General features: G+C 40.9%; 3 protein-coding genes across 7 annotated transcripts; all 3 read left to right on the top strand.

Annotated features, from left to right (window-relative positions):
• The first annotated feature begins 10264 nt into the window (after positions 1–10264).
• LOC138212780 (xenotropic and polytropic retrovirus receptor 1 homolog) lies at positions 10265–56074 on the top strand. Its single transcript, XM_069173342.1, has 16 exons — positions 10265–10737; positions 31230–31281; positions 38550–38651; positions 38816–39039; positions 40385–40534; positions 41063–41146; positions 44442–44523; positions 46790–46879; positions 47116–47213; positions 47463–47642; positions 47762–47924; positions 48030–48224; positions 50746–50912; positions 51017–51156; positions 51451–51672; positions 52821–56074. Exons 1-16 carry the CDS (start codon positions 10669–10671, stop codon positions 52873–52875), a joined length of 2073 nt encoding a protein of 690 aa, XP_069029443.1. The 5' UTR covers positions 10265–10668; the 3' UTR covers positions 52876–56074.
• A 4971-nt stretch (positions 56075–61045) lies between these two features.
• On the top strand, positions 61046–69105 carry ttpa (tocopherol (alpha) transfer protein). Of its 2 annotated transcripts, none has more exons than XM_069173294.1 (5): positions 61046–61530; positions 62990–63143; positions 64909–65102; positions 65566–65676; positions 66052–69105. In XM_069173294.1, the coding sequence occupies exons 1-5, from the start codon at positions 61351–61353 to the stop codon at positions 66292–66294; spliced, it is 882 nt and encodes a 293-aa protein (XP_069029395.1). In that variant the 5' UTR covers positions 61046–61350; the 3' UTR covers positions 66295–69105. The 2 variants fall into 2 exon arrangements, with proteins under 2 accessions (XP_069029395.1, XP_069029396.1); XM_069173295.1 differs by having other exon boundaries at positions 66089–66232.
• An 11148-nt stretch (positions 69106–80253) lies between these two features.
• Positions 80254–115995, top strand: asph (aspartate beta-hydroxylase). 4 transcript variants are annotated; one of them, XM_069173333.1, is made up of 12 exons: positions 80254–80439; positions 88957–89142; positions 90545–90589; positions 94165–94233; positions 105203–105292; positions 106889–106969; positions 107161–107228; positions 107470–107556; positions 108845–109532; positions 111719–111772; positions 111906–111953; positions 113109–115995. In XM_069173333.1, exons 1-12 carry the CDS (start codon positions 80397–80399, stop codon positions 113114–113116), a joined length of 1467 nt encoding a protein of 488 aa, XP_069029434.1. In that variant the 5' UTR covers positions 80254–80396; the 3' UTR covers positions 113117–115995. The 4 variants fall into 4 exon arrangements, with proteins under 4 accessions (XP_069029434.1, XP_069029436.1, XP_069029433.1 ...); XM_069173335.1 differs by lacking the exon at positions 80254–80439 and adding an exon at positions 85155–85289; XM_069173332.1 differs by lacking the exon at positions 80254–80439 and adding an exon at positions 87509–87761.
• The last annotated feature ends 9790 nt before the right edge of the window (positions 115996–125785 follow it).

Raw genomic sequence — 125785 nt, forward strand, 5'->3', positions numbered from 1 at the left:
GGTAAGGAGGGAATATGCAACCTGGTATCACAACAAAACGTGAAATAGACACGCCCTGGTCTGTCTCAGCGTGACAGTTACACGTTTTCCTGTAGTGGACGAAAATGAAACCTACTGGATGTGTACAGCCATGTGACTTACAGGAAAATGACACGGATAGCAAAAACACAGCTGGGGAAACTAAATAAGCACATGGTTTGGGTTAGGTAACAAAACATCGTTGAGGTTAGGAAACAAATCAAGCAGTCTGTGACTAATGCCACCAAGCTGCCCCTCCTACCTCGTAATACTGCCAAAAAATGTACTTTGTTGCCTCTGTTGCCGACATGGGTCACATGATCCCGCGTCACATGATATTTACATGCATGTAAGTTTCACGCTTTCAAAACGTGTAACTGTCACGCCTACACTGGCCATAGCATGTCTAATTCAGGTTTTGCCGTGAGATCTGGGATATATTGTGCGATGAAACAGTCAGTTCTTGTGGTAAACATATATGGATGCAAAAGAAAGGAAGAGGTATGAAGACCTGAGGGACTTTGACAAGGTCCAAACATTTATGGTCAGGTGATTTGGCCAATGCATCTCAGGGATGGACAGGTTTGATACTGACAGTGGCCCAAGGAGGGACGAACCATAAACGAGCAAACAGAGTGTCGGGGATCTGCTGGAGCAAGTCTGATCCACAACAACTCTACAACCCAGTTCACAGGAAGTAAAGGATCTTTGTCTAACATCTTGGTGATAGAAACCTCAGGTCATTTCCAGAGGTCTTGTAGAGTCCATGCCTTGGTGGCACATGCAGGAGCAGCAGCATATTAGGCAGCGAATTATATTTCTATCATGTAAAGCATCCCAATCTCACAGGAAGGATGGTGGCATCAGTAAACCCGTAGTTTTGGTTTTATTTATCCAGGTTTTTAGATTTCTGACACCACTTCAGTGCACTAGATGAGTAGGTGACATGACAACGGTCTCATTTCAGAGCAAAGAGTAAAAGTGCCAGGCTGCTATTTCTGTACCAAAAGGATTCATGATTTTTGTCAAATTCATATCCAACTCACATCAAGTCCAGGTCTTAAATCAGATCATATTGGGATAAAGTCCAAGTACAGGAGTTAAGAGAATGGTCAAAATCAGTGCAGTACCGGCCATCGGTACGGGTCAAACTCTAAAAGCATTGGCTCCTTTAGGCATCACAGTGCATGTCAGTGTTGTACCACGCCCGCCTCTTTCAACCTTTTACAAAAGCTACAATCTCAAGCCAGAATAATCCAGATCACATCATCAGGTTTGTTTTGTCAGATTTGCAAAATCTCCTTTAGAGATACAGGAGACATTATACAGCTGCAGGCAGAGCTGCACAAATAAATGCAGGTGTTGATGAAACCTTTGACTTAAACCTTTAATCAAAATCAAGCGATTTTTTTTTTTTCCTTTTTTTTTTTTTTTTTCTCTTCATTTTAGTGAATTTGTCCAAAAGAAAAGCAAGTTAGTCAAAGTCCGAGTCAAAGCTCAAACAACTTTTCTCCAGGCAGAGTCCTGGTGACCTCCCTGGAATATGTTGCTGCTCAGGTAATGTGATGTTGCCGTTAGTAATATTGATCATTAATCATTACAAGAACAAATAGATTACCACAGTTTAAAAATTAATTGTCAATAACAAACAGAACTACAAAAATAATGAATGAAATTGTGTACAGACGTTCATGATCTCCACAGCACAATCTTTTTAAATTTAGTGATATTCTGACTTCTTTGACTTTTGCAAATATCAGCAAAAAATAATGACGTTCCATCAAACCTAAAGCGCTTTGTATTTGACACTAGTTGTGCCAATTGCAGCATTTAGCTCAAAGAGTCCCAGAGATGTTTGCATGTCTTTCTAAAAAAAAAAAAAAACTCTAAGCAAGTATAATGGTCTTTACATGAAATCAAACAAAAGGGGACTCATTGGGTGGCTGCACAATCATTTTTTATTTGGGACACATTATTTTATCATGCAGCCACATTGATGCAAACATATTAAGTTCAAGTGCATTGTGTATTTTTTGTATTTAATGTATTATGGGTATGTTGCGCTTTGCAAATATTTGAAATGGCTCATCAAAATTGTGTCATTTTGTGTCACTGTTGTTCTCATTGTAAAGCCATTATCACACAAACAACCTTTAACTTTCATCTTATTTTATGATATTTTGTCATTTTCCAACGGATGCCTTAAGTTTGAATATGATTTTTGAATAGCATGATATTACTGTGTTTTCTTCCTTACGCTCCCTGCGCTGTTAAAGCCGCTGTAAGATGGGAAATCGGGCAAAGTGACAGACCCAAATGGCAGCATCAGCTGTACATGAGCCCCGGTCTCAAGGGCAAAGGAGGGGGAGGGATGGTGGTGGGGGATGAGAGGAGAGCATCTGTCTGAATGGTGACGTCACCCCGCCCCAGCCGGTGGAAGCCTTCTGCTGCGCGTAAGCCATCGCCCGCCCGTCCGTACCGTCCGGGAGGATGAATCCAAACACTTTGTTTTCATTTAACAAATCCGTCTTGAATATTAAAACCAATTATTATCCAAGATAATTTTTTTTTGCTAACCAGGGAGTGAGAAGAGGAGACTGGAAAGAGACTGTGCGCCTCATCGACATGGACTCCGATTTCTTTTGATGTAATTTTCTTCCTCTGATTTATTTTTTGTCCTGCATGAAAGGATGTGGAATAGAGAGGAGAGGAGGAGAGGGAGGATGTGAGGGCTTCGGGATGGATCCTGGAGGAGATAATGCGACAAGGAGGCGAGCAAGATATCGACGCATATTTAGGAAATTCATTCTAAAATTTTCAGCGCTAGCTCTTGATACGAGGCTGCCTTTGTGTTGAAAATGTCTTATTCCTATTGAAAAGGCACATGTTTATATTTCATTACTCCGTTTTCTCATAGTTCATATTTTGTATTATTGTGTGGCAGAATGCGGTGGTTCAGGCCTTGGTGGAGTATATAGGCTAATGTTGCATGGTCCGGCCTACATACTTAATAATCTGCTCCATTTAATGTCGGAGGGGGGTGTAAAGCCTGATGAAAAATCACTCTTATATAACACTCCAAGAGGGACATTTTGTGTGTGTATGTGCATGTCACGTTATTGCGCCTTCAATATGATGAGGTTTTTATGTTCCCTTCTATCTGCGGTCTGTTGTAGTGCTCGTGTTATTTCATGTTTTAATATCATAATTTTTCATCAGGAGAATGACAATGTCACTCTTTGGCACGCGGGATTCCTACACAGAAAAAACAACAACACCCTTTTACCACAGTCTGCACAAAAGTCTCGTCATCATCATCAGAAAGTGATTCCGATGGTCCCGGTTCCACCGAACCTGGTCCCAGCCCCTCTCACAGCCCCGCATCCCGGGCTGCACTCTTTAATGGCTGCCTGCTTGATGTGCCCTTGACATGTCATGAAAAGGAAAAGATGGAATATAATGCGTGCTCTGTTGAAGGCTGTGTGTTGGGGCGGCCAGGTGTCAACAGCGGGTATGCCTGAAATAATGGAGTAAAAGGAAAATGAGCAGTAGGCAACCTAAATGTGTGACCTTTATAATGTCGTCAGCATAGCAGTGAGTTTTCGAATCGTCCATACAAAAAGTGTTTTTGATGTTATTCATATTTGAGGATTTCTTTTAGACCCTGCTGAGGCAGCTGTAACAGGTTTAACACAATTACAGAGACACACTGCTGCTTTAAAATTGAAAGAAAAATGGATGCTCTGCACTTTCATTTTAATCCACAAATGACAGTTATGTTAGGAAGAAGAAAATGTCTCTCTGTGAGTCTTGGCTTGCTCTTTCAGTGTTCACAGTGGACCTTGATTTAAAATCAGTCAATTAAGGCACGCGGTGAATGCCAAGAGAGGAGTCTCACTGCTCCACAGCTGCTGCAATCTGCTGACTATATATAAAGCTGCTATACAGTACAGAGTAAAGTACATTCTCGGTTTGTGATTTCCTTAGCTGAGGTGAACGTCATCAGCAGGAAGTTGGCATTCATTGTTTTTGGTTTTGCAAGATGTATATAACAATAATTGTACTTTTTTGTTATTTTTTTTCTTTAAATTATTCAAACTGAATTTGTAATTCTGAAGTGAAAATTCTTTGCTTTCCCTCAAAAGACACATTTGAGGACAAAATGAAAAAAAGGGCTACAAAGAAATATTTCTTTTTTAAGATGTAGCCTATTTCTTTTCTTTGCAAAAATGTCATTCACAGACAACACAACTCCACAGTAATGATCCTACAGAGTGATTTATGTCTGCTGTTTGTTGGATAAATAGATACAAACTAAATATGAATCCCTTAAACATCTGGCTTTATGAAATTTCACCTTGAAAAAATATCCCTAAATCCAGTTCAGTTCAATAACTGTAACACCAAAATTACCAACTTTGGGGTTCATGGAAAAGACCCTTGGGAGAATTTTGAAATGCTATTTATTTGTTATCACCAAGCCACAATGAGATTTGACAGCTCCAATTCTTATTTACTCCTAATCTAAACTGTAAATTAAAGAGTAAATAAAAGCCTTATAACAATGATTCAGTGGCACTGATGTTATTCAACTCGTAATACAATTTCTCAGCTGCAACTCAAAATTGATGCAACATAAATTAAGCACAACAAATGCTTCATGCCTTTTAGCTGTACATTATCAGGCAGCCTCTTCACTGAAAGTGCCAACCGTTCAAACATGGTGGAAGGTTGTGTTATAATAACAACCTGATCCCAGTACAGGGACCTCCAGCGTGGAAAGGGTTAATGTGTCAATAATTATAATCCAATAATCCACATTATTCTGAACTGTTTTATTTTCCCTATTTCTACTGTAGTATGTGCTTTTGGTAAGTGTGGTTTGTTTCTAATACTTCTTTACTTAAGTACAATGCAAACACTTGAATTCTATTTGTTCAGCATCACTGCTTTGTCCCCTCTGCCATATTTGAGAATCTTCTTTAAATTAATAAAAAAATAAAAAAATAAATCCCTTTCAGTTCTTTCTTGACATGTTATCATCACCATTTCTCTTGTGTTCATCAAAGGCCGCTTAAATCACGTAAAAAACTCAAATATGAAATCCTTACAGACCAACAGGAGATTTAGGACCAACACAGGTATAGAGCATTATAATCCATTATATCTAAACCATGTTTTACAACTGGGGTCTTTGACTACATCCAGGTCTTATTATGTAATATATAATGTTCCCAGACCTAAATTTCCTGCGTGGATATGTGGTTCTGGTCATGCTCCTTTGAGGATTATTTGTAGTCGTTGCATCCTAAAATGGCACTAGACTTTGGTTTTAATTTGAAAATGATTGGAGCAGCCTTTAACCAATCAGCTTTGACCATCATATACCATCATACCTATGTTGTGCAACAAAACTGTTGGAATTATTTCAAGTTAGTGCAACATATGGGCTGAACAGTTCAGCATCAATTGACCTAGAATTTGGATTCCAGTTGGCTGTTTTAAATAGGTGGGAAACAGATTTGTGCAACATGGATGAGTATTGGAAACACTAATGAAGCAGGCTTTTGGCTCTAACAGGACTGCCTCTGACAACAGTCTGAAAATATTTCTGGGATTGCCGGAAATAACTCTAAAACAGTATTAACTGCTTCTTTTAAACTGCAGGCACAAGCTTGTTTACATCTAAACAACCTCGTTATAAAAGAGGAGCCAGTTTAATCTGACTCTGGCTGCCTGTTAATCCCCAGTAATGCAGTAACGATCGCTCTACATTTAGTCCTGCTGCTTCTCTGAATGTTTCCACAGGCGGTCACAGAGTCAGCCGCTCTTTGTACTTCATAAAGGTTTGGGCTCCATTCCAAAATAATCTTGTTTGGAGTTGTGTTTCATGCACACATCCATGTACACACACACCTACTCAGCTCCAACCAAGCACACACATTTACAAACACACACACAAACGCACACAGATTATGTAATCTCACATTGTTTTCATCCCATTGATCCAATGACATGCTCAGATGTATTTTTAAAATCAAGGCGTGTCATTTTAATCCCTCAGAGTCAACCAGAAAACATTTTGAATTATATATTGTGTAACAAAATGATGAAGCAACTGCAGCACACTGTGTCTTAATGTGTGAGATATGATTCTCTTTTACAAAAACTAAGTCTCTAAGATCTACAATCTAAATCTCAATCCCGATAAAGTAACAAAAAACACATATTGACATTTACTTTTGCCTAATAATCCAAACTGTAAATTAAAAGGTAACTAACAGCCTTATAACAATGAATCAGTGACACCAAATCCATAATCATAGTAGTAGCAGGCAGCCTCTCCATTACAGCGAGTTGCTTCATCATACAGTATAATCTGTAGAGCTGAGTGTGCCACAAATGACCCTGTTTAGAGGCAAGTCACATTTATTTACATGTGATTAATAATGTGATACTCAAATATAACAATTAAATATAGATGTTGTTGTTTCATCTCTTGAGCCCTGATTTTATTTTGAGAGTTCAGTGGCTTTGCTTTCAGATGATTTAGACTGGGAACTAAAGGATCTTAATACGTTAAATAGTAGTCACCCAAAAATGGTCAGAAAGTGTGTGGAATTGTTGCAGTGTAGTTTAGTCAGTCTACAAAAACATGTTTAAAATGATAAATCCTCTGTTCAGTCCATACAGCTGGTACAACAGATTTGTAACATCGATTGCACACAGGTCAGAGTCTGTACAAAGACAAGTGGTAAACTTAAACGCGGTGCCACGTAAATATAAATGATATGTGGATGGTGGTTGACCTGCAGGTGGCACAACAGGCTCACAGAGATTCACAAAGGCTTTTTTAAAATGGATCAACACATGAAACACAGCAGTTTGTCTGCAGATCTGCACGCTTAAACAATATGTAAGAAATACATGACACATGGTCAAACTTCAAATGTGGTTTGTGTTTAAAAGATTTGGGATGAAAATGGGAAGTTGCATGACTACTCGCACAATCACTGGGCACAACGCACACTGACACATACTGTACCTGTTACTGCTACAGTAATTATACTACAATCAACAGAAAAAACTATATTTTCCTTAGATATATTTAATATCACTGGAACAACATACATTAAAAGAAAGGATTAACAGAAAAATTCAGGAAAACAAAAAGTATTGAGACAGCAATCTGCCATTCATGAGAAATAGGATAGTTAACCATTAAAGGCCCTGCACACCCACACCAGGTGTTTTCACTCACTGTAGATGACCTTGGAATACACTGAACATAAGTGTATCTATGATGTAATAAGAATGATAAAGGTGTCCTTCGTCCTGTCTTAACAGGTGCAGCAAAGCTAACCGGAGCGTCTGGGAGAAGTCAGTGTGCACAGCAAATGCCACGTAGCCCTGACAACATATTAGGTCAAAACTGAGCGAAGATTCAAATCTGACTTTGGTATTTTAACTTCCTATTTAAACAAAATGATGCCAAAAATGTGTTGTTTCTTAATGGCATGTGAAAGTTGGTTAAAAAAAAAGCAGTTTGATGCTCCAACATCTGGGTAATTGACTTTGGTGAATCACAAACAAAAGCAGTGGCTGAATTTAATCTTACAGAAAAAAAAAAAGATCAAATAAAAACTAGAAATGCAAGTGATTTTATTGTTTTATTATTATTTTAAGCATATATTTACATGTATTAGGTAACAACAAAGATGATCAAGAAAAAATCAACAGGAGTTTTTTTTTTGTTTGTATGTGTTTTCTTTGCATCTCTTATGTAGAAACAGTGGATTAAATGATTTCTGATGCTTTGGACAGTGTCAATGACAACGATTAAAAATTTGCCTCACGTAGCAAAAATTAAGGTTATATAACTTAAATTTTTGGTACACAGTTTGGGGTAAAGAGCCTTTAAGCCTGTTAGGATGCAATGCCTTTTTCAAACACCCGAGGGCACTATTAGTCTTTAACAACAAAAAACTCACGTTATATTGACTTGCATGTCAAAACAGACAATGTAAACAACATCAGTATTATCAGTTTAAGTAAAACTAAAGGATGACATGTCTGCGTGGGACCATGTTATGTCATAATGTTGGTTGCATTGTTCTATATAGCTATTTAAAGAAAACTAATCAAAATTATTATTATGACAGTTTGGTACTCCTTGTTTACAGCAATAAATATTTATTTATTTTTCGCTAATTATCATTTTCTGGACCCAAAATTGTTTGCTGGTGTAACAGACTGAGACTGATTCAAATTGTGATAAAGACAGAAAGATGTGGTTACCAACATTGTCCCACAATTTATTTCAAACTCAACCTGACTATTAGAAGCAATACAAAAATGACATATAGTGCATTTATTTATAGTGGCTTGTTGAAGACAGGTCTTCACTGGAATAGTAATATGATAGGAGTGTGGGAGTTTCACATGTAAATCTTACTGCAGTTTTGTTAATATGCCTGTTATATCTGGAACAAGCAGTATTAGAGTTTTGTATAGTCAGAGACTTTAAATCTTTAAAAAGAGAGCAACCAACAGCGTTAAACCTCAGGAAGGCTATAAAACTAGCTGATTGGTAGTATTTTCCCCCCTTGTGGTTCAGTTTTAATTTTTCATAATTCCCTTTACAGTGGGCTTTTTTTTTTTTAGACGGTTTTAATGTATGCAACTGATAGTATCCCAGACATTTCCTTTCAGATGTTAATTGTTTCTTGCTGTTATATTTCCAAACGTTGCACAAGAAGTACAGCCTTGATCATAGAAGCATATTGAGATTACTGTAATTATAGGTTTACATTATTATTACATTATTTCCATATGTTTATTTTTGGATCTTAGCTGCACCCGTGAAGTCAGGCAGAAACACACTGAGCATAGGTGATGGAAACTTTCCACCTGATTTTTCTCCTTCGCTAAAATGACAATCTACATCTACGTCACCCTTCCCCCATAAGTGTCTGCTGACGTCACACGTGTGGCATTCAGGTGTCATCGGAACCCATTTTGGAAGACAACTTGTCTTTTTTTTTTTTTTTACCGAAATGCAAAGTCAAAACACAGTTGAGAGGAAAACAGCATTGAAGAGATAAAAGTAAAAGGAATCTTGGAGACACAGGATCGAGCAGTATGATATAAAGGTCTGTTTCAATAATCAGTTAATGTGATCATCAAATACCATCAAGGTATTTGTAAATGACTAAAATATCCAAGGTAGACTAAGACTATAGATGCTAGCATAAGTTTTTTTATTTTATTGATTTTTTTATTTATTGATTTTTTTTACTGTGAATGAGCTGCAGAGGATGTTTTAAAAACTAAACAAAAACAGGATACATTCAACATTGTCGCCTCACAGCAAAAAGGTTGCTGGTTCGAATCCGATCCTGGGCCTTTCTGTGCGGAGTTTGCATGTTCTCCCTGTGCTTGCGTGGGTTCTCTCCAGGTTCTCCGGCTTCCTCCCATCATCCAAAAACATGCACCCCAGGTCAGGTTACCTGGCGCCGCGCTAGTGGCAGCCTGCTGCAGCAGCTCCCCCCTGAGAGCCCCCCCTGCTGTAGCGAAGAAATTTCCCCTCGGGGATTAATAAAGTGTATAAAATCAACACAAAAAAAAATCAAATCAAAAAGGAAAAAACTAAATCAAATTTGTGTCCAAACATTCAACGAAAGTCAACAAAGTCGACCGATAACAGAAAGACAGAAAGCCGCGGGTTGATCAATAACAAGAACAGTTATGTTTAAGTAGAGCAAGACTTTCAATGACAGCATCTCCCGTGGTTGAATGTCATAGACATAAATATATGTCTGTGTTGAGTATAAGCTGTGACTGCTTATTCCTCTCCTTTGTCTTACAGCCTCACCGTTAAGTCTAAACACAACCAGTAAATTGTCCGGGTGAGATGATGTCTCATGAATAATAAAAATATATTAAAATCAATTATATATAGATAAATAAATATATACATTTTGCAATCAGACTGTACAATAACTCACCTCTGGCCAAATCCACCCTACATCATCATTAACACCGTTGCACTGTTAATTAAATTGTATTTTATTTGTACATACTGTGCATTTAAATATATATATATATTTATACCTTTTCTACCTGTATTTTTATTCTGTCATTTTTATTGCTTTTGCCGTACCTTCGGCCATCACACTCGGTTACCATATTTCCTAGTGCACCTGAAGGCAGCGGGAGGCGGGCGGTGGGGAGAGGTAGAGGAGGAGCGGCAGAGAGAGAGGAGGGGGGACGATAGCAAGACCCAGCTAATGCCTCCACAGCAAGCCTGTTTACCACAAACCTCACGCTATTTCTGCGACATTGGCGCTAAAGATTAAAAAAAAATAATAAAAAAAAAAAAATTCAAGCATTATTCTTTTTAGCTTAAGATGTAAACTCGATGGGCCCTTTGGTCGAGGACAGAAATGTGCGCCGGTCGGTAGCTCGGTGAACGTGGAGACATAAAGGGCATCTGTCTCCGTCTGTGACCGAGCACCAACATCTAATCTTCGGATGAGAGGCGCCTTGTGAACGTTTGTGAAACCGGAGCAGCGGGGAACCTCAGCTGGACCGACTCCGGTCCCGGTGACAGCAGAAGCTGGTGGAGGGAAAAAGCACCGAGCTGTCAACATGAAATTCACGGAGCATCTCTCGGCTCACATCACCCCGGAGTGGAGGAAGCAGTACATCCAGTATGAGGTGAGGTAGAGCCAGATAAACCTGCAGCCCTGCTAGCCAGCAGCTAGCGGACAGGCTAACTACACGGATGTCTGTCCGGTTTCATACCAGTTAATTCATTTTGAGAACAAATGTAAGAGATGGCCTTCCTCCTCTGCCGCTCTCCCCGTCGTTATTTAACAGGAAGAGAGGAACTGCTTGCCCCGCAAATCAAGCAACAACAGCCCCCCCAGTGTTAGCGAGCAAACTAGACGAGCTAGGTTTGTTTTGTTGCTCTGCAGGTTCCAGCTCCGTCACATCAGGCGGCATCATGCTGGTATGAACACCGGCAGAGCAGACAAACCGGGAGTCGGCCGGTCTCTGGAGCTGCTGGGAGACAAGACATTTGACTGAGCGATCATTTATTGAGCTGGTTAATCTTTGTGCTCGTTAACTCCTCGTCTGTCCTCATAAAGAGCTGACCGAGCTGCCGGTCCTGCTGCTGGCGGACAGAGAGGTGCTGATAGCTCAATCTGCAATCTTTGATCCTTAAATGCTCATAACACAATACAACTTGTATCTAAATTTGTGCACAGGCCTGACAATGCAAACAAATGATATGAAAAATGTGCAAATTCTAGTAAAATGGTGCATTGTGTGCCACAGTATTTTCCACCGGTCCCGAGAGCTCAATGTGCTTGTCAAGGTTGTGTTAGGACTGCGGTGCGGTGTATTTTTACACAACAGAAACCTGGTGCTGATCCGGAGAGAATGGCACTTCTTATGTAAGTCCTACAAAATCTATATCCACACAGTAAGAGCCATTTACAGCTGCAACGCGGCTGTTCTGTGTGCTCGACTCGTTTCAATACAATCAATCAACATGTAATCAGTGTACAGTAATGTGGGGGATGTGAAAGGTTCACCTTGTTACGGTCATCAGGTTGAACTGTGGTAACAACAAGTTCTGCAGGACGTGTGTTCACTGTGTGGTTGAATTCTGCCGTCGGTGTTCGTTGCTTCGGTTTAAACGAGCTGCACTAAAACTAGTGTTGACTGAGAAGGCTGAAGGAGCTTTGAGAGGCTGTCTGCAATCTGCAGCTACACCATGAAAATGAATGATATGCATCCGACACACTGGAAGAACAAGGACAGCCTTTTAAACTCTGCAAGTCTAATTTTTCACAAGTCAAATACTGGAAGTCACTTTTCAGAACAATCAGGTCTTAAAAGTTTAAAATCCTCCTCCCCTCTTAAAACTTGTTTAGATGTATTTGACCTGACTTTCTTGTTCTCTGTCTTCTGGTCAGAACAATCGCTGAGCTGAGTTTGAAATTGTAGGGTTGAGGTTTTCTCAAAAGTAGTGTTGGGATTGAAAAGTGGCTGATGGTGTGCCACCGGTGGTGCGGTGGCATATGCCCATCCCTTCAGTGGCCGATTACTTACCTGTCCCTCGTGGTCTGCCGTTTCTCTTCCACCAGTACATACAGTTTTCCTGAAAGTGGTTGCCACACGTCAGACTGTCACACGTCCCCTGACAACAGGGAAGTCATTTCATATTCTCACTCTTGATATCCTTGCTCATAGCAAATATAAGAGCTAACATAGATTCATGTCATCCAGTCTTATAAACCATTTTCTACTGATGTCAATCCAGCGACAGACCACTTCGGAGCGGTATGTCACTCATGCCACTGGAATAGAAGTGGTATGAAATTATAATGCTGCTGGATCAATTATAGTATAATCGTGGGCACTTGATGAAACACAATGTGTGAGATTGAAATGGAGAAGCAAATTTTCCAACAGTGTCTTAATAAAATATGACGGTTGGTTCCCGGTTTAGTGGCTGCTGAATGCTGGGAAAATGACCAAATGTGTGTATAGCGCCTCCTCCTGGTAGGAATATACCATAAATACATACATCTCATTTCAGACAATAAGGTCATTGAAAATATCCCAACACCAATCATATCTGTGGTATAAGAGCTACTTATGCCACAATGATAGCAAGCAGTCACTTATTCAATGTGTTTATGGTGAATAATAAATTCAATTCAATTTTATTCATACAGCGCCAAATCACAACAAAGGTTATTTCATGGCACTTAACACATTAAAGTCCTCACAGCAAGACTTTACAATATTATACAGAGAAACCCAACAATTCAACAATTCCCACATAAGCTAGGAGGGAAAAACTCCTCTTTAAGGGAGAAAAACCTCCAACAGAGGGAAGAAAAACTCCCTCTTAACAGGAAGAAACCTCTGACAGAACCAGGATCAGAGGTGGGCGGCCATCTGCCTCGACCGGTTGGGGTGAGAGGAGAGCAGAGAGAGAAAAGGACAGCATAGAGATAGAAGAGAAGAACTGTTGGTGGAGACGACAAGCGCAGAGCAGAGACATGCCGCTCCATGACGGGACATCTGGAAAAGAAAGAACAGAAACTACGCGAGCGAAGGAACTGAATGGAGACAACAGATAATAAGAAAAAGCTATGAGAGAGAAAAGGATGGTGAGGTATGAGTCAGTTAAAGAGTAGGAGGAAAGAAAAGAAGCTCAGCATGTAACGAGGTCCCCCAGCAGCCTCGGCCTATAACAGCATAACTAAGGGTTGGTTCAGGTCTACCCGAGCCAGCCTTAACTATAAGCTTTATCAAAAAGGAACGTTTTGAGTCTAATCTTAAAGCTAGAGAGGGTTTCTGCCTCTCGAACACAAACTGGGAGCTGGTTCCACAGGGGAGGAGCCTGAAAACTGAAGCTCCGCCTCCCATTCTACTTCTGTAAACTCTAGGAACCACAAGTAGACCACCAGCGTACTGAGAGAGAAGTGCTCTGCTAGGATTATATGGTTCTATAAGATCTCTACGATATGATGGAGCCTGGTCATGAAGAACTTTGTAAGTCATCAAGAGAATTTTAAATTCTAGTCTTGATTTAACAGGAAGCCAGTGAAGAGAAGCTAAAACTGGAGAAATATGATCTCTCTTGCTAAATCCCATCAGTACTCTTGCTGCAGCATTTTGGATCAACTGCAGGTTTTTAATGAGTAATTTGGACATCCTAACAGCAAGGAATTACAATAATCTAGCCTAGAAGTAACAAACGCATGAATGAGTTTTTCTGCATTACGCTGAGGAAGGATTTTCCTGATTTTATTAATATTACATAGATGAAAGAAGGCAGTTCTGGAGATTTGCTTAATATGGTGGCTAAAGGACAAGTCCTCATCAAATATGACTCCAAGGTTCCTCACAGTTTTGCTGGAGGCCAAGACAACGTCATCTAGAGTAACTAAGTGATTACAGAAAGAGTTTCTGAGGTGTTTAGGACCAAGTACAATAACTTTTGTTTTGTCTGAATTTAGAAGCAGGAAGTTTTTGGTCATCCAGGCCTTTATGTCTTTTAGACAGGCTTCAAGTTTTACTAACTGATTAGTTTCATCTGGTTTTATAGAAAGAATTAGCTGAGTGTCATCTGCATAACAATGGAAGTTGATGCAGTGCTTCCTGATGACATCTCCTAATGGAAGCATGTACAAAGTAAAAAGTATTGGGCCTAACACTGAGCCTTGTGGAACTCCATAACTAACTCTTGTTTGTCTGGAAGACTCATTGTTGACATGGACAAACTGGAATCTATCTGATAAGTAGGATTTGAACCAGTCTGATGCAGTTCCTTTAATCCTCGTAACGTCTTCTAATCTCTGTAATAAGATCGTATGATCAATCGTATCAAAAGCAGCACTGAGGTCCAGAAGAACAAGTACAGAGACGAGTCCATTATCTGAGGCTAACAAAAGGTCGTTAGTAACTTTCACCAGAGCTGTTTCTGTGCTATGATGAACTCTAAAGCCTGACTGAAAATCTTCAAACAGATCATTCCTTTGTAAATGATTAAAAAGTTGATTTGCAACAACTTTTTCAGGGATTTTAGAAATAAACGTCAGGTTGGAAATTGGTCTGCAGTTTCCTAAAACAGCTGATCAAGAGTCGGCTTTTTAAGTAAAGGTTTAATAAGATGCCATATGTCTGGTTGGTTAATGTTCCACAACATGGAGCTTTATGTCATGTAATGTATGTTAAATTCAGTATGCCAAACAAATACACAAATGATTTGACATGTTAACTTCACCTTTCTGTTATCGATTGAGCAGACTGGCTGCGGTGGGTCGGCTAACATTAATATTAAAGCTATGTTAGCTTTAATAGTAGCTTCGGGGACATCAGCAAGGATGTTAGAGTCAAAATCAAAATCTGAATATTAAATGACTTTAGGGGACAGTGACAGTGTGACCGTGGCCTCCCAGGTGGTGTTAGGATCCAGTATATCTGCCGGTGCAACAGGAGATGGTCATACGTCGCTGACGGGATCGTCAGATGCCGCTGCACCGCCAGTCTCACGCCATCGGACGCTTTTTATTATCGGCGTCTCTCAGTTTCTCTGAATTCAACAAAATGTGCACATACAAGCACGATTTGAAGTGTCGTGAATATTTTGGACTCTAATCCCAGACCAATGAGCAACATGATGAAGTGTGACACGCACTGGTATTTTTGCAGTGACAATATTGAAAAATACTACTACTATTGAACAATATAATTTTGTCCACAGGTCGCATTTGCATCGTCTGGAGAGCCGTGCGAACACAAACAGCGATCAGATGATTAACGTGAACTACTAAACTACAACAGTTAAAGAACCAAAAAACAATGAATTAAAATCAAATTAATTCAAACTTCAATCACACTTCACTGTATTGCTGGTTGTGTGCAGCACGTAGGGTCTTGTGGCTTTGAGCAAAGATAACGTTGCACATACTAGGTTAGATGTTAAACAGGTGGAGCAGGGTGGTGGGTGGTGGTGGTGGTAGTGGATGTAGTGGTGGTGGTGGTTGATGTAGTAGTGGTGGGTGGGTTGTGGTGGAGGGTGGGAGTATGGAGGGGAGTAGACCTGGGCCACCAGGACGGCTGTTGAACCTTCCCGAGGTGTTGTGGGCTGAACTGGATGAAAGGCGGTGAAGGGAGGATCCACCTGACAACCTCAGTGACTTCCTGTTCATCTCACCGTGCTGTCGAGGCTTCGTACTCGCTGGTTCCTGCTTCCATCTGAACAAAGCCTGCACGGCGTTAGTTAGTGAGACGTTTGGCAGATGCTGAGTCACTTGACCTTTGCGGTGTTATTCCGCATTAATTTGGCACTTTGTGTGAACTGTAAAACTAAAACTCGACACAAACAGTGTGTGATGCAGCACAGGACATCTTAAACTGTTATTCGTGGAAGAAGATAAAGTCAAAACAGAAAGGAATTTTTCAACATTTTATCTTTTTTTTTTTTCACAAGTTTGTGCAAATGATTACCATCATCATATTTTTTGGCCACAGCCTCGAGTGAGCTGAGCTGCAGCAGATTTCTAAATGTTTAGGACACCGCAACGATTTCTCATTCGGCTCGTTGTGCATCGGCCCAAAAACAAAGCTTTTAATAGGACAACAAAGACTTAACATGGCTTTCAGGGAGTAAACAATCAATATTAGTTAAAGTCTTCAAAATGAATACAGTGGTTTATTAATGTTTCTCATTATGCCTGATTTGTTCTAATCCGTCTGTAAGCACACAGTGTTTCCCCTCACCGAGGGAGGTGGGGCTGTGGCCAACAAATTCAGGCCTTATATGACCCTTATATTACCATAAATGATCATTTAAATAAGATAAAGTATTTTGTTTTCACACTGGCTGACGGGCTGTTCTGTGATCTTTAGACGACATATGTTTGGCTCTTCTGTTGGACTGACAGGATGACTATAAAGGCCCGAGTCTGGCTTCCTCATGATCCCGTCTGTGTTGCCCAAATATCTGGCAAAACATTCCTAAAACCAAAATCAAATATTCCCTACTGGTTCTCTGATTACGCCAAATTGCTACTAAACATACGTTGGCTTTATTATATTTGATCAGATCTTTGTTTATAGTCCATAATAAGATTTTTATTTCCATTTCCACCTATCCTAACTGGTCGAGGCCTGTCTCCCTGTGTTTGTCTGGTGTTGCAGTTGTATCTGCTGGAGAGCTGATAATGCTATCATCCTTGTCTCAACATAACACAACATTTCATTTCTTTTAGGGTGGGCGGAGTTTCCAGGTGGTAATTATAGGGGACACGCTGATATGTTAGATGTCTATGTTGCAGGTGCAATCGTGTCCTCACACACCGATATCGTCCATACTGTGGGATGAGAAATTCTCAGCATGGGGAGAAATGATATAGTTGACAATACAACAGCCCTACAAAACAATGCAGTTCCCCTGCAGCCGTAGAGTGATGTTACTACTCTTCAGTCTTACTATTTGCAAGGATGTCATGTAAATTCTGTCAAATTGGTCACCGTCAGATCAGACCATCAGAAGTTGACTGCACACTCACACGATGCGTCAACACATCTGTGCATCCAGACAGCTGCTGTACTGTGAACAGAACCAAAAATGCTTCTGCATTCACTTTTCATTGCAATTAATTTTAATTTACAAATGATCTTTGGCCACGAACACACGCTGGCCTGCAGAAAGCACATCAACCAAACAACATCTTAAAGTTCTCATTTCTGTCTTTGTGCAACTTACTTTGAAAGAATGAACTTTAATTAGCTGGAGCGGCTATAATCTGCTGCCGGGGAGGTTTGCCAACAGTCCAAAATACAGACATATCCAATTCACATCAGACAAAGGAAGTCTTCACAAACGAGGCCTAGTTGCTGATTAATTTCCTGAAGATCTACTGTATGAATTTTTTTTTTTGGAGCGAATGCCTCAAGCAAGAAAGAAAAGTCTTCAGATTTGTTAGCTTGTGGCTGTCAGCACATCTGGGCATTTTATCGATGAGCACGGCATCATATAGGAGTATAGCATCCGTTGTTGTTACAGCCTGTTAATATGTATGTGTATAAATAGGCTATAAAGTTACATGTAGTTTGGTTCTATACTACACTACTGTGGCTGGACTGCAGCTATCACATTCCCCCCTCGCTGCACCTGTAAAGCGCTGCTGTTAGTTTCTCAAAAGTCATTGATTTTTAGACTCCCCGTTGTTGCTCTCACTCATTTTGGTTATTTATGCCCTGGTTCATCTACGCATTCGTCTGCTTTTCAGGTCTGCTTTAGCCACAGCCAAGTTTTTTGCTGGAAGTCAGTCGCTATCAGTGATCTCCCAACACATTGTTTTAATACTTTGTCTCTTTTGCAGCGCGGTCGGTCACATTAAGTTTAGCCAAAGGTCTTTTCCTGTAGTTGCAGTCTGTGTATGAGACGCCTCAGCAGCCCTGTTCAGTGTTACTCTGGCCTGCCGCCCCCACTCCGGCTAAGCTTGGCTCCAGAGATCCAAACAGCAACAAACAGCTGTAATCACTGGGGCTGGGATAAGATGCTTTTTTTCCTGATTCGATAGCAGGGTTTCTCCGACCATCACAACACTTAAGTACAATGTCTAAGTGTTTTTTCACGGCACCTAATCCAAATGATCAGAAAAGAACAGTGTTAAGTGTGTCGGTGTATGTAGCGAGTGTGTAGTTGAGAGAGACAGACGGTGAGAGTGTGTGTGTAGCGGCGAGGCTGTTGACCGGACAGCCCTGTTGAGCGGAGTATGACGTTAACAGTAGAGCTGCAGTATGTGTACAGTTTCAGCTATCTGTCAGTAAATACATGCTAAAAGACCTAAAGACCCAGACATGCTCCAGTGGTCAGCCTACTACCTGCCAGTCAAAGTGAAGGGAGGTAAAATCTCAAAGTCAGCGCCTCCTATGTGAACCTGTCCAGGCTCACTGAAGGGGAACGTCTGGGGCTCAGTTTGGCTTATTTACAACGTACATTAATACGAGTCAAGTTCTTGTTAAGTTGATCTGTTGGCTGAGGCAGATTCGGATAAAGAGCTAGACTAATAAGAGTATGGTTTGAGATAGAAATACAATTTTAACCATTTCCAAAAACAATGCACTTCACTTGTCAAGTTAGTTTTTCTGAGGCATATTTCAGCAGCATCTTTGCTATATATATTTTGACTCTTTCTTGAAGCTTTGTTAATTATTAGTAAACACCCTTTAAGATGTCAGTAGGTCATAGGCTAATATAGAAGTCGTCATCCTGTTCGTTAAATAAAGTACTTATAACAAAATAAGATAACAAAAAAAAGCACTGTTATAATAAAGTTAAATAAATTAATGTTACCCATATATCCAATGTCTACCTATCTTAAATAGAATCATGGAGAACCTATCCCAGCTGACATTTGGCGAAGGCAGGATTACATTCTGGCCAGGTCGCCGATTCAATTCAATTTTATGAAAACACCGCTACATCAGTGGTTATCTCAAAGCACTTAACATAGTAACGTCCTTACAGGAGAACCCTGAAAGATTATAGAGGAACCCAACAGTATAACAACTCAACCTTGAGTGATAGCTGGTAGGAAAAGAAACAACAGCTCTTTTAACTGTGAAAAAAACCAACTAAAAAGTAGGAAGAAAACACTCCTCTTTAATAAAAAGAAACCTCCAACAAAGCCGGGCTCACAGGTGAGCTGCCGTCGGCCGCGACTGGTCGGGGGGAGCTTAGAGACAAAAGAACAGCACAGAGGTACCAGAGACAACTAACAGGAAAGTAGTGGTAACACAGTGTTATATGTAGAAGGTGGTGGTAATGCACCTAAAAGCTGCTTGCGTACCATTGAGTGACAAAAGGAGAAGAGAAGGACGTTCCAAACAGGCGCCAGTTAAACCAGATTAGATGCTGCTGTACAAACAGGAGAAACACGCAAACCTCCACAGCCATCGGACGTTTCTGTGTGGAACTCAATAAAGCTAACCTATGATGTCTACCAACACTATGCAGTCATTTGAGGGCGAAGCATCGAGCATCGACTGATTAACATTCAATGGCTAGCTTTGTCACCAGACAAAGGATGTTTTATATCAGGCGAGCAGCGCAAACAACGGCCCTCCTCTCAAAGACGATAGCTAACGACATGCTTCCCATCAGCTTTGTCCGATGTGAGGGGTTCTTGAAGTTTGATGGCATTTGTTGCGCCCAAATTGATGGCACAAGTGAGCCTTTTTTTTTTCTCTGCTCTTTTTGTGTGTAGCTGTGTCCTCAGTCACATAGTTCCCAGTAAATATTGGACCGTGTTTTTGCTTAAAATCCCTAGTTGGTCCTTACAGGCTAATCAGACACCAAAACACTTCCAGCAGTTTGCTACACTCGCACAAAGGACTTTACACCTTTGGAAAGGTATCACGGAGGCAACTATTTTATCTTTCATTGAGACAATTGATATGTAAACAGCAGAAGTGCAGTGGTCATGTTACAAAGCAGTCTACAGAAGCATGTATTTGATTGGCTGATGCTGTGCAATGTGTTACAGCAAAAAAAATGAGCTTGGCTTTTTTTTCAGTCAGCACACAGTGTTTCAGGAAGTAACTGATTGTAAATGTTTACAAAAACTGAGAATGATCATTAGTCGCAGTCCAAAAATATAATTACAATGATAGCAGATGGATAGATTACGTGACTGTTTAACTTTGTAACCAGAGCATGTAGTTCTGGCCTGGACAGTCCTGATAAAGCAGTGCTATGAAGGTGATACCCCCTCTAAATTATCTTTGTATCAGTTCAAATGATAAGCATTGATGCTCAGGTGCACTTACAGACATTGACAAATGGGTTTTCATCTTTACAGCTCATTGAAAAAATGCTTAATTCCTCCTAAAAAGAAATGAAAAGCAATTTTCTTCATGTCTACCTGCAGACCTTTGGTATGTCCTGGAGTACAGAAAAGTGTACAAAGAGATCAATTATTGTTTCCTTTACAAAGACACTCTGTACCTCTAGAAAAGATTATAAATAATTGGATTATTTGGATTATATATTTCAAACTAACTGCTTTCTTTGATAAGTATCACACATGTTTTCAAACTTGTAGTCGGCGATTCAGCCTATTTAAGTGGATTAAAATAGTCCCTCTGCTATTTTGTATCATTCTATGCACCACACTGAACAGAGAAGAGATCAGAAAAAAAACCTTATCAAGCATGTTAAAAGTAAAGGATATGAGATCATATCCAAGCAACTTGATACTCCCAGGACTAATGTTGCAGATATTAAGAAGTTTAAGGTCAGTTGGATTGTAGCCAACATCCCTGGACGCAGCTGCAGGAGGAAAACTTGACCCCAGGTTGAACAGAAAGATGGTGGACAAGAACCACAGAAACGTTCCAAAGTGATACGAGCTTCAAGGTCAAGGTGAATCAGTGTGAGAGTGGCCTTATGAAAGAACACACACGCTGTTGGAAAAACAAACAAAAACACATGAACAAGCCGGACTTGATTTTGCTGAAATGTTTATTTACAAGTCACGATGCCTCTGGATGAATGTCCTTCAGACAAACCAGCTTTTTGGCAAGTCACATCAGTTCTATGTACATGGATGAAAGAAATAAAGTTTTTCAAGAAATGAAAACCGTACTAACTATAAAACATGGAGGAGGCTGAATTCTGTTTTCAGGCCGTCATGCTGCGCCCGGCCCCAGGGTGCCTTAAATCTGTGCAGGACACAATGAAATCTCTAGACTATCACGGCATTCTGCAGCAAAACGTACTGCCCAGTGTTAAAAAGCTCTCTATGTCACAACATATGGATCCTCCATGACCCCAAACAGAATAGCTCAGAACAAAAAAAATTAACTGTTCTGAAGTGGCCTATAAGTCCTGATCTGAATCCTATTGAAGACAGAGAAAGAGCTGAAACGTGTAGTCTGGCGTTGGCAAGCTTTAAACCTGAGAAGGCTCGAGCAGTTTGCTCAGTAAGAGTGGACTGGACGACCTGCAGACAGCTTTCATTGAGTAATCAGCTGTTTGCAGTGATCGCCTCTGAGGTTGTGCAACAAAATATTAGGTCTCATTTTAGTCCATGCAGTTTTCTTTTTTTTTTTGTATTTAGAATACTTTGTTGAATGTAAAAACAAAAGTAAACTTTGGATGCTGATTATTTTGGTACATTTTAAGGTATTTCAGAAAAAATAATGGGTTTTTCTTTTTCCAATTGTTTTTTGGAAATGCTCATTTCCACCCAAGTTTCGCATGGAGTCTGTTTCTTCCTGCTCCCGTGGCGTTCGGACTCAGACCAGATGTAGCTTGTTGTTGTTATTGTTTCTGGCCTCGGGCCCAGTTGGTTTTAGTCCTGTGAAGATGTGGGACCCCGGGCCTCTGACGTTTGCAGAGCTGTGTCGACCAGCGCTGTTCGATGGGCGTCGTGCTTTCTTGTGTTGGCTGTGTTCGGGTCAGACGCCTAGAGGGGCAGATCAATACACAGAGCCGTGGCGATGTGTGCTGGAACAAAGACGGCGTCTCTGTTTTCATGCTGGCTTGTGCTGTTTCAACCATGCTATGATTTGTTATAGTTGGCCTATAGACATTCCAACAGCGCACCAGCTAATTTTTTCCTGCAGGGTTATCTGCAGAAATGTGTGAGACTCAGACTCTGTTGACACACTTGCTGCATTTAAACCTGAGATGGATGCAGCTTTATTTAACCTGGCAGATTCCTAGCGTGACTAGCAGACAGGAGCTCTAAGAATATAAATGCCTGATGGTCATCTGTATGACTCAATAGACTCATTGACTGGCTGAAAACCCTGCCGGATGACTACATGACGGCAGCACTCACTCAGAGTCTTAGATATTTTTTCTCAAGAATATTAGGTGTTTTTTTGTATTGGGTGACTTTTAGCAGGGGGACAAATGATGAACCAGATAAAAAAAAAAGGAAACGCTAGGTCAATAAAAGAGGAAGGGGCCGAGAAATGTTGTGCTCCTTTTATCAGTGCTAAAACTTCAGATCGTTTTCTTAATCAACCGATTTAATTAATTAAAAAGAAGTTCATTAGAAGTTCCAAGAAGCTGTGACATCTTCTCGTTGCTCACATTTGAGAAGTTGGAAAAAACAAACGTTTGACATTTTTGCTCGATTAGACCAATTAATTGAAAATCAAAATAGTTACGATTGAATTTTCAATCAACGAATTGATTAGTTGAACCTCGAGAGAAGAGGAATGAAAGCTCTTCGCCGCCAGCGTCAAACAGCAGATACGTACGTTTCCATCCGTTTCCATCCAAATAACATTTTTAAACTAAAAAATGAAATGCTAAATAATGCTCATTTTCAGACTCCAATATTATGTGATTAGGACTTGGTTTGTCAAGAAACAGGCTTTTCCTGACCATTATAACACTGGTTTTGTAAACTGATATGCTTTAAGTCAGGAGTGCCCAATGGGTTGATCACGACCGACCAGTCGATCACGACGTCTATGCAGGTAGATAGCGCTCCATTCAAAAAGACAAAGCCACTCCATTTATTTTCAAATTTTCATCCCGCCTCAATATGCCAGTTGATTGATATAAATAGCAGCCACTCTGTGGCCAGCGGCTTCTGTAGCTTTCAAGCTTTCAAGACTTTGCTTTACTCGGTTTAATCGCTTCATTCATGTGTTTTCCATTCGGAGAAGACATCAAACGCTGCAACGTTTCATCATCCACATTCCGTTGACTCGATTGTTCATCACAGAGATGCAACATATATCGCATGAAACTGCACAACATGAGCCTTCCAACAATGTCAGTGCCTCGTCTGTGTGACAAAGCGCTGCATCAAATGTAATCATCGATATACTCTGCAATTAGCTCCGCGTCCATCTTCACACCCGCTACTCTTGAATTGAGGCCGAAGTCCCGATCACGTCACAACGTGCCGCATATAACAAAACAACAAACAGCAGAACTCACCCTGTCTGATGATACTTGTTGTTCCACGAAACGTTCTCAACTAAGCCGGTTTTGAAATCGCAGCTGACTTCTGCATAGTCTCCAACATAGGGTTGACATAACATTTGTATTAAAAATTTCAAAAATAGCAGCGAACCACCAGCCAGGTTTCACACAAATCACAGGGGCTGAGTGTGAGTCCCTGGTTTGGGCCCCATGGCCTCCCGCAGGCATCAAAATAAGGTAAATATTATAATGCCAGGTACATTTTATTTATGTATTTTCAGCAGTGGAATTTTTTATTTTTTTTGGTAGATCACATTGCGTTTATGAGGCATTGCTCATAAACGCAGCCATGCTTTCAGTCAAGTACAGAAATCCCAATTCAAAGTGGCCTCACAGTTTAAACGAAACATGAAAAATAAAGAACACAATCCGAGCGGCAGCATTCACTCCAGATGTTAAAAATCTTCACTCTACTACAGCGACGGGCCGGTTATCCAAAGTTACCTTCGCTGTCATGGTTTTGTCTCTGTTGCTGTTCCCTCACCTTTTAAAAGGATTGTCCAGCACGGTGCAGCATTTGCTTGAATTACCTGATTCAACTCATTGTATTCTGTTGTGTGTTTATTCATTAGGTGCCGAATCAAATTATTAGTATGAAACGCAGCTCTGTTAGTTCAGCCTTGCAAAACTCTCTATTCTTTCTCAAAGTTAATTCTCAATTTGGAATATTTTCACACTGCAGACATTTTATCTTCAGCTTCTGCATCCTGCCACCAATCCTCCTCTGTTTACAACGCCTGCGTGACAGCTGACGTAAAACAAAGGATCAGTGAAGCTCAATTTAAAACATACCTCGATTGGCTCTGGTACATTAGATTTAGCAGCAGAAGGATAATTACTAATTTATAAACGCCATTGGCCTGAGTTACTTTTCTCCTAATATGTATTTTTCTTAGTCAACACAACACTGCAGCCGAGGTCTGTGCACAGCAGTAGGAGTGGAAACTCCGAGCCACAGCCGCCGGAGTTCATGGGAAGTTAGCTTGCTGAGCGTAGCTGGTTTCTGGTGGAGTGAGAAATAGAGAAGCTGACAGCAAAATAAGGGTGAATCAACAATCCTTTTAATTTTTTTTACTTGCAGTCCCAGCCCTGGTCAGCAGACATTTAGAGAGCGACCTCTGAAACACTGACAGACAACATTGAACATTTCATTATTTAGTCATTTGTTTCTATTAAGTTTAGTGAACATTGTTTATTTCTCCTGAGGGATTAATATCTTAATCTATATTAAGATTTGTCCTTTTTTGTCCACTGTGTATTTTACCACCATTTTATGCTTTTAAGATTTAAGTGAGTAGTAAACAAAGGTCTGCATATTTACAATGTAGATTTGGTTTTCTTTCCTGTTCTGGGGTCAGTGGTGAGACGGCAGATTATCTGTGAATTCTTGTGTTTTATTAGCAGCTACATAACCTGACACAGGGTGGATGTGTTCTCTCTCACAGCGTCTCTGTACAAAATCTGGCAGTCTGTATATTCTCATTTTCACTGGACCTGTCTTTGAGGGAGGGTGAAGTCATCTCCAGAATATGACAACTTGAAGTACTATTGAAGTAACAGTCAATACAAGCGGCATACCAAGACGGAGCTATCAGGAAGGGCGGTGGTAGATAACTGGAAGTAACATGCTTTGCTGCTTTGATTAGTATTTGTTTTTTTAGTAGATTCTCTTGCAGATCAACATCTTTTACCAGGAAATGTACGTCTTTTAGTGGAACCAGTGGTAGGCTGGGTCTCATTTCAGAAACAAATTAACTTGATGTTGTGTTCAGGCACCCCTCTCAAGTTTGTAAAGTCAGTACTTCCACATTTACCACTTACCGGCAGTCTCCGCTGCTGCAGCTGCCAGATGCCGTCCGCTGAGAGTCTCACACTTTTTTCCTGCTTTCCGTGTCTACATGCTACGTCTATTTTTGCCAGACTTATCTGCATCTCAAGTGGCAATGCCACTTGTGATAAATAGGTCTGTGACTTTTGTCTGAAAAATGCAAGAAAAAGATTAAAAAAAATATATCGTATTAGTGTTAGTAATAAAACGATTTAAATGTTGTGCTTCCCTGGTAATGAACTGCAGTCAGTGGCTTGAACTCCGGGATTAGAGTATTAAAAAATGACACCGTAAACTAGGGTCGTGGAAAGGTAAACATACAAAGAACAAACAGGGAAGATCTTGGTTGGCTTCGACAATTCACACCTGGCAGTGGCATTTTGTTTTTCCCAGTTACCAGTATGTTCATGAGTGATTGATGAGTAAATATGATGTTGTCATGTGATATTTGCTAACTTTAAAGACAATTGAGGAGCATATGGTGCGTTCTTGGACAGTCGGTGCCCCAAAGCACATCTTTGGGAAAGAGACGGTCTCCGTTCTCTGTTGTGTTTGGAGGTCTCTCTCAGGCCTATCAACCTGTTGGGACATATTTGATCTTTAATTGACTTCAAATGAGGCGGCCCGGTCTTTATCTCTGTGTTTTAGACCACTCGGCCCTTTGATAATGTTCCTTTTAGCAGAATATAGTTCTCCTGGTCTCTCGATCTGATCTGGACGGGAAGGAGACGATGACGGGTAGCAGAGGACTGATGGTTGCAGAGAAAGAGAGAAGGAGCAAGAGGGACAAAAACGGGGGAATATTGTGTGGAGATGGAGAGATATGAACAGAAACACGGAGGTCAGCGTAGACGGAGTGAAGTGACTCGCACTGTATAATTAGATTCAAGAAACTGTCCATAGAAGGAAGTTGAGAATAACAGTGGAGACGGAAGAGAAAGATTAAAGGAGAGATGAGCAGAGGATCTCACATTTCCACAGGCTTTATTGTCATAATCCCAATACAAACTGTAATTAAAGCTCTTTCTAGGACCGAAGACAAACCTGTGGGGAACAAGAAAAAGCTTAATATATAAAGGCTGAGAAAGCTAACCGGTATAAAGGACAAAGACCAGAACTACAGCTCATGGACCCGACTGTTATTAGAGGATAACACACCGACACATATTCATTTCTTATGCGAGCTGACACACACATTCGTAGGTTGCATTTAGAGATAGATTCATTTGACAAAATTTAAAACATACTCGACAGGCTGATCACAAATGACAGACTTCATATACAATTATTTTTAAATTATCAATAAAAGATACACAATAAGGTCTTATGGCTTATTTCCATCATGGTCCTCAATTCCAGTACAAGATGGCAGATAGTATAAGATAGTGCAAGCAAGAGTGACAAAACCAAACAGACATACGATCTATGTACAACTGCAAATTATTAACAGCCATTTCTTTAGATCTGATTAAAAAACTCCTCTCAACTTGGTTTAGTTTAAGCGAGATAGGCAGCTGACATGCAACTGGATATAAAAAAGTATTTTTCCCAAAACATGATTTAAATGTCATAGGAATAATATTAGTTCAATTTCCCTTTTTCACTAAGTTGAAATAATTAGATAAATAGGGAGGTGCAGATTCATTCACAATCTTAATTTGCACCACCCTTTTATTTACAGGGAGAAGGTTTGATTTATTCAAATGAACTGCATCCAGTTGGGTTAATAAGATCTCCAAATACAATTTCCTTGCTATCACTTTGTCTTTGTCTGCTGCAGTTAGTTTCCTTCATCACCCAGAATCTCTCCATGGAGGTCCCAACATATATTCGAGTTACACTGTCCTAGAGTTCCATCAATTAAATGAAAAGTAATCAGGATCATGTTAAGTTCCTTCGGTGTTTAGCAGTCTCACCGTGATGGTGTCATCGGCAAACACTCATGACTGCTGCAGCATGTATGAACATCACATCTTTGAGTGTGTTATATATACAGAGGAGGAGAGAGGACACGTCCCATCCAGAGAGCCGGTGGATGTCACGGACAGCTCGGGAAATCGACCGTTTACTTTCACTCTTTGTTTCCTGCACTGGAGGAAGTCCAGAATACATCCAACAGTACCATGAGCTAAGCCAAACCTTCCTGTGAGTTGTAAATTATAGCTGAACAGTTTTGAAGGCTTCAGTCTGATTATAAGTCTGGAAACCCAATCTGCATGAAGGTTCGTTCAGCCACTATGAAGGGCGGACCAATCAGTGACCATTAACGGGTGGCTAACTACGAATGTGGCCAAACCCAAATATTGAATTTTTCATGATTGTTGGAGCGCTCGATGTGCTTGTATATGTAATTGAGTTTGTGTGGCATCCTAAAACCTTCTTCTGGAGCTTTATGCCAGTTGTAGTTGTCAAGATGTTCGGTCCCCTTTATTTGTCCTTTTTCAAATGACTTTACTACTATAATTAGTAATCGGGTCTGAGGCAAATGGCAACCCACAGTGACATCACCCATTGGTGTGTGACCTGCCGTTATGAAGCCTTGCTAGTTTGGAGTGGAGGGAGTGAAGTGACCATATTTGGGTGAACTGGGAGGAGCAAGCGGTGGCTCTAACTCGATCTGATTGGAAACCGGAGGACATTACGCCCCGCCTACCTACAGTGGCAACCCAACTGCACCACAGGCCTGTCAATCAAACAGACACACTCCCAAACATACCCCTTTTTTACCCTAGGGTAGTTGAAATCTTAAATTTAAATCTTAAAAGTATTTTCAAATTCATTTTTTTTCACCACCTATCTGAATATGCTGCAGTGCACAGCCACCTTAAATGTTAATGATGCAGCTTCTTTTTGTTGTTGTTGTTGTTGTATTCCTTCCACCAAATAGCTGTTACTCCACTTGACTGCACTGCATCTAATGTGTGTGTAGCTGTTGAGAAAGAATAATTTGAATTTTTATCCAAACATTCTCAACATAACAACATAAAAAGCTGCCCACAAATGAATCAGCAACTGGTCTGATAGTTTATCAATCCCTCTTTTCTCAAGTCAAAATGTTCCATTTATCTCGTTTCAACTTTTAAATGTCGGGCTTTTCTTTGTCTTACTGTCTTAGTGTGGAAGTACATTTAGTATCTTTGACTGTTGTTCTGACAAAACAAGCAAACCTGAATTGATATTGAAAATAATTATTAGTTCCAGACCTAAACACATAACTCAAGTGTGTTTGATGATGTTACAGTAGATTCCTCTGTAGATAAAATATCTACAACATGTGGAGAAAATCCAAACCGATATCTTCCTGCATTCTTTAGTGTATTCTGATTTTTAGTTCTTTAAATGACATAAAACAACTACAAAAATAGTCCTGATGTGAAGGTTACAGCGATTCAAACCATTTGACAAATAATTGACAAGCTGATAATGACACAAATAAAAAAAGTAAAACAACTTTAGACTGAGGTAAAAAAAGAATGGTTGAAAATTCACAAGGAAACGCATCCGATTAATTCAATTACAAATCATTTCATTTAAAATATGTAATTTAATACATGAATACAATAAAATAAATTCGTAAATAGAATAAAAAAGTGACCGTTCTACTTTTATTTCAAAAGTCAGGTTAAGAAGGCTGAATTAAAAATAAATTTGAGATGATTTTAGCTGGTTAACACACAAACAGTCAATCATTTAGCTATTCATCTTTTCCGACAGGTGAATAATCTTTGTAAAGATATCAAGATTAAAACCCGTCACTAATTTTAGTCATATTTTTCATATGAAAACAGTCATATGTTAATGCTAAAGTTTAGATTTAGCTTTTGATTTGCGTCATTTGAGCCTCATCGGTGACTTCACTGCCCCCCAACAAACCCCTCACCCCAGCCCTTGCTTCCTTTTGGGGCTATTCTCTTTTCTTTCTGCCAAAATGCCTTCGTGGTCTTGACATTTAAAGAACGCTGCTTCCTTCATATCGCCTTTGTAACACCTTCACTTTGCATCTCGGTGTCTGCACCAGGTTAACAGAAAAATGAGCAACAAGCAGGAGATCTTAGGTTTCCACAGGACACAAATGCAAGTTTAATCCAGTTATGACTCGTATAATCCTTCTGACAGTTTGGTGTCAAGCAACGAAGTGTTTGTCTCCTTGTGGGTGCGGGTTTTGGGAAAAGAGAGAGAGGGCCTGGGAATGTATGAGATTAGGCAGAAGGAGACAGAGCAAGAGGGTCGGCAGAGAAAGAAATTAATTGTAAGTAGATGGACGAAGGCGGAGGTGAAATCCAAAAGGTTGTAGGTGCTGAGGGATTGAAGGAAACACTGGAGAGATTAAATAAAGAAAGAAGAGCTCTCGCACATGCAGATTCGTGGTGCGACGGTCTGCCTGCGGCGATAACCACAAACCGGGTCGTCTGCATGAAGGTGGAGGTGTGAGAGCAGAGAGAGGAGATGCCCTCGACTGACCAGCAGGAGGCCGAGAGCAGGAGGAAGGAGAGAAGGAGAGAAGGAGAGAGTGACGGGGAAAGGGCAGAAGTAGGGTAATCTGGGAGGATAAGTGGAGCTGCCCTCCTTCTCGTTGAGCTGTTGGTGTTTTGTTTTGGAAACCTTACGCCTTAGCACATGCTGAGCCAGCCTGCTGACCACACACACACACACACACACACACACACACACACACACACACATAGGGGCCTCGGGAGGAGTGTGGGAAAGCACGTCGTTTTTCTGTGATCATCTAAATGTGCGCCTGCTGATGATAGCATGACATGAAATTGGCGAACAAAGCGCTTTGTCACCGCAGGTTACTGTCAAAATACAAAGCTGTGTGCTGTTTAGACGTTAGGACCAATATAACATGTTGCCGAGTACAGACGGTCACTTTTCATTACTTGTACTTGTAGAGCAACGAAACAAGCTTTGAGGTTTAGAGGTCATCGAGGCTCACTTTGCTGGTAAATCCAAAAATGGATCTCCATAAAAGATGTCGTGCTGTCACACACTCACGGAGCACTTCATTAGGAACACCTAACAAGGGATGGGCACTTCATGGGCAACAATACTATTCAATAATCACTGGGAACTATTCAACTTGTTGTTCTTGCCGTAGCATCAAAGCGCCACGCAAGTTCTACCGGTGCCTCGTCCCGTGTTTCTCTTTATTGGTGTATTACCAATACACCTTTACTGTCTGCCGGTAAAACAAGGGAAAATATATTTCTTAAGACAAAACAATAGTCGCATAAATGCTTGGATTTTTTTTTTTTTGTGATTTAATGCCTATTCAAACATTTTAAGATCATGGCCCATCCCTCTACCACTCTGATCCTGGATAGGGCTGTCCAGTGTCTTACATTTTTCAATATTATTAAGTATTATTCTTTTTCAACTTTATCAATAATATCATCACTATCATCTCCACCCATATCAAATGCCTGTAAGAGCAGCCATTGGTTGGTTGGTGACAGTTCTTGCAGCCCCAATGTGTCGCCACCTTTTTGTCCAATTGCACCTTCCTGTCAGTGGTAGTCCTGGTTGTCTATTGGACAGCGTGATGTCATAGCTGACCTTGATGATGTATTGATGATGTGCCACGCTCAGATGCACCTCGTTGTCTGGTCACTTTTCTTGTGATTGCATTCTTTATAATCTAGCTTTTAAAAGAAACGTGGTAAAAATGTGATAAATGAACCAGCTGTCCACTAACCCTGAGGCTTTGAGAATCGCCCAGGAGTTATTTAAACCAGCACTTTTTAACTGTCCGAATGTCCTTTCAGAAGATTCATTATGTAGTGCAACTGCCTAATATTTATTATTTTTGTTTGGTTCTGTCTGCAGGCTTTCAAAGAGATGCTGTATGCTGCTCAGGACCAGGCCCCATCTATTGAAGGTATGACGGATACACACACACACACACACACACACACACACACACACACACACACACACACACACACACACACACACACACACACATTAGAGTTGGATCCAATTTTACACCATGAGTTCCAATGAATAATCAAATTAGCAGAGATCTGATTCATGTCCACCAAATTTAGATATTCTCTCGTTTAGTTCGCAACCACATACAGGAGGTGTGATGTACACCGCTCGCCTCAGACTATATTAAATGCAGCATTTATAAAATGTAGTTTTTGCTTGGAATATTTGTATTAAAGTAGCAGGGCAGTTGCTGAACAATATTATTATTGCATATTATAATATCTTCCAGTTTGGTTAATGATTGTTATGCAAAGTGTGCATCCAATATACAGTATATTAAACCAACAGGATTCCATAGCAACAGTACTCATGCTGCATGGTGGAAGCGTGATAATACACAACACCACACAAAACAAAATCACTGGCAGAGAAAATGAAACTCCTCTTTGCCATCAAGATTGGCATGTGATGTTCTTTACCTCCAATTACTTGTATATGGGCTTACCTCATCCTGCATTATTGTTTAATTATGTGTCTTTGCAAAAATACACGGACAAGAGCCACAAAATGACCAAAATTTAAGGCCTCCAAGAGTCTCCGAGGTCTTTTTTCATCGTGTAATTAAAGGTCTCTTTGTGTCACTGCCCTGCACACGCTTTAAGTAATACTAAACAGCCTGACCAGCATCAAATGACTTTTCCTGGTATCTTTTCTTTCATGATATTTTGACAGAATTGATTATGACCATTTTGCACGGCCTATTCTCGGTCTGAATTATGACGTCACACAACACTTAGATCGAACCGCACCGACCAAACATACAAAAATACAGATGGCTCACACTGCGTTTGGCTCCATGAACACGTCTATTGCTTATCTAACCTGTTTGATGCAACCGCTGCTCCTCAAACACTTTAAATTCCACTTTGTAGCTACATTCAGATGTATCCGTGAGTCACTATAGCGTCCCGGCAGTCTGCAGCTGTCTGTTCATTTTATGCCACTATTACGGTATATACCTAATCATAGTTTAAAAATACACTTTATGAAGAAGAGGAACATAAATGAAACGAACGAGGACGAAGAGTCGCATGTTTCTACTGACCGTAGTGTGATTCACAGGATGTTCCCTTCTCATCTCCTGACTGATGAACACATCTTCCCAACTGTTCGTGCTCACACTGACATTTGGTTTCATTTTATGCTCTATTTCAGTTCACTTTAAGCATTTTTCTGTGACTTTTTTTCCCCAACTCAGAGCTACAGCCAACAACAGTAATGTCTGGAAGATGATTCATTGTACAGTGGGTACGGAAAGTATTCAGACCCCTTTAAATTTTTCACTCTTTGTTTCATTGCAGCCATTTGCTAAAATCAAAAAAAGTTCATTTTATTTCTCATTAATGTACACTCAGCACCCCATCTTGACAGAAAAAAACAGAAATGTAGAAATTTGTGCAAATTTATTAAAAAAGAAAAACTGAAATATCACATGGTCATAAGTATTCAGACCCTTTGCTCAGTATTGAGTAGAAGCACCCTTTTGAGCTAGTACAGCCATGAGTCTTCTTGGGAATGATGCAACAAGCTTTTCACACCTGGATTTGGGGATCCTCTGCCATTCTTCCTTGCAGATCCTCTCCAGTTCCGTCAGGTTGGATGGTGAACGTTGGTGGACAGCCATTTTCAGGTCTCTCCAGAGATGCTCAATTGGGTTTAGGTCAGAGCTCTGGCTGGGCCAGTCAAGAATGGTCACAGAGTTGTTCCGAAGCCACTCCTTTGTTATTTTAGCTGTGTGCTTAGGGTCATTGTTTTGTTGGAAGGTGAACCTTCGGCCCAGTCTGAGGTCCAGAGCACTCTGGAAGAGGTTTTCTTCCAGGATATCTCTGTACTCGACCGCATTCATCTTTCCTTCAATTGCAACCGGTCGTCCTGTCCCTGCAGCTGAAAAACACCCCCATAGCATGATGCTGCCACCACCATGTTTCACTGTTGGGATTGTATTGGGCAGGTGATGAGCAGTGCCGCTTAGAATTAATGCCAAAAAGTTCAATCTTGGTCTCATCAGACCAGAGAATCTTATTTCTCATAGTCTGGGAGTCCTTCATGTGTTTTTTGGCAAACTCTATGCGGGCTTTCATATGTCTTGCACTGAGGAGAGGCTTCCATCGGGCCACTCTGCCATAAAGCCCCGACTGGTGGAGGGCTGCAGTGATAGTTGACTTTGTGGAACTTTCTCCCATCTCCCTACTGCATCTCTGGAGCTCAGCCACAGTGATCTTTGGGTTCTTCTTTACCTCTCTCACCAAGGCTCTTCTCCCACGATTGCTCAGTTTGGCTGGATGGCCAGGTCGAGGAAGAGTTCTGGTCGTCCCAAACTTCTTCCATTTAAGGATTATGGAGGCCACTGTGCTCTTAGGAACCTTGAGTGCTGCAGAAATTATTTTGTAACCTTGGCCAGATCTGTGCCTTGCCACAATTCTGTCTCTGAGCTCCTTGGACAGTTCCTTCGACCTCATGATTCTCATTTGCTCTGACATGCACTGTGAGCTGTAAGGTCTTATATAGACAGGTGTGTGCCTTTCCTAATCAAGTCCAATCAGTTTAATTAAACACAGCTGGACTCCAATGAAGGAGTAGAACCATCTCAAGGAGGATCAGAAGAAATGGACAGCATGTGAGTTAAATATGAGTGTCACAGCAAAGGGTCTGAATACTTATGACCATGTGATATTTCAGTTTTTCTTTTTTAATAAATTTGCACAAATTTCTACATTTCAGTTTTTTTCTGTCAAGATGGGGTGCTGAGTGTACATTAATGAGAAATAAAATGAACTTTTTTGATTTTAGCAAATGACTGCAATGAAACAAAGAGTGAAAAATTTAAAGGGGTCTGAATACTTTCCGTACCCACTGTATATACGGCAGTCTGTGATTGTCCCGCAGACACCTGCTCGCTCTAGGAAATTACTTTATTTTGAAACATATTAACTTTCTCTTTGACTTGATCATATAATTATGAAAGTTAATTAGCACCAGTTTTCATCAACCCAAATTACTGGCAAACAATCGGCAAAATCCCAATTTTCAATTCTAATACTAAATACTAAATATTACCAACAAGTACTAAATTCTTTAAATAATATAGCTAAAGATTTAGGACACTCAGAACGACTTTAGAGATATTATTAAAGCTTCACATGGAAGCAGGCTAATTTGATCAATCTCACGAACCATCTATCACTCCCCTTATCCCTCCACCTTGTACCCAGACCTCCCTAAAGATCTGTCTGTTCTCATTTCACTCATCCTCTCGCTCTTTGTCTCTCTCACTCTTCATCTCTCCTCAATACGACTATCAGCCGCTGAGTTTGAAAGAATTGTTCTAACTAGCTTTGGGAAGTCTTAAGTCTGCAAAGATCTGCACAATGAGTAGCTGTGGGGGAGTGGGAGGGGGCACTGACCCCCCCTAATCTGACTTTGGAAAGGTGTGTGTGTGTGTGTGTGTGTGTGTGTGTGTGTGTGTGTGTGTGTGTGTGTGTGTGTGTGTGTGTGTGTGTGTGTGTGTGTTGGTGATTGTTGTGATCAAAAATGTTTGATTTTTGTGGCGGATTTTCTCCAAAATTGCGACGTAAAATGAGTTTTAAGTAAGTTTTTTGCATCAAATTGTTTATATGTTGTACTAACATGGTAGGAATATAGATTAAAGAAGCCTGCCTGTGATGGCAAAGTTTGAATCCACAGGCTTAAAAAAAAAATGTCCCCTCGGGGATTAATAAAGTAACTACCTAACCTAACCTAACCTTACTGACTGGCCTGGATACGATGTCATGATTAAAATGTTTCACCCAAATTACAATTTTAAAAACCACAGAAAAAACTAAACTTTAACTTTGTCTCACTTTACATGTAGATATTTGTAGTTTTATGTGACCAAGTGGAATTTTCATCTTCGAAAGTTGTCTTTACTCCAATTAAATCGAGGCAAATGCTAATTTGTTTGCGGCATTCAGATCAGATACTGTTTACAGAGATCGATGTGGCCACATCTGGTGGTTTATCGTCAGTGAGGAAACACCAATCTGTCCAAAAGGGCTTATGTTAGCTACTTTAGCTACATCAGAGCAGGTGTCATAATCAATTACATTAAACTTGATAAAATACTCTGTGACAGCATCCTGTAATGGTTTTATAACTTCAGAAGTGTGTGTAGAGTTTCTTCTCCAACACTTGGACACTGGGCCGGTTCAGGAGCCTCATCCTGTTCCTCACTTCTCATTCTTACCTACTTAAACCTGCTAATTTGAGTGCATCGCTGCATCAACACTGACAACACTGTCCTGTTCACTAACTCATGTCTACCTGGGTCATCTGTTTGTCAATGTCATCATTCCTACAAAGTGCCACAGCCAACTAGGAGCATTAAATATTATGCTCTCCATGTATTTGTGTTAAATATAGGACAGTTTGTTGTGAATAAGTCGCTTGTTTTGACAAGGTAAAATGAAGTTCAACGTAACCTGCAAGTGTCAAAGTTCAGGTGACTGAACATGAAAAACCTTTTTGATTTGGTCTGGGTTTCACGAATATGAACATTGTTTTCATAATCTGTGTCTCTATACCTTAAATTCAGTGTTTATTGATTTATGTATAGTTTGCTCTCAGCTCGTCGGTGCAGATCATCTGGGCAGAATCAGGAGTGAAGTTCTCGTAGATCTCTTGGTACTTTGAGGACAGACGGATCCAGCCACTCCACTGATGCCTTTATTTTAAGTGAATTCATAAATGGCACAGAAGTTATTCTCTGTACATCACTGACTTTCACATAATTACTAAGATCGCAGATTATTCTGTCATTTTTGCAACCGGATTTCCCCTCAGAAACCGATGAAGCGGTTGCACCCATTTTTTTTAAAAGATGAACAAAATTGACATTTTAATGCGGACACCAAACCTGATGTTATGGTCTAATCCACGTTCTCTGTCCTCAGTCCTGGGGGGTTGAGAGAGGTTTTACTTAACTTCCTTTTTAATGCTGTGAGCAACACGATCATAGGTTCTGTACTTGTAGAAGTAAGAGAGCAAAAACACCTGTCAGCCACGACATCAACACCGCAGACACAAAGAGAATAACACGGATAATCATGGTATCACATTATCACATCAACAGTCAGCGTGAGGACATGGACGACTTTGACAAAGGCCAAATTGTCCCGGTTCGATGACTGGGTCAGAGCATCTGCGAGGCAGCAGGTCCTGTGCGTGGTGAGTACCTGAGTGATCCCAAGTTGGACCACCAGTGAAACTGAATGGGTCCTGAGCACCCACCGCCCATTGATGCGCGTAAGGAAGCAGAGACTGGCCTCTTGAGGTCCGATCCCACGAAAGAGCTACTGTAGGACAAATTACTGTGTACTGTAATGCTGTGCTTTGGTGGAACGGTATCAGAACACAGAGCGCATCACAGTTCATGTGGCTGCGTAGCCGTAGGGATCATGCCGACCTCTGTGCGCTGGCGAAAGCGCATACAAATGAGCCCATGAGCGTCAGAACCAGACCAACAGTTTTATTCGTATCGGGTGGACGGCCAGGTGCGCATGGCCAAGACACGCTATTGGAAGACGCGGTGTGGTGCTCTGGGTAACGTTTGATCCACGGTGGACCCATCATGCAACTTTAAGTACTTCCAGGTTCTGCTCCTAACGTGCTGCCGTCTGATACCACAGAACCCCTTCAGAGGAAGCTCACACCTCAGGAGGACGGAGCTGTCGCTGCAACACAAAGGGGACCGACGCAAATATCAGACGGGTGGTTTGATGTTGTGGCTGATCGCTGTATAATGCAAACTGACCTTTGAATAACATGTGACACCTACCCTTCCTCTAACTCCCAGTTAAGTGCCTTTGAGCAATTCTCAGAGGCCAGACTGCTGCATTGGAGGGTTTCCAAACATGAACGTGTGCACCGCTAAGCAAAGCAGGGTGTTGCAGAAAAATACAACTAAAAAACATCAATTGTCCAATGGAAAGTATAGCTTATTACTGAGAGACAGACATGTTGTCATGATAATAATCACGATGACATGAGCTGAGACACGGAGAGAAAGGAGCAGAATAAGGCCAAAAAGGGATTAGAAGATTACAGTAGTCTGACTGTGGTGGACCTTTGTGTGTTTTAGTCCTGGTGAGAGAGGGAGGGAGAGAAATAGAGACAGAGAGGGAGGGAGGGAGAGAAAGAGAGACAGAGAGGGGGAGAGACAGAGAAGGAGGGAGGGAGGGAGAGAAAGAGAGACAGAGAGGGGGGGAGGGAGAGAAATGGAGACAAAGAGGGAGGGAGAGAGAGAAAGAGACAGAGAGGGGGAAGAGACAGAGAGAGAGGGAGAGAAATGGAGACAGAGAAGGAGGGAGGGAGAGAAAGAGAGACAGAGAGGGAGGGAGAGAAAGAGAGACAGGGAGGGAGAGACAGAGAGACAGGGAGGGAGAGACAGAGAGACAGGGAGGGAGAGACAGAGAGACAGAGAGGGAGAGGTTGGGACACTCCAATTAAGTTAATTTGGCGTCTTGTCTAAAAGCAGCAGGTCTGAAACACCGTGAATCACAGTGTTCACAGTCTGACTCAAAACCACCTGGCCGGACTCTTGTTATGTTGTTGTTGCCGTGACGGCAGGAACATGTTAGTAGTTGGACACGCAGGTTGTCCGTTGGCTCCGGCGTGACATCTGAAATAGTCGAGACAAAAAAAAAATTATGGAAATTACAGGACTGTGTTTGTTATGGTGAAAGTAAGAAACAGCACTTGACTCAATGGGAGGAACAGAATACATAACAAATACAGAAAGACACACACACACACACACACACACACACACACACACACACACACACACACACACACACACACAGACAGACAGACAGACAGACAGACAGACATACACACACAAACACATACACACACACATCATCTGGTGCTGTCTCACTGCTCCCGCTGCTGTCTCACTGCTCCCTCTGCTGGTCAGAGTAGGACTGGACGGTGCTTTGAGTCAGCCCTCTACCTACTTGCCCTCTACCTCCTTTTTTCTGCCTTTGGTGTCCCCTCTGCTTCTACTTCCTGCCCTCTGATTCATCTTCAATCTCCGCTGAGAATCGTTAAGGTGATTAAATCAGTGCTGTGAGACAAATAAACTTCATTCTTCTAATAACTTGTCTCTTGTTGCAGTCACAGATGAGGATACAGTCAAGAGGTACTATGCCAAGTTTGAGGAGAAGTTCTTCCAGGCATGTGAAAAAGAGTTGGCCAAAATCAACACCTTCTACTCTGGTAATGACTCCACCTGACACCACTGATCCACACACACACACACACACACACACACACACACACACACACACACACACACACACACACACACACACAGAGTCACTGTCTAGCTCTTCGTCAATTTTTTTTCTGTCCTTCACATCTCTCACCTGCTCTCCTTCCAGAGAAGCTGGCTGAGGCTCAGCGGCGATTTGCCACGCTGCAGAATGAGCTGCAGTCGTCATTGGACGCCCAGAGGGAGAGTTCAGCCAATGGGCGGGGCCTGAGGAGGAGGAAGACTGTGTTCGCCCTGTCGCAGCAGGAGAGATGCAAACACAGAAACATAAAGGACCTGCAGCTGGCCTTCTCCGAGTTCTACCTCAGCCTTATACTGCTGCAGAACTATCAGGTGCACACACACACACACACACACACACACACACACACACACACACACACGCGTGCACATACACATAAGCACACACATATGCACACACACATGCACACTCACGCACACACACGCATACGCACACACACACACGCACACACACGCACACACACACACACACACGCACACACACGCATATGCACACACACGCACACACACGCGCACACACACACACACACACACACACACACACACACACACACACACACACACACACATTTCTGCATCTGTGAGTATTTGACAGGGACATTTCTATTGATCAGTGGGAATAAATAATAAAAGAAATATGCTGGAGTTACAATATAAACATGATATAATATTTGTATGCAGGCAGTGGATAAACAGACAACATGTAATGTGAGAGGCGTCACTCATATGGAGTTGCAACGTTTATTTCAATTTCCACATTATTGTTCAAATATTTGAGATAAAATGAGACTATATTAATCCCGCAGTGGGGAAATTTAGTCGTCACAGTAGTTTAGAATACAGGTAGGAGCAGATAAGTATGCATGAAGAAAAAAATTATAAATACACACAAAAAAATCTTTTAGAAAAAGTATAAAAACAAACTAAAGACCAATGTATAAATACACACAAGCGATATACACAAAAGTAAATATATATTTGTAGTGTCGGATGAATGAAACAAGCTACTGAATTTCTCTCCTTCAGCTGTCGGAGATTTGCATTGGCAATTTCCACTGTTATGTGACATGTTATTGATGAAACTGAGGGTTGAATCAATCAAGAAATTGATTTGCAAATGAACTGCCAATGAAGATAATCATTACTTCCAGTTCCACACTCACAGTAACAAAACCTAATCTTCAAACTCTGTGGTCCCTCTCACCTCTGAGCTTTTTAGCCTTGTTTAGCTCATTATTTGTGGCTGTCCATCCTGCAGCTCGACTGTTTTCGTTTACACTTCCTGCTCTGCTCACAGTCCTGTCGGCTCCAGAAGGCAAAGTTAGACAACAACTTAGGGACATTGTGGAGCAGCTAGAGGCAGAAATCTTCAGGAACTAAATGTGGAGATGGAGATGATTCACATGAGTGTTGTTGTTTCACATCTTTCATCACGTGTTTAATCAGTTGCTGTTGACAGGTTTTACTGACCGCCCATCTCCCTCTGTGTCCCCCTCTGTCTCCCCCCTCGGTCTCCCCCTGCATCTTCACCTCTGTCTCCCCCCTCTGTCTCCCCCTGCGTCTCCACTTCTGTCTCCCCCTGCGTCTCCACCTATGTCTCCTCGCTCCATCTCCCCGCTCCATCTCCCGCTCTGTCTCCCCCTCCGTCTCTCCACAGAACCTGAACTTCACAGGTTTCAGGAAGATCCTGAAGAAGCATGATAAGATTTTGGAGACGTCGAGGGGGGCTGACTGGAGGGTGGCACATGTTGAAGTGGCTCCATTTTACACATGCAAGAAGATCACACAACTCATCTCTGAGACCGAGGTACACACACACACACACACACACACTGTATATGCACAGTAGGGTTGAAAATAACTGACTAATATCACAATATTTTGTTTAGTGACACTGTATTGATTCTCAAAAGCACTATTGATTTGTAATTAATAGTTTACATGCAAACATTTGTGTTGTGATTTTACCTCCAACCAAGAGAGAGCCGTATCATGATCTATGTTTAGCCTTTTGACTATTCCAATCTACTTCCTGTAAACTAAGACAAGAATTAGGGTGTACGATGACAGTTTTCTCAAAATTACATTTAGAAAATTGCAATCTATCTTCCTTACAGTATGCCAATACATCGCATGATTTTGAGGAATAGCATCTATATTATGTTACATATTACCAGATTCTTACCAGATATTCCCGTCAACACACTCAAATTCAAATATACTTCCTACGCATGGCTGCACAGTATTGCCAAAACAAGGTCATCAGTGTCAGCAATGGAATTTAAAATGAACTGTAGGATTCAGAGACCCTCAGTAGTCTCCATGTGTCTTCCAGGCGTTGGTCACAACAGAGTTGGAAGGCGGGGACCGACAGAGGGCCATGAAGAGGTTGAGGGTTCCTCCGCTGGGAGCTGCACAGGTAGGACACACATATACTGCCTCCTGCTCAAAGTGTTTATGTAAGTGAAGGAACCAAAACACTCCCGCTGTCCTCTTCCTGCTCACAATCAGACTTCTACTTGTTCATGTTGTTGGTTAATAATGTTCAGTTCTGACTGCAACAGAGTCAGTGAGATTATGAAAATATATTACAACAGTGTACAAAATATCGTGGCAAACAATATCTTAATACAGAGTATTCAGCTAATAAAGTGTGTTGTCTAATTTGTAGGAAAAAATGAAATTTAAAATAAATGTTGGGTTTGTTCCATATTGTATCTTAAATATAATGAAAACAATCCAGGATAAGACATAACGGTGACTAGTGTTTAAGTAAAGACAGGCTACTGAATCAGTTTAATTACATTTTATTATACAGCACCAAATCACAACATTAATGATCTTATGGGAACTTGAAAATAGATGGTTGAGACCGTATATACCGTTATACAGACAAACCCAACAATTCCCACATGAGCAAAATGGAGAGGAAAAACCTTTAACAGGGAAAAACCTCTGACGGGACCGGAATCAGAGGTGGGCGGATATCTACCTCAACTTGTTAGGGTGAAAGAAGAGTAGAGAGGAAGAAGAAAAGCACAGAGACAGAGCAAACAATAACGCACACAAAGCTAATGACATGCAATAATTCATGGAAGGTGAACGAGAGAGAAGAGAGAGGTGCTCGTTGCATCATGGGAGGTCCTCCAGAAGCTCAGGCAGTATCTGAGGGTGGATCAATAAGTTCTCAGACCACTGGTCGTACAGGTGCACGCAGCAGGAGAAAGATATAACGCTGATGAGTGACTGGTACAAATTTCATCACTTGATCATCATCCTGAGCTCCATTTCGGAGTTACATCCGTTTTTGTGAGCAGCGGTCCGGGTGCATCAGCGATTTCTCCATGGATGTGACAAACTCTGGAAACCGGACTTACAATGCTTCAGGAGGGCTGCGCAAAAGAAGCAATAAGTCAGGTGAGGTGCTTTGAGTGACATTCGCATTACCGAGGGGCAGAAGGCGCCTCAGGTCAGGCACTGTGCACCGTGAATTCACCCCCAGCAAGGTCAGACTGTCAACACCAAGTTCTACTGTGACCTTCTGAGGAAAAAACGTTGGGTGCAAAATGATCCAAACTGTGGCGCAATGGCACTTAGGTTCTCCAACACCCGCTCACAGCGCAATGAAAACGCTCAAGAGTCTCCCCCACAACAACACGATCGTCCTTCCCCACCACTCCTACTCACCGACTGCCTTCGTTTCCCCCCAAAAATTGTTGCAAACTGTGATGTGTGCTCTCTGCAACTTTCAGGAAAACGCAGCCGGACCACCGCTCACGAAAACGAGTGTAATTCAGGAACTGATGACGATCAAGTGATGAAACTTGTACTCTTTGTAAGCCTGTAATTTGAGAGCAAAGTGTTCTGATGGGATGAGAGGCTACTGTGAGGTATTTAAGATACGATGGAGGTTGGTTACTCTGGACTTTGTCTGTAAGCAGAAGGATTTTTAATTTCAGTCTTGATTTTTACACAGAACCAAAGAAGAGAAGCTTATATGGGTAGAAATATGATCTCGGTACCTTCAATGCTGTATTTTGGATCAACTGAAAGCTTTTCAGAGAGTCACTGAGAGATCCTGATGATAAGCAATTACAATAGTCCAGCCTAGAAATAAATGCATGGACTTGTTTTTTTAGCATCAATTTCGATTTCAGTGTAGTTTTAGACAAGATGCTTATAATATGGACAATATTGCTGTAAGGAGTTTTTTTCTGAATTTAGAAATAGAAGTAGAAAAATTATCAGTCGTCCAGGTCTTTATGTTTTCAAGACATGCTTTAAGTTTAACTAATGATTTGTTTCATCTGGCTTCATAAATAAATATAGCTGAGTCTCTGGCTTAGCAATGGAAATGTGCTGTGTTTCCTAATAATACTGCCTCACAGAAGCATGTATAACTCAAAATGTACTGGTCCTTGCACAAAACCCTGTGGAGCTCCAGAATTAACTTTTGTGTGGTTGATATAAACAAATTGCAATTGAAATATGATTCAAACCCGCCTATCGCAGTTCTTTCAATCCAAATGACATGCCGTCTCTGTAATGTAATGTCGTGATCATTGTGTCACTCTAACCCTTGAAGTATAGAGACGAGTCCACTGTGCCAGGCAATGAGAAGATAACTTTCACCACAGCTGATTCTCTAAATCCTGAATGAAAATCTTTGAAACTATTCCTGTGCAGATGGTCACGCAATTGACTGACAGCAGCTTTTTCAATGATTGTGGAAATAAAGGGAATGTTGGATACAAGTAGAGTAGGCAGGTGATGTTGATCACATGACAGACCAGAAGGAGGTGAGTGACGCAGAATAAAGTTAAATTTATAATAATAATAATAACGTATTGAAACATTATTATAACTCATATAAGATATACTGGAGAATATATGTATATGTATATAAGTTAATAAATATAACCTTCCCAGCATTCAATTAAAAACTATTGAAATTTTGCAATCAAGTAATACTAACCGACATAATCAATATACTTTTCATGTGACAATGTGGAGCACAATACAGCAATTAGAAAAACTAGACACATCAAGAGGAAAATACAAATCATAAGAATCCCTGTGAAAAATAATGTGCAGAAATCTCTTATCTCCGTCATGTTGTCTGGCACTGTCTACACTGATTTAAGCGCTAAAAGCTAAAAATATAAACACACGAGGATCGAAGGAAACATCTGTAAATGTGAAAGCTCCAGTTCTTAAGGCTGATTCACTGACCTTTAAACATCAACGCTTTGTTTTTTTTGCCTCTTGGTTGACTATATATATATATATATATCAAGCAATAAAACGAACCACAATCTCTTAACTTCCCATCTTTCTTCTATGACACCCCTTTCCCCACCTCTGTCTGCCTCTGTCTCACATCACATCTACTGAGATTAACTGGAATAGATGTTAAATTTACATTATTGCCAAAGCAAAGTGCTCATTATTAAATCACATTATATAACAATATCCGTTATGATAATTTAATGTAATCAGAAAGAAAAGCTGCACAGTGGCTTTAAGAATGCAAGTGAATCATTACTTTGATGGTTATCTGTTGGTGTACTGAACAAAAAGGTTGGACAACCATCTGAATGTTAAAATATGGCCCAGTGGTATATCAAAACATTATTACGGTTATCATTTTGATTAAATGACCACTTTAAAATGATGTAAATATGTAGGTCTGAGGTGTTTCTGTCTCTCCACAGCCCGCTCCTGCTTGGACCACGTTCAGAGTCGGCCTTTACTGCGGAGTATTCCTCGTCTTATTGGTCACTGTGGTCATCACAGGTAACACACGCACGCACACGCGCGCGTACGTTTGTGAGCGTCTGCTGCACTACTTGTGATGATGACTCCGTTTTTACTTCCCTGGAATCTGACAGTCAGCTGTCAGTGTGCACAGGCCAGAAATATACACTGCTCAAAAAACACTTAAACAACACAATGTAACTCCAAGTCAATCCCACTTCTGGGAAATCAACCTGTCCAGTTAGGATCAACACTGATTGTGAATCAGTTTCACCTGCTGTTGTACAAATGGAACAGACAACAGGTGGAAATGAGACAATTATCAAGACAACCCTATAAAGGAACGGTTCTGCAGGTGGTGACCACAGACCATTTCTCTGTCCTCATCCTTTCTGGATGATTGTTGGTCCCTTTTGCATTTTGCCAGTGCCCTCACCACTAGAGGTAGCATGAGGCGGTGTCTCCAACCCACAGAAGTTGCTCAGGTAGTGCAGCTCATCCAGGATGGCACATCAATGCACACTGTGGCAAGAAGGTTTGCTGTGTCTGTCAGCACAGTGTCAAGAGCACGGAGGAGATACCGGGAGACAGGCCAGTACACCAGGAGACGTGGAGGGAGCCGTAGGAGGACAACAACCCAGCAGCGGGACCGCTATCTGCTCCTTTGTGCAAGGAGGAACAGGAGGAGCGCTGCCAGAGCCCTACAAAATGACCTCCAGCAGGCCACTAATGTGCATGTTTCTGCTCAAACTGTCAGAAACAGACTCCATGAGGGTGATACGAGGGCCCGACGTCCACAAGTGGGGCCTGTGCTTACAGCCCGACACCGTGTGGGGCAATTGGCATTTGCTGGAGAACACCAAGATTGGCAGCTTCTCCGTCGGCGCCCTGTGCTCTTCACGGATGAGAGCAGGTTCACACTGAGCACATGTGACAGACGTGACAGAGTCTGGAGATGCCGTGGAGAACGTTCTGCTGCCTGCAACATCCTCCAGCGGGACCGGTTTGGCGGTGGGTCAGCGACGGTCTGGGGTGGCATTTCTTTGGAGGGCCGCACAGCCCTCCATGTGCTAGCCAGAGGTACCCTGACTGCCATTAGGTCCCAGGATGAGATCCTCAGACCCAATGAAGACCATATGCTGGTGCAGTGGGCCCTGGGTTCTTCTGATGTATGACAATGCTAGGCCTCATGTGGCTGGAGTGTGTCAGCAGTTCCTGCATGATGAAGGCATCGATGCTACGGACCGGCCTGCCCGTCCCCCAGACCTGAATCCAATCCAGCACATCTGGGACATCGTGTCTCGTTCCATCGCACCACAGACTGTCCAGGAGTGGACTGATACTTTGATCCAGGTCTGGGAGGAGATCCCTCAGGAGAACATCCGTGGTCTCATCAGGAGCATGCCCAGGTGTTGTAGGGAGTGATACAGGCACGTGGAGGACACACACACTACTGAGACTCATTTGGACTTGTCTTCAGGAATTTCCACAGAAGTTGGATCAGCCTGTGATCTGATTTGTCCACTTTTATTTTGAGTATGATTCTGAATCCAGACCTCCATGGATAATGATTTTGATTTCCATTGATCATTCTTCTGTTATTTTGTTCTCAACATATTCCACTATGTAATGAATAAAGGTTTTCAACTGGAATATTTCATTCATTGAGATCTAGGATGTGTTGTTTAAGTGTTCCCTTTATTTTTTTGAGCAGTGTATTTGCAATATTTTGGGTATTTGGTCACAGAAGGAAGCAGAAAATCAATCACTGCATCAAAGTTCAGAATGAATGCGTTTTTCTTTTAACAGAGAGTTGACATGTTTACAAACTATTTTAATCTTTTTTTTATAGTTTAGTTTTTTTCCTTGTCATAACCTATATATGATAGTGTGTCTACTTGTCTTTAAAATCATTGAACTCAAAGTATTTTAAAGGAGTAAATGTCATTTCCATAGTTGTTGATTTTTTTTTCTTCTTCATGGCAGCCTACCCAGTAACATGAGTTACAACTCTCGACTGTCAAACACGCAGAAACTCTTTGACTCATAATGGACAAATTCAATTCAGTTTAACTTATACTGCACCAAATCACAACACAAGTCATCTCAAGGCCCTCAACACAGTCAGGTCTTTTTAATAGGACCAAACAACGTCATAGAGAGAAAGCCAACATGTCAATTCCCACCTGAGCGACAGCTGGAAGGAAAAACTCGTTTTTAACAAGAAGGAACCTCCGACAGAACCGGACTATCTGTCTCGCTGTGTCACCTATCACACTGTTTTCCCATCTGTCCCCGTCATCAGGAGCCGTGGTGATCCGGAGCTCTGATGTTTGGCCCATGGTCAGGATCTACAGAGGGGGCTTCCTGTTAATAGAATTCCTCTTCCTGTTAGGTATGCGCTCATAAACACACACATACTGCACACACTTGGATGCTAAGTTGGGAGTCAAGTTTCCGTTCATTCAAGGCAAGAACATTTTTCAGCACTGGAAAAACGTTCTGGTCATGTCCTAATAATAGTTCAAAACTGCAATGTTAACATTATAAAAATCACAGTTTAAGGTTCAGTGTTTGCAACATGCTGAAAAAGTTTCCTGTTCTTACCTCCATGTTTTTTTTGTCTTCCAGGCATCAACACCTACGGCTGGAGGCAGGCAGGCGTTAATCATGTCCTCATATTTGAACTCAACCCCAGAAACAACCTGTCCCACCAACATCTGTTTGAGGTCAGAGACCACACGCATCGACACGTGTCCTGAACACACTCGGGTCACATTAGAAAGTGAAAAAAAAAAAAAAAAATTCAAAGAAGTTAATATCCATTTGCCCTCCTGGGTTTCAGGCCATGTTCCCCTCAGCCTCGCCGTGAAGGGATGTCATGCTAACGAACACTGACTCAACCCTTCTGTGTGTGTGTGTGGGTGTGTGTGCGTGGGTGGGTGTGTGTGCGCGCGTGCGTGTGTGCGTGCGTGCAGATTGCAGGTCTGTTGGGGGTGCTGTGGTGCGTCAGCCTGCTGTCCTGCCTCTTCAGCGACAGCATCTTGGTACCGATGCAGGCCAACCCTCTGGCTCTCTACGGCTTCTTCCTCCTCTTCCTCATCAACCCTTTCAAGACCTGCTACTACAAGTCACGGTTCTGGTTGCTCAAACTCCTGGTAAATTCCACAGTCTCTGTTGTTTATGTGTAAAGGTTGTGTCACCGCTGTTCAGCTTCTGTGGAATTCCTCTCTTTTATTCTGAAAATAAACTCCTCTTCCTCCTGTTTTCTCCGCAGTTTCGAGTTGTGACGGCGCCATTTCATCGCGTTGGATTTGCAGACTTTTGGCTGGCCGACCAGCTGAACTCTCTGGTGGTGGTTCTGATGGATCTGGAGTACATGATCTGTTTCTACAGCTTTGAACTGGACTGGAAAAAACACGACGGACTCATCAGCAAAGGTGGCGTAGGATGAACATCCAGCCGTGGCCGCTGCTGTGCGAACAGGTGATGTGATCCAGACGCGCCATGATATGACTGACGTTGTTGAATGTCGTCCTCTGTAGGTAAAGAAATGTGTAACTCCTACTCCTACGGCGTTCGTGCGGTGATCAAGTGTCTTCCTGCTTGGTTCCGATTCGTCCAGTGTCTGCGGCGTTACCGTGACACCAAGAGGGCCTTCCCTCACCTGGTCAACGCAGGGAAATACTCCACCTCCTTCTTTGTCGTCACCTTCTCCGCCCTGTACAGCACACATAAAGGTAAAGTTTGAATGTGACAACCTCATTAGACCAACAATTGATTAAGCATTGGCCTTGAAACAAGCCTTTAAGTATCTTTAAATATATTGTTTTAAGACACTTTGCCTTTTAATAAAATGCTCCTTCTGGTAGGATTTAAATGAGTCCATCGAAATTGTACGTTGCCCATAGTTCAGTTCTTTTTCCTAAGATATGATCTGTCAACTGGTGAAGGCCATAAGAACAGAATATACAACAAAGTTCAAAATGTTTTAAACAAAATACAAAATTTCATCTTAAACCAGTAAAACAAGCTAAAAGCTTCAATTGTTTTTAATACAAAATATAACTTTTTGTTCTTCTTATTGCTTTTAGGGATTTTACCGTTTTTTATCCAGCAATAGACACATTTTTGAGTGATAACAGTATTCTTGTAAAAGGTAAAAGTAAAAGGGAGTGAGTAGGATGTGACTGTTGTGTTGAAGAAACACATTATGCTGAGTTTCCAATGTGAGCTGTTATGCATGGTTATGGTATAACATAACATAGTTAACATGAAATTTTATTGAAATCTGAGGTTCTTAAAGAATCCTTTTTGTGTAGAGGTTAAATATTTCAGAAATGGTTTAATAATAATGTTCTGAGTTTTCTTATCAACACAGAAGGGCAGCTACAGTCACTCAGTACTCAGACCAGGACTCCACTCTTTGCATACTTTATTGTGTTTTAGATTTGATTTAAATTGATAAAATTGTCACTTTATACATCAATGTACCCCCAATAATGATGAAGTGAAAACACGTTTTTAAAATGTGAATCTGCAATCTCTCATAGACGAAGTATTCAAGACGTTTGCTGTGGCTCCAACGTGTGGTCAGATGTGTCCTAGTGTTGATGCTTGTTATTAGCTGCCATCAATGTACGAGTTTAGTATTGAAAATTATAAGAGCGGCGGTTTTGACGCGTGGCATTCGGTGCTGGTGTGTTTTCACCTCAACCAAGCAGGGAGGTGTTTGATCAGTGATGTGACCAAAAATATAAAATTACTGGAACAGAGCTGCAGAAGTCCTCTGCAGAGGACAGAAAACCTGATGGAGGGGTCGCTGGTGGAAAAACACTCTCAGTGAGTTCGGTTCACTCGACCTGAGCAAACTGCTCCACTGGTCTCAGGTTTGAAGGGCGTCTGCATGTTTCAGCTGTTTTTAGAGATTCAGGTCAGGACTCATGAAGCCACTTCAGGATCGTTCAATGTTTTGCTCCCAGTTGCTCTCGGGTAGTTTTAGTTTTGTTTAGTTTTCAGGTTCCAGGTAACCTGAGACTGAGACAGAGTTTCTAACACTGGGCAGCACGTTTTGTTCCCAAATGCCTTGATAGTCTTGAGATTTCACCTTTGACCTTTGGAGTGCAGCTTGAATCTCTTTGAAAAGCTTTCTTGGTTCTTTGTTTACTATAATCACCGTCCTTCTGTTCAGTCTGGGGTTGATCTTTATCTGTTGCGACTCCGTCCAGGGAGGATGGCTCCAGGCCTGTGGACCTTCAACTTATCAGTAATAATTACTGCTGGAGGAACATCAAGATGTTCTAATAGCCTTAACATGTCTCATGCTTACCTATTTTCTTCTCTCTGATCTCCCCAGACAGTTCTCTCCTTTGCCTTCTTTGGTCCATGTTCAGTGTGGTGCATAAGATGATATGAGTTCATTTTAAATATCTTTGTAGACAAAGCCGTAATTTATGAATATTTGGTTTCTTTACTCCATAAAGCAGGTTAGTGCTGCAGATACCAACAATTTCTGAATGAGCAGTGGGCAGTGTGTGGAAACATCTTTTCACTGAACCGCAGACTCAGACTCCTTTTTGGTGTGGAGAACTTCTTCTGACCTGGTTCATTGTTGCTTCTCGACAGTGTTTTGTACCTCGTCCACTCATTGCAATCAACCGCTGAGCTGTCAGAATCCAACTGTTGTTTGTAATAACATGAAATTAAATCCTAAGTGTTTTGATCTTGGGTCAGTTGGAGAGCAGTTGTTAGGTCTTTCAGGAAGGCTCTTGTGGCCCACCAGGAGGAGCCGTGTGAACTACCAGGGGAACACGAGCCACACTTTGTTGATCACTGCTCTATTAAATACCAAACACATGCGAGTATACAGAAGATAGTTGGTTTTATTGTCATTATTTTCCTGTCGAGGTGAAGCGTTGTTTGGTTAGAACTGATGAGGGAGGAATGATTGCAGTCAAACACAAGGTGGTCCTTCTTGACTGGACACAGTTCACCTTTTAGCACAACGACGACCTGAAGCAGACAGCCAAGACAACACTGGGTGGGAAATGGGATTGGACCAAAGTGTCTGAATACTTTCAGAATTTTAGCAATAAATTTGCAAACATTTCTAAAACTAGGTTTTCACGTTCACCGTCACGGTGTTCAGATTGATGGAAATTAAATTAAAACTGAAACTTTGACTGTATGTGACGTTTCCATTTGTATCGTACGGTCTCCTGTTTGTCATCTCACTTACCTCTCCACCGCTCTCCTCCTCAGATAAAGCCCCGGCCGAAGCCCAGATCTTCTTGTATTTGTACATCGGCTGTTTGGTGATCAGCTCATGTTACACGCTGGTCTGGGATCTGAAGATGGACTGGGGCCTTTTTGACCGCAACGCTGGGGAGAACACCTTTCTGAGAGAGGAGATAGTTTACCCACAGAAGGTATTTCTCCTCGCAGTCCGGCCTGATTCTTTCTGTACCTTTTATCAGAAATCAGAAATGTGTTGATGCGTGTCTTCTTCCTGTTCTTTGTGCTCTCCTTCCAGGCCTATTACTACAGTGCCATAGTGGAGGATGTGCTCTTGCGTTTTTCATGGATTTTAACTGTCTCCCTCACCACACTCACTGATTTTCACGGCATCTCTGACATACTGGCCACGGTACTGGCTCCGCTGGAGGTCTTTAGGTACATAAAATATCTCTATTTTCTACCCTTTTCTCTGTTAAATCCATCCTTTCTTTTCATGCTCCATTTATTTTTCCTCCTATTATTCATCTTTAGCCTTTCTGCTCTCCTCTTCCAGATTTAGCACCATATGAATAGTCAGATACAAATGTTGCTATCTCCTTTCATATAACTGTAGGCGTGGATCTGGTAGGACTTACGTTTGTATATTATAGAGATGGTGCCGGAGAAAACTGTAAATTTGGAGCATGTAAGTAAAACTGGGCGGTAATTGTCAGAGTTTCTCCTTCGCAGGCGTTTCGTGTGGAACTTCTTCCGACTGGAAAATGAACATCTGAATAACTGTGGTGAGTTCAGGGCCGTCCGAGACATCAGCGTGGCTCCGCTCAACGCTGACGACCAGACCCTGCTGGAGCAGATGATGGACCAGGAGGACGGAGTCCGGAACCGGCAGGGCAAGAAGAGCTGGAAGAGGAGCTACAGCATGAGTCTACGCAGGCCAAGACTCGCCTCACAGTGAGTGTTCATCATCGGATCCTTCCCGGACCGCCCCGACTAGAACTGATCAGAATCAGTGTGCTAAAGCCGGACCAATTTTATCTGATAACTCAGACTGGCAACAAACAGGGCCACGCACCTACTGTTGACACGCCGACTATTTAAATTAACAGCTTTCTGAGTCACACAAAATAAATCAATATCATCAAATGATACAGAACACTGAAGAATAAATCACAGATGTAACAAATTTAGCTTTCAATGAAAAAAAAATTAAGCAGTGACGTCTTTCATTCATTCGTCTTTCTGAAAAATGGATTCCACAAATCTCTCAACAAGGAATAATATTCCAAAAATAGGCAGGAAGTAATACTCCTTCGGGCACAGTCAGAGTAAATAATCATCTGTTGGATTTACAAAACAAGAAGTTTGTGTGTTTGTGAGATTAGCTGGTTTTGGTAAAGGCTAGTTTCAGTGATTTTGTTGTTACTGACATCATCACACAGGACTGTAGTTCTTTATAGTTGGTGGTTGACCTGCCAGATGGAAATACCTCCTCTCATATAAATAGTTGTTCTCTTTGTGTAACAGTAGCAGGATCAGAACTAAATGGATAGTTTTGATTGTTGATATTACTGTGAATAAGGAATTCTTTCCATTTCTACTACGGGTTGGTAGTTTTGAGTTCGTTCTAAATTAGGGCTGAAAATAACAATTATTTTTATTATCGAATAATCTGTTAATCACTTTCTCAATGAATTGATTAGTTGTTTGATCTTTGAAATGTCTGAAAATGGAAAATAATTTCAACCAGTGTTTCCCAAAGTGTTGCTTCAAATACTTAGTTTTGTCCCAACCAAAAGTCCACAAGTGAAGTTTATCATCACGGAAGACTAAAGGAACCACGTTTCACATTTAAGACGCTGGAGGCTGAGAATTTTAGCTTTTTTTTTTCTTTTTTTTTTTAAATTAGAAAATGACACAAAATGATTAATCAATTATCAAAATAGTTTGCATTTGGAAAAGGTTTTTGTCGGCGTTTACTTTTGTAGCGCTCGTACAGAGATGACTGCACACAAGTGTGGAAAAGTAAAAGAGCGAACACACTAACTGATGATGCAGATATTTCACACTTTAACCTCTTTCTCTTTTTTCCTCCCCTTCAGGTCTAAGACCCGTGACACCAAAGTGTTGATAGATGACACTGACGATGACTCCTGACATCAGGCCACGCCCCTCGCCTGGGTCCAGAATTTATTCAAGGGAGGAAACTCCGCCTCCTAAATGAGGATTTACCCAGCGAGCGGGCGTTGAACTCTCAACCGAGGACGAGTTTTCAACTCTCATGCCTGTTTAACCTTTTTCCTCCAACGCATGAGCCTCTGATTGGGTTCCAAACTATTTCAAGGGAAGAACTTTCACCTCTTGAACAACCAACCCAAGTACAGGGTCATTCAGTAATAACCAATGGTGGGCTTATCACTTAAACTCTACCTTACCCGAGCAGTGGGTGAAAAACCTCTCTCCTTGACATCGACTGCCACCCAGAAGTGGACTCTTTAAGCACCATTGCTTGGCTCTCCTTAGAGCCTCAACCTAGCATGAACAATGCAGCTAAATGGAAACACAAGGCGATCACCCTGACGTGAAGTGTCCCTGCACCCTCTCGGTGCGTCCCAGATCCCACACAGGGAGAGTCTCCCCACTTCAAGCCTCCTGCTGTCCTTTAACTATTTGCGTGCTACACTCCCAGCATCCAGGTAATGCTTAGATAGAGGCCTTCAATAAATGATGTACTATTGGCACCTCCAGAGATTTGAGGTCACCCTGTAATTCGGACCATGGAATGAACTAGAAGCTCTTTTTTCTGCAATAAGACAATTAAAAGAGTTGAAAAGTGTCCTCCTGCTCCTGCTCCTCCTCCTCCTCCTCTTCCCTCCTCCTCCTCCTCCTCTTCCCCATCCTCCATTACGGCGCCAACAGACAATGCTGATGAACTATTGGTGATGCCAACAGTCACTTGCTTGACTCTCCTTCGCTCTTCAGCTTCGCCCCTTGAATCATCACAGAGCTGCCTACCTGCACCTTTACACGCTTTGGAAACCAACAATACAGAAAGACACACTTTTTTCAGAGAAGTGAATTGGAACGGGACGCCTACCATGTGTTCCCACACACAAAAAGTGATTTCAGTACGTTGTATTGTTCACGGACGTGTAACACTCAACCGTTATTCATTTTGAGACCCTGGAAAGAAGAGACACACACACACACACACACACACACACACACACACACACACACACACACACACACACACACACATAGACTTGCAATTATTTGTAACCGTAGTTGTAAATATATGAGACGGACCAAAGTAGAAGGTGGTGTAAAAATATTCTGAAAATATCTAATAGAAAAAAATACGAAGTGAAGTGCTAAGTTCAGGCTGTTTGGAAAAGCAGCTGGAAAGACTGTTCAGCGTGAGAAGGAATTTGTATTTTGCTTTTGGGAAAAAAGATGAAGATCTTAATCGCTCCGTAGTAACTCCCCTCGCTCTGTGTAAAAAAACAAACAAAAGAAACTCTCCACTGGGAAATGGTAATGATGAATGTATGTCAACTTATTTGTGTATGTTTGAGTGTGAGAGATGGTGAAATACTTCCTGTCAAATGATTTAAGATGAATTCCAAGGGATTTTTTTTTTTTATTTCGTCCCCTGAAGTCTTGATTGAGAAACTGAAGAATGTTGGAAACCTCGTCTGTGAAACTGGTTCATTGAAATGTGACGATAACAGAAAAAGGAGAGGTCATCTGTCTGTCACCTACTGGTTCAAACTTTCCCAATCAAAGGAGGGTGTGGATCTGACAGGGTACATATGTTCTGGTGTCACTCAGGATTAATGGGTGGTTGAAAGAAAAAAACATGTTTGTCTTGAGAAAAAGTCATTTTAATATATCTGTATGTCCTAATTTCACTTTCTGCTTTCCAGTTAATGCAAACTTAAAGCTCCCTCCATGTTTTACTTGGTGCCTTGATAAATTCAGCAATTTGTAGATTTCGGCAGCCTTTTCTGTGATAAACTCAGCTGTTTTTACTTTCATTTCTTCTACAGGTTGCCCAGTTGATTTCAGTGCTTTTATTTTTTCAGATTTTCTGGCAGCTGCTTACTGTCGGAGGAAAATGCGGAAAACCTGGAATTGATATTTAAATTGATAAAGATTTGAATTCAGAGCAGCAGAGGGATGTTTATGACATTGCTGTGCTGTGGAAATGTACATTCTGCTGAATGGACCATGTCATAGCCATTGTCGTTGGCATCAGGTACTTTTAACCCGGTCAGTGTTTTTTGTTTTTTTAACCCAGTCTTTACTTGTTTATTGGTCCTGCAATTCATCTGATTATTTGAAAGCCTGCTTGTAAATGAGATGTGATGGTCATTTTCCTCAGTGGCTGGTAGTTCAGTCTGTTTGTTTGATCTGGCTCTTCCGTCACACCACCACGTCGTCTGCATACAGGCAAACTCGGTTTAGCAACTCTTTGTCATTGTGTGGACATGGCAGGATTTAATGTCAAGTCTGTGCTGCCATGATATCAGCCACAAAATGAAACCTTCCTCTGCTGTCAGTAGCTGTGGTTCCATTGGAGAGGAAGGTTTTTCTAAATGTCTCTCAAACAGTGAAGATGTTGTTGTTTTCTGCTTTCTTGTCACATTCCAAAAAGTGGTTGACACGCTGTGTGTTGCCAGCGGGTCCAACACCCGCTCATGTTGTGGTCTTAAAGTAACTGCTAGAATGGGTTTAGATTTTTTTTTTTTTCTTTTTTTTCTTTCAGTACTCTTATCAATCAACTGTTTATTTCAAGCCATTCTGCATTCATGAATTTGTTAATAGCTTGTGGATGCACATTGTAGTGATCAACATGTGATCCACTTCAGAAAGCTTTGAAGTCAGTCAACGGTGAGCAATAGGGGTCTCTCAAGGATTGTGTGCACTTTAATGCCAAACTTTTGTTGTCCTGTTTCTCCCTTCGTCATTGTGAACGCAGTTTCCGTGGATCAGACTTGTGGAAACTGCATTTACGTTCCAGTAGAGTTTTAGATTTCATGACCTTGTTTTACGTTTTCTAAATACACAGTAAAAGAACCACCTGAGGTCTCTAGTGTGTACTGCATCAGAACAAATACTTTGTTGGAAGATACTTCTGTGTCTTAATGTTTTGACTTTGGTAAGTTTTGATTTGGGTCCTCTTGACTCTGTGAAATGAGAGAAGTCTTATTATTGTCAAGGTCTTTCATTCTCAGTTTAAATCAATTAGAGAAATAAACCTACATTTCTTACTCATGTGAAATCAAAAACTGATGATATTGTTTTTCTCACATGTAATGAATGCTCTCAATACATGCTAACATTCCCATAGCGTCTGTTTTATTTGTCCTCATTGATATTTCAGGTGCTTTGGCTCAAGTAAGAGCATAGACGTACATTCATGTTACACTCAACAGGATATAAAAGCCTGTCAGCGACTACGATGCCACCGTGTAGCGTGATGATGGTGTAGGACAATCAGTGTTTTGGCAGTGCAGAAAGTAGCTCAAAGTTGTTAATAATTTCTGTATCCATTAATGATGAAGCTATAAACTGAAATAAACTTGAGTTAGAAGGTGTTGCAGTTCAAATCACATTCAAATGAAATCAATTTTATTAAGATCTAGTGTCTTACTTTAATACTAGGTCTTGCAAAGTAAAAATCATCTGAGGGTGCATTATTTTCCTACATCATGCTTCCTTTCTTAAGGTGACTTTTCTTAGCACTTTTGAGAGCTGGAGTTAGTTTTGGTTCAGAATGAATAACTTGTCAAAAATGAGTTAAATAAAAAGTCATGTCAGAAGTATTTTCAGCTCGTCGGCTCTCTCGACCTTTGTTGGTTTGTTGGTGTCACTTTGGACAGTAAATGTAGCGCTGCTGCCTTTTGTTAACCACCAGAGCTCAGGGTTTGTCTCCCTAACACACACACACACACACACACACACACACACAAACATGGATGACAAGAGAAATCAGGGCAGTTGGATTGTCCTCATTTAATTATCTTTTAATCAGAATATTTCTCCTGCGTATTTCCATGCAACAGACATAATACAACCATTCAGACAGAACAGTGTCCCTTTTTAGGACTTTTATTTTGTCATTCCTCAGGTTTTTAAGTTGACTCAAATGAGATCTTTGTTAAGCCACTGTTGTATTATAAACAGCAGCGACACAGAGAGTGGGAGATGAAATGGGATGAAGATTTGTTCTCAGGATATTGCCGGCACATTTGCACCTTAAACCTGCTGATTGCCGAGCAGAACGGAAGTTTCCTGACAGTCAGCCGGCCTTCACTTTATGAATGTATCCTTTGAATCCTGACTCCACTAATGTGTTTGTTCGTTATAAGTATCCAAATCTAGGAAATGGACCAAATCATTTCTAGTTTATGCAATTTATATTTTGCTTCAGGAATTCATCATGTCAGCTGCAGGCGGGCCGACTCGGTTCTTTCTTTCTACAGATGATGACAGGCATTTCTTTTAAACATGAAAAACACTTATTTTTTTTAGTAGCAGTATTATTATTATTTAGTAGCTGTTTGAGATGGTGACAGACAGGTGATCTCCTCCTTTCTTTTTCCAACTGTCAATCAAATGAGATCCACCTGTTGATGGTCGGCCTGGGTATCAAATCTCAGTATTATTTTTGATACTTTCAGAAGTGTGTTGATATGATATGAGAGTTCCACAAGCCACCGTTTAATGTCTGATTTGATTTGGGATTTTCATTAGTTGTTCTTTATTCAAATCATTCTAGACCTTCTCCAAATTTAGCTATTTCTCGGGAAAATCTTTGTTTTTAGAACAAATATTTGTCAAATGAAAAAAAAGAAAAGTTGTGTATGAAACTTTGTTTATATTTCACCAATTGAGCCAGTGGAACTTTGGTATTATATCACCACTGAAATAAAATAACATGTATAGAAAATGATATATAAATAATATAAATGTTAAGTGATACCCAGCCCTTCTGTTGGACCAAGAACAAGTTCTTTCAAAATGTTTTAGGAATGTTTAAATATAACAGTGTCGTTCAACAGTGTACCAAACAAGTTTGACCAAGAGCCCACGAACTGTTGAGAACAATGTAGTTGGATAGACAGAGATCATCCTCTTGATGCTGTGCAGATGTTCACTTTATCAAATAGACATTCATAAATTCTTGAAGTGAATCGGCAGAGACATGACAGACTGTGATTCTCGACCAATCATATGTCTTTCACGAGCCGCGTGATGTCATCAGGAAGGAAGTGCCAGGGGCCGACTTCAGGAAACAAAAATGACAAGTGTCTGTGATGCTGATTTCTGTTTGTAAAAGCCTGAGATGACTGTGGATCCAGAGGGTCTCTATTGGTTAATGACGTGGAACATATTGTGTTAGTTGTCTTATGAGGTTAAAAGCTATTCTGGACATCTTGTCTTTTTGTCTGGACATCATCTCAGATACAGCTACAGTCACATACGATATCTGATTTTTGCTCCGAACACCAAGTGAATCCAGCATTAGACCCACATGAGGAATAGCTTTAGTAATCAAGTGGTATGATTGAACACAAAGGTTCTAATGTTGAAATCCATTTTCATGCTCTGAAGAATCTGAAGGTCTCTGCGGAGGAAGCAATAACAGCTGTCTGCACATCTGTAATCACCAGTAGGAAAACAGGGTTGTTGTTGTTGTTGTTGCCGTCCACTCTTTGAGCATGTTTCTAAAGTCTGACCTCTAAAATCATCTGTTGTTTGTTGATCCCTGCCCGTGGTGTTAGTTGGTCTGTCAAACACACTTGTTGGCCACTTCTGTTGGATACACATCCATCCTCCTCCTCTTGGACTCACCGGACCTCCTCACTTGCAGCATGGAGCCTCTCGGAAGACGACAACCCGGGGATATGATTTATTTTACAAATATTTCACCATTTTTTTATTTTTTTTACATGAGTATTTTTGGGGAGTTTCAGACACTTTACGATGTGAGACACTTGATGCTCAGTCACAAAGCTTTCTCCGTGTGGAACTTAAAGCAAGTTGTGAACTCAACCTTGACATGAATGACAGCCATTTAGTGGAAGCAAAATTTTATCTGATGAAAAAATTAATGCATGTTTGTCTCCATCTAGTAGCGTTTTTACTATTGAAAACACAGAGGACATTTTAAATCCACATTCTGACCTAACTGTGGTCTGACCCGGAGCTCTTAAAATACATTATACAGTATATTGGTGAACATATTGATTAGAAGCATTGTAGAATCAGTGGCTGTGCTGTTGGTGTTGTCTTGTAAGGCTCCTGTAGCAGTGTGATGCTACAGAGGCGCCCGGTTCACCAACCCGTTACAGGTTTTCAGTAAAAACAGCTAAAGCTCCAACATGACTCAGTCTTCCTTTATTACATATTATTATAATCAAAATCAATATAACAATAATAAACTTTATTGGTATAGCACCTTTCATACTATGAACACAGCTCAAAGTTTTACAGCAGGAAAATTCTATGCAGTTCTTCACATGAAAACGGATATAAAGGAGCATAAAAACGTTCAAATGTAATTCAAAAGTCAGAAAAAAAATTAAATGGATAAGGATAAAACTGAACGTAAGACAACACATAATAAAATGGAGTTTAACCAGTGTTTTTGGCTAATGAACACAAATGTCATGTCTATAGGTAAAGCAATCCATATTTTACAAAAAAAAGGCAATTATTCGGTCAAAACTATAAATATGAATAAATAAAACTCCAATAATCGTCTCACAAAGCCCCAGATTTATTTGACCTTTAGGACTCAGCCCCTGAACTGTAATAAACTGAATAAATAGAAAAACTAGCTCCACCTTCACCAGCTATAAAATACAGCACTAACAATCGAATAATGTGATTTACAGTATACCCACAGGGAGCATTGGTCAGCATATACTTTACTTTATTACGTGGGATTTTGAATGCGCGATTTTTACTTGACAGCTGATTTCACATAACACCTGTGTTTTCTGGTGGTAACGCTAACATTGTTTTTATAAAACCAGTTTATGAGTTTATTGATCCTGTTTCTTGATTGGTTGGGGCAGGAAACTGCAACCCTGCTTCCAAAAAAGGTGGGACGCTGTAAAACAAATGTAAATAAAAACAGAGTGCGATGATTTGCAAATCAACCAATATTTAATTAATTAAATTTATTTGAACTGTGCGTGGATAACAAGCTGGATAGTCCCTCTCCTCTTTAGCTTGGAGAATGAGGCGTCCATGATTTCTAAAAAGAATTACGAATTTTGATTTGTTACACCACAGGACGGTTTTCTACTTTCCACTTTAACTGTGTTCACGTTGGTTGACAATGACAACAGTTGTCAGAAATGAAATTTCAGTGGTGAACCTCTCCTCATCTTCAGTGCTGAGAGACTCTGCCTCTCTAAAATGCTCCTTTTATACCCAGTCGTGTTACTGATCTGTTGCCAGGTAACCTAATTAGTTGTGAGATATTCGACCAGATGTTTTTTTTTTTCATTTAACAACTTTTCCCGTCTTTTGTTGGCCCCATCCCAACTTTTTTTTAAAAGTCTCGCTGGCATCAAATTCAAAATGAGCATATATGTTTCATAAAGCAATACAATTTCTCCATTTCAACATTTGACATGTTGTCTTTGGTCTATTTTCAATTAAATATGGGTCATGTGATTTGCAAATTATGGCATATTTTTTTTAGATTTCCATTTTACACAATGTCCCAATTTTTTTGGGAAACATGGTTGTACAATCTCTAGAAAAAAAGAGAAACAAAAGGCTGTGTGAAAACCTGAGCAGTCCCAGTGTGTATTCATTAGTTGTATACAAGCCTTCGCAATCCTGCAGGAGTATTTTTAGATTTCAGTAAAGCCTCAGTTTCCCACTGCAGTTACTTGACACTTGAAAGAAAGCGTTACATTTAATAATAATAACAATAAACTTTATTTGTATAGCACCTTTCATACAAGAAATGCAGCTCAAAGTGCTTCACAGCAAGAGAATTACAGGCAGTGTTTCACATAAAAACAGATATAAAGGAACATTTAAAAATATGGAAAATAAATGAGATGCATAAGAACAGATAAAATGCATAAGAACAAATAAAATGCATAAAATTAAACAAATAGAGTTAAACATTTACAGTTTAGGCCCAAAAAAAGGCTAAAAGCACGAAAGCAAAGCGGCATGTAATGACTCCAAACACAAAATAACTTCAGAGACACAAACTGCTCCATTTGGTTCATCCTGTTCTTCTTCTTCGTCCTCTCTCTCTCTCTCTCTCTCTCTCTCTCTCTCTCTCTCTTTCTCTTTCTCTTTCTCACACACACACACACACACACACGTACGTTTTTGTTATTGATTGGCACTATGCTTCTCAAACACCAAACCTAGGTTGGACTCCTTAAACGGACCTTTGAAGGTGGGACCGACCGAACCGGCCTCCGATGGTCTAAAACTCCAACACACTCTGACAAAGAGCGGCAGTGAAGTAAACACCGACCTACCGGTTCCCTCCCTCCCTTCCTCCATGTGCAGCCCGTCTCTTCGCCCTCTCCTGCCGCGTCCCTCCGGCGGCGCTGACATGTAACTGGACCGGAGTGCGACATGAACGGTCCTCAGCTCAGCGAACTCCCCGATGACTCGGAGCAGCTCGCGCCGTCTGTGAGCGGCCTGCGGCGGGGAGCCCTGCAGGCCAGTGAGCTGTCCGCGGTCACGACCTTCTCCGACGGCTTTCTGCTCAAGTTTCTGCGGGCCAGAGACTTCGACGCGGAGCTCTCCCTGAAGGTACAGCACCGATACCGCACTCACACCCGGCACCGAAAAAACAGTGCAGCATACTGAAAGTCCGGGAGCACTTGTTCTCTACAGAAACTAAACCGTAATATCAAAGTTTGGAGGTTTTTATTTTTTATTTTTGCCTCCCTCTACATGGAGGGTTGCTGCAGTCGAACCTACATTATTTTTCGCCCGTTTTAAAGGGATATTTCACAGGAGGCTTGTCTGAGTCGTTTCCCACTTGAGCGAAAGTTAGTAAAGCCAAGTTAGATTTACTGTCTTTCAAATATTCATTTAAGTAGTGTTAAGTGTCATTATTCACTCAAATATCCAGAAACTCTAAAGCTCAAAAATTATTTGGCAGAAAATCAATTTCAACAATTTTGATGTCTGATTAATCTTTAAAAAAAAAATTTGTGTCAAAATTAAAAATAAAGGTGTGGTCTGGAGCCCAAATCAGTTGACTTTGAGCAAAAGTGCATATTAATGTGAACATTATGAATGTACAATAGAAAAGTCTCAAAATAAGGACTTTTTTAAGATATAGTTTTGAATCACCTCAGAAAAATTCCATGTTTAGGTTGTTTCAGGTGAACTGAAGTAATTTGTTAATGCAACAAAAACTTCCTGGTTCCTGATGGTTACAGCCCGTACTCGCCCAAAAGGAATGAGGACACAACGGGTTTTGAACTCTTGCATTCAGCTTCATTTGATCATCGGGTGCAAAGGCCAAATAAAAAGAGTCTGGAACTACACTTAAAAACACACTTTCACTTTATTTTGGGCCTCACATAACGTGTAATTCGAACTGTCTCCAGCCCACAGCTGTTCATGTGGTCCATCTATGTGGGAGTACGACTCTGTAAGACATAAGGTCAGAAAGATAGAAGGGTATGGAAGATCTAATGAAAGATGATACACAACAGGACAATATAAATATACAGTGTTGCTTTTTTCTGTTTGTTTGCTTTCTGATACAGAAAAATGAATCCGATCCCACTTGAAGCTTTAAACAGTTTTCAACCCAGTGATCTTGTCGGCAGCACAGTAATTAATTGAGTTTCATTTAGAAATCAAAGATGTACTCTACACTCGGTGGTGTTTTATTGCTACAGCATCTCTAAAGACAGACTGTAGAACCACTGCAGGTCTTCTTGTTACACTCATGGTGCTCCAAAGCACGGCTGAGTTGTTTATCGTAGTTCAGCCAAGCGGGTCAAAGCTCTGTTGTTCTGATTCACACACACACAAACGGACTCTGACATTTGCCACATAACTAGTTCTCTGAATTTGCTTTTGTTACAGACAAACAGCCTCAGAATGTTTGATTTATTTCCTGTTTGATCTCCAGCTCATTTACTCTGAGGGTTGTGCTCAGATAACAAAGTAGGTTAAAGATTACAAAACTTCACAGGTGATGATAGATTCCACATCCATTCCCTGATGTCCCTGAATGTATCCCGTGCAGCTCCTGCTGAACTACCAGCGGTGGCGGAGGGAGAGTCCTGAGATCAGCAGCTGTCTGTCTCCCTCCTCTGTGCTGGGCCTCCTCAACACACCGTACCACACCGTCCTCCCACAGCGGGACCACACTGGCAGCAGGGTGCTCCTCTATAGGATTGGTAAGTATAAGTGTGTTTGTGTGTCATGGGCCAACTGGGCACCGGCCCAGGGGCCAAAAGTTATGAAGTGATGCAAAATGACTTGAAAACAACAGCAGCCAAATGACCCAAGAGAAGTTCAAAAGAACCACGAAGAGACTTAAAGTGAATGCCAGTACAGATGCTGTCTGATACCGGCTGCAGATCTCGCAAAGCCTTCGGACGGCAGCTGAAGATATGCTCCTTTGTTCTGGCAGAATTAGCATGCAGATGAGTCTGCCAGGCCCCAGCTTAAACAGTTGGAAGGGCTCGGGAGGACATCATACACAGATTGGACCAAGTACTTGAATCGCTGTGGTTCTGCCCTCCACTGTTCTGCCTATAGGTCATATTTGGATCAGTTTTATGTTCCTCCTTAGCCCCGCCCCCTGCTAGCACACACTCACCTTTCTGTACCTCTCAGGGCTCCAAAAACATGTCTACTGTGTTTAAATGTTTTTATCGGTTCCGCCGGTGCATCTGAAATTTAGCGGATCTGGGTTTGCTGACATTTGCCTTTGAACAACTACAGTATTATAGACATATTTTCTAACCAACCTTGAATGCAGCACTATTTGACTGAAGTGAAACACCATGCAGCTCTGAGCATTTTAGTGTAATGACTCTGTCTGACATCCTTCCTGGGGAGTCGGGATGGCTGATCTTCCTTTTTGAGGCCCTCTACAATGTTGATTGAGATTTGAGAAATAGCGTTGGCCAGAGGAGTCAAGGCAGGAAAACATGTTGTTACACGAGGTCTTGAATTTCTAGGAACTCTAACTGTCGATAGCCAAATGATAATGTCATCACTGGTCCAGTGTCAGTGTTTAGAAATAAACGGTTAACGGCAGACAGGTTGATTTATAGTTCAATCTGCTGAAGAGATGTGATGTTGTTGAGCAGATGAGCGCTTTCACATATTCATTCATTTGACTTTAAAACAACGCTGAAGTTGTCGGTTTTTTTTCATAGCAACTAGAATGTTTTGACCACTTTCTCAAAATGGACCTCCAGCCATAAATTTGACACCCAGGAAGAGAATTCAACATAACCTGACAAACTTAACACGTACCATGGAAAATGGTGCAAATTGATCAGAACCAGAGATCTCCTCTGCTATGCTAACTGTACTCCTTATTTAGATTTAGAGATTTAAGAAGACCAAAAAACCCAATTAGAAAAGATCCACTGCACATAAATACTTGAGATAAATAATGCAGCAGCCAGCAGTGACGTCACACGTTGGTTTGTTATGAAGCCTCGAGCATCTTGCTAGTCCCGAGCGGTTTGGAGCAGGAAGTGAACATATGGATGAGCTGGGGGAGGAGCCAGCGGTGGATCTGACTGATCTGATTGGAAACCTGACGATACTACGTCCCGCCCACCGATAGCTGTAACCTGACTGCACCACAGGCCTGTCAACCAAACAGACCCCCACCCCTCCCCCAAGAAAAAAAAAAAACACGTCCTTTTGAAGCTTATTTTCTAATGAATGAGGGATTATTTTCAGAAAACTATTCTGGAAGAGTGAATTTAGGGAATGATATACAGAAAACTTGTGGAAAAGGTAAATGGGGGTCGATGGAAACCGGCCAACCTCGAGTGGCACTCTGTGGTATTGCAGTTTAAGGCACTTCTGCATTGGCCTAATTTTTTTAAGAGAATTATTGACTGTATTATTATTGACAGTCAATAATTCTCTCCTGAATGTATTCAGTGAGGTGCAGTAACATCTGTCTGTCTGCAGGGCAGTGGAACCCAAAAGACTGGTCGGCCTTCCAGGTGTTCAGGGTCAGCCTGATGACATCAGAGATCCTCTGCACGGAGACACAAACGCAAAGGCGGGGTGTGAAGGCCATATTTGACCTGCAGGGGTGGAGTTTAGGCCACGCCCTACAGATTAACCCCTCCCTCGCCAGGAAGATATCCTCTGTACTATCGGTAGGCCTAAAATCACGCTATGCAGATAACACTTTGCGACCTTTGGGAGGGTTTATTATTATTGTTATTAATCCTACGACTTTATAGGCTTTATCTCTTGACTTTCTATACCCAGAATCAACTCTGCTTGTTTCAACAGGATGGTGTTTTACTGTAAACTACAATGATCAGCTGCTTCTTGCGGCTAGAAATATAACTTTTGATTGTTTAGAGATTGCAGTATTAAAATATACACACTGGTGGCAATTTAAAGGAAAAGTCCCTATAAATTAATAGGTTGTAGTTCCACTATGAGCCTCTGAAACATGTATTGCTTAATTCTTCTCACACTCTTTTTTTGTAATTTATAATGTGCCAGATTTTATCGGCTGTTCTGGATCATTTTTATAGACCTCCTTGGTTCAATCAGCTCGCTTAATCTGTTTTTACACTTGTGTGTCTGTGTGTGTGTTTGTGTGCTCAGGACTCTTTCCCGCTGAAGGTTCGAGGAATTCATCTGGTCAATGAGCCGATGTTCTTCCGTCCAGTCTTCGCTATGATTCGTCCCTTTCTGCCAGATAAGATCAAACAGAGGGTAAGCTCCCTCTTTATCTCACACACTGATTTCACTGTACTGCGGATATGGCTGTTTGGTGATTGGTTGTTTGTTAACAGGGGGGATAGCCCAGCGTAAGACAATGAAATTAATAAATGCACAACACAAATAGGCTACTGATGCTCTGGAGCCGCGATCAGGGCCGTAAGATGTTAACGTCAATGAGTCTGACGGACTTGGCTAACATAATCCACCCAACAACCTCTGTTCTTGCCTCTGTCTATGATACCAGGGGATGGGGGGAGAGGGAGAGGGGAATGGCAGTTTAACAAGTCTTTTGTCTTCTACACATAATTAAAGAGCGTGAATGTCATTAAACATACATTTAAACCCTAAAATCGCTCGTTGTTGCAGATCCACATGCACGGGGCTGATTTTCATGATACTTTAGGTGACTTCTTCTCGCCACATGTCCTGCCTCCCGAATACGGAGGGGAGGGGCCAGGAATAAAAAAGGCGTGTCAGGACTGGACCAATCACCTGCTTCAATCCGAGAGGCTCCTGCAGCAGATTGCTGCTCATCCTACGGGTGACATCGCCCTGACTCCTGATGAATCCTTGATCTCAGTGGACACTGAACAACTCTCTGAGGGATGACGTTTGGATCCAACATACAGGTGGCTGTTTTTTTTTACTGTGACATTGTTTCTTGCAGCCTTTTATAAAGTCCTTAACTCTTGAATACTGACTGTGAAAATCGTTGGCTGTGTCAGGAGATCTGCAACTGAGTGGTCAATTTCTATGGTGGTTTGCGCCTTTAGGACAAATCCATCTGATAGGCTTTGTGTTTACGTGATGTATGAGTTTAAACTAACTTCTCCGGGTCATATTGCTCATTACATATCGAACCAAAGTTGTATCTTTTAATTGAAATACACGGGTTTACTTTCTTTCCAAGGGTGAGATGAAATGGTTCATGTAAATCTCATGTCTTAGTGCCAATCTGGAGTCTGAACGTAGTTAGCTGAGCTGAGAATAAAGACTGGAAATAGTGGCAAAAAAAAACAAAAACAACTATCAACACCTTCAAAGATTGTTAATTAACATATTATAAGTCATGGTATTATGTCTGGGCTACCATCTTTTTTTCCACTATCTCCTGTAACCCATTGCAATCTTCTGCTGAACACTGATCACTCTGTGACGTTATTAGAAGTATTGCACCATGGCTATTTACATCGTTAGAATTTGAGTTGGTCTAAATCCCTAAAACTCTCCAACAGTCGGTTCTAGTGTGTTTTTATTTAACTTCAGAGAACCTGGTGTCATTAACACCCAAAATAATCACACCTGCAGGTGCGACATCACCTGCTGGACACTATATTTATGACCTAGACCCACAAACTCACCCTCTTTTTATCCCCCAAGTCGGTAAAGTCTTATACAAGTTTGTTCCCTGATTTGCTGACCGATTGCTCACAGTTCACAGCCTATTGAAGAGCTTCCTGCCACCTGTTGGCATGCCATGAGGTTGTTTATTTTGTTTACAGATGATGACTGGGGTTGTTTCATGCAGGATGAATGATAATTTAATTCTGACTCACTATTGTCTCCAGTTATTAGAGCCACAGTTCTTGAGTGTGCTGGCGTTCGCTCTGCTTTACTTTTGCTGTTGCTGAATACTGGTTTCCTGTTGCGGTAGATGTTTGGTAGTCTGCATTTTGGCGCCTCTGCCTCTCGATGGTATTAAATTCAGGTTGAGGTTCATTCTGAGGTTTGTCTTTGTCTTCATTGTTCTTAATGCAGTGAATCTGGGCTGAGCTGTTAATTTAAATATATAAATGTTGTTTTATTAACTGTTACATTGCTACCTGTGATTTTATTTTATTTAACCCTCCACATTATTTGATAAGAGATGCGTTACGGCAGGTCTTCCGGTCCAGTATTAGATGCAGGGCAGGAAATGGGAACCAAAGTGACTGACCCTGAAGTCATGTGTGGGGTTACATTAACACATGTATCGGAAAGTATTTCTTTAGTGAACATTTAGAGGGAGTCATTAATCCTGTAACTTACTCATTCCTTTCTACAGCAACATGAAACATATCTGTTCCATCCACATCTCCTGTGTCAGATTCATATTAGTTTACCCTCTTATCTCTGTCACTTGCTGTCTGCGTGTTGGGTTTTGTTGCTGCTTGTCCTCATTTTCATGAGTTTGGTTCATGAACCTGTTTTAACCCAAACCAGTTACTTCTGATAACTAACTTGCAGACAACAACATCACTGAAAAGGAAGAAGCTTCTCATCAACAGTGATGGTGAATGCCAGAATTGACATCATGCTGACTCTTGGAATGTGGAGAGGAAACTGTGAGAGTTTGATGCAGTGAGAGTATGACAGTCTCCGAAACCCAGATTCAGAGCGCTGGGTGTTTCATATGTCACATACCCCGGGAACCAATCCGGTCCAACTTGCAGGGTTAGAGGTTTTTCATATCCTCGAGCTGCAGGTGAGCTGCGGATGGCTCGGTGGTCAATAAAGTTGTATTTTTTATCATGCCAAATCCCAACACAATTCATCTCTGGGTCCTTTACATCGTGAGGACGAGACTTTCCAGTATTGCAGAGAGAATCCTGGCAATTCCCTCTTGAGCAGCACTTTGAAACAGTGGAAAGGAAAAAGCCTTTTAACAAGAACAGACCTTTATCAGAACCAACATTATTTAATAATGTAAATGTGCTTCACAGACCAAGTTTATAATTTTTTTTTAATTGCTGCAAAACCTAACGTGTTCGACAAAATGTCTAATTTACAAATGTAATGCTTTGCCCTTTTTAAAAATGATGAATGTACAGTATTTCTCGGGTCATACTGAGCCCATTAAAATGATTGAAAAGTTATTATGTTCACATGTAGTACGTTTTTATACTAATTTGATTAATGTTATATGGCTAAGATGATTTTTTTTTTTTTAAGCTATTTTTTTGTATTATTTTATCTGCGCCGTTAGTATTGTATGTCTTCTAACGATTAAACAGGCATGAGTTGTGCACAATAGTAGGTCATTGACATAAAGGGCTCAATATGTTATTAATAAAGTGTGTATTGAAACATGTCAAGCTCTATTTTTTTTATTTGTGTTTATTTTTTGCTGACAGTTATCGGTTACACTTTTATTTACAAGTTCCTTGTTTTCAACCATCACGTTCTACTCATACTTCCAATGGTTTTGGTATTTTTCAGTCCAATACGGACTTATAGTTAGAATACTCATTAACACCAACAACTTAATGTTGTAACGCACATAAAGCAGAGTAACACATATCATACATAGCAATGAATACACGTAACAAACATGTCCCGGTCACAACTGTTTTGAAAGGTGTTTCTGGCATCAAATAAAAAATACAGTAAGCCTATATTTTTTATGATACAACAATAAAATCTTGTATTTTCAACATTTGATATGTTGTCTTTGGTCTATTTTGAATTAAATATGCGCTTACATGATTTGCAAATCATTGCATTCTGCTTTTATTTACATTTTACACAACAGCCGAACTTTTTTAGAAAAGTGGTTGTATTAAAGTAAAAAATTATCACTGGTAGATACACTTATACAGATAATGTATATTGCCATTACAGATAGTGGTCAAACTTCTACAGAGTGACTGTTTTCCTGTTTTAACCGGGACCTGTGTAACTGAGTGACATGTTTACAGCTGCTCTGTATAGCTTCTGTTTAGTTTTTCCTTTTTTCACTGTATTCAGGATTTTTTTTTTAAAAGGACCGTCACTACAAGCAAAGGTCACATCAGGAGACTATTTGATTGGATACTAATATGAAAATAATGATTTATTAACACGATGTTGACATTGTTTTCTGTCAGTTTCCCTCTCGGTTTCCCTCCTCGTGCAGCGTCATTGCTCGGACCTTTGATCAGAGTCAGCAGATCAGTCAACACGTCTATCAGCCGTGCTCACTTATCTGCTCTGTGACTGCAAATCCTGGAGTCTGGCATCATGCACAGTACAAGTTTACCTTTCACAAGATGAATACAGAGACAGATAAACCGTGGGAGCCTTTTTTTGTTGCAGGATGTTGCAGGACATGTTCTTGTAACATGGTTTGTCATTACCACCCTCTCCGTCCTGGTTGCTTTCAAATCAGCTGTTGTTCATGTGTAGTTTATTAGACTGTCTCAACCCTTCTGAAATGAGGACAACAAAGAATGTGTTTGTTTTCCCTAACATGACTGATGATTTTAGTGGGTGTGCAGAATGAACGTCATTGATTAAGGCTGGAAATAAGGACCTCGGACATGATGTAATTATGTCTTGCCAAGGATTTTTTTTTTCTTTCTTACCAATATCATGATTGAAGAAATCATAATTGTATATTAAAACAGCTAGAGTCTGTAAATGAAGCGCTGTTGACTACCTGACTGGAAAATGTGTCCTCATCACCTTCCATAATCTCTCCAACCACTTACTTCCCCATAAAATTGCAATAGTGTTTGGTCACCGTTACACAACCTACCATATATACACACTTCTGTGAAATAGGTCTGTTGTGGAGCAGCTCCAGTGTCCAAGTGCTCACCCAAAGTAACGCAGTTAATAATTAAATGCAGCTGAACATTGAGCTGAAAATTGTTTTGCCCACTCTTTAGGTCATTACTGACCTTTGGGAACTTGCCATGCATTGTGTCTGTAAATCATTCACATGTTTACAAGCTATTTCATGAGTGGCAGCTTGCCTGGCGTCAACAATGCATCATAAAAGAGAGTTTGGAAACAAAAAAACTATAGCAGCACAATTTAATATGCATAATAAGCCTTCATTTACAGCAAGTGGTTGTTAATTGTCATTTTGTGCAAATGACTTTTAATTCAATATTTACATGTTTACTATTTACAAAAATCACAGCATTTACAATTACGTGTGGGGACCTTGTGGTTGTTTAGGGGCCAGAACTGGGGGACTTTTCCTGACTAATGTTTATTACATTATTAGAAAGTCAATATTGTTGCAACAACGTATAAGCAGCATTTTACTGTTGTGGCTGGTTGAAGTATGAACTACTTTTAAGGTACATTCAATACAACTGAGTTGTGGGTTTGTGTGGTTCACGTTATACGGAGGCTGATTAATGCAATATGAAAAAAATGCTTCCACACAAATTTGCATTAATCTTTGACACTTATTTCAGGTGTATTTGTGCTTAACCAATTTTATTTAAATGAAACAATCTGGTAGTTTATCAGGTATATTTCTCTAACTGCTGACAACCCAACAAGAATCACAACCCAAAAAGGCCTGGCGTCACTGATTTAATAGATATCAAGGTTATTATTTTTTTCAGAAGCTTATTAGGGCCCGAGCACCAAAGGTGCGAAAGCCCTATTGTTATTATAGATTATCATTGAAAAATGTTGTACACACAATCATATTATAAGTCCAACATTTGTTACTAAAATATTGTAGAACGGAAGCATGAGATGGTCGGCTGCCTAAAAAACTGTACTCAGGTATATTTGCACTTTAATCTACAAGGTTTTTGTCAACACTTTTGTGCATGTGAGGTCATTAAACTGAGCAGGGATTTTACAAATGGGAAGATATTTCATTTGTGGTGCAAACCAACTTGATGAAATCTTCAGGTTAATCAATAGTTTCCTGTTTCCTTTCCACACTGTTCCTCTTAAAGACAGACAGCCCTGACACTTGAGAAGTAATAAGTAAGATGCTAAATATACCAACTGTTCTTTATTTGAATCAAGTTAAACTGATTCAGAGTGTCCAAATTTCTAAAATGAATCATTTCCATAAGATGCATGTATATGTCATTCATCACGGTAGAATGCTGACTTTCAATTTTGAAAAAAAGTGGATTGGCTTAAATAAGATTTTTATCATTTGAAAAATAAACAGTAAAGGAGTAAACTTTCATGGAAGAAAAACCTTATTTTACAATATGATACATGTTGTAGTTTTTGTGATTTACTGTTGTAACAGTACGAGTGTTGCGGTTCACTAGAGGAAGGAGGCCACAAAGGCACGACACTGAGGCGTTACGTCATGGGAAAGAGAACTTTGATTACGAAAAGGCCGGTCTACCAGAAATCAAACAGTTCAATCAAAACATATATGATGCAGACTGGAGCAGAATCCAAAAGTATAAAATACTAACAGAAAAGAGCTACGTCACCTGGAAACATAGTCCAACACAACCTGGTAACTGGTAGGTGAACTGGCGGGTCTAAATATGCAACTACCTGATGGGAAAATGAAGCACTCAGACAGTTAGGTGGGAGATTCCAAAATATAACAGGGAGTGAATAGACAGAGTCCAAATGAAGTGCTAACGTACCCCCCTACTCCTTATTATCCTTCCTGGGGGGGGCGCAGCAGGAATCTGCTGAACTTTTCTTCATATTCAGGATGTCCCAGTGACTCTCGGAAAACCGTTCAGTCGATCAAAAATGCTGCAGCGAGAGGATCGATAGATTGATTGATTTCTTCCATATTAACTTCTCTTCATCATTCATTCAATAATAAAAGGCCCTGAGTGACCAAGCTTTCACTGTGTCCTAGAGAGTTAAGCACTGTTTAGGACACAATGAGAGCTTGGTCATTAACATGCTTACAGAGTGCAGGCTTATTATGATTCCTGGAGTGTCCAAAACTACGACGGCAGGCAGAAACCTTTCAGCTCCTGTCCTTATGGAACCAGCTCTACTTTTAAGATTGGGCTTTAAAAATGTCCTTTTTGATAAAGCTTATAGTTAGGACTGACTCGGATAACCTTAAACAATCCCTTAGTTATGCTGCTGTAGGCCTGGGCAAACCTCCCATCATGCACTGAGGTCCGTTCCTCTGCTCTTTCCATCTCCATGCAGTTATAGCCCACTACTGCAGGTCATTCACTTTGTGTGTTGTCTAATATTTGTTGTCGCTGGAGTGGTCAAGGCAGATGGCCATCCACTTCTGAGGTCCGTACCGTCGACGGTTTCCTCCTGTTAAAAAGGAGTTTTTCATTCCAACTGTTGTTCATGTCATTGTTGAATCGTTGGGTTCCTCACTAGAATATTTTATGGTTCTCCAGTAAGGATCTTACAGCTGATGACTTACGTTGTGATTATTTACATAAATAAAATTGAACTTAATTGAACAGACATCTGAAGCATTCACATGGCAAAATAGTTGGATACCAATAATTTCATCTTTAACATTGTGTGTATTTTGTGAGATAATCACATGTTGTCTAAATCTGAAATGTAAACATATCTGCTAGATAACTGGAATGCAGTAAAAAGTACACGTGTCACTCTGAAAGCTGGTGATGTAGAAGTGGTCAAAAGCAGAAGTACTTTCCACCACTGACTTTTTTGAATCATTAATCATTTTCTAAAACCCTGACCAGACCTCTGGATCCTCAGTGTCTTCCACAAGCACTTTATCGCCACCTGCTGGACATTTGGAGAATAGCAGCAACTTCATCGAATAAAGTGTAACGTAACCCAAAAGATAGATTTTCATCATGGTGCCAATGTTAGTCTACTTCATGAGTACCTTTACAATCTGAGAAGCTAACTTTTTGAGTTTTAGGTCAATGTATTGATCCATTATTTCCAGCTTTGTAGAGCTTCTGCATCAATAGCTGACTTTGTCAAAGCTTGAAAGACAGCAAACATTCAGGCTTGTTAAAACAAAAATGTAACTAATGACAACTGCTTCATTGAATTGCTCTAGTTGCTGGAATAGAACCATCTTAATTTGATAATTTTACTTTAGTGAAAAGGTGTTTGAATCTAATTCATCTGAGAATAAATCAGTCAAACCCAGGAAGTTTGGCTCCCACTGCACAAGGTCAACAGCTTGTGAGTTTATCTGTAAAATAAGATTGCCATGGCAACTGGGCCTTAAAGTACATCTAAATTAAAGAACAATTTAAAAACTAGCTTATATGATTATCTGTGAGGAAGGGGCAACGTCTCTTTGGGTCTTCTTGGTATGGAGATCGATCCAGTCACACTGATTTCACTTCTGTGCTGTGTAATAGTGAAAGTTCTTTTAACCTGTTGTGTGTTGAGGTCCAGAGAGAGTACACCTTTTCTTTCTGGTCGCAGGAAAACAGCCACTGGTGATAATTAAACTAGTGTCTGGGTTCATAGTGCAACTCCTGCTACAGACAGGATGAGCCAGGGATAACCTGGTCGTTCAAAAAGGACGTGCCTTCTATTCTCTGTCAGCAGTAAAAGAGCTACTGGACCAAGCGAGTAATGTTTGGTCTCAACATTGGTATGAACACAATAATCCACACTGGGCTAAGGGTGGACTATATTAAAGATGCTGTAAAGTAGAAATGAAAATTTGTTTTAAGTTCATCACACCATAAAAGTATGGGTTGTTAACTACCCATCCAAATTTGAATGAAAAAAACCCCGACAAGCTTGTTAAATTAGGCTTTGAAATCGTGAGATAATCTGTTGCCTGAAGGCGCTGAAGCTCCGCCCACTCGCTGTAAGGTGTTCAGTATGACAGTCCTGTGGCTGCAGTTCTTTTCCCCACTAAGCGGTCCGTCTGACATCCAACCTCTCGGTGACTTCATGCATGATGTCCCACTGGTACTCTGTCTCTCTGGTGGATGGAGCAGCCTGCTTTGGGAAAACACAATAGAATCAGAATTTATTTGTCCAGTGACTGAAACATACAGATGCATATAAATCCAGCTTGTCCCCCTGATCTGTAACACAGGAGTCAAACTGGACACCAGAGACAGCAGACAGTGAGTTTCCAACTACTTCTAACGATCTGCATTACAATAGTGGAGATAATAAGAGAGGAGGAGTTGCCGCCTTAGTTCTGTAATGACTGCAACATGCACAACGCTGCATTATATCACATGTCCATTCATTATATCACATCAATTCATTACATCACGTCAATTCAAACTTTGAACCTGCTCAGGTCGAGCCGACAGTCTTTCTCTTTCACTGATGTCCCTCCACCTCCACCTGCTCTCTGCAGCCTCCTGTACATGTACATGTAGTTGGGCTCGTAAAATAACGTTGAGATTTGCACAGCGGACTAAATGTAGCAGAGTTACTGTGGAAAAGTTATCTAGTATAATTATAACAAGCACACAGAACTTACGCTGAGTGGTGAAATGGCGGCGGCGGCGGTGGACGGTGCCGGTGTGTCTGGACAATGAACGGCCGAGAGGGCGACGCTCGGTTCGGTTCTAGCTGATGTACAATAACAATATGACTACGGCAGGAGTAGCAACTGAAGTCGAGTGGGATGACCTCTTATGCAAATGAGCTCCAGGCTTTTATAGCTTTTCACCGTGTGAGAGGAGGAGCCATGCAGAAGGTTATATAAACCGTCTGTGCGGTAGCCCTGTGACTTAGATAGGTTAGCTTTTAGTCCCGCCTGAAAAAAGCTGAGCTGAAGATGGATGAGAAACTGTTTAACGGTTAAAAAATTTCCCCTTGGGGATTAATAAAGTATCTATCTATTTATCTATCTATCTATCTATCTATCTATCTATCTATCTATCTATCTATCTATCTATCTATCTATCTATCTATCTATCTATCTATCTAATTCCACATTTCAGTGCGACAAAGTTTTCAGACTTTGCACATGCTTTCAGCAACTCATTTTAAAGGTATATAATGTACTGAGAAGCAAATCTTGGAATTTGCTTTACAGCATCTTTAAGGAGTAGCTTGGTTATTTTACATGTAAATTCTTCATTGATTAATGAATCCAAAATGAAACGTAGTCACACTACCATTTTCAGAGCTCATCTTCTCCAATAACATGCCCTTTGGTACATATCTAAGTTTTCTATGTGAATAAAATAATGCATTGAATGAATACGACACATAGAAATAAGCCGAATTAATAAGTTAAACTTTGCCCTGAAAAATATTTTTTAAGGGCAATTTTAAATATTTATCGATATCAACCTTTCAGCCAATCAAATGCTATCATTCCTACAAGGGGCAATCAAATATTGCCAAATTGCTCTTATTGCGTGAGTACACAGTGCAGCACCATGATGTGCATGAGGCAGGTTCAAAGGTGAGTCTTCTTGGTTACATTGCTTGATCAATATCAGCACCTAAATTACACACATTTTTACTGGTCCAGACATATCTGCCATTTCACCAGGGACTCGTGCAGAAAGCCAACATCAAACACATGTCAAACTCAGGAAACTGGCAACAGAGACCCTTGAAATGCTTCAGAAAAATTAACAGGAATGAAGCGATGAGCCGAGCGACGTCTTCTGAGTGACATCCGCACTTCAAAATGGACTGAATATCACTGTCCATGACCGAAGAAGGCAAATCAGGTCAGCAGTGCAAGGAGGCGGGTTTTCTTTGACATTTCCAGGTTGTGCGTCATGAATTCTTCCCCTAGGTTCAGATTCTTCTCACTGAAGTCTGCTGTGATGGTCTGACACATCAGAGGGAAACGTTGTGAACTGTGGCACAATTACATTTCTGTTAAACTACTAGTGCAGCACGGTGGTGCTTAATACCCAAAACAAATATCTAAATGAATATGACAGATGTTTGGACCATTTCATGGGATGTCTGACCTTCCTGAAGCTTGAGAAAAAAAAGAGAAGATCTCTTTTAATGTTTGTCTTCACTGCTAGCTTCTCTAAAAACAAGGGAGCTGTCTTTATGTGGGGCTCTTCTTCTTAAACATTTCTTTGAACTGTCTTTTTTCTTGTGTTGTGGTGCCGTGCTTCCAGTTAAGGTGTTTTCAGCATGATATTTTTATATATTTACCTTCTGTTTTTGTACATTTAGATTCAGCAACAAAATTGTTTTCATTTTGATGAAACAATTCAAGATGCTTCAGATATTTCTTTTGTAATTACAAGTGATCCCACGATGTGTGACCAGAGCGAAGGGTTATGAACAGACCTATATAATCAGGGAAGGTACTCAGATTGTGGTGACAGCAATGCAAGAACAAAATGTCACATCAGTTTTGAGGAGGGGTTTGTGGCAGAGCAGGAATCTGTTGGAGCAACCAGCTCTCACACAACAAGTCGCAGTCTTTCCTTACAAAACCAGCTCTTATGGTCGAACCCTTCTGAATCATCTGCAAATGCTGATGATGGCTTGTGGTTGAAACATGTCTGTTACAATATGATATAATGGTGCATATTGCTCTGTGAGAGCCGGTATTCTGCTATTTTTTTTCCCTCTCTGATTTGTGAGTTGCCATTTTTTCTACACTCAGAACCCTTTTGGAACCCTTATTTAAGACCGGGCAGTATTATTTCTGTAAAACCTCTTCCTGCACCCACATCCTGTAAAGTACTTCCCTTGCTGCCATGTCAGCAGACATTCTTGTGTCAGGAAGGAAACTCGGGACTTTAACAGGAGAACTTGATGCATTTCCTCTTGAAACCTTGCAAACATAAAGACAGAAAAGGATAATAAAGGTTAACATGGCAGCCCGTTGACACATCAAGGTCATGCAGACAGGAAAGCTATTTCTATTGATAGGCTCTGTGAGCCATCAGTGCAAATGAGAACATTTAATTTTCACAACATAGTTGTCCCGATCATACCACAGCTTTCCTTTTGACTGTGAAACCTCCGTTGTTGTCCTTTGGCCTCCAGGTACTGCACCCAGTCCCGGCCCTCCACCCAGCTGATAGTAAACCTACAAGGTGATAGCCCGAGTACACACAAACATAGTAGAAACTGAGACGGAACCAAATACTGTTTCACAACACTGTTATACCCATCATGCAACTGAAATCCATTCAGGTGATTAGATCGCTGCTTATAAGATAAAATAAGATAAGATTGACTTCATTAATCCCACAGTGGGGAAATTCTGTCGTCACAGCAGCAAGAAAAAAACAAAAAGTGCACACGATATGAACAAATTTACATATCTAAATCACTACTCCACACAGTGAACGGGTCCATTCGCAGCTACATTCAGTCACTCATTCAGACTACATAGTCCAGGTGAGAGCTGTCAGCATACACACCCCCTGCAGCTGTATTGTTTTCGAGGTGACCAAAAGTTACAAAGGCCTGTGAGATAACCAAATGGTCATTGCTCTGCAGGACGGTGAGGACTCTGGTGGGAATCGTGACAGTTATACCAGACAGCTTGGCTCAAAAGGACCGAAATACCAACAATAAAAGGATACAATTACAGACTCCGGACATTAAGTTAAGGTTAACAGATAATGTTTTTTTGTGTGTGTTTGTTTTGCTGACTAGACAAATGTGAATGAAAATATATTTTTTAGTCGTTAAAATCATCTGAGAAAAAGTGTGCAACCCACTCTGATTAAATAAACAATACGATTATTATGGTTCGCAGATTTTAAAATATAAATTTTATCTTTATGCAGGCCTATGCTTTATCATCATAGAAAGTCTTTAAGGAAGTCTTCCCTTTAATTAATACTTCCATATTAGATCAGATCAACCTATCTATTGAAACCGGCTATGTACCGCAGGCTTTTAAAGTGGCTGTAATTAAACCTTTACTTAAAAAGTCGACTCTTGATCCAGCTGTTTTAGGAAACTACAGACCAATTTACAACCTGATGTTTATTTCTAAAATCCTTGAAAGTTGTTGCAAATCAACTTTGTGATCATTTACAAAGGAATGATCTGTTTGAAGATTTTCAGTCTTTAGAGTTCATCATAGCACAGAAACAGCTCTGGTGAAAGTTACTCACGACCTTTTATTAGCCTCAGATAATGGACTCGTCTCTGTACTTGTTCTTCTGGACCTCAGTGCTGCTTTTGATACGATTGATCATATGATCTTATTACAGAGATTAGAAGACGTTACGAGGATTAAAGGAACTGCATTAGGCTGGTTCAAATCCTACTTATCAGATAGATTCCAGTTTGTCCATGTCAACAATGAATCTTCCAGACAAACAAGAGTTAGTTATGGAGTTCCACAAGGCTCAGTGTTAGGCCCAATACTTTTTACTTTGTACATGCTTCCATTAGGAGATGTCATCAGGAAGCACTGCATCAACTTCCATTGTTATGCAGATGACACTCAGCTATATCTTTCTATAAAACCAAATGAAACTAATCAGTTAGTAAAACTTGAAGCCTGTCTAAAAGACATAAAGGCCTGGATGACCAAAAACTTCCTGCTTCTAAATTCAGACAAAACGGAAGTTATTGTACTTGGTCCTAAACACCTCAGAAACTCTTTCTGTAATCACTTAGTTACTCTAGATGACGTTGTCTTGGCCTCCAGCAAAACTGTGAGGAGCCTTGGAGTCATCTTTGATGAGGACTTGTTTTCAGTTTTCAGGCTCCTCCCCTGTGGAACCAGCTCCCAGTTTGTGTTGGAGGGGCAGAAACCCTCTCTAGCTTTAAGATTAGACTCAAAACGTTCCTTTTTGATAAAGCTTATAGTTAGGGCTGGCTCAGGTAGACCTGAACCAACCCTTAGTTATGCTGTTATAGGCCGAGGCTGATGGGGGACCTCGTTACATGCTGAGCTTCTTTTCTTTCCTCCTACTCTTTAACTGACTCATACCTCACCATCCTTTTCTCTCTCATAGCTTTTTCTTATTGTGTGTTGCCTCCATTCAGTTCCTTCGCTCGCGTAGTTTCTGTTCTTTCTTTTCCAGATGTCCCGTCATGGAGCTGCATGTCTCTGCTCTGCGCTTGTCGTCTCCACCAACAGTTCTTCTCTTCTATCTCTATGCTGTCCTTTTCTCTCTCTGCTCTCCTCTCACCCCAACCGGTGGAGGCAGATGGCCGCCCACCTCTGAGCCTGGTTCTGTAGGTGGTTTCTTCCTGTTAAAGGGAGTTTTTCTTCCCTCTGTTGGAGGTTTTTCTCCCTTAAAGAGGAGTTTTTTTCCCTCCCAGCTTATGTGGAAATTGTTGAATTGTTGGGTTTCTCTGTATAATATTGTAATGTCTTGCTGTAAGAACTTTAATGTTAAGTGCCATGAAATAACTTATGTTGTGATTTGGCGCTATATAAATAAAGTTGAATTGAATTGAATTGAAATGACTTGTAGTAAACCCATATATTCAGTAATTCATGCCTAAAATGGATACAACAAAAATAGACAGGAAAGCATTTCCATTGGGATCTTTTTTTTTTTTTTACCGTCCTTTCTAATGCATTGCAGGTTTGTATTTTATGAGTATGACAAATTAAGTGTTATAAATGTAGTTATTATGTTCATTACACATCCCAAAAGAAAATCAGCACGGAACAAATAAAGTAGATTGAATTTCAATATCCCAATGATCGCTGTTAATTTATTTTCACGGTAAAATATACTGTAAACGGCTGTGACTCAGTGTGCTGTTGTTGAGAGATTAAAATGTGAAAATGGTGTGGAGAGAAGCGCAGCGAAACAACGCGATGCCAGGGGATCTACCATCTTGCCACGTTCCAGAGGAACGAGGGGGGCGGGGCAAAGATAAGACTATCCACACGGTTGAATAAGCCTGGACGCCTCTCAAACGTCATTGGTCAGAAATTCTTCAAACTCCGCCCGCTTTTGTGTCCAAGGCCTGTCATTGGCTGGGAGAGCTGCTACTCCCGAAGTGAACGGAGTGTCTTTGGTTCTGAGTTTTATGAGGTAAGAGGAGAAATTTTGATTTCTTTGTTTTTACTACTAGAAGTACAGCCATCGTCTGGCCCAGTCCCTCTCCGGCTCTTCGGTCAGAAGTACCCCAGCCCCGCTGCCACAGACTTCGCCATGGCTCCAAAGAAAAACGCTAAAGCGCACGTAAAATCGAAAGGTGGGTTGCTGCTTCTCTTTCATTTGGCTGTAGGTTGCTGTCGTCGGGGATGATGCGTCGCAGCCTCCAGCTTTCACTGACAGGCCTTTGGAAGTTAATCGGGTGTCAAGCTGTTATTTCACCGAGGGCCTTAGCCCGGCTAGTTATATTCATTTGGTTTTAGATTAATGTATCGATGTGTTTGGTTGCTTCGTGCAGGGGGAGCTGCATTTGCAGGATTCATTAAGTATTTTGAACATTTTCTGTTTAAGCACAGCCTTTGCTAATATTATTACGTTGACACGCGCTGCGTCGAAAACAAATTAGCCACTAGTGCCTTCAGTTTGCTGTTATGACTTTAATACCTTACTGCTCGTAACACTATGTAATGTTTTAAACCATGGCTGCGGTCGTTTTCGTCTCGGGACACACCAGCTGTTTATGCTGTGTTCTGTGTGCTGGTTGATCATGGCGATTGTAGCTCCCGGGATTACTGTGCGACACCGCTTTGCACGCGAGAGATAACGTTAGCCTTCCTCTCGTGCGGCTTTACAGCTTTTCCCCCAGTCTGTCTCGGTGGAGGGCGACGAAGCTCAGCCACAAATTCATCGTCAGTCTTCATGGAGAGAGACGCCGAGTTGTACCAGCAGTGCCAGAATATGCGCACCCCGCCCCCCCATTCAGACCCAGCCACTTTTCTAAAATGCTCACGTGTCAGTGAAAGTGGGGTTATACGTGGCTTGTAGGGGTCTTCTACCCGAACCCCATGCAGTATCTCATTCGGGTGTTCTGCATTTAAATGTAATGGCACGCGTCCAGTTTGCGACAGATATTTAACAACAATAAATACATGAATAAAAACAGCGCTTCTCCCTTTGCCTCCCAAAGAATCCAATGTGTTGTAACGGTTGTAAAAGGTTCCTGAGAGTGCGACTGCAAAATGATCACATGCTTCTTAAACATAATAACACTGAATTATAATTTTGCACTATATTTTACTGTGGAGTACGTTAGTAATAACTTTCCGACTGACACGTGGCTCTGGGTAAATGAGACGGAAATCATGGTGGGGATTCAAACTAAACAGAAAAATTGTATTGCTTTATATTATGCACCGTTTTTTTCCCCCTAAATTGCAGTGGTTGTAGCTTGAGTGATCAACGAGGTTGCAAATCAAAGGACAGTTTAAAGGTTATAAAAGTTCAGGGAACAAAATGTTCCGTTTTTTTCCGGGTTCTTTCCCTGATCCCGCCCACAGCAGTCCTTATGCAAAGATGTATGGTTCAACTGGGTGACAAAGGAACAACCTGCACGGCATACAAAGGGTTTGATGTATGAAGAAAAGCCTGGTCTTTAAATTCTTAAATGGCAATTTCCAACAAAAGATTATATTAATCTTATTAAACTGTCATCTCTGTATATTTTTATGACAATTTGGTTCTGCTGTTGTCCTGTACACATGATTTATTCTGTTTAGATCCCACATTCATTCATTTGATGATGTCCCCTGTGAACCAAAGTACTTCAATGTATTTACTGTTATATTTACAGAATGACATTCAATGAGATAATGTGTCCTTGAGATTTGACAAGTGTAGCAAGTGGGTCATAAGTACAGTTGTTCATACCAGAGTGCAGCTGTGAAGATTGTAAACTGGGTTATTTGACACATTGGCTTTTAAAGGAAGTTCATTCCTCTTTCACTCAAACTGCATGTGGTCAGGAACTCGTCCTCCTCAAATCTACTGCATCATGAGATTTTCTTGATGTTCGCACAGCTGGAAAGCAAAGTGAGGTATTCTGGATCACTTTACAGTGCACTTAGTAATTATTTTAGGTAGTTCATAAGCATGATGAAACACTCAAGGTGGCTTATCAAATATTGACTTTGATTTTGCTCCATTAAGGATATATCCTAGTAAAAATGACTCCATGGTTGTCCACAGTAACACTGGAGGGCAAGGCCATGCTGTCCAGAGTAGGGATAGGTAATGATTTTCAAATAAATAATAGTTTAATTTAATGAAATGGTTAGTGTGACTATCATCATGTTAACTTCCCGTCATTTTTAATGATGCCTGGTCATAATGCTTTAACGCTGCTAGAAGGTGACGGGAACGAACCACCAAAGATGACGAACCCGTTAACGACCACGTGTCGGTAAAAACACGTGTGAGATTACATGCTACTGTACAAACAGCAGAAACATGCAAAGACTACTGCAGCCTGCCAAAAGGTCCACGTGCAACTCATTTTGAAAACTAAACGGCAATAAGATGCAGTCCAAACTCCAGGAGGTAAAACTAGCATGTTGTACGTCTACCACAGCCGTGCACAACGATTCAGAGCAGACGGTCCACGCGTAGATCCACAATCAGGGAAACAACAAGACCAGATGAACTGGTATATCGAGTGGAAACAGTGACATGTTTGCCTGGTATTTTGAGGTTCAACAATACCCATAAGTATGGTTTAGTTATCAGCTTTAACTAAACCTAACAACCGCAGTCATGCTGATTGGTCCCGGGGCCTGTGGTCATCATCCCGCTCACTCAGCCCAGACGTTCACCATCCGGCAACAACGCTGCGTTCACGTAAAAGCATCTGACCAATCCCAAACATGGACGAGTGTATTGGCGTCAGAGCGCCACATTTTACAAACCACAAGCAAATTATAGCATCTGATAAATATGAAGAAGTTAAACAAACAGCACAACGGTGGCTGCAAAATCAGGAAGGACGGCTGACGAAACAGATCAAAGACTTGAGAATGCTGAAATTAATAGTCTTGTAACACCACCGCCCTGTTGTCAGGGCGCGAGTCCATCTGACCGTGATTACGAGAGTATTTCATTAGATGAACGTTTTGCTTAAATCTATTCCCAGTTTTAGTCCTTTTGTTCCAGCCGCCACCACTGGCAGTTACAAACACACTTAAGAGCTTGTAGGAAATAATGTATAATTCAAAGCAGTCGGTAGTCTTATTTTAATATTTTATAAGTGAACCACCACTGTTACACCTGAAGCCTCGTAGAACAGATCACATGGTTAATTGGATCGTGAATCTCTTAGAGTACATGAGAGTGGTTTACCATGTTCGTTGGTGTATTTTCTGTTGCTGTATGTTAACTTTTACCATTCATCTTGTTGTTTTTGTTTTTTCTTCGTTTGTCACATGTTCTTTTGACATTTTTCCACCTGCCGTTTCTTCAGATCCACACCTCTTCCTCCCCTCTCGAGAGGGCCGCAAATTCAAGTGTGCCGAGACGGACGGGTAACGGTCTTGTCTGTTCCTCTGTGACTGATATGTGTTTCTACCGTTGTGTCCTTTTGCATTTGCAGAGTGTGTTGTTTCTCTAAACTGAACCCTGTTGATGGAAACACGACTATATAACCTTGCATGAAGTTGCAGTGCTGTGTGTGTCTATGACAGAGCTTCAGCTTTGGTTGGAGCTTCGTCAGACTGTTTGCTGTTGAATCAAACTGTACGACACAAATATGAGAGCTGCAGCTTCAGATTCATCATTAGCAGACTGTTGTTTTTGTTTATGGGGAATTCTGCTCAGGCAAGATGAGCTGCGGTATTTAGAAGTAGTTTCTGATTTATCTTTAAGATGCTGATATTTCTCAATGTTTTTTGTTTTTATAAAAGAAACATTTGTACTCCAGACAAAAGTATGGCATTACCTTTGTGCCGAGTTTTGCATTGCAACACATTGTTATGTCACTGTCCATTTTCTTTGCTTTAATAAAATCCTTAAAGTTAATAAATTCACATCTAATGTGGAGACACAAAGATAAATGGCTTTAAAGCAATACATATTTACATCCATAAATGTTTTATATAAATTACAAGTGGTGCATCAGAATCTGCTGAACAACCTGTAATCCTTGAGCTGCAGTCACTCCATGTGTACTTTGCACAGCTTGTGATGCTTCCTATTCTTCCAAATCCTTCGTTAATCAAAAACGTTTATGTTCTAAAGGTGATTTTACCGTTCAGGTCGTTCCATACTGGCCAGAAGTTAATGGATACCAAATCAGAAAGTATTTTTTTGTTGCCACATTACAGTACCTAAAAACTGGCACATAGTATTTGTTTGTTATTAAGTTAAATTTGTGATGTTTTAAACTTTAAAAAAGCTGAAAACCATTGAAAAGCTCATTTGTCAGTGAACCTGTGATATAATTAAATTAGCTCAACACTGGTTTTGACAAATAACAGCACGAGCTAATGCTGGTGACTTTCGAGGGATTTCTCACAACAAAGCCAAGCATGGAATTTGGTTCCTGCCTTTTTTGTGTAGCGTAGATCCCAGCCTCCATCACTGAAAGCCCGGTGCAGCGGCACAGATCCGGGCTCCGTTAGATCCAATCAGCCACTTCCACTGACGGTAAACTCTGCACCGAAAGAGTAGATGAAGCTGGACGAGGTGGAAGTCTGTCATCCACATAACCAGCTGTCAGATTTAGTGGAAATATTACCCACACGATGTCTGGAGATCTTTGACATAGTGATTCTAGCATGGCTTTAAAAGTGTGTTTTGAAGAAATTCCGTTGGGTGAGGGTCAGAGGTCGACATTTTGTCAGAAATGTCAAATGTTAGAAAAAGTGCAGAGCTCGAAGCTCGCGCATGAGCACGCAAGTCAAAAGCCTGAGGGAGGGAAAGTAAGTTTTGAAGGCGGTGCACAGCAGGCCTTACATAAGACTTCAGAGGAGTTGCTCTGACTGAACAATATGTACAGAGTGTCACAGAGGAGATACGCAGCAGAGAAAGCTTTCCATTTGTTTAGGGCAGACTGCGTATGCATGTGTGTTTAAATTAGTATCCGCGGTCGTATAAAAATGGAGGCGATAGAAGAACAAAATGGTATGTTATTGCATGCTTTCTGTCTTTCTGTGCTGCTGTTTTCTTTGGTGTGTGTGTGTGTGTGTGTGTGTGTGTGTGTGTGTGTGCGCGCGCGCGCGCGCGCGCGTGCGTGTGCGTATGTGTGGTGTTGGATGGCCATTTGTTGGTGTGAGCTTGTGTGTGAGGCATCCAGAATATGCCACCATACATTTTGCAGGGTTGTTGTTTTTTTTTTCCGAGCATCAAACTGGTCTGTGATTGGTCGGGGGGTGGGGGGGGCGGGCGGGGGGGGTGTAGGATTGTTACTTTATCCTGGAAAACAAGCAGTAATACTTAATTTTAATTAATTGGTTTGACCTATATGTTCTTTTCTGCCTGATTTTATTGCCCCGACTGCAGTTTGTAAGTATCGGCAGGATAAAAACAAGAATACTGCTCAACTCTCGTCCTCGTCACTCTCTCTTTCTCTCACTGATTTTTAAAGTGCTGCTAATTCCAAAACCATAACCGGAATGTCTTGCTGAGTGAAATATGTCGCCACATTGGTACCGACTACAGCGACGGTATCTGCCTTGTGGCTTTCTTTAAAGTTAGAAATGTATATGGCTATAAAATATGGCAGAGAAGTGGTCATCAGAAAATGCTTGCAGTGCTGTACATTATGGGCAGTTTCACGACTATCTTGGTCAAACACAAAAAACATTGGTTTGAAATTGGTTATCATGTAATTCATACTTCTGAATGCCGTTCAAAGTATGCTTTTATGTTTTAACATGCACCCTATTAAAATATATTGCTAATCCCTAAAGATTTATGAATGTAGTCTCTGTTAAATGCATTACCATATTCCATCTAAGCCAAAAATTTAGGAAAGGTTGACTCAGCATTTTAGAAGAAGAAACCAGCTTCGTAAAGGTGGGTTTTTTTGTTCTCCTCTGCGGTGACACCTGTCAACTTCCCACTCACAAAACCACGTAATGAATGCAGCTGTGTGGGGTTGTGAGTGCTGCGGCCCACAGAAACAATCATAGAAATTGTTTACATTGCTCAGGCATATCTAAGAGAACCTCTTGCATTACCCAGATCCCTTTCTGGAGTGTGTCTTTGTTTTCATTTTTTTGTTGGTTAGGCTTGCCTGTTTTTACCAATTGGAGGCCTAACCCCTGAGTAAAGTGTTGAGGTTTAATGCAGTTAGGAAATGAACAGAGCTATTTCTGTTTTGTTTTTTCTTCCCCTAAAAAAGTAAAGTTTGTTGTAAAATACATCACGTGAATATTTTTCTTTCTTTGTCTTTATCTGAGAAAAGACTCACTATCGCTAAGAGATCATGTGAAATGGTTGTTTGTTTAAGTCTCTAGTTTATCTACCTCAAGGCTCTCCAACCAATAGATCAAAGGATCTCGAAGAGGAACAACAGTTGGAAACCCCCTAATCTACCCCATACATTAAATTTTAGGGGAAATTGTGAGTAAATTTCACATTTTGTCAAATACTGATTCGGTGACACTGATTTTGGCTATCTACCTTAAAACTGTGGTACTTGTAGAAATCCTCTGTACTACTGGGTTAAAGGTGTGTGAGGCATCCATGTTTTTAAATTTGTAACTTCTTTGTAGCAACATCTGTATCCGGGAAACATTGTCTGCTGCAATGGCGACAACTTTGTGTTCTATCAGAATTAGGTTTATTGGCCAAGCGTGTGAAAACAGGGATTCCTTCGAAGTCTTGTATACACATAATAATGGTGTAGACCAATATGGATGCCAACTGCACCTTGGGAACTCAAGTTTTCTCTTAACTCCGGTCCATATCGGTGTTAGCCTGCCCCTCCACTGTGCTCCCTGCTCCTGTCCAATGTTGCTGTTCCTTCATTTGAATTTAGTTTACTACTTTAATACTTAAAGCTGAAGGATAAATAAAAGGTCAAGGCTGGCAAACATTTTACTCACACCTTAAATAGGACTCAATCCCGGGTGTTAAAAGCAACCGGTACAAGCTGAAAGTTGTCTTTGTCGCGAAGGACATTAAATATCATGAAACATGACTTTATAATCTTTCACATCAGGCAGAGAAAAGGGGGAGTCCTGTAAAGCTGGCCGTGCCGGGCAGGCCTGGCAGTGATGTTAATGGCCGTGTTCCTTCCTTTCTCTCTATGTCAGGGCCAGCTGGTCTAACAGCACCATAAATAGCTGTCTTATGACCTCCAAAGCCATATCGGGCTTGATGATGATGAGCAAGAGTAAGAAAGCCAGTCAACAGAGAAAGAGGGGAGGGCCAGATAGAGACGGAGAAGGTGAGAGAGGGAGGACGAGCTGCTGTTCCTCCTCAGCCGGGGACTGTAGGGCAGTCTCTTGGCCGGTTAACCTCTTATTCGGTCAGTTGGCAAGCCAGGCCGTCATACGGCGGGGATGGGGGATCCAGCGACCCAGGTCGAGTCTGCCACCCCTTCTGTCGTCACGGCGATACCTACATTTATAGCTGGGGAAATGCAAGGTGAGGAACGACCATTGAATGGCTTCTGACCGAAGAGCAGAGAAGGACGAAGCAGTGTGGAGGCCATAGCAGGGGGCCGGGTTGTTTGTTCCAAGGTGAAGGTGAAGGGCCGAGGTCTCTTGAAGATCCTGTTGTTGTTGTTTTTTTGTCCAGGATCTAAGTTCTCAATGTAATGGTAGCATGTTGTGTAGTAGTGCATTGTTACGATTAACTATTACTTTATGGAAATATGTAACTTAATGATGAGTTTAAGAGATTCTTAAGTTGGGTAACATGCAGCCATGTCTTTCAAGTAGGTTAACTTTAAACAATACCTGTTGTACATTACTTATGCTTTCACCTGACTAGAGTATGTTTGACCCACATTCATGTCCACATTTAGATTAATCCAGAACAGGGTTAATGCAACAAACCCTGTCGTGCTGCCAGCAGCCTGTTGTGCTAAACTGTGCTGAACAAAGAACACGCATATCAATGTAGTAGCATAACAGGCATGAATAGGATATTTATATTCTCATCTGACTCAGAAAATGTCACGGCAGAGAATTCCCCAAAAGATTGCTGGCTTTAAAAGAGCCTTTGTGTGTATTTCAGTTAGGTTGATGGATTTTCACCTCAGCACAGTGGTCAGAGTTGACACTGCACAAATCAAGTGTTTGCAAGTGGCTGAGATTTGACCTAGCACCATGTAGCGGACTTTAACACCTGTTCATTCTCTACCACTATTTTCTCCCATCATGCATTGTAAGATGTCACTGCCTTCCCGGAATAGATTCTTGGATAGGGTTTATTTTTATTTTTCTATCACCTACGTTCCTCCTTTCAGAGCCAATTCTGAGGGATTAGTGATAATACAGTTGACATATGATTCCTAATAAATTTGTCCAGATTCAATTTAAAAAAAGTTAAAATAAGGAACTTCATATAGAATATTAATGTTAATTAAGGCTGTGTTGTTTCTGCCAAGTCTATCCACATCACACCTGACTGGTTATTTAAAACCTGGTGAAAAGGGGAAGGACCAAACTAAGTGCAGTTTAATCGGTCTGTAGGGTTGGTTATGCATCATGCAGTATATACACATACAACGTGTAAAGTTTGAGTGCTGGTACAGTTGTGTAAAAATGTATTCTTTCAAAAACACATCAAATCCACATCTGAATCTGACACCATGTATATTATCTTTGGGTTACAGATGGTCCTAAAACCCAGTCAGCGAGTAAAAATGGGAAGAAGGCCGACTCCGGGTCCAGCAGCAGCAGCAGCAGCAGCAGCAGCAGCAGCAGCTTCTTCACCTGGTTCATTGTGCTGGCCCTGCTGGGTGTCTGGACATCGGTAGCTGTGGTCTACTTTGATTTGGTCGACTATCAGGGAGTCCTTGGTGAGTATATGTTGACACGCATGCGCGCGAGCGCATACACACACGCACGCACGCATGCAGGCAGGCAGGCAGGCAGGCAGGCACGCACGTACACACACACACACACACACACACACACACACACACACACACACACACACACACACACACACACATATGTTCATTCCATTCTGTGCTCCTTGCTGTGTGGGTGTGGCAATAACAAGTGGGGCTTTTGCTTCATCTGTCCACACATGGAACTCAATTCTTGTCATAAAGTTCCAACAAAAGTACCTAAATATCAAACAAAACAAAAAACTTGAGAGTTAAATGAACTGAAGCCAAACAAATTCTTAAAAAGTAAAACTTGTATCTTAAAAACATTTTCTAATTCTTTCTGACTGCACCACAGGCCTGTCAATCAAACTGACACACCCAAAGCCTTTTGAAGCTTTTTTTCTAATTAATGAGGGATTATTTTCAGATGGACCTCCAGAAAACTAATAAGAAGGAGTGACTTTAGCTAACAACACCGAGATAACTGCTGGACACATTTTATTCACTGACCATTTGATTAGAGTCGTTGAATGAGAGTCTATGGAGGCGGAGGCTTTTTAGCAGCACTTTATGACACTTCCGAATTGGCCTCCTCCCAGAAAAACACTCGCTCCCGCTAAGGTTTAAAAATCAGAGAGTGCAAATAAAAGGGCTGGCAGTGAGAAGGAAGCAGAGGGAACTGTTAGTAAAAGGACATATTACCAAAAAAAATGAAAGGATCACATGCCTTTTTGCAAGTTCTAAGTTTTCTTTTTGCTTAACTGTGATTTAATCTCTCTCATTCTTATTGTTTGATATTTCAGGAATTTTGTTAGAATATTATGACCTCAAAATTTTTATAACTATGCAATTTATTCCAGAGGAAAACTTCCACCATGTATAACAACCATTCTGCCTATAATATTTACCTTTATCAGAACACTAATGTCAAATCAACAGCTATTACTAATCTGACCTTAATCAAGTGTCCTGATTACTTAGATTTTTAACTTTTAAATGTGTTTTTCTTACAGTACAATGGTTACATCTACTACAACACCATTTACCGTATTTAATTCACCAAAAACTACTCCATGCATTAGTCTCATTGTCTTATGTCTCATTTGTTGCATGTGGACACCCGTCTCTACTGCAATTACCCTTTTAACAACTGATCCACATTATTCAGATGTTCTATTAAATGCATGCCGGTGTTAACTTTGATCACAGTTTACTCTCGGTCACTAATCTGCACTTGTAATGATAAATGGACCATTCTTGTCTTTTTAGTATGTATCTGCTATTAATGTATGAAATATGAATATGTTCTGTTTTCTTAATTCTTTCTTGCTGCTGTTTGAATATTTGTTTTGTGTTTTGCATGCAGACAAGGCTAAGGGCTTACAAATTAACCTGTCTGAGGCCTTGCAAGGTAAACATCATAAGGCATATTTCTCCTACACCCTCTGTTAACATAAATTATTATTGTCACGTCATTATTATTATGCTTTAAAAAAATTTCCCTCACTCCCTTATGCGGTCTTTTCAGACTTCCTGCAAACTAAAATATATAAGCCAATAAATTCTCCAGATCTGTCATACTAACTGCCCATTAAGCAGTGTGGTAGTAAAACCCACTGTAAACTACACACAGGCCTTATTGTGTTTTGTTGTTGTTATTATGTCGGTCAATGTATTCTCAAACTAAACCCGCCTCCAATGACTACATAATTGAAAAAAGGTGTGATATTTCGACACAGCTGTGACTTGCGAAAGCATCCAATCACCCCTTTCATTCGTACGAAGCATAAATCACAAGTCTAGAGAAGCAAAAATGGGTTTATAAGCCGATGATAATTATAGAAGGAAAAAAACAAAAGTTGTCAAAATTATAGGAAAGAAAAAACTGAAAACTCGGGTAATTGTGGGCTCATATTTTTGATGAATGGTTTTTCATTTAATGAACTCTTAATATCTAATCAAAGCCAACCTAAAACATGTCTCAAGTTAATTTGACGCTTATTAGGTGAACATATATTATAATGTTTAAGAAAACCATTTAAAGCTTGTTCAGCTGCTGAGGAAAATGTAAAGAATTTACTTAATTCAATTCAATTCAACTTTATTTATATAGCGCCAAATCACAACATGGGTTATTTCATGGCACTTAACACATTAAAGTCCTTACAGCAAGACTTTACAATATTATACAGAGAAACCCAACAATTCAACAAGTCCCACATAAGCTAGGAGGGAAAAAACTCTTTAAGGGAGAAAAACCTCCAACAGAGGGAAGAAAAACTCCCTCTTAACATGAAGAAACCTCCAACAGAACCAGGCTCAGAGGTGGGCGGCCATCTGCCTCGACCGGTTGGGGTGAGAGGAGAGCAGAGAGAGAAAAGGACAGCATAGAGATAGAAGAGGAGAACTGTTGGTGGAGACGACAAGCACAGGGCAGAGACATGCAGCTCCATGATGGGACATCTGGAAAAGAAAGAACAGAAACTACGCGAGCGAGGGAACTGAATGGAGGCAACAGAAAATAAGAAAAAGCTATGAGAGAGAAAAGGATGGTGAGGTATGAGTCAGTTAAAGAGTAGAAGGAAAGAAAAGAAGCTCAGCATGCAACGAGGTCCCCCAGCAGCCTCGGCCTATAACAGCATAACTAAGGGTTGGTTCAGGTCTACCTGAGCCAGCCCTAACTACAGGCTTTATCAAAAAGGAACGTTTTGAGTCTAATCTTAAAGCTAGAGAGGATTTCTGCCTCTCGAACACAAACTGGGAGCTGGTTCCACAGGGGAGGAGCCTGAAAACTAAAGGCTCTGCCTCCCATTCTACTTCTGTAAACTCTAGGAACCACAAGTAGACCAGCGTACTGAGAGTGAAGTGCTCTGCTGGGATTATATGGTTCTATAAGATCTTTAAGATATGATGGAGCCTGGTCATGTAGAGCTTTGTAAGTCATCAAGAGAATTTTAAATTCTAGTCTTGATTTAACAGGAAGCCAGTGAAGAGAAGCTAAAACTGGAGAAATATGATCTCTCTTGCTAAATCCCGTCTGTACTCTTGCTGCAGCATTTTGGATCAGCTGCAGGGTTTTTAATGAGTAATTTGGACATCCTAACAGCAAGGAATTATAATAATCTAGTCTAGAAGTAACAAACGCATGAATGAGTTTTTCTGCGTCACGCTGAGGAAGGATTTTCCTGATTTTATTAATATTACGTAGATGAAAGAAGGCAGTTCTGGAGATTTGCTTTATATGGTGGTTAAAGGACAAGTCCTCATCAAAGGTGACTCCAAGGTTCCTCACAGTTTTGCTGGAGGCCAAGACAACGTCATCTAGAGTAACTAAGTGATTACAGAAAGAGTTTCTGAGGTGTTTAGGACCAAGTACAATAACTTCCGTTTTGTCTGAATTTAGAAGCAGGAAGTTTTTGGTCATCCAGGCCTTTATGTCTTTTAGACAGGCTTCACGTTTTACTAACTGATTAGTTTCATCTGGTTTTATAGAAAGATATAGCTGAGTGTCATCTGCATAACAATGGAAGTTGATGCAGTGCTTCCTGATGACATCTCCTAATGGAAGCATGTACAATGTAAAAAGTATTGGGCCTAACACTGAGCCTTGTGGAACTCCATAACTAACTCTTGTTTGTCTGGAAGACTCATTGTTGACATGGACAAACTGGAATCTATCTGATAAGTAGGATTTGAACCAGTCTAATGCAGTTCCTTTAATCCTCGTAATGTCTTCTAATCTCTGTAATAAGATCGTATGATCAATCGTATCGTACTTACCGTTTCCATTATTCAAATCCTGTTCTTCATTCTAGTGTTAAATATACAAATTGGACGGTCACTAAAACCAAATCAGCTGCTAATAGGGTCCACTTGCTGTTGAGCCACGTGGTCTTCTTGTTTTCTGTATCCTTCTTATCTATAAAGGAATTCACCAGGCTTTTGTCTGACTGCGATTTAGATCAAACTTTCCCAGTTAAATTGGGTGAAATCCATGATAGAGCCTCTGGATCCTGGTAACAGTTCAACACCCTGCAGAAGTTCTGGATAATGATCTGTCTCCCATAAACTTGTTTAAAGGATTGGATCCCATTAGGGCTGGGCGATATGGACCAAAAATCCTATTAATATCTTAATATTATCATTAAGACCTTTTATTCTCAGAGAAAGATCTATTTTTATTCACTATAAGCTATTTATTTGATATCATTTGTCATTTAATGTTTTGCAGCTAGGAAACTGATATGTTGAGGCAAGGTTGTTTGCGTACTATTCAGATTAGCTAGTCATTTTAGTTTAGGAGGTAGTTATTCCTCTGCCTCCTTTAGTGATAACAATACATGTAATACATGTCGTGTATTTGCCATGATGAAGGGGAGGCTCAGTGAATTGGAAGCGTGGCTTTGCGCCATGAAAACCCAATTGTTAGCCAGTCCCCAGTAAGTAGCTGGTGCAAGTCAAGCATGCATCGCTCGTACTCCAAAGGAAGCAGAAGCCCACAATTCCCCATCAGCCAGCTCCACAGGGCTGCACATAGAGTGGAAGAGCTCTGTGGAGGAAAAACCTTCTGTAACGCAGCATCAAACTGTATCTATATAAACAGTACATCTTAAGTTGATAGTTGCCAGCCCTTCTTCACATTCTTTAAAATTGATACCCATTTGACTTTTAGTGTTAAACAACTACTGACGACAACTGAAGTCTTATAATGGCTTCAAAAGAATAGTATGATGCATTACTATGCAGAATAAACACTTTGTCAATCACTTTGATTTCTTAGTGACCAAGGAATGATTACAACAAACACAAACCTTTAAATATTCTTTACATGTGGGTTTATGAGTCAAGTAATGTATTTAGATACACCTGGAAAATGTGTGAACCTGTTGTTTCTTCTGCGTCTGTTGAATGATGCATAGAATTGTGTTTCTGTGATCCCTGTGCGAACAAACCCACAGTGTGCATGTGCGTTTCTTGCCGTTGCAGGTAAACTGGTGGCGTATGACACAGACGGCGATGGTGACTTTGATGTCGAGGATGCTAAAGTTCTGCTAGGCAAGTTCATTTATCTCTCATTTAAAACTAATGTTTATGTCTGCTGTCAGTGTCCTTCAGAAAGAAAAAAGAGAATCTATATGATATAAAAAATTGTGACAAATTCTGCAGGCCACTGATAATGTGTTTTGTGTTTGTGAATTACACAACATGGCAGTTTGGGTTTCTTTTGCATGGCTGACAATTGGATAGCGTCCTGTTTCCCTGAGGCCCCCTTTACGCCGCCGGTGCCAGCTTGGCAAGGCTCATTTCTACTCCGTTTTTGGTTTTAGTTTTGGTTTTCCATAGGGAAAAAAAGAAAAATACGTAGTACCAAAAGTGAGTAGAGTAGAGTAGAGTAGAGTAGAGTAGAGTAGAGCTGATACCGGCAATGGAAACGGGGTTTGGAGGAAATGCCATCTATGAAAAGACCTTCTCAAATATTCTCAAATACTTTAATACCTTTTGTGAGCATTTGAGTTTTCTTAATGGGTTTGTTATCAGAAATAAACCGTGTGCTGCTTTGCATGTCCCTACATTAAATAACGATATTAAAGTTTTAATTAGTGTAAGATCTTTATAGCTTAGGTCCCAAGGTAAGTTATCTGTAGTAAGGCAATAATTAAGCAGTGAGGATGGTAAAACAACCTTTTATTGCAGGATAAAATATATAACGTTCATTACTGTCAAGAGTTGTTTTAATATACTGATTCTTTCAACTAAGGGAACATTTCCTCTTTCCCTGGGGATCCGGAAACTTTGGAGGAACTTGAGCCCCCTACCTCCATTTCCCCAGGAGATTGTTTTACCCCCTGAAAAAAAAAAAAGTCCTATTAAGGGGTACTACTTTCTTTTGAGTAACTTTTGGTGATAATTAGTCAAGTTCTCTGTGGTTTTCACGAGCATTTTTAAATACCTGCAAAATGCAAACACTTCGTGACTGACAATAATATAATAATAATAATAATAATAATAATAATAATAATAATAATGGAGCAGCCCAAGCAATTTTACAGCCGAAGGACTGGTTGACTTTTGCAGAAGGACAACATTTGGGAATTTATGACTGTCAATTTTGCTGTGTCAGTGAATTAATGGGCTGAATCTTCCCAAGGAAGTAACCCTGTTTGTTTGTGATAAGAGCTGAGCAGTAGCATTTTGGATGGTTTGTAAACAGTGTAAGGAAAATATACTTTATTTATTGCTAAAACTACTGATAATCTGTTCTAGTGGCAGCATGTATATTGAGAATAAAATTGGCCCCAAAACCAATCCCTGGGGAACAACACATGGCAAAGCATCCATGTCCCATGAAAATCCACATACAAAGACGGACAAACTTTGATAGAAGAAGCATTTTAATGCAGTTCCCACAATGCAAACCAGGCGATTTAGATATCATTGGAGCCTTCAAGGAAAGCTCTTTTACTGGAGTTTAGTTTACCGAAAGCAGACTGAAATCTATCAAACATCCTGTGTTTCCAGTATTGGACCAACTCGCTTTTCAACAACCTTTTAAAAATGTTTGAAAAGAAAGGAAGTTTAGAAATAGTCCACGTTTCTATCCTTTAAAACAACATTGTTGATATTGAAAGCTGCAGCCTTGTTTCTGTGGGTGTCTCGTATGGCATGAAGGCTGAGACTCCATTGTAAAATAAATATATATTAAACAGGTTCACCGTAGTGTGCGAACAACCTGCATGCAGTTCAGAGGGGGAGAGTGTAAACCGAACTATTTTCTGTAGCTAATTTACAGATGGACCCTGGAATTCTCACATACAGACTCATTTTATATGCTACAATTGACCATGTTCCCATTTTAATATAACTGAGCAGCCTGCCCAAGTATGATGTTTGTAGGAGGACATGTTATGTTGTGAGCTCTGCAGGCAGACTAGAGGCAAGTGAGGCGACCCGGTCCACAGGCCAATGTGGGGATTTGGCCAGTCGATGGATAGATGGATGAATGGATGGATGGATGGATGGAGGGATGGAGAGATGGAGGGAGGGAGGGAGGGAGGAAGGGAGGGAGATAGTTACTTACTTACCAAGTAACCTAGATCAAGAAGAACAGATGTTCCACAATCATTTAGAAAGCTAATACAAAAAAATCTCTGGTTAGCTTAGTCTACTGGGAAGCTGAGCGATCAACAATAACTGGGCCTGGAGCGGCGGTAAAGCTGCATATAATAACCAAATGTTCCTGATTATGGAACGAGGAGATGACTGCTGCGAGACAGTCTGTTTCCACACTGCCTCCATGTTTGGCCAGGGGTCGGAGCAAAGTGTTGTGGCAACATATCGTCATCAGACCTGAGAGAGGACTTCTCTGCTGGCTCAGACCAGGGAAGACCTCCAGAGCAGCTTGTTACGGCCATATTCAAAATCTGTATCTGATGGTGGACAGACGTAGTTGTTTCCTGAGATACGATGGTTGTTGATTTGGCTTCACGGTGGGATGGTGGGCTGTTGGACAATGCTAGCCGCCAGTGGCAAAGAAACTGCTGAAACTTTCTTTTCTTTATCTACTTTTTGAAAGTCCAATGATGTATAGGTCATATTAATGTAAATACATAGACAATTTTCAGCATTTTGCTTGTAAGAATTGTTTTTTCCCCAAACTCCATTGAAGTTTCAACTCTGTTGTATCAGCTGTCTTATCGAAGTTCATCCTCCGTCAGAGAGGAAGTTCTTTTTTTCCCCCCAGCCTACATTCAAAGTTTCTGTCTAGCAATGTTCCTACTCAAATTACCTAACAATTAACAAATTGATTATATTTGCTTCCTGTCATAATAGTGCACACTCCCATGCATACAAGCAGGCTCTTCACTTCCTTGATTCTTCCTTTATCTTTTTGTTGGGGTGGTTTAAGCGTTTCTTTTGACAGGGGTCTATGCGGAGGTTAAGAGTGCAGATGGGTGGTCTGGCTGGCCTGAATGTGGTGAAGGAGTTGGCCTGAACCTGCTCTGAATGTTGGCCTTGTCCAGTGTTTTTCCCCCCTCGTAGCACATCTTATGCATCCTTCAATCTGCATGATTGAAAGCACCGTTTGTGATGTGAGCTGCTTCAGGATATGTGCTCTGGTCTGAATTTATCACTCCCAGCAGGGAGCCTCGGGCTATACTGGCGTCGGCATCCGGTGGGATGTAAACAGCTGTGACCGTCTGCGGTTAACTCGCATGGAAGGTCGATGGGTTTGCGTTACCTGACAGGAATTCCAAATCACAAGAACAGTGACTGTCTAAGATTTAGTTTTTTGTGCACCAGTTGTCATGAACATAAATGCAGACATAACTTCTGATCCGGAAGTGCTTTAAGATGCAATATCACAGGTTGGCCCCAAAAAGCTCCATAGACTCCCATTCAACTTCTTTTACAAAATTCAAAGTCAATATATTTTTTCAACCAGTTATCTCGGTGTTGCTAGTTAAAGTCGCTCCTTATTAGTTTTCTGGTGTTACATCTGAAAACAATCCCTCATTAATTAGAAAATAGCCTCAAAAAGCTGTGTTTTGGGGGTGTGTCTGTTTGATTGACAGGCTTGTGGTGCAGTCAGGTTACGGCTACCGGTGGGCGGGACATAGTATCGTCAGGTTTCCAATCAGATCAGTCAGACAGAATCTGAATTGGAGGCTTCATAATGGTCGTTCGCAAACCAATGGTGACGTCACTGCTGGTTACCGCTTGGACTGTTCACGCCGCTATCTTGTCCTCACACCAGTTCAATCACTCGTGGTCACTTGAGCCACACAGTTGATTCCAGGTATGAACGGGGCCTGTGTACATACAACACTGGTTTTAGCTTCTCTTGAGGGAAAAACGGTTTAATGGAATTTTAGCTTCAGCTTTTCCTCCTCTGCTGTTCCTGACTCTGTGACTATGATGCAAAAGCTGTCTACACATGATTCAAGATTTTTTTAAACAAAAAGTCTCAAATTGGCCACTGAAACCTTGTTTGGGATCATTGCTCTCCATCATGAAATAACGTCTCAAAATGGAATGAAGTGATTGTGTTGATCATGTGCCGATAGCCCAACTCTGCTTATGATAGAGCCTGAGTAGCTCCCTTGCTGCCTAACCTACGCTTAAAATTTCTCTTACCTTCTCCTCTTTTGTCTTCTCCTCCTCTTTCTTCCTCTGTTCTTCTGTTCAGTACACCTTTTTTTCTTCATTTGATTACACCTTTCCTTTTTCTATTAGTTTTTTCCCCCACTTTCTTCCCATCCTTTCCCTCCATATGTTTTACTCCCCAACTTCCCCTTCATCCACCCCATGCTTCCATCACTCCTCCCCTCTTGTTTGCGTAGGCCTGACCAGTGAGGGCGATGGTCAGGGTGAATCCGAGGTTCTGGATTGGTTAGAAGAAGTGGAGGAGGGCGGCTCTGATTGGTTAAACGGTTTCTTCACTTTCCTATACGGTCTGATAAACCCGCTGGAGTCCCTGGAGGAGGAAGAGCACGGTGCCTCAGGAGGAGGCGTGGCGGCACTAGAGGAGGACGAGGAGGATGAGGATGAGGGAGCGGGCAGAAGAAGAGGAGCAAAAGATGATGGAAATCAGGGGCAGAAGATCATTATTGTCGGCCTCCATAACCAATAGCTTTGGGTCAACTGCAGCAGCCCGATAAACCTGTTATAGTCTTGTTTTCGACTGAAGGGCCCCAACTCCCCGCAGCCATAGCTACAGTGTTGTGAAAACTGTTACACAATATTTTTTTCTCAGTTTACTTTTGCAGGTTTTGACAACGTTACTCAAGTAGTAGCTTTGGATCTCGGTACTGTATTTCCCATCTAGCTGCATGCTGTTGGCCCGCTACCCTGGTTCCCGTTCCAGGTTTCATCTACCGTAAATCACAAAAAACTGTCAAACTTGACAAATTTCATTTTTGTATCGAGCAGCATCTCAAAACAAGGGAAACCCTCAGAAAGTATTTTCTAAAATGTTGATTACTCTGCCTGGATATGGAAATTATACTCAGGAACACTTTTATAAGTTCTCTCTTGAACTTTTTTTTTTTTTTTTTTTTTTTTAATCTATTACTACATTTTCTGCATAACCCTGTTGGTGACACCCTGCAACACTAAAAACAACACAAAATGCAAAGATCATTTTCACTTGGACCTTTTTTTGCCTTTTGTTTTTCCAACTGCTGCATGGCATGAAAACTGATGCTGAAAACATACAGACTATTGGACTCTTGTCGAAGGATGAATTTGTACTTTTTTTTTTAAACCTCTCCAAGTGTAAGGCTCTTGGTTTTGTGTTGGACCCTCTTTTCCACCTGCTACTACTGGTACAATCTGGACAGGAGTAATGTAGGTGTAAATATGTGAAATACAGCCAGAGTGCTTTCAGGAAGTGAAGACCACCTCTCCAGGTGGCCTCGCTTCCATTGAAATGGATCTCAGCCAGATGTGAATTAGTTTAGCTTAGTCACACAAAAAAAAAGATCTACCCAACAGGTTGAAAGCACACTTTATTGCCTCTTTCCACAACCTCTACTGCACTTCACAATGCTGCAGACAACTTCACGCCAAAGGAAGCGTACCGACATGGCTCTCTCCCGACGCATCAGGTGGCTGTTGGTGACCTCGTGCTCACAAGCCTTCCCACTGGCACTGATTAAATTTTTTAAATGAACGGTTGGTCTCCAGAATGGCTTTGGGACAAACATTGGCTCTCCATCCTTCACTGACATTAGCAGATGACATTCTTTACCTCACAGCTCTGTTGACCAACTCACTGCTTAAACATGAATTTATACTTTTTGCGTCCATATAAAGCAAAGTAAGGAGAGCCCTTATATGTGTGAAAGCCCCGTGATCACATGTCATTAATCAGGTCATGCATTCTGGTGTTTTTATTTTATTGGTTTAAGCCATTCTTCTGCTTCATGCATATTTTACTGTAACTGTCAGATCCTCCTCATTTGCCGTGATACATAATAAATACAAGCGTCTTACACCTTCTTGTAATTGTCAGCAACGGCACCTTAAAACCTGTTTATTTAATCCTTAGATTAGCGTCTATGCACAGGCTTTACTGTTCAAGAGTGTTTGTGATGTAGGTCAAAGGGCAGAGGAGCGTGCTGCCCCAGGAGGGCGTGATATGTTAATTCACAACGAGCTCATCCAGAGATGAGGCCTGTTTGTTTCGTCACACCTGACTCACTAAATTATTATTTATTATTATTATATCAAATGTTCTGTCGTGTGGGTGAGACAGCAGGTGTGTTTCCGTGTCAACAGAAGAGCCTGTTTCTGAATTCAGAAGACGGGCTCTTCCTGCTCTGCGGTGGAGTGACTCTAGCTTTAACTTTGTAGAAAAGCTTTCCTCAAAGATGCTGTGAAAGCACAAAAACCTAACACGGAAAAATACTTTAACCCACCAACACTGAACCCTCCTTTCAGGCCGTATGCAGTCAGCCTGAAAACCAGTCTGCTTCCAATCACCCCTACATCTAACATGTAGAATTATTAAGCAGTTATAATGTGTGATGCTGGGTTTGTCACAGTTGTCAGTCTGTTTACCACAACTTCAGATATCCGATAAAAAAATAACTGATAAAAAAAAAAATGTCAGTTTCTATCAATAACCTGAGTTTATCCGTTTTAAATTTGACTTTTTGGTAATCCTCCTTTTCTGCGCTCTTTATAGAAGCTTAACAGTATACTGGATGAACACTTTTTGGAAGAAAAATGGACCCTCTCCCTGCAGACCTGGTTTGTGTCCAGCTGATGCACATTGTAATCGGATTTATTTTCAATTCTCATACAAGGAATTAAGCCTAGTGCATAACAAATACTGGCAAAGTAAGAAAAAAAAACAACTTTACATATTACTTGTGATACTTGCTTGGAGTCGATGTGCTGATGGACACTAGGTGGTAAATCTGAAAAACGAACAAATAATAACACGTTCTTGCACTGGCTTGTTTCCAGTATTGAATGGCTATTATGTTTTGACTGAGCTCATATGGTATAGTTATATTTCCTCTACCTTGTCATAAAGCCATAGAAACATAAAGGAATCGTAAATTTGTTTTGTTCCATTTATAAAAAAATATATAAAACGGATGATGCTGTAACTTCAGTCGTCATTTAGTACAACTGAGAATATAGTTTGTGTTCAACTAGGTTGTGAACTGTTCTGCATCTTGCGTTGGTTCCCTGCATGGTCGCTGTTGTCACGGTGGAGGATTATTGGTCTGCCAAGTCTTAACTCTGCTACAGTCTCCTGTGTCCATTTTAATGTGGCTCAGAGTGCAACACCATGCAAAGTGAGATTCTGTCATCCAGCTTACTCTGTCGTTGATGTATAGTAATGGTGCAGCCGGGAAGTGGGAATGTTCCGACCTCCGAGTGGGAGAAATCACCTGCACGCATGTCGAACTGGGAAACTTCCAACTAGGAAAGTCTGAGGTTATTTAGAGCTCAGAAGTCGGTCTGACGTCAGTCGACATGGCAACGCTTGTGATGAAAGGGAGATATAGACTTGCTCATAATAGGTAGAGCAGGGTGTTGTGCATTTAAACAATACTAGTTACTATAGTGATTGACAACGACCGGTGGTATCACATGGCCGTTACTTTATTGGGGTTAGTTTGCTGGATGTTTTAAACGTTATCTGCCAAAAACAACACATATAAATGTTGTGTACAAATAATAAATGACTCGGTTTCGTCCCTGTGATGGTCAACATGGATGATGACGAGGTTGTTCGTCACTTCTCTGTATTCAGAGAGCAGATTTCCTGCAGGCGGCCATGTTGCCTCTTTGTTGTCGTCATGGGAACTTTCTCAACTGGGAAGTCGGAGGTTACCAAATCTGAACTTTCCCACCTCACAGCTGCCTGAACGAACCATAAAGTTCCAGTTCCAAGTGAAGTTGTTGCTTTGCTGCAACTTGAGGCTGAGAATTGCATCCAAATGCATTTCTAGTGGACCTGATTGTGTATAAAGCTGTTTAAGTAGCTGGTGTATAAAAGTGTAAGCTGCCGTTGGACCAACCCTTCTGTAAATGGACTGAGCGCTTCATGGTATACAACAACGACACAAATATTCCGAGTTGAGTGTTATAACACTCATCTTGTTTGTGTGTGTCATCAGATGAAAAACCTGGAGATGAAGCCAGGAGAGGAGCTAAGAAAGGTACCGCCGTGCAGCCACATGCATGACGCTGTGCTGTGTTACGATGTGGGCTAGACTAATGGATGAGGTTTGACCGACTCACAGCTCCATGTGGTCTTGGATCCAGCGGAGTGTGTGTTTGTTGGATAAACTAAAACCCTGCGTTTTATAAATAAACTATTTTCTTTTAAAATAAATTCTGAGTTTTTACCTTCTTTTAAAGAGGTTGCTTTGCGGAGATTTACGGCTTAATCTAGTGCATGCACTTGAAGAGTGAATCCTGCATTAAACCTGAGCAATAAGTTGGGGTAACTTGATGTTAGTACATTTTTAAGAAGGGTGTAAATTTTTCAGTCTCACACTGCTTGTAGAAAATTATAAGAGGAGTTCGGCATGGAAGTGGTCTTGCTCAGGATCAATGTGTTCCTCGTTTTATCCACTGATGTGTGTACTCTTGCCTGCTGTGTGGTGATGTCCAATAACAGTGACTCCGAGCATGGCCATTCACCCGTTAACGACTTTACAAGCGGTGAAACGCCAAACAAGTTTTGTCGATCCTTCGTCCCAGAAACCTCTCCAACCAAGGACGTGGGCTGGAAGCTCCGGGAGGCTCTAAAGCAGCAGCTGGCCATCATCCATGAACGTGTGGAGTCCAAGAAGCTTGCCAAGTTGGCTCTGGCCGAAGTCAGGCAGCTCCTGGCCAAAGAGGAGGAGGAGAAGGAGCTGGACCTGGGAAGGAAGGAAATAACAGCCAGAGTGAGGGAAAGAGTGGCCGCCAGGCTGAAGGAGGAGGAGGAGAAGATGGAGAAAGACGAGACAGAGAAGGCTCTGGAGAAACTACGAAATGAAAAGGCCAAACCACTGGATGAGAAAAAAGAGGAGGAGAGCAAGGAGGAGAAAGGAGTGAAGAAAGGAGGAGAGAAAGAAGAGATGTCCGAGAAAAAGGTGGATGGGGAGGGAAAGAAAGCACACGAAGAGGACAAGGAAAAGGGGAAAGAGTCTGGCAAAGAAAAGACAAAGAAAAGCAGAGCTGACAAATCTGATAAAGGAGGGAAGAAATTAAGCCAGTTGTGATTAGTTTTCAAAGGGATATATCGATCCCATAGGAAGCCAGTGTTGGCTATTTTATACATTAGGGCTGTGCAATGATTGTCACATGGTTCTGACCACAATGTGCAAAAAGTACCAAAAACTTCCTGAAAGCTGGAATCAAATGTTTGATCAGACTCACAAACTTGTTTCTTATTCTAGTTTTCTTATTTTGGATTTTTTTTTTTAGAAGAATATTGCTCATTTTAGACTGCTTAGACAACATCCAGCATTTACAGAGAAGAAGGAGAAAAAAAAAAAGTCTATTTCTCAAAGTAATGCATTGCTATCAAACACTGTAATACAATTTTAATTATGTATTTCAAGTAATACTTGGACCCTATTTGACTTGCAGTCCGTTTACTTACTGATCAACATTTCTCAGTTGTTAAATCGTGGCGCACTTAAAGGTATCAGTTTATTATCTGTTGAGAAAAATAATGTGTAGTTAAGGCCATTAAGTACTTTATTCTGTTAATTAAACAGCAGGAAAAAGGCGATAAATCTGTTGCTCTTTTGAAAAGGTTGAAAAGTATTTTTCTCTGTGTTTTGGTTGATGAATTTAAAACATTGTTTCATAATTACTGGTTTGATCATTTTTCCATGATCTGAAGTGAGTCAGCTACTTTTGTCTTCCTGTTGCTCACAAAAGGAAGAATCTCAGTGCACTGCAGCAACCTAAAAAGCCAAGGTCCTGGAAAAAAGGCTGCTACGCTGCTGGTTTGTGCACCAACCAGCTGGGAGTCACCGGTTTAAGTGTTGTGGCCTCCGTTTCTGTTACGAGGCTGAGAGACTATGTGATTATTAGGAAGGATGGGAGAACAATGTCGGGGAATAGAAATAACTGAAGAATCAGTGTGATGTATTTAGTGTTGGTGATATTCATATTTAGATGTGAGTAGATTGCAGTAGGTTTAGGGATTTATTTAGGGAGGTCTGTGTTTCACGATGACACGTTATTTTCTTTTGTCAATAAAGTTTCTGGATCCTTGTAGGTCCTTTTTTTTTTGTAGTATGAAAGCAAATTCTCCTTGTAAGATTATTAGGCTGTTTCTCCGAGGACTAAATGTTTGCCTGAAAAAAGTGTACAGAAAACAGCACAGATGTAATCAAAACAATAACTGAAGGAAACCATACGTACAATTGTTTGTTTTCAATTTATCTATTTAGCCTTGATGCCATTGGTATATTGGGGAATCCTTATAACCTAGTTCAGCATCTAAATTCACCTATTTTGAATACCAGATATTTAACAGTTCAGCAAACAGCATTAAGTATTAAAAAAAACTTATTTTTTTATTAAAATGTAGAGAAAATTGATTTGTCCCAAAGAAGATGCAAATGTCATTCTTTCTAAAAGTAAAATATGAACCAAAGATGTCTTCAGTACTGCTGATGAGGCCACAGAAGAGTTATTAGTGTGTTTAATGTTAGTTCAAGATCATATAATATATCAACATTATGTTTATTCACAAGCTGATTAAAATTGAGAGTCAGCAAAGGAAACCCAAACCTGAACTGTTTTATGTGACTGATGTTCTGTGACACACAATCTTCTATGCACACGTTCACGTACATCACATACACACATAAATATCCAGCAATACATGAGTTTGTTTGGATGACTTATGTCCATGAATCAGATTTTCCTCCAAAAAGCTTGCAGCCACTTAATGTGAAATGAAGATTTGCATTATGTGCTAATTGAAGGACTGCACACACATCCTGTCCATGTGTATGTTTCCTGCCAACAACCTGTGCATCGTCTCGTGTAGGCCTGAAAGAGAGAGCTGTTGTGGTAACGTCCCGTCGCCAAGAGGCTGTCGCCCCCGTGGAGACGACTGAACTCGAACCTGAACCAGAAGGTAACACGCATGTCGAAATGCACACATGCACTTTGTCCCAGAAACATGTCGGGAGATAAAGAGGGAACACAGGTGGTGTGTGGGAACAGATCTTCACAGGATCACTCGCTCAGTTCTCAGAAACGGTGCGGCAGCGTGTGAACTGTGAAGACATGTTCGTGGAAGGAAAGAACAGACGTTGATAAAATGTGTGTTTTTGTTGAATAAAGACTCGATACTAGATAGAGAAAGAGATTGATGTTCATAATTCGTCTCAACACACGACTGGTGAAGTTTTCGTATGCACCTCAACAGTAAGCAGCAGTCATTATTATCCATCCATCCATCATCTATACCTGCTTTATCCTGAGCAGAGTCACGGGGGGCTGGAGCCTATCCCAGCTCACTTTGGGTGATTGCAGGGTACACCTTGGACAGATCGCCAGTCCATCACAGGGACACATAGAGACAGACGGAAACAAAGACCATTCACGCTCTCATTCACACCCAAGGGCATTTTGTAGAACCACCAATTAACCTGAGATCCATGTTTTTGGATGGTGGGAGGAAGCCGGAGTACCGAGAGAACCCAGGCAGGCACAGGGAGAACATGCAAACTCCACACAGAAAGGCCCGGATTCAAACCCAGAACCTTTTTGCTGTGAGGCGACAATGCTAACCACTGCACCACTGTGCCGTGTTATTATTATTATTATTATTATTATTATCATCATCATCATCCCTCTTCCGCTGTGTGTTGCCCTCACGTTAGACAATTAAGTCGATCTTTACTTTGGTGAATACACAGCATTTATTTAGTTTTATAGCAACATACCTTGATTTGATTTGATTTTATGATGTGGCTCTTTCTCAGAGTATGTTGTTTAAGTCCGTAGACCATAAAAGAAAAGTATAAAACTCCAAATTATTATATTTAATGATTTAAAGGTATGAAGGGAAATGAAAAAAAGTTCCAGGACTGCTCTTGTTAGGTGAACGGAGCGCAGCAGACAGACTCTGTAACGTTTGTGGGTGAATACAGAAAGTTTCTTCTCTTAATCAACATCAAACACATGTTCTTGTGGGATGAGTGCATTTGTCTCGTGCTGTACGAGGGTAAACAAAAACCACCTGACAGCTCTTTTGTTTACAACTCATCACACGTCAGACCTAAATAAATTCAATACTGATGGCTGTTATCAAAGAGAAACTCACTGATTCAAAGGTTGGACCTGCAGCCGCAGCAACGCAGCCGGACGCACGCACGCACACACACACACACACACACACACACGCACGTCTGACACTGAGAGTCCAAAATGTGTGCTGTGAGAAAAGCAGGTCCAGTAGAGGATGACATTGTTTTTAATAAGGGTCTTTGAAAAACAAAAATGTAACCCCAAAATAAAATAGAAGCACGAAGTTGACTGAACATCAGCGCAATGTATTCTTCTCCTGTTTTAAAGTAACAGCATATCTGAACACTCGTACATTGACATGAGTCCTCGGATTCAAAAAAGATGATTTTATTCAGTTTACTCAGAGAAAAATGATTTACTAAAGTGCCCGTTTATTATCCCACGCACCTTCCTCAACATGCGGCCCTTCTGTCCTCAGACATCGTGGAGCCGGACCCTGTTCCGGTGGAAGAGGTGATTGAAGCTGCTGTGGCAGAGGACATAGCTGTACCACCTCCAGGTGTGTGTGTGTGTGTGTGTGTGTGTGTGTGTGTGTGTGTGTGTGTGTGCGTGCGTGTGTGCGTGCGTGCGTGCGTGCGTGCGCGCGCGCGCTGCGAGCGAGTGACTGTTAAGATTTGCTTATTGTTAGATTTTAAAACGTGGCATTTTGCATCAGGAGAATTTGTCCAACTCTCTGCTTTTCTCCTTTAGTCCCTGAACCGGAGGTAGTAGCTGAGCCAGAACCAGAACTCGAACCAGAGCCTGAGGAGACTCCTGAGGTTGGTACACATTAAATAATCGATTATGAAACCATCAGTGAAACGGTTTAACGGCAGAACGCCGTTTTTAGATGGTGTTTAGGCCCCAATCCTTTTTAACTGCCCTGATTAAAGATGAGAAAATATCTTGAATACAAGCAGCTTAATATGTAATTCTTTTTTCTTTTTTTTAACACTTTCAATTTGGACCAACTTGCGTGTGAACCTGTTGGTAATATTTGGGTTGTGTTTTCCTTTTCAGATAATTGAAGAAGATCCTGAGGTGCTGGAGGAGGAGTCTCCTGCTGTAGAGGAGGATGCACCTGTTGAGGAGGAGGAGGAGGAGGAGGTAGGAAGTTTTTATTATTGTTATTGAATCATAATGTCTTAAGACAATTATGATTGCAGATGGAATATAATTTTGATGTTGTGGTGGAACAGGAGGTTTTATGTCAAGTGATAAAGACAGATGAGCTCAAACTCAGATTTATGAGCTGTGTTTATGGACTCAATCTTAAATGCCTAATCAGTTTACCAAATATTTCGACTGGTAAGAAATCCCTGAAACTTATTTAGCTTTTTATTTTAGTTTTGTCACTTTTTATTATGTGCGAAGCCCCAATTAAATTTTTTAAAGACTGGTGCTTCCTACTATTTTATATTTTTCAGTAACTTCTGTCTGTTGTGTTTCATAGTGGTTGGTAGGTAGGTTTTGGTATGAATGAAGAAACTTGTTGTTTGTATATTTACTGCATTAATATAAAATGCTCGGGTCAGTTTGACCTTCAGGATAAAAAAAAACTGTTGCCAATTAATAAATGAGTTGTGCTTTTCTGTGTTGCTCTGAGAAACATTTCTGACATCAGGCCTTCTGAAATATTTATTTATTTATATATTGAAATATTTATGAAAAATAAAATTCATTCAATTTTCAATTCTGAATTAGAGAGATGTCCCCTGAAGCAGTATTTTTGCAGAACAAATGATATACAAATGAAATAACTTCAACAGGTATATCTGCTGTGATCCTATTTGCTATTGGTAGATGGCTAACAGGTGCCTGCAGGTCTAGTAAAGATAGTGTAAGTCTCTATTAAAAAGCCATTCTGTTTTTTCCTCTAATCTCTGTTTACATTTCAGAGCTGTCAGCTCTAATTTAACAGACCTATAATATGGCTGCCAAACAGAACATCAGCTCTTTAACTCTGAGTAGGTTTTTACTGAAATTTTTTTCCAACTTTTCAGTCTGAAGATCTTCATGGAGCAGACGTACAGATTTGTGTACAGGCAGTAATCAGCTGAAACCGCATCCTACTGTCGCGTTGGTTTTAGTTATTGGCTCCATCTTCGTGTAACCCTTTCTTCAAATAGGTTTTTAATCTGGCTTTTTCAAAATGGGAAATTTACATATAAATCAAACAAGCACAAAGAAGTACACATCAAATGCAACGAAGGAAGAGTGAAAGGACAAAACAGAAAGAGTTACGCGTAGTAGTGTTAATGGGAATTTTGACGATAAAAACTAAATTAGATTTACCCAGTTTCATACAATCAATAAATGGCAGCTTTCTACTCTCATTTTTTAACCGATATGTTCCATTCTCTCGTCGTGTGCAATTATTAATTTCTGTTTTTAGGCTGCTCCAGCAGAGGAAGAGCCTGCAGCCGAGGAGCTTGTGGAGGAAATGATGGCCGACCAGGCTGCAGAGGAGGCAGCAGCCGAGCAGGTCGCCGAGGAGGTGGAGGAAGCAGCGACAGGGGTGGAGGCTGCGTGGGAGGAGATGTTCGACGAGGCGGTGGAGGAACCTGCTGCGGTGGAGGCTGCTGAGGAGGACGTGGAGGAGACTGTAGAGGAGGAGGAGGCTCCCGCAGAAGAAGTCGCTCAAGAGCCAGCTGACGAAGAGGAAGTTGCTGCTGAGGTGGAGGCAGCACCTCTAGAAGAAGCTGTCAAGGAGGTAGCGGCAGAAGAAATAGAGGCGGCGGCTACAGAAGAGCCTGTCGAATACGTAGCAGCAGGAGACGAGGAGGAGGAGGAGGCTCCTTCTGAGGAGCCTGTGGAGGAAGCTGCTGAAGAGGAGGCGGCTACAGAAGAAGAGGCTGTGGAGGACGAACCTGCTGAGGAACCCGCTGTAGAGGAGGAGGCCGCTCCTTCAGAAGAAGTCGCAGAGGAGGAAGCAGCTCCTGCACAGGAGGAAGCAGCTCCTGCAGAAGAGGAAGCAGCTCCTGTCGAAGAGGAAGCAGAGGAGGAAGCAGAGGAGGAAGCAGAGGAAGCAGCAGATGTAGAAGATACTCCAGAAGAAGTCATGGAGGAGCAAACAGTACCAGGTGAGCAGTCAGGATAGGAGTTAAAAGTCGACGTGTTTGGTGTTGTTAGAATACGTTTCTGAGTTAAATAAAAGGATCAAGAATTTAAAAAAAAAATACTAATAAATGAATATAGTAAAGTCCAGTCATTGCTTTCAGTTTCTTATCAGATCAGCAGACCAATCAGAGAGATTCAAACTATAGCGTTGTTTCTGCCTGAAGATAAAGACCTGTCCACGATGTTGTGGTTGATCTCTCCTCATCTCAGGAAGCAGATCAACAGAGAGGAAAGCAGCGCAGACCTCCGAGCTGCTCCTCATCTTCGCTTTAGGCTTCCATCATAAGACCCCAAATACCACTATTCAAGACCAACATTTCTTGGCTCCAAGTTTTCTTTTGCACAAAAAGCTGCCTGAATTTTTAATTACCAACTACCGTATTTTTCGGACTATAAGGCGCACTGTGAATTAACGTGTCTATGTTTCACACATAAACCGCACCGGATTATAAGGCGCATTAAGCAAAACAACACAGTCCGGTAAATCAAACTCCGGGCGCGGGCTGCCTCACATGAATGCACTTTTAGTTTAGACATTACATTCCTGTTACGTGGCCGATCAGGTAGTACCGTAATGCGGAGTGGCTTCGTTGCTTACCAAAGTCATACTTACACATTTCAACAGATTTTTGAGCGCATTGTACCACATAAAATCGATCAATAAGCACAAGTAACCATACATAAGGCGCGCTGGATTATAAGGCGCACTGTCAATTTTTGAGAAAATTTAAGGATTTTAAGTGCGCAAAATACGGTAAGCAAAAAAATCCTGCTGTGTTTTGTGATCTCGATTCTACAACGAGGCTGAAGCTCTTATTAAGACGAGTCTGCCAACATTAAAAAACACAACAGTTTCATATTCCAGGATTCTGGAACTCCAAACTGTCAACTGTCAATTGTTTTGATATGACATTATTGGTCATACGTTATCTTGGGCTGTTTGGACCACACAGAGAACCGCAGAACCACATAAAACTATGATGTTTTGGACCAATCAGCGAGGTTCATGCAGAACTAAGATCCCCAGTTAAAAGACTTTTTTGTAATTTACAGCACATTGATTTCTTGAGTGGAAATGATAGTTGTAGAACTGAGCTTCTCAAAAGGCTCCTGTTCCACAGAGAAAATTCCTCAACTGGAAAAAACATGCTTATTCTCTGTTGGAAAGCAAAGAAGCACAATATTGTAATTTCTAGATATCTAATATTTTTATACGTGTAACATCTAAAACTAAAAGGAAGAATAGAGCGGACACACGTGACTGACTGCTTTCTATAAGAGCTTCTGATCAGAGCTGTTCTGGCTCAGTAAGTCAACTCGCTCCTGGTTGTGGTTTCGGACCGGGAACCAGTTTACGATGTCAGACGGTGACTGAAGCTAATCAGTTCTCACCAGTGTTCTTTGTAACAAAGCTTTTCCACTCCTGCCTGACACAGAGAAGCAAAGAAGAGGTAGATGTGGGTCTATTGGGATATTCATAGATCCACAAAAGTAAAGAGTTACACATGAATCACTAAAGACTTTATTCTCAGAAAATCTTCTAAATATGTCATTTTGATGAAGAGAGATGAGCTTTTCGAGGTTTAATGAATGCCAGGAGGGGGACTGTGTGGCTTCCCTATTTTACACTTTTCTGGTGTTTTATTTGCACCCCTGACTTCTAGAAGATACTGAGTATATTACTCTCAGTATAGTTTAAAATCTCCTTTCTTTAGCTTCTCACCGTAGCTTATACCAACAATAGGTTGTTTTGTATCGATGAGCCTCTCCTTTGATTGGCCGACAATATTTTCAGTGATTGATATCCAGGACAACCAAACGTTTTCCTCGGTCTTGTAACTTGCCAGCTCCACAAGAAAATGACCACTCTTTGTTTTCTTCCACATAAAAGGTTGAACAGTGGGTTGTGCTAACATAAGGAGCAGTCTTCTTCTTCCTCTTCTTCATCCTCATCCTCCTTGGACCTTTAGGTGCACACTATGTTTTGTGCTACTTTGTCAACACCACCGATCACAGAAAGAAGACTTCATTGTTGTTCTCCTGCTTTTGAGACAACGTGTCAATGACGATGATACTGGCACCAAAAAGACGTGTTAGTTGTACTTTCGGGATGATTGTTAATGTCGTCAACGTGTTTTTGTTCCCGCAGTCACAGAGACGGAAGAAGACGTAGCGCAGGACGTGGAGGAAGCAGCCGATGAAGGTGAGTAAACATGGAAATGCACGTTGTTTACATTTGGTGAGGCTAAACATTTGTAAGAAGATAGCATCAGATTAGTTTTCATGAATTCTTTTTTATTTGGTCATAACTTCCACGTGTCGGTTTTTCTTTGCAGCAGCGGAGGTTGCTGAGACGGAGGAACAGATTGATGGGGAGCCCACAGGTAAACATCAACGTCATGCATAAAATCATGTCCTCTCTACGTTCCCCCGAGAGCAGTGACCTGTCCTCACTGACTGACTCAGTAATGCTCCTTTGTGTCCTACTGACACACACGTCTCTGCTACCCATAACATTTTAACAAGTGATCACATCAAACAGCGGGACAGTCAGTAGGACAGGAAGTAAAACAGGGAACGCTTAGGAACTGCTATCAAAACGCCATCACAGAAGATGATGAAAACCATGTTAGAGCCGTTCGTTAAAACCTCCACCACAGTGAACCCGGGAGGAATCACAGGGTCATGATGCAGCACCAAAGCCAGACAAAGTCCTGCATTTATTACACTAAAGGATGATCCCTTAGTGTTTAGATTGTTTATAGTCATTTAATAAGACTAAATTATTCATATAAATTATGTCTAAAAGCTTATTCAGCCACGACTCCCACAAAACTCCCTTTTGAGGATGTGTAAACATGTGTGACATAGAAATCAATAAATAAAGTACATTTCTGTGGCTTAGAAACGGAAACATGAAATATGAAACGTTATGTAATAGGTAGGAGATGGCTGAAGGCCAGAACAACGTGGAACTAATAGTCAGCTGCACTTTGGCTGCTTCGACGGAGGAGAACTTTATCTGTTGTTAGCAGCACATGAAGGACAGTTACTGACTCATCTGTTTTCTCTGTATGAAATATCAAATAATGAAAAATGACCATTGTAATTTCTCTAAAAATTCTTGTCTTGTCCAACCACAAGTCCAAAACCCAAAGATATTACGTTTACTGTCATTCATGATGAAAAATATTCACTTTTAAGTTGCATTTTTGATTAAAAATAACTAAGATGGTTGTTCAATTATCAAAATAGTTGCAGGTTATCTGTTTTCCAAATATTCCCTGAGATTTAGATCCATTCAGACAAAAAAGTTCCTCCTGCTGCATTTGTATCAGGAGGGAAAAATCTTTGCAAAGAGCACCGATACATATTAAGCTTCATCATAAAAACCCACGACGACCTGATCGGACCGGAACATCGTCGCCTCGATTCTCCACCAGTAACGTCAGAACTGAGGTGTTTACATTTTTAACATGCCGTGTAATCTGTAGATGAAGAGACCTGAAGGCTTAACATCATGTTCGTGCCTCCTGCAGAAACGTAAAGGCCACAGCGGTTGCCGTGGTGACGGAGCAGGGACCCACTGATGTTGCATCAACACCATTTTGAGCCCCGCTCAGAATGATGATGCATCTCTCCACCTCCAGAGAAACGATTGAGTCATCATGACAACGCCCCCTCCCCCCCTCTCCTTTGTTTCTCTCCCTCTCCCCCTCCCCCCTCCGAGTTTTCCTTTTAGTGTAAATGTGTGCGATGATGGATCAATTGTTTACTAATGCGGTACTCCTGTTTTTGACCCATCTTGTGTTTTCTTTGAGTTTTTTTTTATTCTTCTCTTCTTCTCTCAGTACAGCGCCCGTCTCCCTTTTTTTTTGTTCAGGGTGTTTTAGTTGTGTGTGTCTGTGGCCAGGTTTTCAGGCCGTAGGAAGTGTGCTGCACGTACACAAGCCCGTCTACCAGAGTCTTTGTATCTGCACGAAGCTGTATCATCACACCAATCTGGAACTTTTATTTTGAAGTGTCTCAGCAATGTCGTTTGGCTTCCTGGAGTTTTAATATCTGTTGCCGAGCAAAATGAGGCCAAAGTTCCGACGAATCTTGAGTCGGCTGCGTAACAGTCATCGAGTTTAGAGGACTCTGGTCGTTCAGGTTCACGTGCTTCACACTTTGAAAGGCTGGGTGAACAAAAATCCAAAACCTCCGTCTGAGCACTGCAGAAGGTGTCAGATTGATAAAAAACATTTCACTTTCAATAATTAGATCAAATCAATTCTGCCCCTGATTACAGTGTGATGTAAAGCTGTAGAGAAAAGCAGCTCCATCCAGCTGTGTTTCCTTCAGGTCAAAGAGTTGTCGGTCCGTCACCCCCCCCCCCCCCCCCCCCCCTCCTCACCCACCCAGGTAATCTACCACTGTGTGTCGACTCCATGAAGAGCCATATGCTAGCACATGAACTAAGAGAGAAAGTTGTGCGTGTATGATATTGTGTGTTTTGCGTGTGACGATCATGTTCTGAGTGTGTGTTGAGAAATCTTTGGTAATCATTCCGTTCTGTGAGCCGTAGATGTCAGGTATGCAGTTTTGGAGACTGTGTTTAACCCTCATCGTCTTCTCTAATAACATGAACCTCTGTGTGTGTGTGTGTGTGTGTGTGTGTGTGTGTGTGTGTGTGTGTGTGTGTGTGTGTGTGTGTGTGTGTGTGTGTGTTTGTTCGTTCCTTAGACTCCTGGCTGTTTTTTTTTTTTGTTTTTTTTTCATATTTTCTGTTATAATTACGAGAGCATCAAATAACCGAAGCTGTAACTTTAAACTTTGGCTCTTTGAGTTAAACTGTGATGTAAATGAGGACTCCATGGACGGCGCAGACATTTTGTTTTTTTCTTCAAACACACCAGCACATCATATAAACGGATCCCTTAAAGAAACCTAACAGGCGGATTCAAACAGAACAGGAGCGTTTTGTGCGATCCAGACTCCCACTTGTGTCAAAAGATACCTTTTTCTCTGGTTCACAGAAGGTGAAACAGATCGCGTGTTTTGTTCCTGTGGAGGTCTGGCCATAACGGGTCTGCCAGTCGATTCATGTTTGCTTTTATCATCAATAACTTCACTGCCTCGGTCTTTCTTTAAGGGGAAACTTTCTTTTCTTTTCCTTCGTGACATCAGAACTGATCTTTAGTGTTTGTGTTTCGATCACTGATCCGCGGTAGCGTCATCTTCCACACCACCGCTCACTCAACTCAACGTGTTCATTAACACAGACGGATAAGAGCTCTTATTTTGAAGGCTAGATCTGCAGGTCAACATCCTTCCTGTGTCCCTGTTGTAACTACATCACTTTGTATTGGCTGACATCGAAGCTCCACATTAAGATAATGGGATACTGGCAGTAAACAATGTGCGTAGAACTGATGATGTAGAGTTTATTACATCCAACATTAAGCGGGATTAGTGAGTTTTTTTGGTGTCACTGTCCCACTTTGTGTCTCTCGTCCTCACATCCTGTAAAAACCATGTAGTTTGTTAGGAATGCAACATGTTCCAGTGGAGTGCAGTAGCTGCAGAAAACCTCGTCTTTGTGTCTTTGTGTGTGTGTGTGTGTGTGTGTGTGTGTGTGTGTGTGTGTGTGTGTGTGTGTGTGTGTGTGTGTGTGTGTTCCTGTAACACTAGCTGGTCTTTTCTACTTATTAATACTTTGTAAATCAATGTGAACTATAAAACCTTTTTAACATTTAAGATTTCAGTCTTTATCAAAAAGAGAGCTTCTAGATTTTTTTAAAAAGAACATTTTTAAAAAAGGACTTTGAGAAATAAAAATAAACTCTAATTTTTTTGAAAATGCTTTAAAAAGCTTTTTACGAAGCCATAAGCTGTTTGTTGACAGGCAGGTTTGAGGGTCTTATGCTACTTCAGAACAAACTTTCATTCTGTAATCACACAACAGGAAGAGCAATAAAGTAAAAAAAAAAGAAAAAGCAGCAGAGCACCCGCAGCAGCAGACATGCAGCAGCAGCAGCAGACATGCAGCAGCAGCAGACATGTAGCAGCAGCAGCAGACATGCAGCAGCAGTTAAACACTCTCCGGGTTTCCATTCTTCATTAAGAGTCATGGTGATGCTGTGCAGGGTTGTGATACATGAGCTGCTTTGGGAGGGGCAGGTCGAACATCAGTGTGTTGGGAAACATGATGACAAGTAGGCGAAATGAAGAAAATTTTTTAAAAAACCTGGCCACCTCTTTTCCTCACAGTGTTGTCTGTCAATCCGAATCCTCCGCCGGCAGGTCTGTGACTGTCCTACACACTCTGACTGTGGTGATTAAATTATTGTGAAGTGATGATGGATTGTTTAAAGCAGATTTGAAGTGGCACCATGTTTCTGTAAATGATCTGTTCTGGGAGCTGCAATAAAAGGTTTGGGACAACATGGCGTCAACTGTGCTCTTTTTTTTTCATCAACAAAGTTTTTGTGTGATGCTGAGTTGGTGGAGTCGTTCATGACAACAAAGCTACAACAAAATGGAGAAGCAGGACCTCATTGTTTTGTATTTTTTACACTGCTGTGACAGCCGGTCTCTGTGTCACTAACAAACAAACAAAGTCCCTCAATTAAATCAAAGTAATCAATACATAAACAATGAAAAACTAAGAAATATGTTGGAAGTCCTGCATTTAAAATCGTACTTAACTTAAAGTACTCAGCAACCTAATTTCCCTTGTGGCTGTTGTATTATTTATTATTATATGGATACATAAGCAGCAAGTGAAATGTCAGGTTTTGGTATTGGAAGCAGGGAAAATGGGAAAATGAAAGGATCTGAAAGAGTTTTGAAAGGTCCAAAATGTGACATCAACATAACTGGGTCAGAGTATCTCCACAACAAAAGCTCTTCAAGGCCCAACAATTCAACAATATCCCAGATGAGTGACAGCTGGAAGGAAAGACTACATTTTATCAGAAAGAATACAGCTGGACAAGAGTTAAGGACATGTGGTGGTGGAATATGAATGTTTGGAGAGTGAAAGAGGGTCTAAGGCCTGTAGCAGCACAACCAGAGCAGAGTTCAGGGTCATCTCAGACAGCCCTTACTATCAGTTTTGTCAAAAACTAAAGTTAACTGGGTGAGGTCTCAGTATACAGTATATAGACCTGTAGACAGCAGATATTTTTAGATAAGATATGACTTTATTAACCCCACAGTGGGGAAATTTAGTCATCATGGCAGCATAGAAACACAAGGAAAAAAAAAAAAAAGGTGCACACAATAAGAAAAAAATTATAAAACACACATACAAATGAAAATATTAGAATAAATACACAAACTATATACACATGTAAAAAATGTCAGGTGCTATGACATACAGCGCTACATTATTTTATGCTGGTGTTGAACAGTCTTACAGCTGTCGGGACGAACGACCTGCTGTACTGAAGGAGCAGCTTGAAGCTCCTACAGTCTCATGGAGGGGCCGAGACGTCATGATCCATGTCATCCTCCTCTAACCCACCTCCTCTATGGACTCCAGTTGACTGTCCAGGACAGAGCTGGCCCTTTTGACCACTTTTTTAGATGTTTATATTTATATATATATATATATTTATACATCAATAATAACATATTAAGTTATTAATCATAACTTTTAAGCATGTGGTTTTATTGCTGTGGCTGACTGGTGCTGGATAAGCAGCTTTTTATTGTTCCAGCTTGTCCAAGTGGAGGAAAAGGAGTTTTTACTATTTTCTAGTCATTTTTGGTAAGTTCTTCTTGTGCAATTTTGAGATAATTTGTTTCGTAGGTTTTACTCAGTGTGAAATGTTGGATAATTGAGGCTTTAAACAGATATTTAATAACATTTTTGTGAGGTGTAATAAGCCTGATGGGAAAAAAAAGATTTGTCTCTTCCTCTTGTTTGCATTGTGGCTCCGGAAAGTCTCTTGTCAAGCAGGCTCCGAAAAGTCTGTTTTGTTTTCTCCCTTTTTGCAAGTGATTCCGTTTGTTTAACTTTCCGCATCTAATTGACGACTCCCCTGTGTCCTTATCTTGTGACCTACAGTGGGTACGGAAAGTATTCAGACCCCTTTAAATTTTTCACTCTTTGTTTCATTGCAGCCATTTGCTAAAATCAAAAAAGTTCATTTTATTTCTCATTAATGTACACTCAGCACCCCATCTTGACAGAAAAAAACAAATGTAGAAATTTGTGCAAATTTATTAAAAAAGAAAAACTGAAATATCACATGGTCATAAGTATTCAGACCCTTTGCTGTGACACTCATATTTAACTCATGCTGTCCATTTCTTCTGATCCTCCTTGAGATGGTTCTACTCCTTCATTGGAGTCCAGCTGTGTTTAATTAAACTGATTGGACTTGATTAGGAAAGGCACACACCTGTCTACATAAGACCTTACAGCTCACAGTGCATGTCAGAGCAAATGAGAATCATGAGGTCGAAGGAACTGTCCAAGGAGCTCAGAGACAGAATTGTGGCAAGGCACAGATCTGGCCAAGGTTACAAAATAATTTCTGCAGCACTCAAGGTTCCTAAGAGCACAGTGGCCTCCATAATCCTTAAATGGAAGAAGTTTGGGACGACCAGAACTCTTCCTAGACCCGGCCGTCCAGCCAAACTGAGCAATCGTGGGAGAAGAGCCTCGGTGAGAGAGGTAAAGAAGAACCCAAAGATCACTGTGGCTGAGCTCCAGAGATGCAGTAGGGAGATGGGAGAAAGTTCCACAAAGTCAACTATCACTGCAGCCCTCCACCAGTCGGGGCTTTATGGCAGAGTGGCCCGACGGAAGCCTCTCCTCAGTGCAAGACATATGAAAGCCCGCATAGAGTTTGCCAAAAAACACATGAAGGACTCCCAGACTATGAGAAATAAGATTCTCTGGTCTGATGAGACCAAGATTGAACTTTTTGGCGTTAATTCTAAGCGGTATGTGTGGAGAAAACCAGGCACTGCTCATCACCTGCCCAATACAATCCCAACAGTGAAACATGGTGGTGGCAGCATCATGCTATGTTTTTTTTTTTCAGCTGCAGGGACAGGACGACTGGTTGCAATTGAAGGAAAGATGAATGCGGCCAAGTACAGAGATATCCTGGAAGAAAACCTCTTCCAGAGTGCTCTGGACCTCAGACTGGGCCGAAGGTTCACCTTCCAACAAGACAATGACCCTAAGCACACAGCTAAAATAACAAAGGAGTGGCTTCGGAACAACTCTGTGACCATTCTTGACTGGCCCAGCCAGAGCCCTGACCTAAACCCAATTGAGCATCTCTGGAGAGACCTGAAAATGGCTGTCCACCAACGTTCACCATCCAACCTGACGGAACTGGAGAGGATCTGCAAGGAAGAATGGCAGAGGATCCCCAAATCCAGGTGTGAAAAGCTTGTTGCATCATTCCCAAGAAGACTCATGGCTGTACTAGCTCAAAAGGGTGCTTCTACTCAATACTGAGCAAAGGGTCTGAATACTTATGACCATGTGATATTTCAGTTTTTCTTTTTTAATAAATTTGCACAAATTTCTACATTTCTGTTTTTTCTGTCAAGATGGGGTGCTGAGTGTACATTAATGAGAAATAAAATGAACTTTTTTGATTTTAGCAAATGGCTGCAATGAAACAAAGAGTGAAAAATTTAAAGGGGTCTGAATACTTTCCGTACCCACTGTACAACCAACTCAGTATTACCATACGAAAGCAGATACAAAGGGAATGGGGGTGACTGTCAACTGTTTGTCACACTGTATAAAAGCTGCCCTACGGAGGAGTGACATGGAGCAATGCTGGGCACCTCTCTTTGAGGGTGCATGTATTTGCTCCTTCTTGCAAGAATAAATGTCCGATATGTTTGATTTTGAACCAAGCCTCTGAGTAATTTTTCTAACAAAGCCACACAATTTTGGATCAGCTGGTTTTCATGTTTTATGTGAAATCTTAATTTTCAAGTAACCATATAAAGCATCCATGAGATAAACACAGTGGAGAAGAGATGAGAATATTCTCCTCTGAAATGTAGCTCAGTAGAAGTATGAAGTATTGGACTGTTGTACCACATTTAGCCTCTAGGTGTCATCAAATCACTTTACAGACCGGGAGCTCTCCATCAGTCAGTCAGTGTTGTGCTTCATTGTACCCAGCAGTCCCTTAACATTTCTACCGATTGTGTCATTTTGTGAAGGAAACTGTCTCTTATTAAATTAAATGTGTCTTAAATGAAGCTAAATATATCCTATTAAATTAGTTGATTATGTGACAAACATTTTACACCTAAAAACTAGATTTTACAACATGTCTCCTTAACTTTTGTTAAGACCACACGTCAGCTAAAGCCATGAAACCTCTTTTTAGTTGTTGAGTTGGATCTGATCAGCTGTATATGAAATGTGTATATATTAATATTTTCTCTTGTATTTGTATTTACTTGGTTAACTGCCTTTGACAAGATGTCCCAAGTTTTACTTAATAATGTGGTTCTCTACCTTTAAGCACTGACAAGTTAAACATTTTTTCTTTCTTTACTACTATTCTACAAAAAATTCAAATAAAATTCTAAAAGTTCTAAAAATAACATTCTATACACATAATCTACCTTTATTTATTTCATCGATATTGGATTTATTGTCTTATTATAGCATCAAAAGTCATCTTTACTAATGTACTGTGGCTCTAAATCTAAATGTAGCACTTTCTCATGATTTCCTTCAATAACTTACCGCGAGGAAACTGCAAATTCATTGAGGATATCTGGTATCAAGCATATGGAAAAGTCAGTGAGGGGCAGCGACAGGTTAAAAAGGTTAAAATTAATTTTGGGTCTACACATTAGAAGCCACACAAAACCCCAGTTTGAATGGAGAACTGGATTTGTCTTCATTTTTGTAACTGCCTTTCTGTATTGGTTGTTTTTTTCTCTTTGGACAACTGGGTCCGTTTAAATGTTATTTTTTAAATGTATGTTAAACTATTCATTTCAATTCAATTTTATTTATATAGCACCAAATCACAACAAAGGTTATTTCATGGCACTTAACACATTAAAGTCCTTACAGCAAGACTTTACAATATTATACAGAGAAACCCAACAATTCAACAATTCCCACATAAGCTGGGAGGGAAAAAAACTCCTCTTTAAGGGAGAAAAACCTCCAACAGAGGGAAGAAAAACTCCCTCTTAACAGGAAGAAACCTCCAACAGAACCAGGATCAGAGGTGGGCGGCCATCTGCCTCGACCGGTTGGGGTGAGAGGAGAGCAGAGAGAGAAAAGGACAGCATAGAGATAGAAGAGGAGAACTGTTGGTGGAGACGACAAGCACAGGGCAGAGACATGCAGCTCCATGACGGGACATCTGGAAAAGAAAGAACAGAAACTACGCAAGCGAGGGAACTGAATGGAGACAACAGAAAATAAGAAAAAGCTATGAGAGAGAAAAGGATGGTGAGGTATGAAGTCAGTTAAAGAGTAGGAGGAAAGAAAAGAAGCTCAGCATGTAACGAGGTCCCCCATCAGCCTCGGCCTATAACAGCATAACTAAGAGTTGGTTCAGGTCTACCCGAGCCAGCCCTAAATATAGGCTTTATCAAAAAGGAACGTTTTGAGTCTAACCTTAAAGCTAGAGAGGGTTTCTGCCTCTCGAACACAAACTGGGAGCTGGTTCCACAGGGGAGGAGCCTGAAAACTGAAGCTCCACCTCCCATTCTACTTCTGGAAACTCTAGAAACCACAAGTAGACCAGCGTACTGAGAGCGAAGTGCTCTGCTAGGATTATATGGTTCTATAAGATCTCTAAGATATGATGGAGCCTGGTCATGTAGGGCTTTGTAAGTCATCAAGAGAATTTTAAATTCTATTCTTGATTTAAGAGTAAGCCAGTGAAGAGAAGCTAAAACTGGAGAAATATGATCTCTCTTGCTAAATCCCATCAGTACTCTTGCTGTAGCATTTTGGATCAACTGCAGGGTTTTTAATGAGTAATTTGGACATCCTAACAGCAAGGAATTACAATAATCTAGCCTAGAAGTAACAAACGCATGAATAAGTTTTTCTGCGTCACGCTGAGGAAGGACTTTCCTGATTTTATTAATATTACATAGATGAAAGAAGGCAGTTCTGGAGATTTGCTTAATATGGTGGCTAAAGGACAAGTCCTCATCAAATATGACTCCAAGGCTCCTCACAGTTTTGCTGGAGGCCAAGACAACGTCATCTAGAGTAACTAAGTGATTACAGAAAGAGTTTCTGAGGTGTTTAGGACCAAGTACAATAACTTCAGTCTAATGCAGTTCCTTTAATCCTCGTAACGTCTTCTAATCTCTGTAATAAAATCGTATGATCAATCGTATCAAAAGCAGCACTGAGGTCCAGAAGAACAAGTACAGAAACGAGTCCATTATCTGAGGCTAATAAAAGGTTGTTAGTAACTTTCACCAGAGCTGTTTCTGTGCTATGATGAACTCTAAAGCCTGACTGAAAATCTTCAAACAGATCATTCCTTTGTAAATGATCAAAACGTTGATTTGCAACAACTTTTTCAAGGATTTTAGAAATAAACGTCAGGTTGGAAATTGGTCTGGAGTTTCCTAAAACAGCTGATCAAGAGTCGGCTTTTTAAGTAAAGGTTTAATTACAGCCACTTTAAAAGCCTGTGGGACATAGCCGGTTACAATAGATAGGTTGATCTGATCTAATATGGAAGTATTAATTAAAGGGAAGACTTCCTTAAAAAGTTTAGTTGGGATGGGATCTAACAGACAGCTAGAGGATCCAGATGAAGAAATAATTCTAGTTAACTCAGAGAGCTCAACAGGAGAGAAATGTTCCAAGTTTACATCTGGTCCTACAGTTGCTTCCAGGGCTGCTGTGTTTAACATCACATCAGTGATGGTGTCAGGAAGGGTCGGCCCAATTCTCTCCCTAATAGTAAGAATTTTATTGGAGTAAGAATTTTATTAAACTATTAAGAGATTTTAAGATTTTTGATTTATATCTGCATTTGGTTTCTGGTCCGTAACATTATGTTTCCTATCGTGTATGTACGACCCTATGTACTGGGTTCATTGGTCCATACTGGTCATGTGACCACGGACCAACACAGATTTTTTTTTCAAGTTTTCAACTTCCCATTAGGCTTTTGGTTTGAGGTATCCAGCCCGTTGGACTCTGAATGGCTCTGAACACTCTTAATCTTGGTTTTCTCTCTTGAAGAATGTCCCCTCTCTTGTCATCAGCTATCAGCAAAAACCTCCGAAGCAGGTTTATGTTTCAACATTTGCAATGGATTTGGAAAAAGGTCCTCTGTAAAGTTTGATCCATTCTGTCTTCGGGTATTTGGTTTAATCCTAAACTTAACAAAGATAAACCGTCTCTTTAGAAGGTCTGGGTGGAGAGGGGCCTCTATGAGGAGGATTATATCAAAGTCACTCACAGCTCTGAAACAACAGTTTGACCCACAACAACAGCTTCTGACAAATCTTTTATTCTTTACTGTCTTCAAAAACTCTAAACTCAAACATTCCCTCTTCAATTCTAGGTTCATTTGGAAAATTACATAATGCTTGAAAATACTGTATATCATTTTCTGAGAAGGTTTGGGAATATATTTGTGGAAATTTAGATACTAAGTCACAGGACATTTAAACAAGACTGTTCCTGTTTAGGATTATAGATGTCCTGAAGTCCTGAAAGAAGATACATACATTCATCTACTGAGGACAAATTATCCAATATTACATCTCTGAGTGGCAAAAGTAGCCTATTTAAATTGGAGTCAGGTGTTTTTTTGATAATGGTATGATAATTGTGTGTGAGTGGACACCCTGTTTCATTCAAAGAACAGGGATCTATCAATGTCTGAGCTTCATAACACATTTATGGAAATGTATCATGGCACTCACAGGAGAGATTCCAGAGGATGAATTATTCCAGCAAATGTCAGCACATCTTTCCATGAACTGAGTCTCAAGAAAAAGTGGGTTACGCAGCAAAGACAACAACCCGAAGCACACAAGTTATTCTCCAAAAGAACGGTCAAAGAAGAATAAAGCTAATGCTTCAGAAAGGCCGAGTCAAAGTCCTGACCTGAATCTAAAGGAAGTGTTGTGGAAAGACTTGAAGCAAGCAGTTCATGTGAGGAAACACACCACCATCTGAAAGCAAAGTACTGAAACCAAAGGTTCACAGTTTTACCACTCAGATATGTAATGTCAGACCATTTTTTTCTCATTAAATAAATGACAATCACCAAAAACACAACTGCAGCATTTTTATTTTCTAGTTCTACTAGAGTTGAAGTAAAAGATCGAAGATTTCTTCTGTACACACAAAACATCTTATTTCTCAAAAATTGTGTTTGTAAATTTGTTAAAATTGGTGTTAATGATGTTCTTGTGGTTACAACATGGGAAGTCGTGTTCACCGTACGCTCGCCATTCAACCAAGCTAGGTGGGGAGTGTGGGGGGGACGCAGCATGAGCCACGACAAACCACCTGACACCTGACAGGTGTGGCAAGTTTTAGGTTCAGTTCACTTCATTGGCATGAATATTAGGTTTAAGTGTCTGATCCTCTGTGTTATCTACTATAATCTAGAGCAGAGGTCTTCAACAGACCCATAGGGGGTCCACGGAGGTACTGCAGGGGGTCCGTGAAATCTTTAGTTGATTAGACAATTTTTCTTTCTTTTTTTCCAAATTTATTTTCCACAAATTTAAATGTCTTTAAATACACATTAACATGAATCCAACATATTGTAGCGAATGGATAAATGGAGGCAGAAGATGTTATCTTTTAGTCAGAAATGTACACATTCAGCAACACACAGGAGCTCTCTCAAGCTGGGCACCGGTTCATTCACAGCAAGAGACTAGCCTGGACCTCCCTCCAAGCCTGCACCTCCCTCCAAGCCTCCTGCACTCCTCCAGTTTAATATAAAACACAATTTTATACAATATATATAGTAGGGGTCCCTGCTCCATCTCTCTATCAGTTTGGGGGTCCTTTGCCTGAAAAATGTTGAAGACCCCTGATCTAGTGCATATAGCACAGAAGATACTATGGTACATCATTACTACAATAATATTTACTAGTGGTATTACCACTATTATAATAGTGCAACATACATATGCCATCATCACCGTAATGATACTCATATATCCCTGTTACATCAATAACAAGGTACACCCCGGACAGGAGTAAATATATATATATATTTATATATAAGTCGATTCTATCAAATAACTCTGAGTTGTCCTGTCTGTGGTTCGGGCCCCGGCCCTCAGAGAGCTGCTGCACACCACTGTCAGACGCTACACAATCCTCCGCACTCCTCTGGCAGTGCTCAACCCTAATTGGTCGGTCTGTCCTCAATTCTGACTTGATCACACATTTCCCTTCCATTTTATGTGTGTGTGTGTGTGTGTGTGTGTGTGTGTGTGTGTGTGTGTGTGTGTGTGTGTGTGTGTGTGTGTGTGCCACATTTTACTTTGTGCGTGTGTTTTTGCACACAAGCGCAGACACACACACACAAAGACAACACACACACACACACACACACACACACACACACACACACACACACACACACACACACACACACACACACACACACACTGCAGACAAAGCTTTGATTGGCTCGTCAGAAATTCACCATGGCAACTATGCCAGAGAGCTCAGTATGAATTCAGCACACTGGATCACACACACACACACACACACACACACACACACACACACACACACACACACACACACACACACACACACACACACACACACACGCCGCATAAACACATATTGCATTTCTGCTCAGAACTGTTTAATAAAGCACACCTCTCTCTCTCTTCTCTGTATTTACGACCCACCCCCAGTCGTCTTTGGTCTCCAGCTCTCCCTCATGTTATTGCCATGGAAACCCAACTGAGATTGCTGGCTTGCAGCAGCAATGAGAAAAGGTAGAGACTGAGGATGCATGAGCGAGGCGGAGACAGAAGAGCTAAACAGATATATTAAGACTATCATAAAGGAGAAAATATATCTTTAATTTTAAATAAAAAACGTCAACATTATCATTCCCTAAATCCTCCGCTCCTTTTAGTCTCTCGTTGAGTCTCTGTATTCAGGTCATCAGCTACCTGACTTCCTTGCCGAGTGCTCTGGTGTCTTCATGATTCTGAAGCCCAGAAACGCTGCTGTTGTAGCGCTGCGTCC

The sequence above is a fragment of the Embiotoca jacksoni genome, unplaced genomic scaffold (assembly GCF_022577435.1).
Source record: "Embiotoca jacksoni isolate LCO1_2020_lvr unplaced genomic scaffold, fEmbJac1.0.p SCAF_59, whole genome shotgun sequence".
Classification (NCBI taxonomy): Eukaryota; Metazoa; Chordata; class Actinopteri; family Embiotocidae; genus Embiotoca; species Embiotoca jacksoni.

What these genes read in the sequence shown, in the direction of transcription:
- LOC138212780 (XM_069173342.1), top strand. Translation starts at nt 10,669, where the DNA reads ATGAAATTCACGGAGCATCTCTCGGCTCACATCACCCCGGAGTGGAGG. An exon ending in AGCAGTACATCCAGTATGAG is followed by an intron (nt 10,738 to 31,229) that starts GTGAGGTAGAGC and finishes TTCTGTCTGCAG; the next exon opens with GCTTTCAAAGAGATGCTGTA. An exon ending in AGAATTCCTCTTCCTGTTAG is followed by an intron (nt 46,880 to 47,115) that starts GTATGCGCTCAT and finishes TTTGTCTTCCAG; the next exon opens with GCATCAACACCTACGGCTGG.
- ttpa (XM_069173294.1), top strand. Translation starts at nt 61,351, where the DNA reads ATGAACGGTCCTCAGCTCAGCGAACTCCCCGATGACTCGGAGCAGCTC. An exon ending in GGTGCTCCTCTATAGGATTG is followed by an intron (nt 63,144 to 64,908) that starts GTAAGTATAAGT and finishes GTCTGTCTGCAG; the next exon opens with GGCAGTGGAACCCAAAAGAC. An exon ending in AGATATCCTCTGTACTATCG is followed by an intron (nt 65,103 to 65,565) that starts GTAGGCCTAAAA and finishes TTGTGTGCTCAG; the next exon opens with GACTCTTTCCCGCTGAAGGT.
- asph (XM_069173332.1), top strand. Translation starts at nt 87,677, where the DNA reads ATGGGGGATCCAGCGACCCAGGTCGAGTCTGCCACCCCTTCTGTCGTC. An exon ending in AGGAGGAGGAGGAGGAGGAG is followed by an intron (nt 107,557 to 108,844) that starts GTAGGAAGTTTT and finishes TTCTGTTTTTAG; the next exon opens with GCTGCTCCAGCAGAGGAAGA. An exon ending in GGAGGAGCAAACAGTACCAG is followed by an intron (nt 109,533 to 111,718) that starts GTGAGCAGTCAG and finishes TTGTTCCCGCAG; the next exon opens with TCACAGAGACGGAAGAAGAC.